This window comes from Pleurodeles waltl, chromosome 5, assembly GCF_031143425.1.
Source record: "Pleurodeles waltl isolate 20211129_DDA chromosome 5, aPleWal1.hap1.20221129, whole genome shotgun sequence".
Lineage (NCBI taxonomy): Eukaryota > Metazoa > Chordata > Amphibia > Caudata > Salamandridae > Pleurodeles > Pleurodeles waltl.
Window position 1 is genome coordinate 646,424,764 of NC_090444.1, and position 144,179 is coordinate 646,568,942.

Consider the following 144,179-nt stretch of genomic DNA (forward strand, 5'->3'; position numbering starts at 1 on the left):
CAATGTTATTGTAAAAGGGTACTGGACACAATGGCCCTCATTACAACCCTGGCCAATACCGCTAACAGGCCAGCGAAAACAAAAATGGAATCACGACCATGGCGGAAACCGGCAACATAGACAGCCACTTTAACACTCCAACCGCCACGGCGGTAGAAACAAACACTGCGGCAGTGACCGCCAACAGACAGGCGGAGGACAAAGTACCGCCCACTGTATTCCACCACGCCTATCCGCCACCTTTTCCGGGGCGGAACCAACACTATCAAAAGCACGGCAGAAACAGTACACAGAAGGGAAACCACTCACCTCTCGACACCCAACGAGGAACCAGGACGCCATGGAGCCCGAGTTACACATACAGCCCATGCTGGTCTTCCTACTGCTCTATCAGGAGCAGGACAGATGCCGTCGACGACCACGGTGAGCACTGCACCTACAACACAGGGGAGGGGGGAGGGAAAAGAGAGTGACAAACACAAGCAACACACAACACCCCCACCCTCAACATTACATATACACCCCCTCACCCCATGGAAGAATGCAAGGACAAAAGGAAATTATTGTAACGAGTGTAATCATGAAAAATCAGATAGTGAAAGTTCAAAATTCAGTATATACAAATATGTACACCAACTACACAAGTCAGGATAGTGTACCAATCATTGTCCGTGGACCATCGGTCCCAAAATGCATGGGCGAAACCCACACAAGAATCCTGACACAAAACAGAGAGAACACTGCTGGGGCATCAGATTGAAATTAAACAGGCACCTCAGGGGGAAGGGGAGGAGGGGCACCTCAGCCAGATGAACGCTCAACACCACTGCTCACGAGGGGGCTCCATGTCCACTGCTGTATCCTGGGGAGTGCAAAGCCACAGTCTCTCAAGTCTTTCCAGTGGGTGGTTTGCCCACTGCTTTATCCTGGGGAGTGTAAAGCCACAGTCTCTTAAGTGGATAACATTCTCCACTGGTTCTGGAGGGGGCTTTGTGCCCAGAGAGCTTCATCCTGCCAAGGACTGAGGTAGTGGATGTCTTTCTCCACTGGTTCTGGAGGGGGCTTTGTGCCCAGAGTGCTGCACATGCAGTGTGGCTGGTCCCATTACCTCACATGGGTGTGTGTGCCACGACATTGCCTAGGAACAGGTAGCATGATACGCCATGGAGGCAGAGACATACCCCACCCTGCTGCGGCTTCGTCCTTCCACCTGCAGGTGCAAACAGTGCTGAGAGTCATGGCTCATGGAAGCTGGGCAGGGTCCAAGAAGTCTCCTACAGCCTCGGATGGCTGCCCACTGGGGATGGTAGCCATGTCAGCGGTGGTGCCACTGTCGGAGCATGTCACGGGGCTGGTGGCGGTGCTTACGGCGGTGTGTGTGGCGGAGGTCCTAGGGTGGTGCATGTGTCAGCACATGTTGAGGGACACAGCAGTACGTCTCCTGCAGCCTCGGACGGCTGCCTACTAGAGAAGCTGCTGGGGACTGTTGCTGAGGCTGCAGACGTGCAGGTGGCGGTGCAGCTGGCTGGGCTGGTGGCGGTGCAGGTGGCGTTCCTGGTGGCGGTGCTGGTGGCGGTGCAGGTGGCGGTGCTGGTGGTGGTGTTTGCCGTTGTACAGGTTGGTGTAGTGGTTGACAGAAAGGGTGACTCAAGTCCCTCAGTCGGAGCCACTGTGCCCTGCCCTGACCTGACCTGCTCTTCGGCTTGTGTCCCTTCCCCACCTTTGATGGTGCCGCAGGTGTCTTGCCACTGTCCCCTTTTGTTTTGGGTGAGCCCTTGGTGGCTGATAGGTGCGGCTTCTCCCTCTGGGATGTGGGCACCTTCTTCACCTTGGCAGGTGGCGGAATGTTCTTGGCCTCGCTACGTGGCACACTGGCAGCCCTGATGGGTGGCACACTCGATGACCCCGCAGTTGGTGGCACCACTGTGCCTGGGGATTTGGTGGCTGAGGTGCTGGGCTGGGACCTGGAAAGCCTGGGCCTAGGGGAAGGCCGGGGGGGGAGGTGAAGGGAAGAGGTCAAAGTTAGCCAGGAAAAGTTTTTTAGACACACTGGGACAGGAAGGTGGAGGGGGTTTGGGAGTGGAGGAAGAGGTAGTGGTTGAAGGAGGTGTACGTTTGCTGAATTTGGTTGAAGGTGCATGGGCCAGAGGCTGTTGTGAGGTGGATGGCTGTTGGGTGGGTGTGTCCCTGCGTTTGTGTAGTTTGGGATGAGGGCTCACAGACACACTGGGAGAGGACACTGGAAATGTGTGAATGGTAGTGGGGTTAGTGTTTGCAAGTGAGCGGTGTGTGGTGATGGGCGTGCTGGTGATGGAGGTAGTGGCTGAGGATGTAGTGCATGCAGGTGTGAGTGGAGACGAGACAGGGAGGGAGGAGTAGGACGTGGAAGAGAGGGACACAGTGGAGGTAGTGGATGTTGGTGTCTGCATGGGTATGGTGCTTGTAGGATGTGTGGTGCTTATGTTTGCCATGTCCACTCTTGTGTGTTGATGAGTGTGCATGCTGTTCTCATGGTGTGCTTGGGATAGGCTGAGGTACAGGGGATTGGGTCTGTGTGGAGGAAGTTGGAGGGGGGAGGCTAGACACAGGGACAATGGCTGCCATCAGTGCTGAGGCCAGAGCCTGAAATGCTCTCTGTTGGGCCGCCTGCCCACAATGAATGCCCTCCATGTATGCATTTGTTTGTTGCAAATGCCTCTCAACACCCTGGATGGCATTCAAAATGGTAGATTGCCCAAAAGTGAGGGATCTCGGGAAGTCAATAGCCTCCTCACTGAGGGCAGCAGGGCTGACTGGGGCAGGGCCTGAGGTGCCTGGGGTGAAGGAGATGCCCACCATCCTGGGTGAGTGGGCATGGGCAACTCGCTAAGGGGCTACTGGGAGGGCAGTGCTGGTACAGGGGTGGCGGCTATTCCTGCAGCTGGGGTGGTCACAGAGGTGTCTGCTACTACCAGGGAACTTCCATCAGAGGAGGTATCAGAGTCTGTGTTGTCACCTCCTGTCTCCGCTGTGGTGCTCCCCTTGCCCTCCGTCCCACTGGTTCCCTCGGTGTCGGTGGCCTCTGCCTCCTGGGTCCTGTGGGAGGCAGCTCCCTCTGTCGCAGGTGCCCCTGCTCCTCCGCCAGATGATGCTAATGCACACGTGGACAGGATGACAAAAGAAAAAAGGGGGGAGAGAGAGAAAGGAAACACTGGGTCAATGACTGTACCAACACCACAGTTGCCATACACAGCACCGTCACACACAGGGAACAGGCTTAAGCACTATGCATTGCACTGCCAGTGATATGGCTAGATGCTAAGGCAAGATGAGGGCCACACACCACCAACTGCACCCCTCCTGGTACCCACAAAGCCCTGGCTGAATTGGAATGCAAACAAGCTAGGTTACCTGAATTTCATATACACCCATTACCCTAGAGGTTATCCATGCTGCAATGTCTGGCCTGGCCTTAGGGGCACCCACTAACTCACATCCACCACCCGGATCCCACCCCAGCTGCCAAAGTTTGGAATGATACCCACTGTACTCACCCCTTTGTGACTGCTGTGATTCCCTCAAGCACCCATCCAGCTCGGTGTAGGCCACTGCCAGTGTGCAGGCCATCGGGGGGGCAGGTTAAGACGGGCATCCTTTCCTCATTGGTAGGCTATCCCCAGCTGGCCCTCCGCGGTCTTCTGTGCCCCAGCATCTCAGGTCCTCCCACCGTTTCCAACAGTGGGAGCTCTGCCTGCCATAGACCCCCAGGGTCCGCACGTCCTTGGCGAGGCACGCCATAATAACTTCTTTTGATGGGCGTTGACCTGCAGAGGCAATACAGACAGGAGAACACCATTAAATAAACAGTCCAGCCAGTCACACAAATGGCCCGCCATGCCCGTTTTCATTACCATAGGCACACACATCGCCTGGCGTACATCATGCACACCACTACAAGACATTCCCCCTTGCCCCCGATGACACGATGCTTGCACACACATCCCCATGCATCCTTCCCACATGCATCATGTCCAATGTGTACTCACCTGTTGGTCTGGAGGCCCATACAGTAATTTATACTGGGGTAGGACCCCATCCACCAGAAGCTCCAACTCCTTCGAAGTGAAGGCAGGGGCCCTTTCCCCGGTCACATAGGCCTTGGTGGTTTCCACGCACAGGTCACAGCAGCACACACAGTAAAGGTGTTCTCCTGTTGAAAGTCAGGAAACAAGTGAGAAATCAGATAGAAAATGACAGTCACATCTGCGGCGGTGTACACCGTCACCGCCGGCGCAGATATCCATTGGCCACTATACTCCATAGAGCCCCCTATTATCCAATGAGGAATTGCACAGCGGTGCAAGACCGCCTTCGGCCATGACGCCTAGCGTCAGCACAATTACCTCACTTCAACCTGTCCCTACATACAGGACAGGCGGTCGCCATTTCAGGGAGGGGAAACAGTCATATCGACATTAACTGCGTCACTGATTAGATTGGCACATGCCTCGCCATTAATACTTTCCCATTACATGAGTGCAACAAGTATACTGAAGTTGTGGTTCCATTGTTCCAATTGTGACAGCCTATTCACTCTTGTGTCCCTTAGATACCTACCGCTGTGGATGAATAGGAGGAGGAGGCATACCCCCGTGTACAGACCCCTTGTGGACTTAGCTACACTGGAGGGCAGGCACATTATCCTCACCTATAGACTTGACAGGGCCACAATCACATAGCTGTGTACCCAATAGGAGCCTGACCTGATCTCGTCTATCTGTCATCCGACTGGGATCCCCCCTCTTCTGCAAGTGCTATCAGTGCTACATTTCTTGGCAACTGGTTCTTTCCAAGTGACAGTGGGCTTGGCAGTAGGAATGTCACAGCCAATGTTCTCAATTGTGCTTGCAAGAGTCTTGTCTGCCCTGGTAAGACACATGTGCAGCTACATTTCTTTCCCGCAGGTGGAAGATTTGGCCACTGTGAAGTGGGGTATATCCCCGTTATTATTGGGACAATTGACTGGATACATATTGCATTTGTACCCCCCGCCAGAATGAATATGTGTTCAGGAATTGTAAGAGTTTCCACTCACTGAATGTGCAGATGGTGCACTTGGCGGACCAGTACATCTCCCACGTCAATGCTAAGGGCCATATTTATACTTTTTGACGCAAAACTGCGCTAATGCAGTTTTGCGTCAAAAAAATTAGCGCCGGCTAACGCCATTCTGAAGCACCATGCGGGCGCCGTATTTATTCAATGACGTTAGCCGGCGTTAGCCGCCGGCGCTGCCTGGTGTGCGTGAAAAAAAACGACGTACACCAGGCAGCGCCGGCGTAGGGGGGTATGGAGCTTGGGTGCCAAAAAATGGGGCAAGTCAGGCTGAGGCAAATTTTTCGCCTCAACCCGATTTGCGCAATTTTTTTCGACTCCCAACCCCCATAGAAATGACTCCTGTCTTAGCAAAGACAGGAGTCATGCCCCCTTGCCCAATGGCCATGCCCAGGGGACTTCTGTCCCCTGGGCATGGTCATTGGGCATAGTGGCATGTAGGGGGGCACAAATCAGGCCCCCCTATGCCACAATTTCTTTTTTTTTAAAACACTTACCTGAACTTACCTTAATGTCCCTTGGATGGGTCCCTCCATTCTTAGGCGTCCTCCTGGGGTGGGCAAGGGTGACAGGGGGGGTCCCTGGGGGCATAGGAGGGCACTTCTGGGCTCCTTCCGAGCCCACAGGTCCCTTAATGCCTGCCCTGACCAGGCGCTAAAAAACGGCGCAAAAGCGGCCGTATGTCATTTTTTTTTACCCGCCCACTCCCGGGTGTGAATTTTGCCCGGGAGTGTAAATACGGCGCACATGCCTCGGAGTAAATTTTTTAGAGGGGAACGCCTACCTTGCATATCATTAACGCAACGTAGGTGTCCACGCTAAAAAATTACGCAAACTCCATGGACTTTGGCGCTAGACGCGTCTAACGCCAAAGTATAAATATGGAGTTAGTTTTGCGTCGGAATTGCGTCAAAAAAACGACGCAATTCCGGCGCAAACAGAGTATAAATATGCCCCTAAGCATCCTGGGTTGGTGCATGATGCCTTTGTTCTGAGGAATAGCAGCATCCCAATGTGATGGCACAACTACAGAGACACAGGGTGTGGCTAATAGGTGAGCCTTGATCCCCACCCACTGTATGTTAGTGTATGCCTTCTGGTGTTAACCCCATAGGATTGTGTGAGGCTAAATGTGGCACCTCAAAAGTTGCAGGTGACTCTGGCTACCCAAACCTATCGTGGCTGCTGACCCCTGTGAGGAATGACAGGACAGGAGCTCAGGTACGTTACAATGAGGCACATGGGCGAACCAGACGGATCATCGAGAGGACCTTGGGCCTCCTGAAGGCCAGGTTCAGGTGCCTCAATCTGACATGTGGATCCATTTGCTAATCACCTGAGAATGTCTGCCAGCTAGTAGTGGCATGCTGCATGTTGCACAACCTGACTCTCAGACGACATGTACCTTTTCTGCAGGAGGAGGAGACTGGAGATGCCCCTGTGGCAGCAATAGACCCTGAGGAAAGTGAAGATGAAGAGGATGAGGACAACAGAAATCAGTTATCCGTCAGTACTTCCAATGTAACACAGGTGAGACAGTGCAACTGCACATTCCTATGACTATTGGTATATTCTGTGTGGCTGTACCATGATGGCATTAACTTCCTTTGCACCTCAACTTACTGTCTCCTATGGTTTGTCATTTTACAGATGTTGGTGATATAACAACTGTGTACTGATGTGCTCACTACAGCCAGCGACAGGTCATTATTTATATGCTCTCACAGTGTACAGTTCATTTGCACTAGATGTGACTGTTTCCATCAATATACATTTTCAATGCATAAAACACTAGTAGTAAAGTTGTGTTCAAGTTTGTTTATCGTAGTGCTAACTAATTGAGGGAAAAGTGCAATGGAATCGGGTGATGATGGAGGAAAGTCCAGGGTATTGTTCAAGTCTGTTGCACAGGTGCAGTGTCCAAGGTGCCACAGGAAGGGAAGCAAAGGCAGTTCAAAGTGGACAAGGTGACCAAGTGGGACATAAGGGGGACAATCAGGAGAGTCTCATTTTCTGGTGGTGGTCTTGGCAAGTGTCTCTGGCTTCTGTCTTGTTCGCAGGGAATGTTTGCGGGGTGGTTCACCTTCGGCAGGGGGAGGGGTGCTAGTGGCCTGTGGGTTCTGTGGCAGGGCCTCCTGCCCACTAGCTGCAGCAGAAGTGGAGGGCTGGTCAATGGACTGGCTGGTGGTAAGGGCCCGCTGTTGTGCTGTTGTCTCCCTCATGATGTTGGCCATGTCTGCCAGCATGCCTGCTATGGAGATCACAGTGGTGTTAATGGCCTGCAAGTCCTCCCTGATCCCCTGATACTGTCCCTCTTGCAGCCGCCTGTTCTCCTGCACGTTGTCAAGGATCTGTCCCATCGTGTCCTGGGAATGTAGGCTCCCAGGATCTCAGAGAGTGCCTCCTGGAGAGTCAATTCCCTGGTCCTGTCCTCCCCCTGGTGCACAGCGGGCCTCCCAGTGTCCCTGTTGGCCTGTGCCTCTGTGCCCTGAACGGTGTTCCCACTGCCCCTGGCCCCAGGTCCCTGACTGTCTTGGGTATAAAGTGTGGCCCGGGGTCCCTGTACAGGTGGACACACTGCTGATTGACGTGTCCTGGGGACAGAGGTGTGAGTACGCCAGGTGGGTGCTGTGGTGTTGGGTCCTGATGGGGAAGGCTCTGAGGTGGACTGTGAGTGGGCTTGGGTGACCGGCTGTCCAGTGGTCCCTCATGGCCCAGGTAGGTTGTCCAGATCCTGAAGTCCAGAGTTTCTGTCATCAATGCGAGCATCTTCTGTTGGGGGACTAGATAGTCATGGCAACATTGGCTGGGGTACCTGTGGGGATGCAAGTGATGTATTTTGCTTCATTTCTGTGACATATTGTACATCCCTGGCTTCCCCTCTATTGTTGGTGTTGCGGTGCCATCTTTTGCCTGTGTATGGTGATGTATTGTGTGATTGTTAGTTCCCCTATGCTGTGCATGCTTAGGTGATGGGTGTCCATGCAGGGCTGGGAGGGCTGTCCATTTATTGGTATAGCATGCAGGTCTTGGCATTGGGGTTAGTCATCTGTGTTGGTGCAGTGTGTGGGATGGAGTGGAGTAATGGGAGTGAGATTGAAGGTGTGAGATGGCATGCAGGTATGGGGGGTGACAAGTGGTAATTGTTGACTTACCAGTGTCCAGTCCTCCAGCTACTCCAGTGAGTCCCTCAGGGTGCTGTAATGCCAAGACTTGCTCCTCCCATGCTGTGAGCTGTGTGGGAGGAGGTGGGGGTCCACCACCAGTCCTCTGTATGGTGAGCTGGTACCTTGCTGCTATGGAATGTACCTTCCCCTGTAGGTCGTTCCACCTCTTCCTGATGTCGTCCCTTTTTCTTGGATGCTTTCCCACGGTGTTAATCCTGTCCACAATTCTCCACCATAGCTCCATCATCTTTGCAATGGATATCTACTGTACCTGTGCTCCAAAGAGCTGTGGCTCTACCCTGACAATTTCCTCCACCATGACCCTTAACTCCTCATCAGAGAAACAGGGGTGCCTTTGTGGGGACATGGGTGTTTTGTGGTGAGTGTTGATGTGTGTTGGTGAAAGTGTGTTGAGTAATGTGGTGGGGTGTGTGATGTGGGTTGCGTGAGGGATGTAAGGGTGTAAGTGGTGTGTGTGTCTAGTTGTCTCTGTGCTGTTCGTGTCAATCTCCTGGCTGTAATTGTTGTTTGTAAAGGGTTGTGGGTAATATGGGTGTGTGTTTTATAGTGGTGTGGGTGTGGTGTGTGTATGAGTGTCAGGTGTGTGTCTTTAGTATTGGCCAATCTGGTGTTGTTTTGTATATGGGTGTCCATTCTGAGCGCAGCGGTATGTACCTCCAGCGGTTTACCGCCGTTGAATGTCCGCCGTGGTGAATCGTGGGTCATTATGTGATGGGCGTTGTTCTGTTGGTGTAACTGTATGGGTTTCGGGACCACCACTTTATCTTTGACCTTTGGGCTGGCACATTTGTGTATGGGGTTGGATTGGTGTGCGTGTGTCATAATATGGTGGACGGATATTCGCCACTGTGGCAGTATGTTGGCGGTCGTTACCACGGCGGTATGCAGAATTTATTGCCAATATCATAATGAGTGCCAAAGTGATTTGCCCAGAACCACAGGATGCCGAGCTGATGCTAAAACTCGAGCTTCATTCCCCAGTTGCAAAGTCTGCAGCTCTGGCGAACACCACATTCTCTCCCCTAAGTGCAACATATAGCCAAGTGATCAACTGGATAAAAAAAAACAGACTAGCAAATAATTTAAATGTGCTTCTTTGCTGTTTGAGAACTCAGTAAATATGTCCTCATTTTACTTTTTTATAGTACTAACCATAGTTTCTAAGGGAATAAGACCCTGACTTTAGGTATTACAGTATTGATTACATGAAGATGGCGTCAGGTGTGCCACGCTTTTGTAATAAATATAGAATTTTAATAATCTAGCTGTTCATTAGAATACTGAGGGGAGGCAGATGTCAGAGACACGGTCTTGGATATTTGAGGGCAGGGAGAAGGGTGCAGAGGCAACATGTTGACCATACTGGTCAGGCGGCAGGGGCAGGTATAGCACAAAGGACCATGAAAAGCAGAGAAAAGGGGGCAGGAGCAACAAACTAACCATGCAGGACAGACAAGAGAGGCTAAGGCAATATAATAGGCCAATGAGGGTAGAAGGAAGAGGCAGAGGCAGTACAACCATACATGCCAAAAGATCCGATTCAGGCATAAGGCTCCAAATATGTTTAAGCCCAAAACTGCTTTTTTGCATTTGTCTCCTGCCTAAAATCTCCCTTTTTCAATTTAAGTCAATGGGGAAAATCAATTCCCCAGGTTTTGTTTTCAAAATCTCCCTCTTACTAAGTTCAAAATGTTGGCAAGTATGGTATTTTGGATCACTGAGGGTGGGAGGAATGGGTAGGGACCTGGACTCAGAAAACAGAAGGCAGGAGGGAGACGGGCAGGGACACCAAACTGACCTTACAGGGCAGGGCAGGCATCAGAGGTTGCAGCAGCTCAATACACCACACGAGGCAAGTGGGAAAGCAGTGCATCACAACAGACAATAGAAAGCAATAGGAAGAGGACAGGTCCATGCAAATAGGCAGAAGAGAGCAGAGGGGAAAGAGGCAAGGGCAGCAAGCTGGCCATACTGGACAGACCGAAGTGACAGTTGCAGCAGAACAGACACTGAACGGAAGGAAGAAGGGGGAAAGAGCACAACAACAGACCAGCACAGGCAGGAGGGACGGGATAAAGACCTACCCATGAAAAACGGAGGGCAGGGGACAAGGGGGCAGGGATGGAGCAGCAAGTTGACCATCGAGGGCTGAGGAATGGGCACTGAAAGCAGAATACACAGTGGAGAACAACAGTGAGAGTATAATGGCATATATACAGACAACAAAGGGAAGATGGGAGAGATCAGGGGCAGCAAGCTGACCACACAGGGCATGTGTGAGGAGATGTGGCAGCAAAGAAGGCCATGCATGGCAAGCGGGAGGGGTAGTGGCAGCACAACGGCAATGGTGGGCAAGAGGAAGGGGGCAGGGGTATACACAAAGGACCATGGAGTACAGAAGGGATGGGTAAGGGCTGGACACAGACAAGAGAGGGCAGGCAAGGAGCTGCTGGGAGAGCAGTTGTAGCACAACACAGCATGGAGGGCAGAAGGGAGTGGTAGCAAAATGGATCATGGAGGACAGAAGAGAGGGGACAGGGGCGTGAAACTCGGACAGGCAGGGAGGAGGTGGCAGGGACAGACAGCAGTCATCTGACCATGCTAGGAAGTGGGAGGGGCAGTGGCAGCTCAACAGAAGACTCATTTTCTGAAGATTCTTCAAATGGTGCCAAGAACATTGATATACATGGAAGGTTTCAGGGTGATCCATCAATTGGGGGCTGAGAAAAAGGGGGGCCTAAAAAAATGAGTTTCCAATAATAATTCCTATGGGGATTTTAGACACAACTACAGCCAGACCCGATGGACGGAATTACACCAAAATTGGCAGGAAGGTAGCTCTTGAACCTGAAAGAGTGGTATTTGTTATTTGGTGTAAATCCTTTCAGTAGTAAAAGAAAAACAAATATATATATATATATATATATATATATATATATATATCTAGCGGCGCAAAGGATTCACAAATATTAACAAGCTTGTGTAGAGATCTACTGAACTCCAAGTGGTTGCCAACACTTCAGCCAGGAAGTGTTGGGATCCATTTTGGGACACAGCTTCAGCCGAGTCCCAAAAAAAAAGATATAAAATAAGAAAAGGGGCCAGAATAGGGACACCTTGACCCCTTAACTCTGGTGCTGGAATCCCAGAGGAAACCAAGAGGGCAAAAAAGCACATTAAAAAAAAAACTTTTGACACAAATTTGTGAATCTACAGCAAAAAAAATAAAAAAAAACAAGCACAGTCTCCCACACTTGGGTGGGCCAAGTTCTGGGGTCATGTCAGAAACAGAGGCACACAGGGCACCCCTCTTAGGCCTTGTTGAAGCCCTGAGGACCGCCACCTCCCTGGGGCTTAATTTACATTAAATGCAGGGGTGGCGTGGTCCCCGCACCTTAGGGACGACCACTTCCCTGGGGTAAAATGTTTTTTTGAAAAAGGGGGTCCTGCGGTCCCCCCTGTGCCCCCACCTCCCTGGGGTAGCTTTGATTATATGGCAGGGCCGCACAGCCACCCCCAACGCAGCCGCGAGGACCAACACCTCCCCAGGGTTAATACTGAATATTATGTGGGTGGCCATGCAGTCCCCTGCAGCCCTGGGACCACCACCTCCCTGTGGTTAATATTGAATTATATGTGAAATGGCCGTGCAGGATCCCTCTAGTCCCAGGGACCGCCACCTACCTGAGCCAAATATTGAATTATATGTAGGGGCCACACAGCCCCCCCCCCACAGCCCTGGGGACTGCCACCTCCCTGGGGCTAATATTGAATTCATGATTGGGGAACTGCTCAAAGTTCTCTCTTCTGTGTTGCATAATTTTGTTCTGACTTATACTGGACACTCCCTTGTGGACAAAGCTAAACCTCTTTGAAGAGATGTAATGACATTGAAACACGACTCAGGGGTTGCTTTTGCTCATTCCAAGTTGGCTTGGATGGTATTTTACCAGTCCAAAGCTGTAATACTGTGCCTGGCATTTTACAGCTCAGCAAGAATGGCACTGGGCCAATGCTAGGCTTAAAGATTTTGCTGTATAAATGGCAAAAGACTTTGTCACTTTCTAGCTCAGCATGGACAACACTCTGCTAATCCTATGCTTGAAAACTTTGCTAGAAAAACAGACGTTTGAGGTTAGTAAATCTATATCTACACACACACGTTCACACACATACGGAGAAAGAGAGTGTGTCTTTCACTCTCTCTATATATTTATATAGATCACTTTTTTAAATACATTTGTGGTTTCCATGGGGGCCGGGGTCGCCAAAGTCAACAGTAGTCCTCATGTAAAGACTACTGTTGACCCTCGTGTGATCCATTCCTGTTGCGGGCACGCAAGTGTTTTTGTCGGGACAAGTGGGGGAGCGCTGGGTGGTAGGAAGATTCTAGATCCCTACAAATTTCTTTAGCTTAAGCCACAGAAATACAAGGAAAAATAGTGTTGTTGTTCAAAATTTCATCTTTGCAGGGTATTCTGGATAAGTAAACATTAGAGGATCCACACAAGCAAGTTCTCCTTTGACTCCCCTTGATGTCTACTGTTCAGAAATGTCTGGGTTTGATAAATTTCTCTACATTCTTCTTACCCCAGGACTAATTAGTACACTTACCATAGTTATAATTATCTCTGCCATTAGTTTTGGGAACTTCCCTGTGGAAGGCACTTTGCCCACCCACACAAGTGAGGTAAATTTTTTATCGAGAAACCTAGGGGAACATTGCTTGGTAAGAAATTTGTGCTGGCCCATTGACCCCACACCTTTTCCACACAGAAATATGTGAAAAATGTGGCATTTAAATAAATATGAAATGTACAGGGGATTCTGGGTGAGAAAAAGTTGGAGGATCCATGCAAGACACACCTCTCAGGAAACCTCATGGTGCCTAGTTTTTAGAAAAGTCTGGGTTTGGTAGGTTTCCCTAGATGGCCACCCGAGACTAAACATGCAGGTGCTCCCTTGCAAAACCAGCTCATTTTGTGATAGATAGTTTTGATGTCTACACAATATCTTTTTGGGCCCTTCCCTGTTGCGGGCTCTTGGCCCGCCCACACAAGTGAGGCACCATTTTTCTCAGGAGACTTGGCGGAACACAGGGTGGTAGGAAATATGAGGCTGCCTGTGGGGCTTTTCCTCACAGAAATGCAGGAAACTGTGTTTTTAGGCAAAATTTGAACTTTGCACGGTGTTCTGGTAACAATACCTGGTGAGAGCAGCACAAATCACCCCACCCTGGGCTCTGAAGTCTAGTTTTTAAAAAATTGCTGGTTTGGTATGGTTTACATAGGCGAAGGCTAAACTAGGGTCCAAAATCAGGAGCTAACCACATTTAAAATAAAGGCTCAGTTTTCAGTGGTAAAATGTGCAGCGCCCATGTTGCGTTTTGGGCCATTTCTGCTCACATGCACTAAGGGCCTGATTACAACTTTGGAGGAGGTGTTAATCCGTCCCAAAAGTGACGGTAAAGTGACGGATATACCACCAGCCGTATTACGAGTCCATTATATCCTCGTAATACGGCTGGTGGTATATCCGTCACATTTGGGACGGATTAACACCTCCTCCAAAGTTGTAATCAGGCCCTAAGTCTACCCACAGAAGTAAAGTGCCATTTTTATCAGCAGACTTGTGTGAATGCCAGGTGGAAGGATGTGTGTGGCTCCCTACAGATTCTAGAACTTTCCAGCACAAAAATGTGAGGAACTGTGTTTTTCAGTCAAAGTCTGAGATTTCCAAGGGATTCTGGGTTGAAAAACTTGGCGAGACCCACACAAGTCAGTCCACCCTGGAAACCCCTAGACATCTAGGCCCTGATTCATACTTTTTGGGGCAAAACTGCACTAACGCAGTTTTGCACCAAAAAGTTTAGCACCGGCCTGCACCATTTCTGTGCACCAGCCAGGCACCATATTTATGGAATGGTGCAAGCCGGTGAAAAGGGTAGGTTGGTGTAAAAAAGAATTACGTTAGTCGGGTGGGGCTGGAGGTATGGAAGAAGGGGGCCTTGCACCAAAAAATGACGTTAGGCAGATTAGAGTAAAAATAATGACACTAACCTGCCTAGAGTCATTTTCTGATGGAAAAGATCAGAAGAAAAGATAGGAGTCATGGCCACCACCCCAATGGCCAGCACAGGGGACAAACGTCCACTGGGCATATCCATTGCACCCTGTGACATGTGTGGGGGTCCAATTTAGGGCCCCAATGTCACTTTAAAAATAAAATAAAATACTTACCTGTACTTACCTGGGATGGGGTCCTCAATCCTCCGCTGTCCCTCTGGTGGGCGTAGGGGTGTCCCTGGGGCCTGGGGAGGGCACCTGTGGGCTGATTCCATTGTGTTCCACCATGGAAATAGGCCCATGGGTCCCCTAACGCCTGCCCTGACCCAGGCATTAGAAAATGGGGCAAAGCAAGCTTTGCACCATTTTTTACCACTCCTCCCTCCCGTGCACCATTTTTGCGCAGGAGTATAAATATGGCGTTAAGGCCATAGAGCCATTTTTTGCAAGGGAACTCCTATCTTGCATCTCATTAAGGCAAGGTATGTTTCCACGTCCAAAAAATTACTTTAACTTCATAAATTTGGCGCTAGACGGATATAGCGCCAAAGTATAAATATGGAGTTAGTTTTGCACCAAATTAGAGTAAAAAAATTACGCTAATTCAGTGCAAACAGAGTATAAATAAGCCGCCTAGTTTTTAGAAATCTAAAGGTTGGCTAGCTTTCCCTAGGTGCCAACTAAGCTAGGGTCCAAAATCCAGCTACCCAAATTGGAAAACAAGGGTCAGTTTTCAGTGGAAAAATGTGATGGGCACTTGTTGCATTTTAGCAGACACTAGGCTTACCCACACAAGTGAGGTATCATTTTTATTTATAGACTAGGGGAAGTTCTTGGTAAGAGGAAGTTTGTGGCTTCCCACACATTCCACAACTTTCCATCACAGAAATGTGAGAACAATGTGTTTTTTTAGTCAAAGTTTGAGGTTTGCAAGTGATTCTGGGTAAAAAAGCGGGTGAGACACACGAAAGACAGATCACCCTGGATACCCCTAGGTGTCTAGTTTAAAAAAAATTACAGATTGGCTAGGTTTTCCTAAGTGCAGGCTGAGCTAGGGAGTAACTTCTAGAGCTACTCACATTGAGAAAAAAGGGTCTGTTTTCAGTAGAAAAATGTAATGCGTCCATTTTGTGTTTTTGGATGTTGCCTGTCGTGGGCGCTAGGTCTACCCTCAAAAGTGAGGTATCATTTTTATCGGGAGACTTGGGAAAATGTCCGGTGGAAGTTTGTGCCCCTCTGCTGATTCCAGAATTTTACACTACAGAAATAAGATTAAAATGTGTTTTTTAAGTCAAAGTTTGCAAGGGACTCTCATGGGGGAAAAAACGGGTGAGAGACACACAAGTCAGCACACCCTGGATACCCTTAGGTATCTAGTTTTCAAAAATGTGCAGATTGGCTAGGTTTCCCTAGGTGCCTGCTGAGCTACGGTCCAAAACCTAGGCCTACCCAAATTGGAAAAATAGGATCAGTTTTCAGTGGAAAAATGAGATGTCTCCATGGTGTGTTTTGAGTCATTTGTTGTTTCAGGCACTGGTCCTACCCACAGAAGTGAAGTAGCATTTTTATTAGGAGACCTGGGGGAAAACTGGGTGAAAGGAAGTTTGTGGCTCCCTGCAGATTTTAGAACTTTTCATCACAAAAATGTAAGGAGAATGTGGTGTTTTAGTGAATGTTTAAGGTTTGCAAGGGAATCTGGGTCAACAAGCATGGTAAGGTGCACATGTCACCCCACCCTGGATATCCCTAAGTGTCTAGATTTAAAAAAATTACATGTTGGCCAGGTTTTCCGAGGTGCTTCCTGAGCTAGGGTCCACAATCTAGAGCTACCCACATTGGAAAAGAACAGTCAGTTTTTGGTGAAGAAATGTGATGCATCCTTTTTGCATTTTGGGTCGTTTCCTGTCACAGGCACTAGGCCTACCCAAACACTAGAGGTACCATTTTTATTGGGAGACTTGCAGGAATTCCAGGTGGAAGGTAGTTTGTGACTTCCTACATATTTTCGAACTTTCCATAATAGAATTTGAAGAAAATGTGTTATTTAGTCAAAGTTAGAGGTTTTAAAAGGATTCTGGGTCAAAAAGCATTGTGAGATCCATGCATCAGCCCATTGTGGAGACACCTATTTATGAAGTTTAAAAAAATGCACAGATTGGATAGGTTTTCCTAGGTGCCAGCTGAGCTAGGGTCCAAGTTCTAGAGTTACTCAGATCAAAAAAGAGGTCAGTGTTCAGGGGAAAATTGCAATGCGTCCATTTTGCGTTTTGGGCTGTTGCCTGTCACAGGACCTAGGTCTATTCACACAAGTAAGGTATAATTTTTATTGGGAGTCTTGGTAAAATGCTCAGTGGAAGGACTTTTGTGTTCCCCTGCAGATTCCAGAACTTTCCATCACAGACATATGAGTAAAATGTGTCAAAGTTTGAGGTTTGCAAGGGATTCTCAATGGAAAAAAAGGGGTGAGAAACTCACAAGTCAGCACACCCTGGATACCCTTACATATCTAGTTATCAAAAATGTGCAGGTTGGCTAGGTTTCCAGAGGTGCTGTTTGAGCTAGAGTCCAAAACCTAGAGCAACCCAAATTTGAAAAAAAAAAATTGATATGTTCATGTTGCGTTTTGGGCCGTTTCCAGACACGAGCACTAGGCCTACCAAGACAAGTCAGGTAACATTTTTATTGGGAGGCTTGGAGAAATGCTGGGTGGAAGGAAGTTTGTGGTCTCTGCAGTTTCCAGAAGTTTTCATCACAGAGATATAAGGAAAATGTGTGTTTTTGGATACACTTTGAGGTTTGCAAGGAATTGTGGGTCAAATAATGTTGTGAGAGTCACACAAGTCTGCCCACCCTGGATATCCCTAAGAGTCAAGTTTTCACAAATGTACAGGTTTGAAAGTTTTCCCTAGGTTCTGGCTGAGTTAAGGTTCAGAATCTAGAGCTCCCTACATTTGAAAAAAGGGTCAGTTGTCAGTGAAAAAATATGATGCGTACATGTTGCCCTTTGGCCCATTTCCTGTAAAGGATACTAGGACTACCCGCACAAGGGAAGAACCATTTTTGGTTTAAATATTTGTTATTGATTTTTTCAAGATTTGCAGTCCAATACAAAACACTCACCTACAACCTTAGGCCGGTGAGGAACAATAAGAAATGAGGAACATTGGTGAGAGGTAGAAAAAGAGGAAGGAAGAGTGTCTATGCTGTTGAGCAGATGTCTACCCCCATGTGGCTGTGTGTTTCATAGCATGTTGATATCAAGGGTCCTCATCTGTTATATGTAGAGCTAAGACGATACTGGATTTGTGGGAGCGAGGCGGAGTACCCATAAACCAGGAATGTAAGTTCTACAAATTCTTGTGAGAGGTATGACAAACAAGGTCCTCATGTTTTGTCAAACGGGGGTGTCTTTTTTCAGCTATGGCCGTTAATTTCTCCATGGTTAATAGGTCCCATATTCTGTGAAGCCAGTCTAAGTGAGTATGTATGGTGTCTGCCCCATTGTGCTAGTAACACCTGCCTAGCCGTCTCCACAATGATTCAATGGGTAGTGTAAAACATCTGATAAGCCCAGAAGAATATAACTCCGGAACCTAGGTATCTGTATATTGTACATCTTTTCAAGAGCATCCAGGGCCTGAGACCAGTAGCATTGAAGCTTTGGGCATCTCCAAAGGAGGTGCATCAGTGTCCATTCCTGTGTGCACCCCTGCCAACTGCACGCCTCCCCATCCCTCCTCCATATGGACACTCTTGGTGGCGTGTAATACCAATAATTTACAGCTTTTAGTAAGGTTTCCTGCCCCGCAACACTTCGGGCTGAGGAGGCGGCCTGTTAAAAAATATCTGACCACTCCCGAGATGAGAAGGAACACTTACATTCCTTCTCCCATCGGCGCTGCGCTGATGATTTTGAGAAGGGCTTTGTATTGTTAAGGAAGGTGTGGATATCGGAAAGGAAACGCTTGTCAGAGCTTCTAGTTAGAAGTCATTTCTCAAGTGGGAGCATGGGACGGCTTGCTTGGGGCTTAATAGTGGGCTGTGTAACCCAATGATCAATAGAGAAGTACTGCCACCGGGCATTACCCAGCAGCCCATAGTGTTGTTGAAGTTGGGCAAAGGTCATTAAGCCTGATTCTTCGAATAAATCACCAATCCTTTTACAATTTGCCTGTTGCCACGCCAAGTAGCTGGAACTCTGACATGCAGGGGAACGTCTGGATTGCTCATAATTGGGGTGAGGAGGTAGATGTGAGTGGAAAGCCTTTTACTTGTCTATATTCTGTCCCACACTCCCATGGTGGCTCTCAGAATAGGGGAGATATACAATCCTGGTGACCTATGGGGTTTACAGAGCCATGGCATCTTCCATATATGTATGCCCATGACAGCCTGACCTATGAATCACCAATGTTTTTCTTTGTGGGATCTGTTCCACTCCACTAGGTATCGCAGTTGGGCTGCCTGGTAGTAGTGGTTAAGATGAGGAATCCCCAAACCTCCCATACCCAATGGTAGGTAGGTCTGCTTCTTAGCTATACGCACCTTCTTCCTTCCCAAATGAACTCTTCCATGTGTCTTTGTAGTTTAACTACAACTTAGGGAGGAGGGGCCAGAGGAAACTTCTGCATATCATAGAGAATTTTGGGCAGTAGGGTCATTTTTATTGCTGCAATGTGGCCCTACCATGAAAGTGCGTAAGCCTTCCAATTGTGTAGATCAGTATGTGTTTTCGCTAATAAGGCACCACAATTGGAGACTGCAGTCTGAACTGTAGTGGAGTGAATGTGAAGTCCCAGATATCCCACTCCCCATGTGGCCCAGGTGAACAGAAATTGTTGTTGCAAAACAGTCTGCATTGCCACTTTAACTGTTAAGTTGAAGATATGAGATTTATGTAGGTTTACCTTAAAACCAAAAGCCCTCCCAAACAACTCTAGTTCTTCCATCAGTGAAGTCAAGGACCGAAGGGTGTTCATTAAAGTCACCATGATGTCCTCTTTATATAATGCTAGTTTATGTTCCGTCCTCCCATTGGGATACCCGCTATCAGGGAGTTTCATCTAATTCACTCTGCCATGGGCTCCATGTACAGTGCAAAGAGTAGTGGGGACAGTGGGCAGCCCTGTTGAGTGCCTCTAGTCACTGGAAAGTGGGATGACATTATACAATTAACCCCAACCATTGACTTACGCCCATTGTAACTGCACTGTATTCAATCAATGAATTGCGTACCCAGGCCCAGCCTCGGCAACACTGAAAACAGGTAGGGCCAGTGTACCCTGTCAAACGCCTTTTCAGCATCTATAGATAGCATTAGTGCCAGTATTCAGGAACGCTGGCTTTTTTCTGGCAAGTGGCATATACGTCTCGTGTTGTCGCTGCAACTGCGTTCTGGAATGAGCCCGGCTTGGTCTCGGTCTACAATGCCTTGCATATAAGGGGCTAATCGATTTGCCAGGATGGAGGTGAAAATCTTGGCGTCTATGTTGATTAAGAGAAATTGGCCTATATGATGAGCAGTGTTAGACTTTTCATCCTTGGCGTGGTCTCCCTTAACTTTTTGCCTCTGTTCCCCAGGTTGTTGATGCGTGCTGGACTCTGATTTTACTGTTTTTGTTACTCTGGGCACTTTACCACTGCTAACCAGTGCTAAAGTGCAAGTGCTCCTGTTTAAAATGTGCACGTAATTGGTTCTCCATGATTGGCATATTTGTTTTACTGTTAAGTCCCTAGTAAAGTGCACTAGAGGTGCCCAGGGCCTGTAAATCAAATGTTACTAGAGGGCCTGCAGCACTGGTTGTGCCACCCACACAAGTAACCCTGTAATCATGTCTCAGACCTGCCACTGCAGTGTCTGTGAGTGTATTTTTACACTGTAAATTCGACTTGGCAAGTGTACCCACTTGCCAGGCCTAAACCTTCCCTTTTCTTACAGGTAAGGCACCCCTAAGGTAGGCCCTAGGTAGCCCCAAGGGCAGGGTGCAGTGTATGGATAAGGTAGGACATATGGTAATGTGGTTTATATGCCCTGACAGTGAAATACTGCCAACTTCGTTTTTCACTGTTGCAAGGCCTGTCTCTCTCAAAGGATAATATGGGGGCTACCATTAAATATGAGTAAAGCGTAGATTCCCCTAGAGAGTAGATGGACATGTGGAGTTTGGGGTCTCTGAACTCACAATTTAAAAATACATCTTTTAGTAAAGTTGATTTTGAGATTGTGCTTTTGAAAATGCCACTTTTAGAAAGTGAGCATTTTCTTGCTTAAACCATTCTGTGACTCTGCCTTGTTTGTGGATTCCCTGTCTGGGTCAGTTTGACAGTTGGGTTGTTTTTCACCTCACACTAGACAGTAACACAAAGGGAGCTGGGGTGTAACCTGCATTTCCTGATTAGCCATCTCTGCTAGGAGGGAGGGGTGGAGTGGTCACTCTACTCTGAAAGGACTGTGCCTGCCTCTGACAATGCAGACTCCAGCCCCCTGGTGTGTGTCTGAGGCCTTGCCTGGGCAAGGCAGGATTTCACAAGTAGGTGTGATTCCCCTTTGGAGAAAGGTGACTTCAAAGACTAAAATGGGTATAAGAAGGGCTCCCAAATCTACAGACTTTAGAAACACTTCTGGAACCAAGAAGAACCTCTGCCTGGAGAAGAGCTGATAGCTGAGGAAGAAGTGCTGCCCTGCCTGTGACTGTGCTTTGTGTAGCTTTCCTGCAGTGCTGATTCTGCCAGAGTAAGAGGGCAAAGACTGGACTTTGTGTGCCTTCCATCTTGTGAAGAAATCTCCAAGGGCTTGAGTTAGAGCTTGCCTCCTGTTGTTTGAAGTCTCAGGGACAGCAAAGACTTCTCTCTGCCAGCACCTGGAGTCTCTGGAGAGACTTCTGCTCTGACAAGTGGTGCCCTATCCAGTTCCTGGGCCCTTGAAAGGAAAGCTGGTGGAAATCCAAGGAAATCGACTTCGGACGACTCCGGACCGCCGCCGCTGCTGAATCCGGTAACGCCGCCTGCACCCGACGCTGTGACCTTCGCTGGAACGCGACGCTCTTCGCAGGCCCGACGCCGCTGCAGCCCCGCTGAAGTCCGCGACTCCGTGGAAGTCGCCGCACCACGTCGTGAGCGACGCCGCTCGAAGTGCACGGATTCAATGTTTCGCACAGATGCTGCAATCCCCGACTTCGCGCATCGGCTTGTTTTCACTCTTCACCAAAGGTACTGTACTTGGGGGTCTACACGACTCCGTGTCCGGTGCCGCTGTTGTCGGCTTGTTGGGAACGACTCCGTCACGACGCCGTGTTAACATCTCATCTAAGCATTTTTGTTTCTAAGCGCTATTTTTGAGCTTAATCTCTAAAAATTCATAACTTGACTTGTGTATGTCGGATTTTTGTCGTTTTGGTCTTGTTTTGCTTAAATAAATATTTCCTATTTTTCTAAACTGGTGTTGTGTCATTTTGTTGTGTTTTCATTAAGTTACTGTGTGTGTTGGTACAAATACTTTACACCTAGCGCTCTGAAGTTAAGCCTACTGCTCTGCCAAGCTACCAAGGTGGTAAGCAGGGGTTAGCTGAGGGTGATTCTCTTTTACCCTGACTAGAGTGAGGGTCCTTGCTTCAACAGGGGGTAACTCTGAGAGGTATCCATCCGTCCCAGGGGCCTTGTCAGGTTGGAGGCGTGAGAACGCTGAGAGTACTTCATCTAACCTTACGTCCTGATCTAGTTGCCAAGCATCTATAGTAGGCAGTCTCTCTAATGGTACGCATTCTAGGTCGGACATATAATCCTCTTCTACGAAGGGGTCAGCAGTGTAGAGCTGGGCATTTAATCGTTCACAGGATTTAACTATTTTGTCATTGTGGTCAATACACTCTCCTTGCTGTTCCATCAGTACCTCCAACCTTTGTCGTGGTGTCTGGGCACATAGGCGATATGCCAGAAGATGGCCCACTTTCTAGCTCCCTACATAGAACTTCTGTTTAGTGCAGATAAGAGCATACGTTGCTCTATCCATGTCCAGAGCCCGTAGTTGTTTGTGTACTGTGTTCAATTGTCTTTTTTGTGTCACCCCTTTGTCTCTCAGATCTCTGTTAAGACGGGTCGCTAGTGCAATTAATCTGCTGCAAAGAACTGACTTTAACGCATCCCAGAGCACTGCTATGGGTGTGTCAGGGCAATCATTGTGTTCTAAATATTCGGTGATGGCACCAGCCAATTTGGAGATGTGTGTTTCACTAGTGAGAAGTCGTAGGTTGAGACGCCAAGTGCACTTTTGGGATGCTGGGCCAGGAGAGGATGTAATTATATGGAGGGGGTGTGGACCGAGAGTGCCGCTGTACTTATGTCTACCTGTGTGACAGATTGCAAAAAGTGCAGTGTAGCTAGATAGAGATGAATTTGTGCATCTGTCTGCCGGGCTGACTAGTAAAAAGTGTAATCCCTCTCTGTGGGATTGTGATGCCGCCAGACATCCGTTAGCCCGCAATCTTCTTATGTCTCCAGACTTTGCATTGAGAATGCCCCCGTCTGTCCCACCCGCTGCAGTGACCGATCCAGTTTAGTGTCTGGCACTAAGTTAAAGTCTCCTCCAATTAGCAAAGCCTTATCTGCAGTGACCATCACCTTGTTTAAGCCATCTAATATAAAAGCCTCTTGGTGGTCATTAGGTGCATACAGTGTAGCCAGAGTAAAAGTGTGTGAATGTAGTGTAATGCTGAGTGGCAATAATCTGCCAGGGATGTCAGCTTGAATCTGGGTCAACTTACCCGGAAAGTGGGTAGCCATCAGAATAGCCACACCAGCTTTTTTCTCTGCACTAGATGAGAAGTATAGTCTGTCAAACCATTTGGATCTTGAACGTTTCCAGTCAGCTTGCACCAGGTGTGTTTCCTATACCAGACAAATATCATACCCAGCGTCTCTGATTGAAGATAGAAATTCTAGGTGTTTTGCAGGTGCGTTAAGCCCCCGGATATTGGAACTAATGATGCGTACCATTATGGGGTCGGCGCGCAGATGCATAACTGTGAGGTGTGTCCCTGGTTGCTGGGGAATAGCCAACTAGTTTTCCATATGTAGCTACGTCATACTGATGAAAACTCATATTGCATAGTAGGTAGGAAGAAAAGCAGAGAGAGATATCATAGAGTTTCAAACATGTAAACCGGAAAAAACACCAATGCGGTCTTCCCCAATACCGCTTCGAAGCGATGGAAGTAAGAGAGGGTCCATGGCAAAGCATCCCGGTCCAAGGGTAGTTCCCCTTCATGGGGTCCAAGGTCCCACCGTCGGCTCATGTTGCCTTGAAAACTGGAGATGGACCTCCCCAGCCCATCTTCAGATAGTGCCTGGAGGGCAGGAGGGTTGGTCTGCACATAGGCCTATCACTAGTTCAGTGCTGTTCAGTCATCCCTCAATCATTATCCATATCAGACACTTGCTCCTGAGGATTCAGCTGTCTGAGTAGGGCTGCCCTTTCACCATGATTCTCCAGTGCAGTTGACCCAACCGTCTTCCCCTTCTTCCTTCTTGCTGGACATCTGAAGGGCGCCGATAAGCCTGATGAGCTGAGTTGCGGTGAGTGTAGTTCCTCCTCATTTTCATTCTTGGTTAGGGGCAACACTGCTTGTGTCTCTTCCAGTGTGAGCACACTGTTTGTCTCGGCTTCCCATACAAACATGAGGAAAAAAAGATGGCCCCAGCGGTAGCACACTTTGTGCTTTTGTGGGAACTCTGTGACTGGTCTCAGCTGGCGGCATCACTGTAGTGTTATGGGCAATAGGTCCTGATAGAGCCAGATCTTGTTACCCTCAAAGTCAATGTGGTTGCGGTCACGTGCTGCTGATATGATGATTTCCTTTTCCTTGCAGTAGTGTAGGCATGTTAAAATGTCTTGTGGTTGTCCAGGGGATGTAGCCAGTCTCCTAGCCCTATGAACTTTGTCTATAATGATTTCTTGTGGCAAGAGTTCTGGTGCGATATGATGAAACAATCTCTGACTGCTTGTAACGGGGATCCTTTAATTCTAATGTTGACTGACCTTGACCGGTTTTCAAGGTCTTCCACCTAATAACGAAGTTCTGAATTTTGTCAAGTAGCTCTAATATTTCACGTTGGTGGCTATCCAGTTCCTCACTGGTTCATTCGAGGTTATTCACCCAGTCACCAAGTTCATTCATGTACTTTGTGAGGCCCTTGATGTCTTTTGTAAGGTCTTGCTTAAGTGTAGCGATATCTGCACATAGCGCTCCAAAGTGGGTCTCCAAGAAAGTGTGTGCAACTGGTTCAGCCCTCGTCAGGTGTTCTGGCGGAGTTGCCCCTTGTTTTGGATTGTTCCGGTTGAGTGACTTCCTCTTATAGGTCTGCTTTTTCCCCCGGTGTCTTTGTAAGTAAGTCTCTAATCAAAGTATCTTACTAATGTGAGCATGGGCCTGCCATGTTCTCCCCTGCAGTGGGGCCACTTCGTTGAATTACTGAGTGACAATCTACCACCAGTATCCATGTGCCTTTGCGCTGCCCTCGCTACCTCCCAAGAGTGGATTTGGCCCTCTGGTTGGTTGCCCTAAGTGGCCTGGCGCACCCATACCATCGGGCACTGTCACGTTGATTTTGAATGCACAGGTGTGCAAGTCCCTTCGACCTCTGCTATCTGTTGCACTCCCTAGGCCCAGCTCTCCTCCACTCACATGAGCTGCAGGGACCGCTCCTCTGGCTGGGGATGTGTGTTCATACTGGGTCTAGCTGGCGCTTGAGTCTTTATAAGTACTGCCTCACTGTATATTCAGAACTTCTTCTGGTATTCCTTGAGGGTGGCTGCCACTGGCCCCACTCCCGCTCTGGGGTTTCATTCGATCGCACTGTGCCCCTTCCATGTTCTTCAGCGTGGGCCCTGGAATCACCGTGCAGCGCTCACTGCTGCCTCAGGCCCGCGTCAGACTATCCCCAAAGCCTGATCCTAAGGAGACAGACCTGCCTCTTGTATGGAGTTTGTAGCTTTCATAAGCAGGATCGCGGCAAGTAGCTCAGGGACTGCTTTCAGTGCAAGGGTAGAGTGCGCCATCGCGCTTGAGGCAGCATGCCTCTGATCGTGCTTACCCCCAGGTAGCTGCCATTTTTAAGTCAGGCGTGATGCAGAGTGCCTCCTCAGGGTGCTTTGTAACAGAGGCCTGGGGTGCCTCTTCTGGTGCCCTGTGCTCCCTCCTTCTTCAGTGATGTTCCAGGTGCCCCTCTACCAAGCCGGGGAGTAGAGGAGGCCTGATCTCCGCTGACAGCGTCCGTCCAACAGGTGAGCTCGGGGACTTCACTCCCATCCAGATGCCATCTTGGCCATGCCCCCCTGAGGTACCATTTTTAATGAGAAGCTTGGAGAAATGCTTGGTGGAAGGAAGTTCGTGTCTCTACACAGATTCCAAAACTTTCCATCAGAAACGTGAGGAAAATATGTTTTTGGAGTCAACGTTTGAGGTTTATAAGGGATTCTGCGTTAAAGAACGTGGTGAAAACCATGCAAGTCTGCCCACCCTGAATACCCCTAGGTGTCTACATTTCACAAATGTACAGGTTGGCTAAGTTTACCTAGGATCCAGTTGAGCTAAGGTCCAAAATCTAGAGCTACTCACATTGGAATAAAAGTTCAGTTTCAGTGAAAAAATGCGATGTGTCCATGTTGGGTTTTGGGCCATTTCCTGTCGCATGCACAAGGTATACCCAAGCAAGTGAGATTCAATTTTATCAGTAGACTTGGGGGAATTCCAGGTGGAAGGACGTTTGTGGCTCCCCACAGATTCCAGAATGTTTTATCACAGAAATGTGAGGAAAATGTGTTTTTTGAGTCATAGTTTGAGGTTTGCAAGGTATTCTGGGTCAAAGAACGTCACGAGAACCATGTAAGTCTTCCCAACCTGGATACCCCCAGGTATCTAGTTTTCACAAATGTACAGGTGTGCTAAGTTTTCTTATGTTCTGGCTGAGCTAGGGTCCAAAATCTAGAACTGCCTGCATTGGAAAAAAGTGTAGGTTTTCAGCAGAAAAATGTGATGCATCCATGTTGTATTTTGGGCCATTCATGGTCGCTTGTAATAGGTCTACCAACACAAGTGAGGTACCATTTTATCACGAAAATTGGGGGACTGCTGGCTGGAAAGAAGTTTGCGGCTCCCTGCAGATTTCAGAACTTTCCACTGCAGAATTGTGAGGAAAGTGTGTTGTTTTACTCAAAGTTTGAGGTTTGCAAGGGTGTCTGGGTCAAAATACTTGGGCCCATATTTATACTTTTTAGCGCCACATTTGCGTCACTTTTTTGACGCAAAAGCGGTGCAAACTTACAAAATATAATTTTATTTTGTAAGTTTGTACCGATTTTGCGTCAAAAAGTGGCGCAAATGCGGCGCTAAAAAGTATAAATATGGGCCTTGGTGAGACCCACGCAAGTTAACCCACCCTGGATACTTCTCACTGTCTAGTTTTCAAAATTGTAAGTTATCTAGGTTTCCCTCTGTGCCGGCTGAGTTAGGGTCCAAAGTCTAGAGCTAGAAAATTGGCAAAAATTGCCAATTTCCGGTGAAAAAATGCAATGTCTCCATGTTATGTTTTGGGCCATTTCTAGTTGCAGGTACTGGTCTACCCACACAAGCGAATTACTATCATTATCAAGATACCTGGGGACATGCAGGGTGGAAAGAAGTTTGTGGCTTCCTGCAGAATTTAGATGGTCATTATGACATTGGCAGTGACTGTTAAAAGTGGCGGTAATACCACCAACAGGCTGGCGGTAATTACCGTCAAATTATGTCCATGGCGGTGATCCCTCCCATAGACAGCAAAGGTACCACACCACCTGCCAGGGCGTGAACACCACTGACCACGGCTGTAGCCATCTAACAGCCAAGCAGAAGACAAAGCAAACCACCAGGATTTCCGGGCCGGTACCAATGCCATCAAAAGCCCGGGGGAAACAGAACACAGAAAACAAAAGACTCACCAATAAGTACACAGAGGACTCCACCGCCCGCATGGAACCGGAACTTCAAGTCATCCCAATGCTCTTCTGAGCCATGGCCCTCCTGGAACACCAATGCCGACGAAGACGACAACGTTGAGTACAGCCACCTAGCACACAAGGGAGGGAGGGAGGAAAAGGAGAGTGACACACACACGCACAACAGACACCATTCACACACACCATGCACAGAACCAGCTATAGAGTTAAACCAGTTTCAAAGGACACACGTCAAAATGAAACCAGGACCACAATGATTATCAACATACACAGTAATTTAATGCCAACAGCCAATATATTGTCCATTTGAATATAAATGCAGGTGACAATGTCCAGAATGGGCCAATGGCCTGTCCAAAGTACAAAAGGGCCACATGGTCATAGGTCACAGTCCAAGGCCCAACTTGACTCCCGACACACTCCGGAATCCACTGTTCAGCAGCATCATGTTGGAAATAGGCAGGCACCTCAGGGGGTAGTGGGGAAACCGGGGGGAAGCACCTCAGCTGAAGTGGGAGCTCCATGCCCATCTGTCATTGGGGCGGAGTGCGAGGTCACAGTCTCTGAAGTCGTGAACTTGTCCCCTGGTTCTGTAGAGGGCTCCATGCCCATCTGCCTTTGGTGGGGAGTGGAAGGCAACAGTCTCTAAAGTGGGGAACTTGCCCACTGGTTCTGGAGGGGGCTCATTGTACAACAGTCCCTGGAGGGTAGCCTACATGCCCTCTGCTGGAGGTGAGGGCTCCTGTGCCTCAGCTGGAGGTGAGGGCTGCTGTGACTGTGCTGGAGGTGGGGACTCCTTGCCCTCTGCTGGTGGAGTAGCCCTTTTGCCTTTCATCGGTGGTTAAGTGGGAACCTTCCCTTTCATTGGTGGTTGAGTGGGAACCTTACCTTTCTTTGCTAGTGGAGGGGGATCTTTGGCAATCTTTGGTGGAGGAGAAGGATCCATGTGTCCCCTCTTGTGATTGGTCCCCTTGGCCTTTGAGATGTCACATGTGTCCTTGCCTCCAGAACTAGGAGTTGCCTCCACTGTCCCCGTCTCCTTTCCCTTGTTTTTCACCACCCTAGTCCTCCCTTTCTGACCCAGAGGTGTGCTCTCAGTAGGAGTGGCAGCCGTCACACTCTGGAGCCCCTTTGTGCCAGCAGCTGATGATTTGATGGGAGCAGTAGCGGACTGTTTGGCTGAGGTGCTGGGCTGGATCGTTGGGACCCTGTTCTTACGGACAGGACAGGGTGGTGGAGGGGGAGGGAAGATGTCAAAACGTGCAAGGAAAAGCTTCTTAGGCGTGTTGGGGTGGGATGTGGGAGGAGGCATGGCCGTGGAGGTTGAGGGAGTGGTTGTCAGAGGTGTACGTCTGTTGGACTTGGGCGCAGGTGCATGGACAGTGTGCATGTGTGAGGTGGATGGCTGTTGGGTGTCTGAGTGTGTGCGTTATTGTCCCTTAGGAGAGGGGGCAGACACGGTGGGAGAGGACAAAGGGTACGCATGGATGGGTGTTGTGGAGGTGTCTGCAAGTGAGGTGTGTGTGCTGCTTGATGTGGTGATGGTGGTGGTGGCTGTTGATGCAGTGCATGCAGGTGAGGGTAAATGTGACTGTGAGGGAGGAGGAGGAGGAGGAGGAGGAGGAGACAGTGGAGGCAGTCGATGTGGTTGTGTGTGCAACTGTCTGTTGTTTGTGTGAGTGCTTGTAGCCTGAGGTGTGCTGCCTGTGTTTGACTGTGCTACTCTTGTGTGATGTTATGTGTGCATGCTTGTCTGTATCTGTGCCTGGGATGGGTTTGGGTTAAGGAGACTGGGACTGGGAAGTGGTAGTTAGAGAGGTGACAGTAGGAACAGCAACACTGCCTGCCATTAGAGAGGAGGCCAAAGCCTGAAATGATCTCTTTAGGGCTGCCAACCCACCGTGGATGCCCTCCAGGTATGCATTGCATTGCTGCATCTGGGATGTAAGCCCCTGGGTGGCATTCACAATGGTTGACTGCCCTACAAATATGGATCTCAGGAGGTCAATACCCTCCTCACTAAGGGCGGCAGGGCTCACTGTGTCAGGGCCTGTGGAGCCCTGGGGCGAAGGAGATGCCCACCCTTCTGGTTGAGCGGGCACAGGCAACTTGGTGGGACGCCACTCAGAGAGAGATGCTGGTAGGGGGGTGGCGGCTGTACCTGCAGCTGGGGTGGTTCCAGAAATGTCTGTCACCACCAGGGAGCTTCTATCGCAGGAGGAATCTGAGTCAGTGTTGTCACCTCCTGTCTCTGCCATGGTGCTCCCCTCGCACTCCCTCCCACTGGTTCCTTCAGCGTCGGTGGACTCAGCCTCCTGGGTCCTGTGGGATGCAGCTCCCTCAGTCCCAAGTGCCCCTGTTCCTCCGCCAGATGATGCTAATGAACACATGGACAGGCTGAGAGAAGAAAGAGGAGGGAGACAGAAAGGGAGCCGAAAAATGGCTGAGCTGGCATTAAGGGGCACCCACTAACTGAAACCCACCACCAGGATCCCATGCTACCCAACAATTATTGTTGTCATGCTCACTGTATTCACCCATTTGTGGCTGCTGTGCTGCCCTCAAGCACCCATCCAGCTCTGGGTAGGCCACCCCCAATATGCGGGCCATCAGGGGAGTCAGGTTCTGACGGGCACCCCTCCCTCGTTGGGAGGCCATCCCCAGCTGGGCCTCCGCGGTCTTCCGGGGCCAGCATCTCAGGTCCTCCCACCTTTTCCTACAGTGGGTGTTCCGCCTGCTATAGAACCCCAGGGTCCGCACATCCTTGACGATGGTATGCCACAATCCCTTTTTCTGATGGGCGCTGACCTGCAGAGGTAATACAGACATAAGGACACTATTAACCATACAATGACACATATATGGCCCACAAATACCATTTCCATATCCAATGACACATACATCACCCGTCGCACACCATGTATACTACAACCAGACATACACCGCACCCAACTGACACGCTGCTAACACATACATCTCCATGCAACCTTGTCACATGCATCGTGCCCATGGTGTACTCACCTGTTGGTCAGGAGGCCCATACAGCTGTCCATACAGGAGTAAGACACCATCCACCAAGCGCTCTAACTCCTCCAAAGTGAAGGCAGAGGCTCTTTCCCCGGTCACGGGCCATGGCAGGATCCAGACACAGGTCACAGCAGCACATGCAGTGGAGGTGTTGTCCTGTGGAAAGTCAGGAATCAAGTGAGGGTTTAGACAGAAAATGGCGCTCACGTTCGTGGTGGTGTACACTGTCACTGCTGACGGTGATCCCCATTGGCCACTGTCTTCCACAGAGGGCGATTTTAGCCAGTGAGGAATAGCAGGGCAGTGCAAGACCGCCTTCCGCCATGACACCCAATGCCGGAGGAGTTACCTCACTTTCTCCTGTCCATACTTACAGGACAGGCGGTTGCCATTTGATGGTGGTGGAAAACATTCTGAAATTAGAAACTGCATCATTGCTGTAAATTGCACATACATTGCCATTCACACTGTCCCATCATACATTTTCTATGTACACTGAGGTGGTGGTACCATTGTTCAATTTGTGACACCCTACTCACTCTTGTGTCCCTTAGATACCTACCACTGTGGAGGAATAGGAGGAGGAGACAAGACCCCATGTACAGACCCCTTGTGGACTTGGGTACACTGGAGGACAGATACATAATACTCACCTATAGAATGGACAGGGCGACAATCACAGAGCTGTGTGCACAATTGGAGCCTGATCTGTTATCAGCTATCCATCATAGCACTGGGATCACCACTCTTGTGCAAGTTCTGTCAGTGCTCCATTTCCTGGCAACTGGTTCTTTCCAAGTGACAGTGGGCTTGGCAGCAGGAATGTCACAGCCAATGTTCTCAATTGTGCTGGCAAGGGTTTTGTCTGCCTTGGTCAAACATGCGCAGCTACATCGCTTTCCCCCAAGTTGAAGATTTGGCCACTGTGAAGGCAGGATTCTATGCAATGGACATATACCCAATATTATTGGGGCGATTGACGGAACACATATTGCGATTGTCCCCCTGGCACAATGCACAGGTGTTCAGGAATTGGAAGAGTTTCCACTCACCGAATGTGCAATTGGTGTGCCTGGTAGACCATTAGATCTCCCACGTCACTGCCAAGTATCCTGGGTCGGTGCATGATGCCTACGTCCTGAGGAATAGCAGCATCTCAAATGTGATGGCACAACTACAGAGGCACAGGGTGTGGCTAATAGGTAAGTCCCCACCCAGTGTATGTCACTGTATGCCTTCAGGAGTTATCCCCCTTACCATTGTGTAAGGCTAATGTTTATCTCTCAATACTTACAGTTGATTCTGGCTACCCAAATCAATTGTGGCTCCTGACCCCTGTGTGGAATGCCAGGACAGGGGCTGAGGATCGATATAATGATATGCATGGGCGAACCAGGTGGATCATAGAGCGTACCTTTGGCCTCCTGAAGGCCAGGTTCAGATGCCTCGATCTGACGGGTGGATCCCTGTGCTACTCCCCTGAGAAGGTATGTCAGACAGTTGTAGCATGCTGCATGTTACATAACCTGGCCCTCAGACGACATGTGCCTTATATGCAGAAGGAGGGGACTAGAAATGCCCCTGTGGCAGCAGTGGACCCTGAGGACAGTGAGGATGATGTGGCAGAGGATGAGCATGTTGAGAACAGAACCTTAGTTATACGTCAGTACTTCCAATGACACACAGGTGAGACAGTGGTACTGACCATTCCTCTGATTATGTTTTCAGTGTGACTGGAGCAGGATGGCATTCACTTCCTTTGCATCTCAAATGACTGTCACCTATGTCTTCTCATTTTGCAGATGTTGGCGTTATAATAACTGTGTACTGGTGTGATGACTACAGACAGCTACAGCTAATTAGTTGTATGCTATCACTGTGTTCATGTCATTTGCACAAGATGTAACTGTTACCATAATTACACATTTTCATTACATAAAGCGCTTTCACTCAAGTTGTGTTCAAGGGTGTTTATTGTAGTGAAATGTATAAACGAAATAGTGCAATGGAATGGGATGATGGTAGAGGTAAGTCCAGGGAATTGGTCCAGTCTGTCTGTAGCACAGGTCCAGTGTCCAAGGGGCCATAGGAAGGGAAGCAAAGGCAGTTCAAAGAGGACAAGGTGACAGGGTGGAGCACAAGGGGGTCATTCAGGAGGGTCTCATTTCCTGGTGGTGTTCTTGTTCTTGGCAAGTGTCTCTGGCATCTGTCTGTCTGGGTCGCAGGGAACTTTTGCAGTGTGGTTCACCTTCTGCAGAGGGAGGGGTGCTGGTGGCCTGTGGGTCCTGTGTCCAGGCCTCCTGTCCACTAGCTGCAGCAGATATAGTGGACTGTTCAGTTGAGTTGCTAGTGGAAGGGGCCCGCTTGTTTGCAGGAATATTCCCTCATGATTGTGGCCATATCAGCCAGCACCCCTGCTATGAAGGCCATGGTGGTGTTGAGGGCCTGCAAATCTTTCCTGATCTCCTGACAGTGTACATCCTGCACCCATTGGTTCTCCTGCATGATGTAAGGAATCTGGCCCATCTTGTCCTGGGATTGTTGGTAGGCCCCCAGGACATAAGTGAGTCCCTCCAGGACAGTCAGTTCCCTGAGCCTGTCCTCCCCCTGGTGCACAGCTGTCCTCTGAGTGTCCCTGTCGCCCCTGTGCCTGTTTCTCCTGAGCGGTGTGCCCACTGCCACTGCCACAGACCCCAGGACCCTGATTGTCTTGGCTGTGAGGTGTGGACTATGGTCCCTATTCAAGTGGGCACACTACTGATTGATGTGTCCTGTGGACAGAGGTGTGGGAATGTTGGGTGGGTGCTGTGGTGTTGGATACTGAGAGGGAGTCTCTGTGGTGGACTGGGAGTGGGCTGGAGTGTCAGACTTACCAGTGGTTCCTGATGGGCCAGGAAGTTCATCCAGATCCAGGTGCACTGAGTTACTGTCATCACTGGGGGCATCTTCTGTTGGGGGACTGGATAGCCGTGGCACCTCCTCTTTGCTAGTATTGCCTGGGGTACCTGCAGGGTTGTAAGTGATGTATTATGCATCATGTCTGCAATGTATTCTACATCCCTAGCTTCCTCTATATCATTGCCATTGCCCTGCCCCCTCTGTTTGTGTAGGGTGATGTATTGTGTGATTGTTAGTTCTCCATGCTGTGCATGCATAGGTGGTGGGAGTACATGGAGGGCTGTACATGCAGAGGGTATGGCATGCAGGGCTTGGTATTGGAGTTAGTCATATGTTTAGGTGCACTGTGTGGGGTTGAGTGTTGGGAGTCAGGGTCAGGGGGTGAGATGGCATGCAGGAATGAGGGGTTGATAGGTAGTAAATGTTGACTCACCTGTGTCCAGTCCTCCCGCAACTCCAGTGAGTCCCTCAGGATGCAGTATTACCAAAACCTGCTCCTCTCATGCTGTCAGCTGTGGGGGAAAAGGTGGGGGTCCACCGCCAGTCCTCTGGATGGTGAGCTGGTGCCTTGCTGCCATGGAACATACCTTCCCCTGTAGGTCATTCCACCTCTTCCTGATATCGTCCTTTGTTCGTGGATGCTGTCCCATAGTGTTCACGTGGTCCACAATTCTCCGCCAAAGCTCCATCTTCATTGCAATGGAGATTTGTTGTACCTGTGCTCCAAACAGCTGTGGCTCTACCCTGAATATTTCCTCCACCATGACCCGCAACTCCTCATCAGTGAAATGGGGGTGCCCTTTTGAGGACATGGATGTTGTGTGGTGTGTGTTGTGCAGTGGGTGTTGACTAATGTGGTGGGGTGTAGGGTGTGTGACGGATGGCTGGGTGTTAGTAGTGTGTGTAGTGGTGTTCGTGATCTGAGTGTCTGTCTCTTGGATATTTTTCGTATTCGTAAATGGTTGCTGGTAATGTGGGTGTGTGTTTTTTAGTGCTGTCGGTGGGTGAGTGGCAGTGGTGTGTGTATTAGTGTCAGGTGTGTGTTTTTGATATGGCCAATGTTGTATTGTATTGTTTTTGGGTGGCCATTCTGCACAAGTGTGTACCGCCAATGGTTTACCGCCATTGAATGTCTGCTGTGGTGATTCGTGGGTCGTAATGTGGAGGGAGCTGTCTTGTTGGCGTGACAGTGCGGGTGTTGGTACCAACACTTTACCACTTACCTTTGATCTGGCGGATTTGAGTTTGTGGCAGTATTCTGTCAGTTTAGTATGTATGTGTCATAATTTGGTGAGCTGATGTTCGCCTCCGCGGCGGTATGTTGGCGGCCGTCACCACGGCAGTAAGCAGGATTTACCACCAATGTCATAATGACCAACTTAGATCTTTCCATCACAGAAATGTGAGGAAAGTGAGTTTTTCTAGTTAATGTTTGAAGTTTGCAAGGAATGTTTGGGTAAACACATGTGGTGGGAGCCATGTATGTCAGCCCACCCTGGATACCCCTAGGTGTCTAGTTTTCAAAAGGGTATAGGTTGGCTACCTTTCCCTAGATGCCGGCTGAGCTAGGGTCCAAAATCTAGAGCTACTCACACTGGGAAAAAAGGGCCACTTTTTGGTTAAAAAATGTGATGCATCCATGATGGGATTTGAGCAGTTCCTGTCATGGGCACTAGGCCTACACACGCAAGTGAGGGACCATTTTAATCAGAAGACTTGGGGAATGTTGGATGAAAGGAGGTTTGTGGCTATCTGGAGATTCCAAAACTTTCTATAACAGAAATATGAGGAAAATATGTTTTCAGTCAAAGTTTGAGGTTTGGAAGGGATTGTGGGTCACAAAATGTGAGATCCATGTGCCAGCCCACCCTGAATACCGCTAGTTATCTAGAATTCAAAAATGTACAGGGTGGCCAGATTTCCCTAGGTGCCGGCTGAGATAGGGTCCAAAATCATGAGTTACCCACATTTGAAAAAACAGGTGGAGAAATGTGATGCATCCATGTTGCCTTTTGGGACGTTTCTTGTCACAAGTAGTAAGTCTATGCAAGCAAGAGAGGTACCATTTTTATTGGGGGACTTGGGGGAATTCCAGGTGGAAGGTAGTTTGTGGCTTCCCACAGTTTCCAGAACTTTCCATAACTGAAAATTGAGTAAAATGTGTTATTTAGTTGAAGTTTGAGGTTTGCAAGAGATTCTGTGTCAAAAAACATGGTGAGATCCAGGCATCAGCTCAACCTGTATATCCCTTGGTGTCATATTTTCACAAATGTACAGAGCTACCTACATTGTGAAAAAATGGCAGGTTTTCGGTGGAAAAATGGTGGAACTAGGTCTACCCACATAAGCAGGGAACCATTATTATCGAGAATCTTGCTGAAATGCTGAGTGGAATGAACTTTCCATCACAGAAATGTGAGGAAACTGTCTTTTTCAGTCAACGTTTGAGGTTTGGAAGGAATTCTGGGTCACAAAACATGGTGAGACCTATGCAGGTAAGTCCACCCTGGATACCCTTGCATATCTAGTTTTCAAAAATTTGCAGGAGTCAAGTTTTTGGTGAAAAAATGCAATGCATCCATGATGTGGTTTTTACTGTTCCTGTCGCGAATACTAGGCCTACACACGCAAGTAAGGTACCATTTTAATTGGGAAACTTGGGGGAATGCTGGGTGGAAGGACATTTGTGGCTCCCTGCAGACTCCAGAACTTTCCATCACACAAATGTGAGGAAAATATGTTTTTTTTTAGTCAAAGTTTGAGATTTGCAAGGGATTCTGGGTCAAAGAGCATGATGTGATTCATGCCAGTCAGCCCACCCAGGATACCCCATAGATATAATTTATTCGAAAATGTACAGGTTGGCTACTGTAGGAAAGTACCCCCTTTCTTGGTGTGGTTACCCACTTGTTCTGCCTGATGTCAGTGTGTTTGACTGTGTTCACTGAGATTGTGCTAACCAGGACCCCAGTGATGATGCTCTCTCTCCCAAAGCTCTGTATTTCGTCCCACAAGTGGCACACTGGGGCCCAATTATAAGTCCCTAGTATATGGTACTTAGCTACCCAGGGCATTGGGTTTCCAGAGGATACCTATGGGCTCCAGCATATATTTTGCCACCCATAGGGAGCCCAACCAAAGCGTTCTGCATGACTACCATTGCAGTCTGCGTGAAAAGGTGCAAGCACCCTTTCACTGCCACTTTTCACTGCACCAGGTCACTTATAGGTCACCCCTATGGCAGGCCTTCTACTCCAGAAGGCAGGGTGCAAAGTGCCTGTGTGTGAGGGCACCCCTGCACTAGCCGAGGTGCCTCCACAAACTACAGGCCCATTTTCCCGGACTTTGTGAGTACTGGGATGCAATTTTATGCGTGTACTGGACATAGGTCAATACCAGCTACATAATGGTAACTCTGAACATAGGCATGTTTGGTATCAAACATGTTGGAGATGATACCACAATGCTTTTTCATTGGTTCTATGATTCCATGCACTCTGGGGACTCCTTAGAGGACCCCCAATACTGCCATTACAACCTTCTGAGGATTTCCGGGCTGACCAAGCTGCTGCCACCTCTCAGACAGGGTTCTGCCCTCTTGTTGCTTGAGAAGCTCCGGCCCAGGAAGGCAGAACACATGATTTACTTTGGGAGAGGGGTGTTACACCCTCTCCCTTTGGAAATAGGTGTTGTAGGCCTGGAAGGGGTAGCCTCCCCAAGCAACTGGTAATGCTTTGAAGGGCACATTTGGTGTACTCATGCAAAAACCAGTCTACACTGGTTCAGGGACCCCAGTCCATGCTCTGGCATGAAACTGGACAAAGGAAAGGGGGTGACCACTCCCCTGTCTATCACCACCCCAGAAGTGGTGCTCAAAGCTCCTCCAGATGGTCCTGGGTTTTGCCATCTTGGATTCAAGGTTGGCAGGAAACTCTGGGAGCATCTGAGTGGCCAGTGCCAGCAGGTGACTTCAGAGCCCCCTCCTGATAGGTAGTCACCCTGCTCAGTGACCAACCCCACTGTCAGGGCTATTTAGGGTCTGTCTCTTGGGTGGTTCCTTAGATTCAGATTGCAAGACTCCAGCAGGATTCCTCTGCTACCTCCACTTCGAATTCTGACCGGAGAAACTGCATCTGAACTCTCCAGGACCTGACAAGCTGCAACAAAGAAGCAAGACGCCTCCTGCAACATTGCTCCTTCCAGCAACTGCAACATTTCCCCGATCGTGCACCCTCTGAGGATAGTTCATCTTCAGCCTGCATCAGAAGGAATCTCCCTTGGAGCGAAGGAGTCACTCCTCCACTTCTGCAGGCACCAACTGCAATGACGACCGGTTGCGTGGACCCCCTCTCCTGCTGAGCTGCATGGATCCTGCATCACAGGTGGTGGACTGAAGTGGTTCTGGTGGTTCTCTCTTCCAGCTGTCCAACTTGGGTGGAGGTAAGCCCTTGCCTACCCATGTAGGACAGAACCTCCGTGCACTTCATCCTTTGCAGCTGCCAAGGCTTGTTGGCATTCAGGCATCTTGAAGCTCTAGCACTCAGCACTCCATCTTGTGACGCAGAGCTCCCTGAGTGGTTCTCAAGTGGTGTGGGAGCCTTTTTTTTAGTGCTGCGTTGGCCTCTTCTTCAACTTTTGTGTCCCCATCCTGTGCGACTCCTGTGGGTGCTGCCTGTGCTTCTGTGGTCTCCCTGTATTGTTGATGGCTCCTTCTGACTTTCCCTCATGGGTAAAGTCCTCCTGGTCCTTCATGGTCCGGGGCAGCTCCACTTTCTGCAATCCGCTAGTTTTGCGTGGGCCGAGGCGTGTTGGCGAAATCCAAAGATGCAAACCTGACTGCAATCCTCCTTCCGGTGTGGGACATCCCCTGTACCTCCCGGAACTCAACTTCATATTCTTGGGTGCAGTGCTGACTCTCCTTCTTCAATGTCAACTCACCTCTTGCACCCTCAGTCTGGTGGGTAGGGGCTCCTGCCCTTCCTGGACTCTGCTGTGCTTCTTGGACTTGGTCCCCTTCTTCCACAGGTCCTTTTGTCCAGGAATCCACTGTTGGTGTCTTGCAGTCTCTTCTGGGCTTTGCATTATTCTTCTTTTCTTATAAATGGGTGTTCTAGGGAATTTACAGTCATTTACTCCTGCTTTCTTGGTCACTGGGGTGGGTTGTGATACTTGACTTTGGGCTTTCCTAGTACTCCCAGCTCCCCGCTACACACTCCACTTCCCTCGGTGAGGGACCTACTCTCGCATTCCACTTTTTTAGTATATGGTTTGTGCTCCCCCTAGGGCTATTTCTCTCTATTATGATTTTCACTAATTGCACTGTTTTGTACCTGTTTTTATGCCTATTTCTGCATACTAGTGTATGTAATTTATTTATTACTTACCTCCTAAGGGAGTATATCCTCTATGGTATTTTCGGTATTTGTGTCACCAAAATAAAGTACCTTTACTTTTGTAACACTGAGGCCCATATTTATACTTTTTTAGCGCTGCATTTGCCCCACTTTTTGACGCAAAAGCGCTACAAACTTACAAAATACAATTGTATGTTGTAAGTTTGTGCCTTTTTTGCGTCAAAAAGCAGCGCAAAAACGGCGCTAAGAAAGTACAAATATGGGCCTGAGTGTTTTCTTTCACGTGTGTAAGTACTGTGTGACTACATTGGTATTGCATGATCTTTACATGTCTCCTAGATAAGCCTTGGCTGCTCATCCACAGCTACCGCTAGAGAGCCTGGCTTCTAGACACTGACGACAGTACACTAGTAATGGATACCTGGTATAAGGTGTAAGTCCCATAGGTACCCACCACAGACCAGGCCAGCCTCCTTCAGCTAGGTTCTCCTAGGTGCCAGATAAGCTAGGATCAAAAAATCAAGAGCAACCCACGTTGGGAAAAAAGGATCCGTTTAAAAGGATCCGTTTTTGGCTGAAAAATATGGATATAATAATGTATGGGGACAAAAAAATATGCAGACCCCTTTTTGCAGCAACAGAGCACAAACAACCGGATCATAATACAGCCCCTAATGAAATATTGTGGGCCCGATTCTTTTTCGGTACTTACAACTAAAAGATGTAGTAGTTACTCTACCACTGTGGAGAATCCGCAGTCAGGGCGGAAAGCTATGCACACAAAAGATATGTCTGTCCCGTTTTTTTATGTGTGGCGTTCTCCGCCCCGACTGCGGTCGTAAAATTTCTATTAAATCATTTGTTTGTGAATGTTGTGTCTTTTAGTCTGAGCCTGTATTGTGTACTCCTTCAAAACAATTGCTTGGTTATGTTGCCACTTGACCCATCAAGGACATTTTTTATAAGAAATAGGGTTTGTAAACTTTCACATTTTACAGTTCATGCGAGTTGCACGATTTTATATATCAAAATCATATTCTTACTTTCCCACTTCTGAGAGCTGAGTTGGCTTCCAATTAGGCAGAAACTAAACTTAACACGATTCTGCGCTTGAAGTGGCTGGATCCAGAATGCAAGGTGTATGTGTTTTTGTAATTGTGGCTTCTGAAATACAGTGTATTATGTAGCAGTGGACATATCTCGCATAGTTTGTTGTTGCAAAATTACGTGAATTTACCAGCAACATTACACAAGGTTACATGGTATTAGGCAAGGAGCATAACTCTGCATTTAGCATTTAGTGCAAAATACACTATCGCTCCTAAAATGAATCTGAGCGTGCAAAGAAAGAAAACAGAGCAGGAACAGCATCAGCCAGCTGTCATTCACTCTCTGTTATTGTTCTCTTGGGTAGGCATTTTGGCCCCAGAACACTTCAAGTGACACAAACAGGTGTAATGTAATTTTGTATCACACGAGTAATGTGAAATTATTCATTCTACTCCAGAATACTTAAAATTTCGCCCCCAGGCCTAGTATTATATTGCAAATTTTCCATGAGAGCTTGGATAGGGTTTCCAAATGTGCCATGTATTGCTTTTCATTACTAAATTTATAGACACGAGGTTAGCAAACAAGCTAAATGTATATATTCATTGATATAGATATGTTCAAAAAAATTAATCTCTCTGTGTCATCGCTCCATTTATTTGCATGCCCACCAGGCCCTGACTCTATATGGATGTTCGGGTTTCATTCAGCTAGTTAATTCAACATGATTTCAAGATACATAGGTTAGTAAACTTTGAGAATGCATAAACAATTTCCTATACTATTCAATTAGCATTGTTTTTGTATTACACTGTTAACTTTATAGAATCAATATTAGACCCACCATCCATCAATCTAGTTATGCACATGCAGGAAACATTTCACATATCCTTTATTTGTTATGTAATGTTTATTGTCCTACCTTTTTAGGGTCGAGCACTAAGCGCTCCGTCCCTGGTGTAATCTCTCTGTGGGCTTTTAACCACGCCCATGACAAGCCCACCTGCTTGGTTGGTTTTCGGCTTGCCTTTTAAAATTAGCTTGATTTTATTAGTGGAAGGCATGCATACGTAATGCCTCTTCTGGTGCTTAGCCCGCGTTGAGCGCACCTGCCAACTACTGAAAACATACAAGGCTCCATGTTTTCCATATGGTTTCTGTACTATTTTTTCTCTTTATTTCATAGGCAGCGCAATCTCACTGGGCAGTAATCTAGCGCTTTGCATCACATCAACTCTGTTGCATGGATATTTGCACTTTTGCAGGTTGCATGATAATTTAACTTTTGCCAATAAGTTTCACTGCAAATGGACTTCTGTTTCGTTTTGGTTGTGTTTGCTTTGCGCTCACGGCGACTGTCAGCTCGCTTATGTGAAACTGTTTTACTTTTCAGTTTATGTGGCAAGAAAGGTCCGGTTAGGAGTTTACAATGCCAATTGCTTTAACTTGTATAAACGCTAGACCCATTACACTGCAAATGCTTGTTCTTATACTGTAATGATGATGGTTCACATTGCCATCCTTTCTCACCTGTAATATATGTAAAATATGAAAGCAAACATTTGTTTCTATGTTATTTTATAGGAATCTCTTTCACACTTAGGCTTAAATGCCACGTGTTTATCATTTTGAAGCCTACTTACACATATTTGCATTTTATATAAAATAATCCTATGCACACTGGACAAATTTTCCTGAGTAACATATAGCTTTTCAACAAATTTGGAATAGCTCCTACACAATGCTTGAAAATGGGAAGGTCATGATCAAATCCCTGGATATCAACCTCCTTATCTTTATTACATTATTTGATACCATGAAGATTCTAAAACCTTCTAACATGGTCATGGATGTTAACACTGATGTCATGCCTCCCATCTCCAATGGCAACACCATTACTTCACAACTTCCGCTCACTCAGCTCCCAATTATCACCCCATATACACACCAGGGAATAAAGGTAGCATAAATAAGGCCAGTCTTGATGATACCATGAAAAGCTAATCCTAAACTGACACAAGCTGAAATACTGTCAAGAATCAAAACTTACAGCCTTCCCAATAGCCACTTCTGTCCCTTAAGCCAATGCCCCTCTGTCAACCAACCTCCTGAACCACTCCACCTATACCAAAACATTAGCATAGAAATGGACTCAATCACCCATAGGAATAGTTCACATGAAATGCGTGATTTATTGATCTCATACTTCATGCAGCCAGTTACTACTTAAAAGAGCCTACATCTCTTCTCCACCCACTAAATGAACTGCTTAACACCAAACTGAAGCTGTATCACTTATATAAGATAATACAACATCTACAAATTGAGATCATAATCATGTTAGGGATTTCTCTTCTAAGCTCCCACCCCAAAAACTTTACTTGTTGCACCTACTTTTGAAGAACCCAATGTGCACAACAACTTCAATGCTTTAGACCACTCCTCCAAACATATTAACTTTAGCACACATCACACACCCAAACACTTTTCAATCCCAAATCAAACAACACATCCAATTACCACAGTCAATCAAGCTGGTTGTCCTAAAAACAGTCAATTTACCTAAGCAAAGCCCAGAAGAATAACCTCCATTCATCTCACTCACCTATCTCGCCCATATCATATCAATGGTTCCATCTTGAATTTAGTTCTGCAGTCCCTTGGCAGCTTCTTTATGTGCCCTAATAAAATATTTCGACATTATCACTGTTGTATTCACAGATATTTATGCCCCCTCATCCTCAATATTATATCACATTATTAGCACAAGGAAATAATATCCTGAACTCCGACAGAAAAGAAAAAAAGTATCCTAGTTTCTATATACAGGATCCCCTAATTTGTAAATAAACGCCTCCTTTTTAAATGTCTTGCAGTAGAGATTGCAAACATGCCATCTACACACTTTATACTAACCACTTGGCTGCAAACAGTTTTGTTTATGGTTTACTTGATTATATCATTCAACTCACCTCCAATTGTTTTGACATTTTCCTGGGAGATTTCAATCTTTACTGGAGAAAAACGATGCATGTCACATATCTATCCTACAACAGCCAACGACGACAGTGCAGCTTCCCCCCTTGAAATAAGAGTTTGTTACCTGACCTGACGTCCATAAAGAAACACCATATACAAATCTGAAAGTCACTGAATTAGATGAGTCAGACCACTAGTTCACAGTCCTTTCGGATCTTGACTGTAATTCACCCTCTCTATGCCAGATTGAAAGCATAAAGATGAAAAAGAGAGACACCAATCAAATTGACAAGCATTAAGAAGCCAACAGGCCTGGCTTTAATATGCTAACACGTGCAAACAGCATGCAAGCACAATTGTGCACAGACTATGTATGTCTTTATTAAGACACTCTCCTTCTAAGCCTCCTACATCTGTGTCTTCTTTTTTATTCTCCAAGATTGCAGTGCTGCTACTTTCCACTCATGAGTTCGTGCTGCTGGTATTATGCAGCACCGAAAGCTTGGAGAGTAACAAAATGGAGGGCATACTTGAAATGCATAAAAATAGACAGGTTGCAGAGACAAGGCACAGAGAGCCTGATATCATTTGTGTCTGACTGTGTTTCCATGCCTTAACCCGATGATTTGGCTTGTTCAATGCTTGCTTAGCCAAAGGAATGACAACAAATAAAATGATATTGTCAATTGCACAAAGACACCACTGTACTTTGTATTTTTCGGCCATTCCTCGTTTATACCGAGTATTTTAAGTAGAATGACAATATTTTATTGCCAGTCAGAATATTATTGTGAATAGTTTAAATGCGTGTTTCAAATTGCATAATACATTGCTCAAATATGTTGAATGATTATACTGTCATTGTGGGCAATCATTACTTATAGACTAGAAAACAGGGGTAATTTGTTCAAGGCCCTTTATTCTGCAAAACATAAGCTAAGTACGAAGGATTACATATTAACAATTTCTTTACAGTGTTTTCTTATGAACTGTGCTATAGATGCGCAACGTAAGCATAGCTGGACTGTACACTAAAATCCTCTTTGGCACAAACGTTCAAAACAGCCCCACACTGTAGGAGGCTGACTGGAATCGGGCCAATGATGCTTTGATGAATGAGTCATGGCAGCCCTTCAAGCTCTGAAAGCAACCTCCAACCTGGCAGCCCATCAGGGAAATGTCAAAGTCCCTGAATGGTCAGTCCACTCCTGGATACACGTTAATGAATTGCTGTTAATAAAGCACGTGCACACTGGTGGCATACACTGCGAGATTAGCTTTATTTTTGTGTCTTTGGCACAGTCTGTCCTCTCCAGGCTAATCTTTTAATTCCAGGCACAGGTAAAGATTGTTTGGGATAGGCGTCCTTGTCGAGAGGTACACTTTATTACACAGCTTCCTGTTCTTGCAGCTATTGGCCTTCACGGGATGTGAATTCCATCATGCAGTGTCTTTGAGATATAATCGTTTGTGAAGAGAAATGGGCAAACCACGTGACACAAACACTGCTGCAGCAGCAGCGACATCTCTTGGTGAATCACGGTGTTGCATTGGCTGAAACCGATAAAACAGCAGTGAGACTGACCTTTGGGCATCAGAATAAACGCGGTCTGTCTCTACAAAGGAAGGAAAGGAACACAAATGACAAGATAACTATTAGAAGAGCTGAAATGAAATTAAGTAACTTGACCTCTTGAGTGAGGCACTTGCTGCTGAGATGTCTGCACAGTGAGAAGACCACCAGTTTGAAACCAAAGAAGGCTATTTCAGTCTTCATCCTTCTGATGTAAATAAACTGAATATCATTGGGTTGGATTAGTAACACATTCTTTACAGTGAGCCAAAACTATAGTGGCAAGTACGGTCCTAAAAACAGCAATGTTATATAAAATGAAAGAAGAGAACACAAACTGCTTGAAATATTTTGTTGTTAAACAATGTAAGTAAATATTAAGGCTTGATTTTGACTTTGGACCCTTATGATGTGCGCTATTGTGACCCTGAAGTTTTCTGTCTGAAGTATTTGCTAGATGTGAAAAATATTTCACCCATGCAAGTTTACCCAAGGCAAGTTGAATAAAGATGACGTAATTTACTGGAGGAAATTGCTGGTAATTACAGAGATATCCAGACTGTGGTGAGATAGGTGCAGAATTCTGTAGTTATGCTCCATTTCAGACCTAAAATTCGGAAAAAGGTATTTACCGGACATGGTAAATACCTCACTCCCCTTGGTGTTGGTACTTACTAGGCCTGGTAAATACCCCGACCCGGTAAATAACTCACCACCTTCAGGCACTTGTAATCGGGACCTACAAAGGGAAACAGAAATGCACTGATGAACCAGGGTCTTGTGATGTAAGCTTGTGTAAAACAAGCTGAAATAAAATGGGCAGATAGCAAATGCACTAAAAGTATCAATTAAGAATGCTAAGGAAATGAGTAGTGTTTAAGATGGTTATTTTACAATATTGCCAGATGCTAATCGGAAACAGTTTTACATGTGTTGATTAAAGGACATGAGCGTTTACATCACTCACACGGGATCAGGTTCCAGGAATGCATCTGGAGCCCTCACAAAAAGAAGAGTGCTCCACTCTAGGCCGCACATGACCAGGGTCGGCTTTAACATTGGTAAAATCTTTGTTGGTACCCCTTCCCCCATGACCTCTGTCTTCATGAATTCCCTGATTATCACTCTGCACTGATGTCCCTCCCCTCTCTCTAGCTCATCTCTCCATGTATTGTATAGAGCTACTCTCCCCAATTTAGATTGTCAGAGTGCATTACGTCGAAAAAGTTGTATAAAGAGACAATGAGCCCGTTCGGTTCGGTTTGTAAACTTGATTCAGCATATATAAAAGAACTATAAAAGTACATAAATACATCATTCTAATCAGACCTAGAAGTAATATCACCATTCATAAATAACTAAAAACAAACACAAAACACATCACATACAATTATTCATATAAAATCTATACATATCTAAAAAGTAAGTCTTTTCCTAACATAAATAGCATTTAAAATATAAAGCGCCACATTATGACACAAGTGAGGATTATTTAAATCAGATAAAAATGTCATTGCGGCCTGATCACAGGGACAACAAGCTGTTTCAGTTGGACAAAACGAGGTGTTTCAGTTGGCTCATTTTAGGAACTGCCACTAAGTGATGCACCATTCCCAGTCTAAATCTTATCAAGACGAATCACTGCAGCATGTTAGCGATGCTAAATAGATAACGTTTTCAGCTTTCCTCAAGAGAAAGGGACATTTATACGCCAACTGTAGATTTCATCATTTCGACGGCTCTCCTGCTGTCCAATCTATGCTGCAGGAAAGTATTCTTAATTAATTTTTTTAAAGTGTGAGCAAGCGTTGAGGGTCCAACCTCATAGGTATATTGAACAGGGTATTAAAGGAAGAGTCAATGTAAGCAAGCAAAGGGATGTGAAAGGCATTATCCAATTTTAAACAGTGTAAGATAATTTGTGTAGTAAAATCAGTTTCTTCTTTGGCCCAGATGCTGTACCATAGTAACAGGGTTCTCAACAGCAGCATGTCCTCCAGATACTGTAAACTCACCCCCTGCTGTGCAATCCAATTAAATGCTGAGGTGGGTAAACGTAACAACCGTTTAAAAAAAACAATTTGACTCCATTTGCAGAGAAGTTCTCTTAGTGTATCCCCATAATCCAGCCCCAGAAGTGGCCATAGGCAAGACTCTGGCCCTATAATTATCCACCAATTCTCTTTTAGGGTAACTACCTAATTTACTAGCAAATCTGACAATGCCACACAAGTTCCTACACATTTTGTTTCTACCCTTGGAAATATGTTGTTCCCAGGACCCTTTACGTGGAAATAGGACCCCCAAATAACTAAAGGAATTAACAGTGGTGATTGGTGCATTCTGTATTAAAGAACTTCTTCATTTCTGGGCCTTTTGCCCACAAACCATCGTAAAGGTTTTTGATTTATTGATCACCATACCCTTTAAAGTCATGAATTCCTCAAAGGCATTTATTAGTTTCTGGAGTCCCAACGGAGTACTGGAAATCAGAACGGCATCATCTGCGTATAATAACATAGGTAAAGGGCCACACATGGTGGATCTGCTTGGATAGTTTGCAGGAAGTTATCCACCCCATTAATAAATAAAGAAAATAGCAATGGGGTAAAAAAACAACCTTGTTGAATAACTTTCCCAACCTTAAGTGAAGGAGAACACTCTCCCCTTAGACCAAAACAGAATTTGCATGTTAGATTTTCATACAGGCAGCACAGAAAACTAGTAATTTCCCTCGGAGTACCAGATTCCAACAATGTAGACCACAAAATAGCATACTCTATGAGGTCAAATGCGCTAATAAGATCAACAAAGCAGAGGTTTAAAGCACCTGTTTTAGTCCTCATATACTTCCTGATAAGTAAGTCTAGATTTGCACAGTGCTCAATGGTTCCTAAACCCTTTCTGAACCCAAATTGGACAGGTGATAGAATGTCATAGTCCTGTACCCACTCTTTGAGCCTTGCCAATAAAATCCTACTTAATATTTTCATAGACGAGTCCGATAGCGATCCTGGCCGGTAAGTTTTAGGGTCTGATTAATCTCCCTTGTTTGTATATTGGTACTGTGATAGAGGAGGTTCATGATGATGGAATCTCTCCAAACACTACCATATTAAACACCATAGTAAGGATTGGGCCCAAAAGGTTAATAGTTGATTTAAAAACAAGAACAAGAAGTGGACATTCACTGTTTCCCAGAACAGATTATTGTCATTCATTTCTGAGGCCTGAGCTAATTTTGTCTATGCGTCCTCCTGCAACAACTTCTTCCTTCTCTCCATGACTTCCTTACACTTAATGCGCAAGCTCCAGTAGCAGAAGGGTTTCTGGGAGAGTTATGGAGAGCCAGCTTAAGTTCCCCCAGGGCTTTTGTGCATGCACAGCAAAACCATCCTCTTTTCCTCTCAGACTTCAGGGCTTTTGATTGATGTGTCAGAAGAGCCTTACTACATGAAATAACATGTTTAAAACAGCTTTGCAACCTTTTAGGGTCAACTTCATCTTGTAAACAATAGTGACGCTCATATAGACTCCCCTGCACAACATTCTGTAAAAGATCATTGGGGTCAATATCTCTCCATTTTAATCTCACCCCATTAGCCCTATATGTATCAACCTGGTTCATTTTAATGCTAGACTCTCGCCTTGGGCCCCAGAATAAGAATGGGAGGATAATGTGGTCATGATCACTCAATACAGATTGAGCAATAAAAGGGGTGTCATACAAACTATTCACAGCTGAAGACAATAAAACATGATCTATGACAGATGAGAAGTTACTTTCCCTGAAGGATGGAATCACTTCCCCATTGACACCATGTTTGCATCTCAATAGCAATAAGTCATATTTAGATATAATTGAATTTAAAACATCTCTATAGTCGTTGTGGCAAAAATGATCATAGCCCATCCCATTCTGATTGGTGAACCCACAGACCTGAGTTGCTGGGGCAAAACAAGCCTGAATATTAAAGTCTCTGGCCGATATTATAATAAAGGGTGAATCAATTGAGTGTAAGAATGTATGCAGGCCATGATCAAATGCATGGGCTTCTCTGCTACGAGTAGAATTGAAGACATTGTTATAAAAATTAATTAGCACCATATCCTCCCTGCTCCTAGAAGTTATTCACAGCAATTGAGAATTAGAATCCACCCAAGAAAACATTGTAACTACTACAGGAAGATTGTTAGAAATAAGTATCAGGAGCCCAGGCTTACCCCCCACCCCTCCTCCTCCCGCCTGGGAAGGCATAGCGCACAGGAAATGTGAAGTAAATCCTTGTACATGTATAGGGATAATGCACCACGTCTCCTGGGTATAGATGATATTGAGTTTGTTAACAAAATTATACCACTCCTCTGTCCCTATCTTGTTGCGTATACACCCCACATTCCATGTGGCAAATTTGTAACTCCCATCCTTGTATTTCTTACAATCGCTGCCACAAGGTACCGCCCTGGGCAAACTAGTGGTAGACAAATTCCCCTCTATTACTTCCCCAGCAATGCTGTTAATACATGGTGTGCTGATGGCCTCAACTTATCCGGTAGAAACTGTGAGGTCCCTTTAATGACCACTGTTCATGATATCCCTTTTGGATCCCTCAGAATTAAACCCCTCAACTTCATTAGCCTCCTGACCACTATGGCTTAGTCAATCATTAGTTGATAGTGAGTTCAAAACCTTATACCTATTACTTATAGGCAAAGGCAGTAGGGTGGAATGGTAGTGCGCTACTGATCCCCTTTTAGCCAACCCCTTTTCTGGCTCAATTAGGGGGTGGACCAGGGATTGCAGGTGTCGGTAAAAGAAACTCAAAGGGAACAGCAACAGAGATGTGCCACATGGTGGATATGGAACTGCCTGGATAGCATTTCCCTCGCGAACCTAGGACTCCGAAAATTAACAGTAACTCAATCACCCCCAACAATTTTCGCTAAAGGGCCAACCCACCCCACTCCCCTGGTTAGAAGAATTTGGTGTACTCTATCAGGTGAGAATAAATTATATAAAACTAACCAATGCATAACTTTATTCTTAAGAGTCTCCGGGGATTCGATCTGACCTGGCTGCAAGGGTGAAACACTTCCCATAACAGTCACATAAGGGCAACAAGCTAGTGGTAAATCAATGGTAGTAGGTTCACCCGGGGGGGGGGGCATAATGATAGGATAATCTGTCTCTTTGTTACAAGGCTGCAGTGAGGGGCTCTTTGGTGGAATTATCCTAGATCTTAAATTACCCACTGCTGGGACAACGTAACTGTTTGCAGGGAGTCACATTCCACCCTAGGGATTGTCCTACTCCATATTCCTTACTTACTTGCCTGGTGTTTGAGCCCTTCTGGCAGTCCCCCTCTATATTACCAACTACAGTATCTACAACCTGTGGGGTTATTATATTACCTTGGCCATTTTGTAGCACACTTGCTCAACAGTTAGAAACCAAAGTAGGCAAGGATACTTTTTGACATAAAGCAATGACCTTACCAACCTCCCCTTCTAATTGGTCCAGCTTGTCTTTAAGTGGCATGAGAAAGTCACCAATAGCAGTGGGGAATTTATTCCAGGGTGACCCTCCCGATAGCCCATCCCAAAAGAAAACAATATCTTCAGAGCTGGCTAGGGCAGGGAGACCCAAATCACCAGTGGCCCACTTTCTGCAACGTCTCTTCTGTTTGGCTGCGGGTGAATGAGCAGCTGTTTTAGAAGCAACAGCAACAGAGTCCAAAGGGCCTAAAATCTCTTCACCACACCTCCCTTCATCTTTGTCCAGAACATGGTTAGTATCAGTTGTAAGATTCACTGGGCCAGTTGGCATCCCTGCTGCTTCACTAATCCCAGCCACTCCTAGGGATAGGTGCCTTTCTGCCAGGTCTTTCTCCTTGGTGATAACCCCGACCGCCCATACTAGAAAGTCCATAGAAGAACATGTTGTCTCGGGGGCTGGCGTTTGGCTTCCTGCTTTGCGCTTACTCATATCCAGAACTGTGTGGTGGCACAAGTCCCCATAAATAAAGGTTAGCTCCTATAAAATACAACCAGGGACCTCCACAGAAGGAAAAAGGAAGATATTAGTGGAAGTGGCACATGACAACAATTTCAAAAGCAGTCACTTGCTGAGATATCTACATAAAATGCGAATTTGTAATCTGCATGTTACACTCTGCTTTGCAACATTAACATTAACCCTCTTTGCTACTTTGTTATGATTCATAACTGAGACCAGACAAATCACAGATTTCTATATCAAGTACATTAGCCACCAGAGTTCTCATGCCCTTGCAAATATCGCCTGAAAATGCAGACACATAAAGATTCCTTCAGGCTGCTCTTATCTCTCCTCGGATTGTCATGCAAAGGATGCCCCCTTGAGGTTGACGCTTGTTGCAGTGGGGCCTGTCACATCACTTTAAAGCTGACACTGGACATGACATCTATTATGCTACTCCTTTGTTGTTGTGTGGACGAGAACAAACTCTTTGTTCTTTTTAAAGGTAATGCTTTCATCAGAAAATGTACATAAAAAATAAAATAAAAATGTGTTTTTTTTCACACCAAAGCATTCAATAATTCTATTGCTGTACAAGAAGAATGATGCTGCAGGAATTCTAAAGATGGTGACAACCAAATTCAATTAGATTGTCGAATCAACATAGTCAGGTGTTTCAGCAAAGGAAAAATTGAGGGCAGGGTCTTTGTGTCAAAAAAGCAGTGTCAGTATTCTTGGTTGGCTGTACCAAGTTAGTACTTAGGCGGGATCACACAAAAAAGTGATGGCTCTCATTGATGCTCAAAATGCTGCAAGGGCATACTCATAGAGTGAGGGTATATGTGCTGAACTGGATGGAGCTAAATAGTGTTGAGTTGAGTGGCATGGCATGTAGCTGCATACTGTGGAATATCAAATAGAGGGTGGCATAGAGTGGAGTGGGATATAGGAGAGTAGCATAGAGTGGAGTGCCATACAGTATCTTAGCATACAGTGAAGGGGGGCATGGAGAGGTGTAGCGTTTGGTGCATTACAGATTAATAGCATACAGTGGAGTAGCGTAGAGTGTAGTGGCATAGAGTGGAGTGACCTACTGTGGATTGAGGTACAGTGTAGTGGCAGACAGTACAGTAGACAGTACATTAGTGTACAGTGGAGTGGCATACAGTGGAGTGGCATAAAGTGAAGTGGCATAGAGAAGAGTGGCATTGGGTAGACTGGCATAAAGTAGAGTGGTGTAAGGTAGAGTGGCATAGCGTGGAGTGGTGTACAGGGGATAGTATACAGTAGACTGCCATCATGTGGAGTGGCATAGAGTGGAATAGCATACAGTAGAGTGTTGTACAGTGGTGTTGTGTAGAGTGGAATGTTCTACATTTGAGCAGCATGCAATGGAATATCATAAACTGGAGTGGTGTACGGTGCAGCAGCATACAGTGGAATGTGTTACAGTGGAGTGGTGTACAGTGGAATAGCTTAGAGTGGAGTGGCGCACAGTGGGGTGGCATGGGGTGTGGTGGCATACAGTGGAATGTTGTAGAGTAGACTGGCACAGTCGAGTGAGGTTGAGTGTAGTGATGTACAGTGGAGTGGCATACAATGAAATAGTGTACACTGGAGTGGGGTAGAGTGTAGTAGAATGGAGTCGAATAGCATATAGTGGAGTTGCATAACACTGAGTACAAAACATTAGAGCTGGGTACAGTGTAGTGTCTTACAGTGGAATAGTGTAGACTGGAGTGCTGGACAGTGGAGTGGTGTACAATGTATTGTCATAAAGTGTAGTGTTGTAGAGTGGAATACCAGAAAGTGGATTGTTGTAGAGTGGAGTGGGGTAGAGTGTAGTTGGGTAGACTGTAGTGGTGTACAGTGTAATAGTTTACTGTGGAGTGTTGTAGATGTGGAGGGGTGTGTAGTGGAATAGCATGGAGTGTAGCACTGTAGTGTGGAGTGTCATAGAGTGAAGTGGCATAACATGGAGTAATGTACAGTGGAGTAGAGGGTATAGTGGAATAACGTTAATAATGTTGAGTGTTACTGGTGTACAGTGTAGTGGCATAGAGGTGAGTAGAATATAGTGGAATAGCATAGAGTAGAGTGGTGTAGAGTGGAGTGTCGTACAATTGAATAGCATACAGTGTAGTAGGGTAGAGTAGATTGGCATAGAGTGAAGTGGCATAGAAAGGAGGGATGTGCAGTGTAATAGCGTACACTGGATTGTCATAGGGGGACTGACATACAGAGGTATGGCATAGAGTGGGGTTGCGTGCAGTTGAATAACGTATAGTGCAGTGGTTTTCACAGAAGTGGTGTACAGTGGAGTGTCATGGAGTGGAACAGCGTAGTGTAGTGTCATAAATTGGAGATGCGTACTGTGGAATAGCATATAATGGAGTAGCACAGAGTGCAGGGGCATACACTGGCGTACTTTCAGTGGGGTGTCATACAATGGAGTGGCACAGAATGTAATAGTGTTCAGTGTAGTGATGAAAGAGTGAAGTGTTGTAGAGTGGACTGAAGTAGAGTGGAGTGGAGTGGCATAGAGTGGATTAGCATCCAGCAGAGTGGTGTTTAGTAGAGTGAAGTTGAGTGGAGTGGCATAGAGTGTAATAGCAAAGAGTGGAGTGGCACAGAGTGGATTGGCATAAACAGGAGTGACATGTAATAGAGTGTGATAGTTGAAATAGACAAAGGCGTGGGAGATAAGACAGAGTTTGAATAAATATTGGGAAATACTAAAAATGGACGAACATCTAGTAGATTTGATTGGACAAAAACCTCAAATTACGTTTAGGAGATGTCCCTCACTGAAAGATAAATTATGTACAAGTTTGAGTCAGCCGATACAAAAGTGTATAGAACTTTAAATTCAGGGCTTTTTCATTTGTGGAAAGTGCAAAGCATGTAAGGGTAGCAAGAATTGTCGGGATATTCAGTTATCACAAAATACACATCCTTTCATTATTAAAAAGTATTTAAATTGTAACACAGATTATTGTGTTTATGCCTTGTGTTGTCCATGCAATAAGTGTTATGTTGGCAGCACAATTCATAAAGCAAAGAAACATGTGCTGGAACACATGAGTGCTCTCACTAAGGAAGATAAAACATACCCGGTTGCCAGGCATTTTGCTACATTTCATCAAAAGAACATTGATTTACTCAAATTTTGTGTGCTAGACAACATTCCTGCACGAGTAAGAGGAGGGAATAGAGAACAGGAACTTAGGAGGTTGGAGTCTAAGTTCATAATAAAATACGCAACAATTTTTCCAGGAGGATTAAATCAGGATGAAGAATTATCAGTCCATATGGGATAATGCAGATACATAAATAGACACTTTGGAACAGTTTATTGGTCTGTATGTCTTGTAGGGACAGAATGTTTATTTGACATGTTTGAGAGTCAATAATGTTAATTTTGATCATTTTTGTCTATTTTTCTGTTATTTGGTATGATTTAGTGGCAATGGATGCATATCAACGAAATGCACGAGAGATATTATATCAAGGATGTATTAGCCAGATTTACGATGAGTGATGGTCTAACCACATAATTTAAAATGAGATAAGTATATGAAAAATATGTGAAAACTAATATAAGACGTTTAAAATGTTATTATTTTTGTAATATTTAAATAGAAATTTTGCTTACATGTTTATAAGGCAGAAATCACAGTATTTTTCACATAATATTTAAATATTTTAAAGCATACATGACAATACAATCTACCATTTAAATATGGCCGACACTTTTTCGTAAAGAATGAAAGGTTTAGTAGTAGTCCGTTGTCCATGTTTTTTGAGAATGGCTGTTACGAGCAGATATTTAACTATCCAATATACATGGCAAATGTTTGACCTGTGAGCAAGGAGCATAGGCTCCGAAACGCGTCAGGATTATTGTTTATTTGAAAACTAAATAAACAGGCTGCTGTATAAGAGTCATGGCACATTGTTTCCTTAACTTCACGGTTCCTCGATTGTTTTCTTAACAACGCCACCCTGTCAGTGACTCGCTGCATGTAAGAGGCTGGATTTTAGGCGATTCTTGAAGGTGTGAACATATATATATATATATATATATATATATATATATAATATATTTTTATATTTGTGTATATATATATATATATATATATTATATACAATTCATTGAAAAAACAAAGGTTACAGGAGGGACATTATAGTTAGGATATAGAATCATTAAAAAAAATAGAGATTCACTTAAAAAAACAAAAGTTACAGGGACGGTATGGTTAGGCTCACATTTAAACGTACGAAACCATAGAAATTTACCATTTATAGCTAGCGTTACCTCAAGTAAATATAACTTGAGTCCTATGGTAACTTTAATTTGTGTCTTTGCCATGCACAGATTTTTTGTCAAAAAGTTTACTGCAAATATTGCAGTGATAATATCAATGATGCTGTCAAAGATGGTATGAGTGCCGTAATCTGTGCGGTAATTAACAGTGCATGGCAAGGGCGCGAGCTATAGTTACCGTAGAGCACGATTTATAGTTACTTAAGGTAAATCTAACTGTAACTGGTAAATTTCTATGGTTTCATACATTTAAAATGTGAGCCCAACTATAACGTCTCTGTGACCTTTGGCATTTTAAGTTAATTTCTATAATTTTTTATAATTCTATTACCTAACTATAATATCTGGGTCACCTTTGTTTTTTTCAGTCAATTTCAATGTCTTTTTAACATACAGTAATTTTCCTTACTGTACGTGGCCAGGTCCTGAGGCCAATCCCCTGTAAGCACCCAATCTGCACCCTGCACTGCACGGCCTACACCCGTGCACAGCGGAGGTTGCCCGAAGGACCGGGCCAGCAGCCAGACCCTGCAGACAACCCTCCTAACCACCTAACCCCATGATGTGCAAAGCCCTTTGGCTGTGAGTGGTGGGAGTAGGACTCAGCCTCTCTGGGTTTCAAAATAGGTGTAAGAGGATGTATCCAGGTGGGTGAGAGTGGCTATGAGATTGTCTAGTTGTGAGAGTGCGTACATTGGTGTTTTAATGGGTGCATCAGTTTGTGTGCAGGACTGTGAGTTGGTGCATGAGGGTGTCAGTGTGTCTGTGAGTGGGTGTGTGAGTGTCTGAGTGGGTGCATAACTGTCTGAGTGGGTCTGTGAGTGGGTGCCTGAGGGTCAAAGTGGGTCTGTGAGTGGGTGCATAACTGTCTGAGTGGGTCTGTGAGTGGGTGCCTGAGGGTCAAAGTGGGTCTGTGAGTGGGTGCACAAGGGTCTTAGTGGGTCTGTGAGTGGGTGCATGATTGTCTGACTGGGTCTGTGAGTGGGTGCGTTAGTGTCTGAATGTGTGTGTGAGTGGGAGAAGGAGACTGAAAGAGAGAGAGGAAGAAAGAGAGTGAGAGGTAGAGAGCTATAGAGTTGTTTAGGCTTTGCTGTATGATATACTTAGAATGTTTCTGCACAATTTGAAAAGAAAAATGTATTTGTCATTTAAAAACAGCAAGATCATCTTTCAGTATGAACCTTAAACATTTGAATCAAATAAAAAAAAATGAAGGAGGGAAACAACCAGGGATACACCTGGATTCAAACCCTCAATGCTCAGTGGGAAGGTCTGCGACCTTCACACTTGAGCTATTTATTTTTTTCCATTTTTTTGCAGTCCTTTATGGGCTCTCTGGGACCGCGGGGGAGCCTCAAGGCCTCCTCTGTGGTCCCTGACTATGTTTTTTAATGTGCTTTATACTATGCCGCTTATGGGCTATCTGGGACTATGGGGGAAGCCTCAAGGCTGGAGCAAGGCCCCATTGCTCCAGCAAGCAGGCAGCTGCTTTAAGGAGCAGCTCTGTGCTTGCTGAAGCAAAACTTTTATCTCTCTCACCTGCATGCATACCTGCACACAGGGAACAGAGATGAAAACTCCACTTTGTGACAGTGGGACCTGTTTGACACCGGACTGTTTACTGTGACTTGGCTGTAGCTGTGACAGCAAACAGCTATGTCTCTGGGTGGGCACCGCGGGACATAGCAGGGGCCAGCCCTGGGGGGTGATGGTCCCCAGGGCTATCAGTGGCTCCATGAGGGGGGCCACGTAGCCTTCCTCCAGCAAAAAAGAGCCCCGGGGAGGTTGTGGTGCCTGGGGCTGCCATATTAAAGTAGATCGTAGCTTGGGGAGGAGGCAGTCCTTGGGGCTGCGTAGGAGATGGATGCTCCCCACATATCAATTCTGAAAGCCAAGGGGAGGTGGCAGCTCCTGGGGCTGCAGGGGCCATGCACCCCCCCACATTAATGTTATTTCATGTCCCGTGAGGTGGTGGTCCCCCGGGTTGCGGCCCCCTCGCATTATTATAGCTCATCACCCCAGGGAGGTGGCAGTTCCCGGGGCTATGAGTGGGGCTGGGCGGCCCCACATTACAAATCACCATTGCCACTGGGACTTGGCCCACTCAGGGGCTTTAAAATAATGAAGTGCAGGTGCCCGCCTACTTTCTTTTTTAAACAGTTTAGCCGAATACTCTGATTAGCTGTGAATCATGGTGATTTTTTTTTTTTAATGCTTTTTAGCCCTGGGTTGGGTCCTTTTGGAACCACAGCACCAGAGCTATGGGGTCAGGGTGTCTGTACCCTGGACCCTTTTCTTTTTTTCTTTACATTTTTGTCTGGGACTCGACTTAAGTCAAATTCCAACATGGCTGAAAGCACCCGAAATTGAGAGGGGTTGCAAATTCTTCACTTCCCTACATGTACAAATTTTGATTTCCTTAGATTTCTCAAAAACTACTGAATGGATTAACACCAAATAAAAAAGCGCTCTTTCTCGACCAAGCGCTACCTTTCTGCCAAATTTGGTATCATTCTATCCAGTAATTTTGGCGTTTTCGCTCTTCAAAATCCCTAGTGAAAAATGAATGGCCAAAACTCGTTTTGGGACCCACCCTTTTTCCTTGTCCCCTCCAGAAAGATCACCCCGAAACTTGACAGACAGCAGCTGATGTAAGCATTACAGTTTTTTGGGAAAATTTCATAAAGATTCATCAAGCAGTACCAAAGTTATTAGCAAAACAAAAAATGCTTATTCTATAGAAGGTAGGTCCTAACTATAACTATGTAGTGCAGATGCCACTATATTATCACACATATATATATAATGCTGCACGATATTCACGAATATGTAATGATGCTCAGTGTGGCCTCCCCAAGTGATATCGCGATGAATTCATGAATATCGGCCACAACAAAAAAACATTCACAGATTCATTCAAACACTAGTTCATTCACTCATGGTAGCACTCTCACACCCACTCACAGACCCACTCAGACACTGATTAACCCACTCACAGACCCATTCAGGTACTGATGCACCCACTCACATACCCACTCAAACCATCACACATCCGCTCACAGAACCACTCAGACCCTCACGCACCTACTCTCACACCCAGACACACACTCTCACACCCAGGGACACCCTCTCACACCTATTCTCACACCCAGACAGTTAGGCTATTCTGCTGTGCATGGGGCGGGGTTGGATAGTTTTTGGGGTTGGCTGCAGCCAACCCCTGTAGCGCATGGCCAAAGGCTGTGTGTGGTGCAGGGTTAGATAGTTATCAGGGATCGGGGACAGGGCCTGATGTACAGCCCTGCCTGTGCATCGCTTAAGGCCATGCATGGCAGTGATTGCATTAACGTATAGTAATTCAAATTACTTTACATTAAAAAAGTATAGAAATTCACTGAAAAAAACAAAGGTTGCAGGGATGTTATAGTTTGTTTCTGAATTTACTCGTACAAAACTATAGAAATTCATCAGTTACAGTTAGAGTTATTTCAAGTAACTATAACTTGCACCCTAAAGTAACTATAACTTGCGCTTTCGCCATGCACAGCTAATTACCCCAGATATTACAGTACTCATTACAACTTCTATAATGTCATTAAAAATATAAATGAAATATTAGCAGTTAAATTATAACTCGATCTCCCGCCATGCACAGTTTTTTCTTCAATATTTTGACTTAGCTCTCTAGGGAAAGGTACGGGGCAGCTGGCAGAACAAAGGAGAGTGTTTACACATATTTGTCTGTCTTTCCAATTACACATGGGTTTGGCAGGATCTGCTCCCATTTAACCCACCTCCAGTAAAAGAGTTAACCAGTTTTGTCTATGAAAAATGAAGGAGAGCTCATCTGAAAAGGAATTTAGTCAGGGCTTGCATTGAGCTCATACAGAGAGATGAAGGGTGCAGCCATCCTGAATTTATGGTTTCTGAGAATTTTAATAGTAAAGTAGAGAGGAAGTGCTTGAAAAAGAGGTGGGAATGGGTCGAAAAAGAAGGCAGGTTCCGGAAGAAAAATGTTTCCCATAACTGTTAGTGAAAAGCATAGGACTGAACCACAGCATAAACTTCTCAGAACATTTCTAGACATGTGATGTCAGCACCGGGAGAAGAAGATTCTTTTAGAATAAAGAAAATGTCTGACCTGGCTTCTGCTGGAGGAAGTGGGCATAAGCACTCAGGAACTTCTAAATCCTGCTGGCACCAATGAACTGGAACTGCTCTCCAGGGATCAGATTATTTGTCTCCTTTTACTTTATCTAGGAGCACAAAAAGCACAACTCCTGATCGCGACAGGGCCCAGCTGACCACAGAGAACTGAACACTGATGCAGCCATGGCAGGAGATGAAATCAGTGCTAGAAATCTGTCTTGATGAGGTGGGGGTGTAGGACTGCCCAGAAAGAGCTTTCCCAGAATTTGCAAAAAATATGATACTGAGCAGCACTGGTTTGTTCACTGACAAAACCATAAAATATATCATTTAGTCCCCTGTCATAGGCTTCACTCTGAATGCATGGAGCACATTGGTGCAAATATGCTTACTCTCATGTATCAAACTTGTGAATAAGTAGAATAATAAAGAAGTAACATAGGGAATACAATCGCGATGAACCTCTGGGACGGCCTATATGAAGCATTAATTGCAGCAGGACAGCTCCCACTCAGCTGTCAAAACAAGGCACAGGCCATTCTTGACAAGTGGTTCAACAGGCAAATTTGTGATAGTAGGCTGAATAGGTAACATCTTTCTTGTATGCATATACTAACCCAAGCATTTGAGTAATCACTGCACCCAACATGAGTGTACCAACCCATAACAAATGGGTCTTAGTCATTTTTCCACCTCCAGAATACCAGGATTCCTTCCATCAGGAATTTTTCACTATGCTAAAAACATGTTTTGCTGGATTTTGCTGTGAAGGCTTCTGGCTTTTACACAACGGATGATTTTGAGAACCAAAAACGTGATTATGTCCTAAGATATATTCTTGGACATGGGAAATCAAAAAAATCAAAGTGACCTTGACAGCTACAAAATTTACCTTTGTCCTGCTTGGAGCTTTTGGCTCCAAATTCAACAGCTTCATTAATAGCTTCATGAAAATGCATCCAACTTCATTGGCCACAGTATTGGACCATACCTCACTGAAGGATGTTGACTTCCATTTCAAGGACTAAATAGTAAGGTAAAAACTTTGACTGGGACCTACACAGTTTTAATGGTTTCAGTGTTTCTAAGTTGGTATGATAATTGTATTATGTTGTTCTGCTGATTTTAAAAATGTTGGTATTGCTTGAAGTTAACACACATTTCATAGTGGAATTACCTGCTGCTTGATGCATAGCTACCAGAGGGGCCATCAGAGATTCTATTAGAATGGTATTTTGGCCAAGCCAGATTGTGTTATTTAAATTGGTAGATGGTCATCCCACACTAGATTATTAACCCAATTTCTGACAGTAATAAAACAATACAGAAACCATTTATGTGCTTTATTTATCTGTTTATTTATTTATGTGCTTTGCGTTTACAGTTGAGTTCCAGCTCCTTTCCTATGTGCTCTCAATATTTGCCTTGAAAGAGACGCTGAGAATTCTGTTCATATCTCTTGAACCACTTGTTGTAGTCACCAGAAAATACTATATTTGCTAACAAATATTTCTTGATTGTTCCTTAATCAAGTTGACGTTATTTTGTGCACACTGGTGTAATTCATTTTTTTTACTTTTTCCTATAACCCAGTGGAACGTGATGCAATTCCACTTGCCTACATAAAAGGATTTATTTTAGAACACCTATAATTAGTGCAAATTGTTTTTCCTGGTATTGTGGTAATTAAATGTACGTTTTCTACGAATTTGATGTGAAGGAACATTATGGCATGTATCTTTGGCACCTGGTACAGATAGGAAACTTGTAAAATAGAATCTGCCAAAAACAGTGTTTGCCCCTCCAAATATCTAGTTGTCTAGCCATGTAATTTGGAGATCCATACCTTGTTGATGTCCGGCAAACAGTAATAAATTAGGGGCTGAATTATATTTTGACAGTACGTATACTTCATTGCAATGATGACAGAATACACATGCTGCCAAGATAAACGTCTGCCAACCTGATTTTGATGAGAGTGGGCCATAAGTTTGGCTATGGCAGTGACTAACCCATCACCCCCATTGTAAAACTACTCAGACACCCCAATGGAGTAAGGGTCATCGGAAAAATGACTATGGTGGTCATTCTGACCTCGGCGGTCTTTTTTGTAGACCGCCGAGGGACCGCCGTACGGAAGACCGCCAGTGCTGGCGGTCTTCCGCACGGGCCATTATGACCGTTGGCAGTGCTCCGCCCGTTTCCGGACGAAGAGCCGCCAACAGCCATACTGGCGGCAGGCGGGGAAGTGGAGGTAGCTCCACCTCCACCGCCACGCCAACAGAACACCGCCCAGTGAATCACGACTTGTGATTCGCTGTGGCGGTGTTCTGTTGGCGTGGCGGTGTCGGCGGTGCTGCCCCCATGGGTCCCGTTCCCTCCCGGAGGATCACCGGAACAGGTAAGGTGATCGTCCGTTAGGGAAGGGGGGTGGGGGGGTGTTGTGAGTTGTGTGCGTGCATGGGGGTGTGCGTGTGTGCATGCTGAGAGTGCGTGCATGAATGCGGGGGGGCGTGTGTATGTGCATGAATGCGTGCATGTATGTGTGTATGTGTGTGTACATGTTGGGGATCGGGGTGGGGAGGGGGGTCCTGCAACCTTTTGGGGGTGGCAGGGGTGGTGGGGGGGTTGGGGAGGGAGTTGGGGTGGGGGGTGGGGGAGACCCCTATCAGTGCCAGGGAAGGGATTCCCTGGCACTGATAGTGCTTACCGCCATGGATTTCATGGCGGTCCCAAACCGCATGAAATCCATGGCGGTAAGCCGGGGTCAGGCGGGTCGGAATACCGCCGGCGGTATGTGACGACCGCCGGGCTGGAGACCCAGGTCTCCAGCCCGGCGGTCGTTACCGCCGTGGCGGTCGGAACGGTGAAGCGGCGGCTGGCCATGGCGGTAACCGCCATGGTCAGAATGTCAGAAAAAAGACCGCCAGCCTGTTGCCGGTCTTACCGCCGCTTCACCGCCGACCGCCACGGTCGGAATGACCGCCTATATGTCCACCTCCCAATTATGATGGCGGACATATGGACATTTATTTACTGTCCACCTCCAGCAAACCCTGGGGGTAAAGGACAGTAAAAAAGGAATAATGCCTCCCTTGCCATGGACAGTAAAAAAGGAATAATGTCCCCCCTTGCCATGGGAGATGACACCAATTGACAGGGGGAACAATTTCCTTTTTATTTAAGAAAAATCCAGTTTGGGGATTTTCTTTTTGTAAGTAAAAAAGAAAACGGATTGTTGCACTTCTCCATCATATAGTTGGACCCCTTCACCAAACAGTGAAGAGCATTGACAGAAATCATTGTGATGGTGGTTGCTGGGAATGAATGATAAATTACTACTCGCTTGGCAGTCATTTAGAAATGTGGCAGGCAGTTCCCTCCAACAGGAGGATGGAGTTATTTACCCCGTCCTCCTTGGGAAAGAGAGGTCATCTGCCCAGATATAATTCAGCCCCTTAATCTCTACCAACATATCTACCAAAGTGTGATGTTCACTCTCCCAAAGATGGCATGTCCGTTTCCTCATCTACAAAAGCACAATTAAAGATCAGCGAGGAAAGAGTGCTTATGGCGTCCATAACTTGCTGAGAAACACCCTAACCGTGGTCGAGAGACAATACACGAGCAATGGAGCTGTGTCACCAGCACTCATGTACTGGCTAGATCAGGGAAGGAAATGTCACTACTTTGCACCAAGAACGGCAGAATTTCTGCAAAAGATAATACCCTTCAGGGTGACTCATTCAGTGGTGGAATTGGCCAATTTAATAGAGAAAGCAACAGAACTTGAAATCAGTCGATTTTACAATATCACTGTGGCAGAGACCCTTTCTCATCACATTGGTTGACAGAAATTCCACTAGCAAAACTGTGAATCAATCTCTGAGTTCTCCAGTCTATGGCGGTCATTCTGACCGCGGCGGTCGGCGGTCGCCGCCCGCCAAGCGGTTCCCGCCGAAAGACCGCGGCGGCCATTCCGGCTTTCCCGCTGGGCCGGCGGGCGACCGCCAGAAGACCGCCGGCCGGCCCAGTGGGAAAGCCCCTTCAACAATGAAGCCGGCTCCGAATGGAGCCGGCGGAGTTGCAGGGGTGCAACGGGTGCAGTGGCACCCATCGCGATTTTCACTGTCTGCAAAGCAGACAGTGAAAATCTTTGTGGGGCCCTGTTAGGGGGCCCCTGCACTGCCCATGCCAGTGGCATGGGCAGTGCAGGGGCCCCCAGGGGCCCCACGGCACCCTTTCCCGCCATGCTGGTTCTGGCGGTGGACACCGCCAGAAACAGGCTGGCAGGAAGGGTGTCGGAATCCCCATGGCGGTGCTGCAAGCAGCGCCGCCATGGCGGATTCCCTGGGCCAGGGGAAAACCGGCGGGAAACCGCTGGTTCCCCTTTTCTGACCGCGGCTTTACCGCCGCGGTCAGAATAGCCCAGGAAGCACCGCCAGCCTGTTGGCGGTGCTTCCGCCGCCCTCCGCCATGGCGGTCATGGACCGCCAGGGTCAGAATGACCCCCTATGTTTTGAGCTAAGCGTGTAACTGTCATTTTGCACTAAAAATAAATAAAGTGCAAATATTGCTGATGCTGAAATGCACACTTACCTACCTATTATTAGTAGGCCTCTGATTGTCCCCTGAGTAATGGGAATTTACTGTAGGAATCACAATAGAACACCGGTTTTGGCCATTTCTCCACCTGGAAGTTTCGCTAGGTTGTACCTAGATCAGTTATATAGGGGGGAATGACAGAATGCACATTTTCCATCGAAAAGTAGAATACTGCTTCAACATATGGGACTTTCACAACCAGCTAAATCCCGGGTAGCGCAAAAGCAACCTACAGGTAATGCACAAAATATTACCCTTAAGACCCTTGAAGTTTGTGAGGAAATGGTAGACACCCCCGGATACTCAATCGAGATCAACTGGGAAAAAACGAATCTACCTTTTTTATTTATTTTTCCTTGGGGCTGTATTAAAGAGTTGATTTTCACCGTGGCACGGAGGGAGAGGTTTATTTCAACTGAAATTCCGCATTGAATGCTTGTACAGCGGTCAATAAATGTTTTTCTTATTACTACTAGCAATCAATGTTTTAAAAGGAGTTTTTTCAGATGTATTGTGAATTGGCTTCCATTTACTTTATTTTAACTGCATTCTTTGGCCTTAGTTTTGATCGTCACCATTCTTATGACCTAACATATGTTACTGTGCATTGGAGTTTCATCTAAGTGACTTCGGATTTCGATTGTTAAACTTGACTATTACAAATATATATATGTATAGGAATACATTCACTGCCTCATTTATCCTAATTAAAATATTATCAGCAAAAGTATGAATGTCCTTGACACCTTGCAGTTGCGCTCTCGTTAGCGTTTTTCACTTTGTCCCTCTGTGAAAATATACTCATATATTCCTCTGTATTATAATATTATTGTTTACACACATATATATGACAAAGTGTGTAAGGAAATAGGGATATTGTTTCATATTGTTGAAGTATCCATTAGCCTCAAATATGCTTGCTAAATTTCATGGCTGTAGTAGGTCCAGAAGACATGTTATTCACGGTTATATGCTTGCACATTTTTGCAAAGCATGGTATTGGTTTCAGTCCTGCCAAGTGCAAGCAGTAGTTTAGGAGAATAATTGTCTCAGTCTGAATTCATAAATGACATATGCAGCTCAAGGGTATATTTTATTTCCAATATTACAAGATCCTGTCACTAGCTCATTAGATAGGTTGTTGCTGAAAGTAACAAGTTCCTGAGGTGGTTCGGTTTTATAGATTTGCATTGAGAGAAAGCTATATCAACTGTCCTAAATTTTAAGTTTTTTAGCATTATGCCTCAATTTGACTCTTTGCTAGAGAGAGCACTGGTCCATTGAAATTACATTTGTCTCGTATTTTATTTACCGTGTTGCTTCCTATTTTGCATTAAATGCAAATTACACTTCCGGCTTTCGGCATGTTGTGTTTTATTTTTAAGAGATGGATCATGTGGCATCTGAATCAGCTCAACAGAAAGAAGGCAGAAGAGTTCTGGTCCAAGCCCCACATTACAACCCCAGGTAATAGAGAAGTTTCTACAGGGGGACTGGTTTAGAGAACAGTCCAGTACTGAACCTAGTGAAGTGGCTAACTGTGTGAGCATGAATTGAACCAAAACCTTAGGTAAAGTCTGTGTGTGTTGGTTGCTTGCAATGCTTTTATTATTTTTTGGCTAATGTATTGTGAAAATGGGGTGCACAAATGTCACTCAGGTAGGAGATGATGGTGAATGTAAAGGGAAAAAAGATGAGTAGGTAGGTAGGAAAAAGAAAATGCGTGTAAGTGTGAACCCATGGTATAGATTGAGTGGGCTCTGGAAGTAGTGTGGCAATGGGATAGGAAGTATGCCAGGATATGAAGAACAGACCTTTGAAAGATAAAATTGTGAGAGAAAGAGAAATTCTGATCTAGCCATCTGACCCCTTCACAAGCCCCTCCAAACGTTGACTGAAGGTCCACCTAAAACAAGTAGATCTTAGAGTGTGAGTGCACAATACTGTTCCCTCTCCCTTCACAAGATTAGTTAGAAGACATAATAAGATTGAAGAGAACTCTATCCAGTTTTATGTTTCCTTCCTACCCATCCATGGGATGAGATGTAGGAATGATATGTGCAGATCCTTTCCCTGTTACCCACATGAGAGTGAATTGTAAGGATTATTGATGGAGGCCAGGCAATCTAAACGAAGTGAGCCCCAATCGAAAAGGGCTCCTGCCCATACTATGTACCAATAATATGAATAATGCACATGATAGCAGGAAGAAGCCCATTCCTGAACACAGTACCTTTGCTATACAAAGATTAGCAAATTTACAGAAAAAAATTGAAGGATCCTAAAAATAGGATTGATGCTGAACAATAGCTACTCTTTTTACAACAGCATTGGGACACACAAACATAAGCATGAATCTGAAGTCCAGAGTATGACAAATACCCTGGAGAAAATAGAATATAAAATTAGACACCCTAGGGATGGAGTGAGGACCTGTCCTCCAGCTGCTGCACCTCCTCTGTACTTATTTAACCTCAGATCACTGAACTATCAGAGAAGGAAAAAGACAGTGAGGAGACAAGGGAGGAGGATTTGCTGGATATGTTCTACATGCTGGTTGATGGAATGAGGGTACAGATGTTGAAATGGAGTGGAACCTAAGGGACAGCCAGCAACTGGAGCACAGGAAGGTAATCTGCAAGCAAGCGCTTCAATGTGAACATTTAGCAGTAAAGCACCCATGTCGGAGACTGATTCCATTGCTAGGAATCAGTCTAGAACATGCACACATCCCTTTTCGGGATACAAATCCAGATGAGAAAAGAGTCCCACTATAACCCCAGATAGCTTTGGACACACTGCTGAATGCTATCTAAAGGCATCCCCTTCTCCCCATTCAAGTGATGCTGATGATGAGGGCTTTTTTCTACGTCCCTTCTTTCATTGAGGAACAATTTTGCAGCCGGGGTAGAATTATGGATCCACTTTCCCATGGCCTCCTACCAATTAAAAAAATATCGTGATAATTCCACTTAATTCCAAGAACAATTTAAAAGTGTATTCTAAGTATACTGGCCCAGTTGGGTGGATGTGAATCAGTTGTTGCAATTGGTGGTGCAGCATCATAGGAGAGAAAGACTGATTTAGAAAGCTCTGTGGATGACAGTGGCCTCTATATATGTTGGGAAGTTGAGTGCTGCAGAGGGTGCATTGTTAGATGTGATTTCAGAGGTGCCCCCAGTGAACAGAAATTGAATTAAGATTACAAATTTGAAATACATCAGGGGTGAGGCAGCAGCAAATCATGGCATGTGTTTGAAAGTTATCCAGGCATAACCTGTTCAACGAAAATGGCGCAGGAAACTGTAGGAAGTTGTAATGACTGCTTTTGTACAGATTATTACAAAATGTTAGAAGCTACTTAATGACAATTTGTATTGAATGGCAGACTAAGAAGTTAACTCACTTGGGGATGGATGCAAACCACTATGTGGCCTCAAACTCAAAGAGCAAAACAAAATGCCGAATTGAAAATAATGTCCTTGAAACTGCCAAACATGGAGAAGACACTCAAGGAGATGGGGCGATGTGCCCCTCAAAGGTGGGACAGAAGGGGAGAACAGGGAAGAGGTGGACTTGGGAGAGGAAATAGAATGAGCCAGAAGAGAACCTGAGAGCAGGAGGTTCTTGTTTTGCTTGTGATCGATGTGGGCATTAGAAACAAGCCTGTTTCAATACTGTGTTTAGTGCTCCAGATCTCCCGGACAAGTTTGGATATCATTGAGTAGTCCAAAATCCTTACCCTGAATGTTAGGATAGCGGAGCGAAGAGGTTCTTACACTTTTTAGAACCACAACCCAATTTTAAGAACAACAAACTTTTAAAACCCACCAAGCTTTAATGGGCATGAGGTTGTTGATTTTTAATGTAACTAAAGCATCTTATGGTAGGGAGCTGTAATTAACAGACAGTGCATTTTCCATTGAAATGGCCACAGACATAGGGCCTGAATAAGAGTTTGGAGTGTGGGTTACTCCATCACAAATGTGACGAATATCCAGTCCACAGTATTATGATGTCCTTAGAATATAATGGAATTGTAATACAGCAGGTGAGATATCTGTCATGTTTCTGACCGAATAATCCCATCTGCCAAACTCTAAATCAGGCCCACACTATTCTACTGATAAAACTATATAGCACACAAATGATAATGTGTAGAAATTGGGATTCAGTGAATATTTATCATTTGTGGACCACCAAGTAAAGTGTCTTGATTTGTTGTTATCCCACAAAAATATATGTTTCCAACACAGTTCATAATTACAAAAGAATGTGTTTCATTTTTGCTTTCCTAACTGTTGAATTTGTACAGTTCAATTACAGTTATTTACATGTTATTGTGTTGTACAAAAAATTATATATCCTACAGCCCTTACTTTCATACCCCAGGACCCCACAAGACTGTCACATAATTCACTTTTCTTTCTCTGACTCTAAAGTGAGAGGAGTTTGTAAACATCAATCACCATATTAAAAAAGCAGCAATATATCAGAAGACGCAGCCTGACATATGACCTCCTTCTTTGAAGTGCATAAAATGTGACAAGATAAACACAGAATTTAAAAGGATCTTTATTTCTTGTTTGGAATTTTGAGACCCACCAAGAATCGGTCTACCACCCACGAGTAGAACACTGCCCTAATCCCAGTAGAATAGAAGGGCCCTTTTGTAAATTTTATGATTACTTGCCTTATTGACACAGGTGCTAGTCGTTCAGCTCTAATAATGCCAGAATTTTCCTCTTTACCTCTCTTGGGCATGTCCATAAGTGCAGTCATTATTTCCAACCAGCTTGTTCCCCCTTATAATATTGATCCCATATCATTTCCGAGGAACATATGAGTGATGAGTATTCCATTTTGACTAAGCCCACCCTCCCAACAAACCTGTTATGCAGGGATATTGTGTGTATACTCAATTGTATTGTGTTTTGTACTAAGGGAGGGGTGTCCTCAAATATATCTAATCAACAAAAAAATAAGATACTTCACTACTATATAGGAGCTTAAGTTGCCCCAGGGAAGTGCACATGGTTGTCATGTCACAGATGGAAGCAAGTTGCTTTCACATTATGGTCCACAGGGGCCAACGATGTTGGATTCATATCCTCAATGGAACCCATGAAGATGATGGTTGACCCTCAGAAGAAGTTCTGCAGATTCCCTCAGTATCCTCGAAAACCTGGAGCAGACAGAGAAAGGAATCCACCCTGCAATAGCAAATTGGATTCCTGATTCTTCTGATATGCAAGACAGGGAAAGCCAATGCATACATGTTCACACAGGACCATAGGACCATTAATAATGTGGTTATCCCAAACGTCCCTGTGGTGCACAACCACTCCACCATCTTTTCTTGTATCCATGTAAAGGACTAAAGGTTCACTTTCATTGACCTTTGTTTTGCTTTATTTTGTATCCCTATACATTCACTTTCTGAGGGTTTGAGGGTGAATGTTTTCCACTTACTAGAAAATGTGGCAGTGATGAAGTGTGATTCTCACCAGCTCATAGGTGATGATATTTCAAGGGAAATGTTCTAGCCAATTCAGCTGCCTAGAATGCCAAATATTCTAAGATTATGGATGTTTCTATGGATATCATGAGAGATTTATTGTCTGTACCAACATTAAAAGATTTGTCTCAATTGCAGGAGCAGGCCTCTGGAAATGGAAAACATTTCTGGATCAAGCAATAATTTAAAAGAGATGCTGGGGAGGTATGGAGAGACAGCACTGGGTGCATGGTGACTCCCACATTTCTACTCCATTGTATCATGGAGCAGTCAATGTTAGAAGGGGCGGCATGATACATGCCACAACAACCCATTTGTCTGTCCCCTTCTTTTGTTCCATAGTTATTGAGCCTTGTGATATCTACCTTTCACACAATGTCAGAAAAGGGATTAAGGTCACCGCCTCCGTTCACTTTCACTCTTGGGCCCCCATCAGGCACAGTCAGATGGATTTTATCTAGATATCTAAATGAACAAAGTATTCATATGTACTAGTGACTGTGTGTATGTTTTCAGAATGGATGGAAGTGCATCTCCATGTCCATGCAGATTCCATCATAGTAGCCACACAGTTGCTCAGACACTTTATCCCCCAGTTCCAGGTACTAAGTTGAATTAGTAGTGATAGGGGGACGTTTTTGTGACGGCTGCATGCAGATAGTTTGCAAGGCCCTTGGAGTAGATCAGTATGTTCATAGTGCCTATCACCTAGAGTCAGCAGAGAAAGTAGAAAGGAGCATCTTTAGGACCAAGGTAGTGAAGATATGCTCAGGGACACAGCTAACATGGCCTGATGCCCTATGATTAGTATTATAGTCCCTGGGAGGGATGCCTTCCTAGAAGACAAAATTGAGTCCAAAAGAAATTGCCATGGGCCAATCCTTAAATCTACCACCAAATTTGCCAGTTTACATTGCCAAGTTGTGTTTACCGTTAAATGATAATGCAGATTTACAATATTGTAGAATGCTTATACAGTGGCTTAAGAGTTTCCTTTATAGTTATCAGGTGAAAGTAACCTTATCTATGTCTGACCAAGGTGTACTACTCTTTCCAGCCCAGCTTTTGGGTCTCTATTTGAGTAATCAAGAGTATATCCACAGTGTTTCTTCGCTGGTGTGGATCCTATCAGATCCTGCTCATCACAAACAATGTTGTCAAATGCCATGCCCTGTCGACTTGGATTCTCTCTTCCTACTGTAAGCGAGCTTGTCCTCCTCAAGACAATGTTGCTCCTGCTGTTGTCCAGGGCAAGGTCCTGTGCTTGTGCCTAGCCTCAGACCTTTTGCCAAAGGTGTTCCAGTTGTAGCCTCATTGCCTGTTGATTGGCCATGTTCTTCAGGTCTTCCACCACCACCACATGATGTTGCCCTTGCTGCCTTTACTCGCTACTACTCCTGTCCACAGTAAGTAGGCTTCTCCATCTCAATGCCAGATTCTTCTGTGGGCCTAGTCTGATATCTTTACTGCTGCTTTGGACATATGTCCAGTGGTGGGATACATTCTTGCAGCAGAATGGCATTTATCCCAATATCAGACTGTATTGAACATTCCTTTTCTGGAGCCGCCACACTGCCTATCCGGGTTTCTCCTACATACGGTTACAGGAAAAATGCATCAATCAACAGAGTACACTGTTCCAAACACTGAAGGTGTCTAAGGATCAGAAGCAAAGGCCCTCATGTATCATCACTGGGCTTGCTCCACGTCAGACTGACACTGCAATGTCTGACGGGACCCTTGTGGGGGGCGCTTTGCCAGAATTTTGAGACAGTGTACTCTGTTGATTGATTCATTATGAGTAAGGAGTGCTTGCACTGGACCAGTTCAACTTCCAGTCCCCCGCTTTTATTCAAGCAGGAAAAATGCAGACAATTCTTCTTCTTGCTAAATTTGCACCCAGACGTCTGTTGATGTGGAGGATACTATTTATTTGATTGGAGTACCTATAAATTATATTGACACTTGCCCTAATCTTTTCATTCTCCCCTCTTGCTTTTAACTATCCTCTGAGCCGCAATATGTCAGCCATGACTCATCTTGCAATGACTGAGAAAGGATTTTTTTGTGAGAACTGAGGAGAAAATATCTTGTGTTTTTGTTGGATATAGTAAGTATGATTTAGTAGTGGAGAACATTCCTTTCTTTTGAATGACATCTTTTTAATAACTGTCTTCCAGTCTGGCAACTGGAAGCGAGATTGTAGGAGAATAATGAGCTCAGTATTGCATTCATGAATTATATTTTCTCCTCGGGATGTGTAGTGCTTCCTCAGAGTGAAGATCCTGTCACGTGCTCATTACCTAATTTTTGCTGAAAGTAATACATTTCTGACACATGATCATGTTCCAGATAATTGTAGTAAGAGAAACTTATATAAACTGTCTACCGTTTTATGTATTTTAGCATTATGCTCCAATTGCCCCTTTGCTGCCAAGAACCCTGGTCAATTGAAATTACATTTGTTTTAAATTTTTGTTGCTGTGCTGCTTGCTGTTGCATTAAACCAAGTTAGACTTTAGGCTTCCTGGCATTTTGTATTTTGTTATTAACACCTGCAAATTCCTGTGTTTTTTATTTTGGCAATAGTTTACAGAACTACAGGCCAATCACACTACTCCCATGCCCACCAAAAGTCATCGAGAAGGCCATCAATTCAGAACTCTCTGAATTCATTGAGATGAACCATATCCTGGATCCTTCCAATCAGGATTCAGAGGCAACCATAGCACCAAGACTGCTCTCCTACCTGCCACAGATGACATCTGCGCTCTACTTGACCAAGGGGAAACTGCTGCCCTCATACTCCTGGTCCTCATGGCCTCTTTCAACACCGTCTCCCACCACACACTCTGCACAAGACACCACAATGCCAACTTCTGCCACAAAGCCCTAGCCTGGATCCACTTCTTTCTCACTGGCTGAACTCAAAGAGTCAGACTCTCACCATTTCTGTCATAACCCAAAAAAATTAACTGTGGAATGAGCCCCACCCTCTTCAACATTTACATGGCCCTGCTTGCAATCATCGTCAGAGAACATGGACTAAACATTGTCTCTTACGCCTAAGCTACGCAGCTGATCCTCAGAGCCTTGAGAACCTAACAGGTGAGTAGTCGCACCCTACAGACCTTGATTGATTCATTCATTGATTGAGTTTATGGGGCGCCCTGTAATCTAAAGGTATTTCAATCACAGGCCTTCTACTGGTAGTCTGACTGGTGGTAGCATATAATCGTTTTTGAGATGCAGCCGATGTACTGAGAGTAGATTCTTACTGGCACCTCATATAAATTAAGTCCAGAGATATACGGCTGTCTGGAGCGCCCTCATGTCAATTTTCTTCTGTGTTTTTTAAGATGCTTATGAACATTCCATTTGTATTTTATCTACAATAATGATTGCTATTATCAGAATATATGCCCATCGTAATTTATTCAGTAGCAGCAGCTCTACTGTTAGCATGATGGTCACACTTAGCAGTTTGTAAACATTTGGATATAGGTAAGAATGGTCATTGTAAGCTCATGAATAAATGCTGCACATAGAAGACAAAAGTTGGTGTTAGGGCTCTCAGAATGTGGATGCCCATTACCTCCTAGCTATAAAGTTCTGTTGGCTGCTTTGCATATACTGTTGACTGACTTTGCCTGTTTGGAAGCATCCAGCCAGCTTAAGGATTTCAGATATGCATACATAGTTCCTAAAAGACTCTCTACCTCTCATTAGAGACCAGAGCAGGGCTTCCACAAGAAACAACTGTTGTAAACTTTAATTATGAATCTTTCTAGAGACCATGCTTCCACATTACACCCCCTTTTTGTTTTTTTACTTCAAACGACTCGGATTTTTTGCTGGTGGTCCCATTGGTTGGTATGTGAGGAACCCAAACTGAGACACCTGTGTGGTCTAGAGCAACCCATTTCTTGCCTGTGCCATTTAGGTGGCTCAGGCAGTGGTCTGCCCCATTTAATAATAATTTTGGTCCTTACTTTTTAGCTAGAACCTGTGTGATCCTAGGGCGACATACTACCCCCATTTTGAGGGACAAACAAGATAGTCTTCTCCAACAAGCTGCAGTAACTCACTATGCCAGATTATGAGAAAATGTCTCTGACTTGCGGTGTGCTGCCAACCCATAATGTTTACAGCTACTTTGACATCTCTGTTTCAGCTATTTTATGGGTTTGTGAACATTACATGTGCAAAAAGTACTGCCTAGTGAGCTTGTCCCAAAAATAAATCTTTTGGTGAGTGGATTGTAATGATTAATTTTATAATGTTCTTATTGCAATCAATTAGCAACCACCATCAATATATGTTTTCACAAACTGTTAAAATATTACAGTCTTATAGTAACTGAATTGCTATTATGTTTTGTTTTCACTTTTAAATTAAGCAGATGTTCACAATAATTTAGTAATAGCAAACCTTATATAGTGTCCATAGCTCAGGGACCATTATCAACATATTGTGTTGCAATCCAATTTAATTGTGTTTGTGTATGTCCTACTGTTTTGATGGCCATTTGTAATGTAGACATAGTTATATATTTTGAGATATTCAAAAACTGTTGCATACTCAGAACTCTGGACATTTGCTACTCTGGGAGTTGTGTTGTACTATACCTTGATGCAACCTTAGCTCTTCCTTTGAGATAGGCCTTAACTGATCATTCATATCGACCCAGAAAGCCAAGGAGACTACCAGGTCCAATTGTCATAATTGAACGCATACCTAGATTCCTGGCTATTGGAGAATCCCAGCACATTCACATCTAATAGTGATTGATTGACCTTGTGACTGCATGGGCTAAAGAGAAAAACATGATGCTGGTAGCTTTTAGTGCAATCTGAGCCTGAGTAACGGAGAGCAGGTCCTTACATTGCAAAAGATTAAAATCATGATATCTCCTAGAATGAAAATGACTTAAACTGTTGAGTCTCGGTTAAGGATGGAGTAGCGCAATATAGACTATGGCCCTCATTATGACATTGGCAGTGAGTGATAAAGTGGCGGTAATACCGCCAACAGGCTGGTGGTAATTACCACCAAATTATGAACATGGCGGTGATAACACCAACCTCCAGGGCGTTAATACCACTGACCACGCTATAGCCATCAACAGCCAGGCGGAAGACAAAGTACCACCCACCATATCATGACACAAGAAACTGCCACGATTTCTGGGGTGGTACCAATGCCATCAAAAGCCTGTCGGAAACACATCACAGAAGACCAAAGACTCACCATCAGAGACACAGAGAATGACGAGGCCGCCATGGAACCGGAACTACAAGTCTTCCCCATGCTTATCTACGCCATGCTCCACATGGAACACCACAGCCGAAGAAGATGGCAACGGTGAGTCCAGCTGCCTAGAACACAAGGGAGGGAGGAAAAGAAGAGTGACACACTCACGCACAACACACACCAGACACGCACACACACTATACACACAACCAGCTGCAGATGAAAAACAATGGCACACGACACATGGCATAAAAATGCAAGGACAACAAGAATGCAGTAATGAGAATGTATTGATTGTGAACAGCTACCAAATGAACCAATTGTATGAAAAAAAGATATGTACAAAAGTACACAAAGGGCCATTGCCCAGTCCAAAGTACTAAGGACTCACATGGCCACAGGGCACAGCCCAAGGCCCAAATCGAATCCTAACATCACCTGGAGAACTCATTAGTTTGCATGTGGGCAGGAACCTCAGAGAATGGGGCACATCAGCTGAATACGGGAACATGCCCACTGGTTCTGGAGGCGGCTGTGTCACCTGGAGATGAGGGCTGCACTGTGTCAGCAGGTGAAAGTGCCTCCTGGGAAGCTTCTGCAGGAGGAGTTGGCTGCACTTCCTCAGCTGGCAGTGAGGGCTCTGTGACCATTGGTGGTGGTGGTGGTGGTATCACCCTGACAGCCTTTGCTGGAGGTGAGGGCTGTTCTGTGTCAGCAGGTGAAGATGCCTCCTGAGGAGCCTCTGCTGGAGGTGAGGGCTGCACTGCCTCAGCAGGTGAAGGTACTTCCTAGGTAGCCTCTGCAGAAGGAGTAGGCTGCACTTGCTCAGCTGGCGGTGAGGGCCCTCTGACCACTGGTGGTGGCGGTGTCAACCTGACTGCCTCTGCTGGAGTCAAGGGCTTCTTTCCCTTCATGGTAGGAGGTGTGGGATCCTTAGACATCCAGGCAGGGGTTGAGGGCTTCTTCCCCTTCATGGCAGGATGTGCAGGCTCCTAATCCTTCCTGGCAGGAGTCAAGGGCTTCTTCCCCTTCATGGCAGGAGGTGCTGGCTCGCCCCCCTTCATGGCAGGAGTTGAGGGCTTCTTCCCCTTCATGGCAGGAGGTGTGGGATCCTTTACCTAACTGGCTAGTGGAGTGGGATTCTTCACTGTCTTGCCACCACGACTAGGAAGTGCCTCCACTATCCACGTGGACTGTTTGGCTGAGGTGCTTGGCTGGGTCATTGGGACTCTGCTCTTACGGGCAGGATAGGGGGGAGACAAGCGGTCAAGTTGGGCAAGGAAAAGCTTCTTAGGGACAGTGGAGCGGGATGAGGGAGGAGGGATGGGAGTGGAGGTTGAGGGAGTGGTTGTTGGAGGTGTATTTCTGCTGGACGTCAGTAAAGGTGCTTGGGCAGTGTGCTGGTGTGAGATGGATGGCTGTTGGGTGTCTGAGTGCTTGTGCTTGTGTCCATTAGGAGGGGGACAGGCAGGGTCGGAGAGAACACAGTGGATGCGTGGATGGATGTAGTGGAGGTGTCTGCTAGTGAGGTGTGTGTGCTGCTTGGTGTGATGCTGGTGGTGGATGTTGATGCAGTGCATGTAGGTGTGACTATGGACGTGACTGTGAGGGAGGTAGAGAAGGAGGAGGGGGAGACAGTGGAGGCAGTGTATGTGGTTGTTTCTGCAACTGCCTGGTGTTTACGTGAGTGTTTGTGGGATGAAGTGTGGTTCCTGTGTTTGACTGTTCCACTCACGTGTGTTGTCTTGTATGCATGCTCGTCTGTATGTGTGCATTGCATGCATTGGGGTGGAGGACACTGGGAGTGGGAAGTGGTAGTTGGAGGGGGGACAGTAGGAACAGGGACAATGGCTGCCATCAGAGAAGAGGCCAGAGCCTGAATCGATCTATTTTGGGCTGCAAATCCACTGTGAATGCCCTCTAGGAATGCATTGCATTGCTGCATCTGGGATGCCAGACCCTGGATGGCATTAACAATGGTTGACTGCCCTACAGAGATGGATCTCATGAGGTCAATAGCCTCCTCACTCAGGGCAGCAGGGCTCACTGGGACAGGGCCTGAGGTGCATGGGGCAAAGGAGATGCCCACCCTCCTGGGTGAGCGGGCATGGGCAACTCGCGGAGGGGCTACTGGGAGGGCGGTACTGATAAGAGGTGGAAGCTGTAACTGCAGCTGGGGTGGTCACAGAGGTGTCTGCCACCACCAGGGAGCTTCCATCGGAGGAGGTATCAGGGTCTGTGTTGTCGCCCCCTGTCTCTGCCATGGTGCTCCCCTCGCCCTATGTCCCACTGGTTCTCTCGGCGTAGGTGGACTCTGCCTCCAGGGTCCTATGGGATGCCGCTCGCTCTGTTGCTGGTGCCCCTGCTCCTCCGCCAGATGATGCTAATGCCCACATGGACAGGATGACAGAAGAAAAAAGGGAGAGAGAGAGAGAGAAAGGAAAGACTGGGTTAATTACTGCACTAACACCACAGTTGGCATACACAGTACCGTCACACACAGGGATTAGGATTGAGCACTATGCATTGCACTGCCAGTGATTTGGCTAGATGCCACTGCAAGATGAGGGCCACACACCGCCAACTGCACCCCTCCTGGGACCCACAAAGCCCTGACTGACATGGAATGCAAACAAGCTAGGTTACCTGCATTTGCCATACACCTGTTACCCTTGAGCTGAATCACGCTGCAACGTCTGACCTGGCATTAATGGGAGCTAACTAACTCACACCCACCACCCGGTACCAATGCCTCCTAGCAAATATTGTGGTAATGCCCACTGTACCCACCCCCTTGTGGCTGTTGTGATGCCCTCAAGCACCCATCCAGCTCTGGGTAGGCCACTGCCAGTATGAGGGCCATCAAGGGGGTCAGGTTCCGATGGGCACCCCTTCCTCGTTGGAAGGCCATCCCCACTGGGCAACAGTCATATCGACATTAACTGCGTCACCGACTAGATTAGCACATACCTCGCCATTCCCACTGTTCCATCACATAAATGCACTATGCACACTGAGGTGGTGGTTCCAGTATTCAAATTGTGACAGCCTACTCACTCTTGTGTCCCTTAGATACCTACCGCAGTGGATTAATAGGTGGAGGAGACAAACCCCTGTGTACAGACCCCTTGTGGACTTGGTTGCACTTGAGACCAGGCACACTATACTCAAATATAGACTGGACAGGGCCGCAATCACAGAGCTGTGTGCCCAATTGGAGCCTGACTTGATATCAGCTATCCGTCATCCCACTTTGATCCCCCCTCTTGTGCAAGTGTTATCAGTGCTCCATTTCCTGGCAACTGGTTCTTTCCAAGTATTAGTGGGCTTGGCAACAGGAATGTCACATCCAATGTTTTAAATTGTGTTGGAAAGAGTTTTGTCTGCCCTGGTGAAACACATGTGCAGCTACCAAGCTTTCCCCCAGGTGAAAGAGTTGGCCACTGTGAAGGCCGAATTGTATGCAATGGGACATATCCCCAATATTGTTGGGGCGATTGATGGGACACATATTGCATAAGTCCCCCCCACCAGAATGAACAGGTGTTCAGGAACAAGAAGAGTTTCCACTCACTGAATGTGCAAATGGTGTGCCTGGCGGACCAGTACATCTCCCACGTCACTACCAGGTATCCTGGGTCAGTGCATGATACCTTTGTCCTGAGAAATAGCAGCATCCCAAATGTGATGGCCCAACTACAGGGGCACAGAGTGTGGCTAATAGGTGAGCCATGGTCCCCACCCACTGTATGTTAGTGTATGCATTCAGGTATCATCCCCATAGCATTGTGTGAGGCTAAATGTTTTCTCCCAATACTTGCATGCTCTGGCTTCCCAAACCTAGCGTGGCTACTGACACCTTTGAGGAATGCCAGGACAGGGGCTATAATGAGGGACATGGGCAAACCAGAAGGATCATCGAAAAGACCTTCGGGGTTCTGAAGGCTAGGTTCAGGTGCCTTCATCTGACAGGTGGATCCCTGTGTTAGTCACTCGGGAAGGTCTGCCAGATAGTAGTGCCATGCTGCATGTTGCACAACCTGGCCCTCAGACAGCATGTACCTTTTCTGCAGGAGGAGGATACTGGAGATCCCCCTGTGACAGAAGTGGATCCTGAGGACAGTGAGGATGAGGAAGCAGAGGATGAGGACAACCAAACAACCAAACATCAGTAATACGTCCAATGACACCCAGGTGAGACAGTGGAACAGACCATTCCTCTGACTATTGATGTTTTCTGTGTGGCTGTCGCATGAGGCATTAACTTACTTTGCATCTCCACTTACTGTCACCTATGGTTTGTCATTTTACAGATGTTGATGAGATAACAAGTGTGTACTGATGTGGTGACTACAGACAGCTATAAGTCATTATTTATATGCTCTCACAGTGTTCAGATCATTTGCACTAGATGTGACTGTTTCCATGAATGCACATTTTCAACACATAAGATACTAGCTGTCAAGTTGTGGTCAAGAGTTTTTATTGTAGTGCTATGAAATTGAGGGAAAAGTGCAATGAAATGTGTTGATGGTGGAGGAAAGTCCAGGGTATTGTTCCAGTCTGTAGCACAGGTCCAGTGTCCAAGGGGCCATAGGAAGGGGAGCAAAGGCAGTTCAAATTGGACAAGGTGACAGTGTGGGACACAAGGGGGACAATCAGGAGAGTCTCAATTACTGGCAGTTGTCTTGGCCAGTGTCTCTGGCTTCTGTCTGGGTCGCAGAGAATGTTTGTGGGGTGGTTCACCTTCTGCAGGGGGAGGGGTGCTGGTGGCCTGTGGGTCCTGTAGGTGGGCCTCCTGTCCACTAGCTACAGTGGAAGTGGAGGGCTGGTCAATGAACCTGCTAGTGGTAGGGGCCCACTGCTTCCCTCATGATGTTGGCCATGTCTGTCACCACCCCTGCTGTGGAGATCAAGGTGGTGTTGATGACCTGCAAGTCCTCCCTGATCCCCTGATACTGTCCCTCCTGGAGCCGCCTGTTCTCCTGCACGCTGTCAAGGATCTTGCCCATCGTTTCCTGGGAATGTTGGTAGGCTCCAAGGATCTCAGTGAGTGCCTCCTGGAGAGTCGGTTCCCTGAGCCTGTTCTCCCCGGCACACAACGGTCCTCCCAGTGTCCCTGTTGCCCTGTATCTGTGTCCTCTGAATGGTGTGTCCACTGACACTGACCCCAGGTCCCTGACTGTCTTGAGGGTGGGGTGTGGACTGGGGTCCCTGTACAGGTGGGCACACTGTTGATTGATGTGTTCTGGGGCCAGAGGTGTGGGGATGCTGGTGGGTACTGTAGCATTGGACACTGATGGGGGAGGTTCTGTGGTGAACTGTGAGTGGGCTTGAGTGACCGACTGTCCAGTGGTCCCTGATGGGCCAGGATGTTGGTCCAGATCCTGAAGTCCAAAGTTACTGTCATTACTGGGGGCATCTTCTGTTGGGGGACTGGATAGTCGTGCTACCTCCTCTCCGCTCGGATTGGCTGGGGCACCTGTGGTGATGTAAGTGATGTATTATGCTTCATGCCTCTGACATATTATACATCCCTGGCTTCCCCTCTATCGTTGCTGTTGTCCTGCCACCTTTGTTTATGTATGGTGATGTACTGTGGTATTGTTAGTTTCCCTATGCTGTGCATGCTTTAGTGATCGGTGTCCTTGCAGGGCTGGGAGTGCTGTCCATGCATTGGTATGGCATGCAGGATTTGGCATTGGGGTTAGTCAGATATGATGGTGCAGTGTGTGGGATGGAGTAGAGTGATGATAATGAGGGTGAGGGGGTGTGATGGCATACAGGTATGGGGGTGATAAGTAGTAAATATTGACTCACCAGTGTCCAGTCCTTCGGCTACTCCAGCGAGTCCCTCAGGATGCAGTAATGCCAAGACTTGCTCCTCCCATGCTGTGAATTGTCGGGGAGGAAGTGGGGGTCCACCGACAGTCCTCTGTATGGCAAGTTGGTGCCTTGCTGCCATGGAATGTCCCTTCCCCTGTAGGTTGTTCCACCTCTTCCTGATGTCGTCCCTTGTTCTTGGATGCTGTCCCACATCGTTCACCCTGTCCACGATTCTCCGCCATAGCTCCATCTTCCTAGAAATGGATATCTGCTGAACCTCTGCTCCAAACAGCTGTGGCTCTACCCTGACTATTTCCGCCACCATGACCCTTAACTCCTCATCAGTGAAACAGGGGTGCCATAGTGGGGACATGGGTGTTGTGTGATGTGTGTTGGTGAGAGTGTGTTGAGTAACGTGGTGGGGCGTGTGATGTGGGGTGCGTGAGGGATGTATGTGGTGTGTGTGTCTAGTTGTCTCTGTGCTGTTCGTGTCAATCTCCTGGCAGTAATTGTTGTCCGTAAATGGTTGTGGGTAATGTGGGTGTGTGCTTTATGGTGCTGTGGGTGGGTAGGTGTGGTGTGTGTATGGGTGTCAGGTGTGTGTTTTTAGTATCGGCCAATGTAGAGTTGTTTTGTATGTGGGTGTCCATTCTGAGTGCGGCGATATGTATGGTTTACCGCCATTGAATGTCCGCTGTGGTAATATGTGGGTCATTATGTGTGTGGGCATTGTTTTGTTGACGTAAGGGTATAGGTGTTGGTACCGGCACTTTGGCAGTGACTTTTGGGCTGGCAGATTTGTGTATGTGGCAGTATTCTGTCAGATTGGTGTGTGTGTCATAAAATGGGAACGGATATTCCCCACCGCCGCGGTATGTTGACGGCCGTCACTGTGGCGGTAAGCGGGATTTACCGCCATTGTTAAAATGTCAGCCCTTTATCCTGTACATGTCAATTATTGCCCAACTGCATATTTATATTTCACATTATATTTACCGTGTACTATAATATTATTAACATATATGACTATTTTGATGCACTAATGTAATGCAATCACTGAAAGATTGAAGCTTTGTCATTGTGCAGACTAACGTTCATTTAACAATGCTTACATGTTTTCATTACTCATATCACATTTACACTTTAAGTTGCATTAGTTTCAGTAACATATATTTCTTCCTTCACATTTGCACATATTATAAGGGTTGAAAGTTGATATCTATAACCATGTATTCAAAGTACATATTAAATGTTTGGTTAATGTCAGGATAACTCACACACACCACGCCACAACTCCACTTCCATGCACCCATTCACTCACACTCATCCATACACGCATTCACTCACACATACTCACAAGCATTCAGGCACGCATCCATACTTACTTACATGCTTACACGCATACACACTGACATGCAGACACGTACTCACTGCAACTTTCATTCATGCATTCATTCACATGCATACAGGCATGCAAACACCACAACACTCACAGACGCATTCACACACATTACTACGAATTTGACTGCATTTGCCACGATGCTTTGGGGTCAAACTTTGTTGCTGGTGTGTAGGCAGTGTGCTCCCTTTCTTTGAACCTGTCTTATTGATGGCTCCCTTGAGCCACAGCTGACGAGCCTTGAGAGGCACCTGTGCACCATGAGTGGTACTTAAATCAGAGAAGACATTTGGCGGCATTTCAAGCAAACCCCCATACCATGCTGCTCCCGGCTGATGATGGGCTAAACCCAGAAAGATGTATACAAGGATATACAGCACTTGCTGCACCTATGGAGGTGAAAGACTTTATTACTTTTAGAATGGATTACGAACTTGACTGCATTTACCATGATGCTTTGGGACCATTCTTTGTTGCTGGCATGTAGGCATTGTGCTCCCTTCCTTTGAAACATGCACACACACATTCAAACACAGAGGCAGACACCACGCAGAACACCTCACCTCCGTTGTTGGATGCCCGACCTATCTTGTCCAGCGAGGAGGTTTTCCGGCAGGGAAGGGGCACTGCTAACACCGGCAGCGCCCTGCCAGCAGGACACCGCTAGGCCATATTAATGGACATAATACGGTTGTCAGAGTCCTTCTGGTGTGGTGGTACAGGTGGTAGCACCGCCCAGGGGCCTTACCCGCCAGCATGGCTACTGCCAGATTTCCGCCCTAATAGTGGCAGAAATCCGACAGTACCTAAATTATGGTGGGTGGAAGACCGCCAGCACTGGCAGTCTTCTGGTGCCCGTGGCATCAGTGGTCTTGGGAAAAAAGTGCTGATGTCATAATGAGGGACTTATTCCTTTTGGGAGAATGATACCGAAGTCTCCACAATCTTGTCCTGGGCAGCTGGGCTGGTGCTGGCGGACCTGTCCTGGGCAGCTGGGCTGGTGCTGGCGGTGGCCTCCTGGGTAGCGGGGATGATGGAGGTGGCCTCCTGGGCAGCAGGGCTGGTGCTGGCCTCCTGGGCAGCGGGGGATGATGGCAGTGGCCTCCTGGGCAGTGGGGATGATGGCAGTGGCCTCCTGGGCAGCGGGGATGATGGCGGTCTTCTCTGCCCTGCTGCTCTTCTCAGACTTGCTGAGTTTCTAGTGCCCCTTCCCCACCTTGGAAGGTGTTGCAGCTGACTCCACACTCCCACCTGTACCCCTGGGAGCAGCTTTGGTGGCTGGAGTCTTCCCCCTCTCCCGCCGGGCACTGGCCAACTTTTGATGCTTGACAGGTGGGGGACTGTCCATGCTGTGGCTCCGTGCCACACTGGGTGCCCTGCTGCCCGGTGCACTACAGATTCCGGTGACTACAGGTACCACTGGTCCCGGAGATGCTGTGGCTGAGGTACTGGGTTGGGACCTGGAGAGTCGGGCCCTAGGAGACTGACGGTGTGGGGAAGGTGAGGTAAAGAGGTCAAGGGTGGACAGGAAAAGTTTCTTGGGAACACTGGGACGGGTAGCTGGAGGGGGTTTGGGAGTGGAGGAAGAGGTTGTGGTTGTAGGAGGTGTTCGTTTGGTGACTTTGGGTGAAGGTGCATGCGCTGTAGGCTGTCGTGAGGTGGATGGCTGTTGGGTATGTGTGTGGCTGCGTTTGTGTATCTTGGGAGGTGGCGTCACAGACACACTGGGAGAGGACACGGGGGACATGTGAATGGTAGTGGGGGTGGTGACTGCACGTGAGAGGGGTGTGGTGGTGGGTGTGCTGGTGATGGAAGTAGTGGCTGTAGATGTAGTGCATGCAGGTGTGAGTGTAGACGAGACTGGGAGGGAGGAGGGAGATGAGGAGGAGGGGGACACAGTGGAGGCAGTGGATGTTGGTGTGTCTGCATGTGTGTGATGATTGCGTGAGTACCTGTGGGATGTGTGGTGCTTATGTTTGCCAGAGCTTCCCTTGTGTGTTGACGTGTGTGCATGCTGGTCTGATGGTGTTTTTGGGATAGGCTGAGGTACAGGGGATTGGGTCTGGGTGGAGGAAGTTGGAGGGGGGAGGCTAGAGACAGGGACAATAGCTGCTATCAGTGCTGAGGCCAGAGTCTGAAAAGCTCACTGAAGGGCCACATGACCAGAATGAATGCCCTCCAGGAATGCATTTGTTTGTTGCAAAAGGGTAGACTGCCCACAGTGAGGGACCTGAGGAGGTCAATGGCCTCCTCACTGAGGGCAGCAGCGGTGACTGGGGCAGGTCCTGAGGTGCTTGGGGCGAAGGTGATGCCCACCCTCCTGGGTGAGCGGCCATGGGGCAAAGGCTGAGGGGCTGCTGGGAGGGCGGTGCTGGTAGGTGTGGTGGCGGTTGTACCTGTAGATGCGGGGGGCACAGATGTGGCCGCCACCACAAGGGTGCTCCCATCAGAGGACGAGTCCGTATCACTGGTGTCAGCTCCTGTCCCCGCTGTGGAGCTCCCCTCGCCCTCCGTCCCACTGGTGAATTCCAAGTCCGTAGTCTCGCCCTACAGGGCCATGTGGGATGCAGCTCCCTCCTGCTCCGGTGCCACTGCTCCTCCGCCTGATGATGCTAATGCACACAAGAACAGGGATACCACAAAAAGGGGGGAAACGACAGAAGAAAGACATGTTGAGTGCATGCATTACCGCTACCATTGGTGGACACGACAGACACAGAAGCCCTCTGCACTACGCCGCGCACTTGGGGTCCACTGTTCAAACCCTGGGACATGGCCTTCAAGGCTATGGCCGACATCTGCACACATGGATGTCACAGGAGCCTGACTAGGTGTAGTTGGCACTGTACACAGGTGGGGTGCCAGAGGGCCTGCCTTAAAAACTGGACCTAACTAGCACACTCGCCCTGGCCTAGGGGAACCCACAGCCCACCTCCCCCACCCAGACACCTCCACTGCACGCTGAATCAGAAGAATAAGTGTGTACTCACCCCCTTGTTGCTGCTGTGATGCCCTCAAGTGCCCATCCATCTCCGGGTACGTCACCACCAGGATCCTGAACATCAGGTGGGTCATGGTGCGACGAGCACCCCTCCCACGTTGGGAGGCCATCCCCAGCTGGGCCTTCGCTCCAGCGGTGAATGTCCTCCCATCTGTTACGGAAGTGGGTGCTCCATCTGTGATAGACCCCCAGGGTCCGGACGTCCTTGGCGAGGGCACGCCAAATATCCTTCTTCTGGTGGGCGCTGACCTACAGGAATTGTACAGGGGAAAAAGAGAAGTTATTACCAACTGCACCGTCACAGTCATTGGCCCGCATCCCTACCCTTGCCATGTGGCACATGCACTCACCGTCGTTTCATGCACGCCTCATTCTCCCCCCCCTTACTTTCATCCACCCCACTCCACACAGGCATAGCCCATACAGAATGCTCCCAGTGTACTTACCTGTTTGTCTGGAGGATTGTAGAGTAGCGTGTCATGGGGGAGGACCCCATCCACAAGTTTCTCCAACTCCTCTGATGTGAAGGAAGGGGCCCTTCCTTCAGACGCACGAGCCATTGTCTCTTCCATACTGAGGTCACAGCAGCACTTGCAGTGTAGGTCCTCTCCTGTCGAAGATCAGGTATCGAGTGATTTAACAGATAGAAAATGGCGGTCACGTCCGCGGCGGTGCATACCGTCCCCGCCGGCTTACATCATCATTGGCTCCTGGGACCCATAGGGTCCAATCTTAACCAGTGCAGAATTGCGCCGCGGTATTCGACCGCCTACCGCAACGGTGTACAACGCCAGCGCAGTTACCTCACATCCCATTGTCCCACTTTACAGGTCAGGCAGCCGCCATTTCAGGGGCCCACATGGCTTAATTTTTCACTGCGTCACACATACCTAGGTCTTGCCTCAACACTCATAAAGGCCAAATTTCAGAATATGATTTGTGTTCTGTGTAAGCTGTGGGTACGTACCTCTGAGTTGGCTGACTCTGTGCTCGCTGTTGTCCTTCATAGGCACCGTCCGCTGGGACATGAGAGTAGATGGCGGCATCCTCCGGTGTACAGACCACTGGTGGACCTGTTGACAATGGAGGAAAGACATGTGATCATCACCTACAGGCTTGATCGTGCCACAATCCTGGAACTGTGTGCCCAGTTGGAGCCAGACCTGATGTCAGCTATCCGCCATCCCACAGGAATCCGCCCTCAAGTGCAGGTGCTGTCAGTACTCCATTTCCTTGCAAGTGGGTCATTTCAAACAACAGTGGCCATAGCATCAGGGATGTCCCAGCCTATGTTTTCCAACGTGTTGTCCAGAGTGTTGTCTGCCCTGCTGAAACACATGCGGAGCCACATCGTTTTCCCTCAGGTGGAGGATTTGCCTACAGTGAAAGGTGACTTCTATGCCCTGGGACATATCCCCAGCATCATAGGTGCCACTGATGGGACACATGTGGCTTTGGCACACCCCGCAGGAGTGAACAGGTGTACAGAAACCGGAAGAGTTATCATTCCATGAATGTGCAGATGGTGTGTTTGGCAGACCAGTACATCTCCCATGTGAATGCCAAATTCCCTGGCTCAATGCATGACGCTTACATCCTGTGGAATAGCAGCATCCCTTATGTGATGGGTCAACTCCAGAGGCACCGTTTGTGGCTATTATGTGAGCACCTGGAAGCAAGTCAGTGGGAATGGTTGTCTGGGGATATCCCTACAGGTTAGTGTGTGTCTAACAGTTGCCCTCGTCATTTGCAGATGACCCTGGTTACCCCAACCTGTCATGGCTACTGACCCCAGTGAGCAATCCCAGGACAAGGGCAGAGAAACGCTACAATGAAGCCCCTGGGTGAACTGAGCAGATTATAGAGCGGACCTTCAGCCTCCTGAAGGCCAGGTTCAGGTGCCTCCATATGACAGGCGGATCCCTATTCTACTCACCAAAGAAGGTGTGCCAGATCATCATGGCCTGCTGTATGCTTCACAACTTAGCTTTGCGACGACAGGTGCCTTTTCTGCAGGAGGATGGTCCAGATGGCGGTGTTGTGGCAGCTTTGGAGCCTGTGGACAGTGAAGACGAGGAAGCAGAAGAAGAGGACATCGACAACAGGAACTCGGTTATCCTGCAATATTTCCAGTGAGACACAGGTAAGAATACAAACCTGCCTACTACATGTACTTTTACACTACTACCTCTCTACTTTCTGTTGTTTTCTCCTAGTGTATGGTCACTGAGTTTTCACTTTCCCTTATGATTTCACAGATGTGGGTCCCACTGTGTGACATCTGCTTTGTTTCCTCATGGACTAGAGCTGTGTGACATAGGTATGTTGACATTACATTTGAAAGAGCATTTTGTCACTGTAATTGCTAATACACTATTTTGAAATCACAGACAGACTCCAGATTGTTTTGTGCTTTAAGGGTGTTTATTTATGTGCTCAATATTGGAGGGGGTTGTAAAATGGTGAGTGGTGATGGTGGAGGAATGTCCATGGCAGAGTCCAGTCTATTAGTCTCACAGGTGCATTTCCCAAATGGGCATAGGAAGTGGAGCTGGGGAAGTTTGAGGATGGACAGGGTGACAAAGTGGGACAAAAGCATGACATTCAGGTTAGTCTCATTTCTTGGCAGGGGTCTTGGCATCGCTCTCTGTCTTTGTCCTGGATCTCAGGGACCGTTTGCGGGGTGGTTCTCCCTCTGCAGGGGGTGTGGTGCTGCTGTGGTGGTCCTGTGGCGGTGCCTCCTGTCCACTAGCGCCGGCGGAGGTGGTGGGCAGTTCATCGTCCAGGCTAGTGTCAGGGGCCCCTTGTAGTGCCACAGTGTCCCTTCTGGTGTTGAGGACTTCCTTCAGCACCCCTACGATGGTGGGTGGAAACAATGGATCTGAGTTCCTCCCTGAAGCCCAAATAGTGTTCCTCCTGCAGGCGCTGGGCCTCCTGAAACTTGGCCAGTACCGTTGCCATCGTCTCCTAGGAATGGTGGTAGGCTCCCATGATGTTGGAGAGGGCCTCGTGGAGAGTGGGTTCCCTTGGCCTGTCCTCCCCCTGTCGCGCAGCAGCCCTCCCAGTTCCCCTGTGTTCCAGGGCCTCTGTCCCCTGGACCGTGTGCCCACTGCCACTGCCCTAGGTCCCCGTTGTTGTTGGGGTGGTGGGTTAGCCTGGGTTCCCTGTAGTGGTGGACACACTGCTGATTGACGTGTCCTGGGGACAGAGGTATGTGCCCACTGGGTGGGTGCTGTGCTGGTGTTTCCAGAGGGGGGAAGCTCTGTAGTGGCCTGTGACTGTGTGAGGGGAACCGACTGTCCAGAGGTCCCCGATGGGCTGGGATGGTCATCTAGATCCAGTTGGACAGAGCTGCTGTCATCACTGTGGGCCTCTTCTGTTGGTGGTGTGGACATGTGTGGACCCTCCTGTCTGGTGATGTTGGGTAGGGGTCCTGCAGGGGTATAAATGGATGTTTATTGCATCTGTGTGTGGCATGGTGTGCAATGGGTGGGTGACAGTGTACCCCAGTGCTTGCATTCCTGTGTGGGTCCTTGTGTGATGGTGGTTTAGGGGGGAGTATGGGTATGTGAAGTGGCCATGCTTTGGTGATGGGTGTCCATGCTTTATTGTTGCATGCAGGGCTTGGTGTTAGGATGTGTGGTTTGTGATGTTGGGACATTTGTGAGGAGTTGGAGTGATGGGGGTGAGGGTGAGGGTAGGGGTATGTGATAGCATGCAAGTAGGGTGGGGCATGTAATAGTTAAGATTTGACTTACCAGTGTCCATTCCTCCATCTACTCCTGCGAGGCCCTCAGGATGCAGAATCGCCAAGACTTGCTCCTCCCATGTTGTTAGTTGTAGGGGAGGAGGTGGCGGTCCGCCGCCAGTCCGCTGAACCGCAAGGTGGTGTCTTGAGACCACGGAACGCACCTTCCCCAGTAGGTCGTTCCACCTCTTCCTGATGTCATCCCTATTTCTTGGGTGCTGTCCCACTTCGTTAACCCTGTCCACTATTCTTCGCCATAGCTCCATCTTCCTAGCTATGGAGGTGCCTGTGATCCGAATAGCTGTGGCTCTACCCGGACGATTTCCTCCACCATGACCCTGAGCTCTTCCTCAGAGAACCTGGGGTGTCTTTGCCGTGCCATGGGGTGGTGTGGGTGATGTGTGGGGTGGTGTGTGTAGTGATAAGTGGGGTGATATTTAGTGGTGTGTTGTGTGAGGTGCGTGGAAGTTATGTGGGTGATGGTATTGTGTGCCTGTGGATGCTTGGTAGTTTTTTGTAGTGTCTTTCTCTGGCCTTCTCTCTGTAATTTTGTTGTAGGGGTTTGTGGGTGATGTGGGTGTGTGTTTTATATTGTAATGGGTGTGTGGGAGTGGTGTGTACGTGTATCAGGTGTGTGTATTTTGAATTGTCCAATGTGGTTGTGTTTTGTAAATGTGTGTGTATTTTGAGTGCGGCGGTGTGTACCACCAATGGAATACCGCGGTTGAAAGACCGCCACATGGATTTGTGTGTCGTGATAGTGTGGGCATATTTCTTTTGGCGTGACGGTGGCGGTTTTGTTTTCGCCAGTTTATCACTGACCTTTGGTGTGGCAGACTTGTGTGGGTGTCTGAATTTTGGCGGATTCCGAGCAGTGGGTCATAATGACCTTGGCGGAATTCCGCTGCTGCGGCGGTGTGTTGACGGTCTTCTGCACAGCGGTAAGCGGCTTTTACCGCAAATGTTGTAATGACCCCCATAAAGTCTTACACCATAGAAAACAATGGATGCATTGTTGCCATACAAAATACTTGGTTTGCATCAAAAATAAAACTGCACTGGTAAGCGTGCATCAGAAAAGTCAGCGATGTGTTAATTCCTCACTCGCAAGAGAGGCCGTCTGTTGTTTCATCTCTTGTCGGGTAAGCAAGTCATCCTTTTTCTCTCCTGCAAGAGAGGGATGCATCAATTTCCAGACGAGGGCAGGTACACATTGATTTTGATGCCCAGCGACAATGCGTGCAAAATGCGGCCACACAATGATGAGGAACAGTGCTGCATGGGGGTTGCGTCGATTTCACCAGCCGCAAGAGGGTGCTGCATCATTCTCCAGCCATGATGCAAGTGATGCATCAATTTCCTAGCTGCAATGCAGGTGGGGTGTCAATTTCTCAGCCGCTATGCAGGTGGTGCCTCAAATGTTTCCCCACATGGCTCCTCTGCATGGATTTCTGCCTTGGTTCACCAGCTTCCCCTTTCAAGGACCCAAGACTGGATTGGGTACCACTCAACAGGGTAGGAGTCTCAGCAAGGGAGTCCAGTTGCTGGTAGAGGAAGTCTTTGATGGTCCTGAGACTTCAAAACAGGAGGCAAGCTCAGTCCAAGCCCTTGGAGACACTTCACAAGCAGGAATATACCACAAAGTCCAGTTTGTCCTCTTTCAGGCAGAAGCAGCAACTACAGGCCAACCCAGCAAAGCACAGTCACGGGCAAAGGGGCTGTACTCCTCCTCCAGCTCTTCAGCACTTCTCCTTGGAAGAGGTTCCTCTTGCGTCCAGAAGTAATTTAACAATCTTGGGTTTTGGGTCCCCTACTTATACCCCTTTCTTCCTTTGAAGTAGGCAAACTTCAAAGGAATGTCTCTGTTGTTCAAAAGATCCTGCCTTGCCCAGGCCTGGCCCCAGACATATACCAGGGGTTAGGAGACTGCATTGTGTGAGGACAGGCACAGCCCATTCAGGTGTAAGTGTCAGCTTCCCTCTCCAACCTAGTGCAGATGACCCATCGGTATATACAGACTACACACCAGCTCTCTTTGTGTCTCTGTCTAGTGGAGATTCATAAACAGCCCAACTATAAGTCTGACCCAGACAGGGAATACACAAGTAGGAAGAGTCATAGAATGGTTTAAGCAAGAAAATGACCACATTTTCAAACTGACAATCTAAAAACCAACTTTGCCAAAAGATGTATTTTTAAACCCCAAACTCCAAATCTTGATCTGCTTCCAAAGGGAAACTAGACTTAAAAGATAGTTAAAGGCAGCCCCCCTGTTAACCTACGAGAGAGCTAGGCCTTGCAACAGTGAAAACGAATTTGACAGTATTTCACTGTCAAGACATGAAAAACACACACCAGTACATGTCCTACCTTTAATATACACTGCACTGTGCCCATGGGGCAATCGAGGGTCTATCTTAGGGGTGCCTTACATGTATAAAAAGGGCCAGGTTGAACTGGAAGTTTAAAACTGCACACACAGACACTGCAGTGGCAGGTCTGGGCCATTTTTACAGGGCCAATCTTGTAGGTGGTAGAATCAATGATGCAGGCCCATTAGTAACATTTGATTTCCAGGCCCCGGGCACCTCTAGTGCACTTTACTATGGACTTTCTAGTAAATCACCTATGCCAATCATGGAAGCGCCAGTTACACATACAATTTACACAAGGAACACTTGCACGCTAGCGCTTGTCAGCAGTCATAAAGTGCTCAGAGTACCAAAACCAGCAAAAACAAAGTCCAATACACAGTCAAAACATGTAAAGCAGAGGCAAAAAGACAGGGGAGACCACACCAAGGATGCCAGGTCTAACCGGAGATCATAGTAATAAGATGAGATTTGAGATGAGTAAAGGAGAGGTGGAGGATGGAACAGACTGCAGAAAGGGATTAGGGAGATCATAGTTAAATGGGGTTCGGGATGAGACAAAGCAGAGATAAATGAGGGAGACTTCAGTAGGGTTGTTTGGGAGATAATAGTCATAAACTGAGGTTTGGGTGAGCCAGGAGGGGTAGAGGAGGGAAGAGTCTGGGAAGGGTTATTTAGGAGATAATAGAAGTAGTAGAATGTGTTTGGAATGAGTCAGAGAATGGTAATAGAGGTATGGTAAATATACACACACATGATTACATAAACAAGGGAATAAATATGTAAGGAATATATTATATTGAGATTTAAAGTTGTATTGTATAGACACAGGTTTTCAAGAGTAGGGCACCCAAAGGAGTGACTCAAACATGCTGGCTGCCACCCTGGCGCCTGTAACAGACATATGGGCAGCAATCTTGAATTTGATGCAGACAACAGTAACAGCCCTACAGTTCAAGTCTCGCAAAATTGACATTCAGGTAGATCTGTTAAACACTCTGGCTGTTTTCGTCACAGGAATCGATTGCAAACTACAAGAACTAAACTCATTAATAACAGGAATACAAAAAAAAACAAAGGAAGGACTTCACTATTTGTTCTTGTAAGGAGGTAGTCGATGGGATGGGTCAACTGCCAGTAATCTTCAAAGACATCTAGAAGGAGATTCGCCACTCAAGTAAAGAAGAGAGCATGGACACGGCGTCCCCTCTGCCACTGGGGTTGCCCCGACCCCCAAACCCTCAACACCCTCAGAGGAGAATCGAAATAGCCCACAAGACCGCCTAGCTTCTAGGCCATTCAACCTGGAGGGGAATGCAACTAGTATAATAGTGCCGGCCACTCAAGGAAGTGCTCTGGACCATTCTTTCCAAATAACAGAGCCAAGAACTTCGGAAAGGCAGTCCAGCCACCGGTTGACTAAAAGAGAGAGGAAGCAGGCAAGGAAGGGCAGAAAGAACACTCAGGTAGCGTCTGGAGCTGACAGGGAAACCCTACGTCACTTAATGCAGGAGGAGGATGTGGGGACAATAAACCCTACGCCGACAGCGCAGCCTTGTAATCAGACCAAGAGGGGCCTTTTCCCCTGGACCTGGCAGTGGAAGGGCCAGAGCCATTGGGTAGGGCCTGGCCCCCCCAGGACCGACAAGCAACAATCGCATTGCAGCCGTAGCTCCCATCCAGGTTAAGCTAAGGCCCACCCCCACAGAGGTAAAAACCAAAGTAGAGGTGGCCGACACAATAATATGGAACTATCACCTAAGGGCAGATTTGGCGCGGATCAGAACAGCACAGTAAAATCTGGCAGACAGTTCAAACCAGGCCATGCCTGACCGAGGCTTACAGCTGCTATGGATTCCAGAGTATAATTCTAGAGGTCTACAAGATGTGCTTAACCGCTATACTGTTCTCAAAATAATAAAAGCCCTGCCAGATCTGGCAGCATTGAGTTCTGATGACATCACCTCCATAAAATGTATTCAAGCACAGGGTAGCCAGTGCACGGACCCCACGGTGGTGATATTTGCGTCTCCGGAATTACCAATGCAAATCATGGAGAAAAAAAAAGCATCCTGAAAGACTGGGGAATTGAGGTATGCTTCTACCTAGGAGAAAGGTACCCGTTAGCACAGAGAAGCTATATGAACAGGAAAAAAGTAGACACCTGGTCCATCCTACGAGGAGTATCTGGGAATCCACAGACTGGAGAACTTGGCCAAGAACCATCAGAACAAAGAGCAGCAGCACCACCAGATTTACAGATCGAAATAAGGGAATAGGAGGGCTGAAGAAGGATAACAGCTGGACAACCCCTGAGAGATGGCCACTCACAACACAATCGGTCTTGGCTCCCAACAGTGCTAGCGTCCAGAGTACCACAAAAAGCCTGAATGATAACCCAGCAAACATCTTTGACACCAGGATCACTAAGCATCTGCTCATTGAATATAGAGTGTCTGCAATCGAAATTGGAAGACGCAGAGGTTATCAAATTCCTGGGATCCTTCGATATCATAATGTTGCAAGAAACATGGGCACCCACGAATCTTCCCTTAATTGATTACAAAGAGTATAATATACCTGTGGTTAAACACAACACATTTGTATGAGCAAAAGGAGGTCTGTCAATTTATATCAACTCTAAGCTTGAGGCAAAATCAGAGGGAGGTCAGACGGGAGATCAGCCCTTTTTGTGGGTTTGTTTGGACAATTGGGCACAAAACATACAGGACCCCCTGATCCTGGTCAATGTGTACAATAACCCCAAAAAGAAAAATTTGGAAGCTAACATTCTGTTGAAACATCTGATCCATATAAAAAATACATACAATTCGGCCTATTGGCTACTGTCCGGAGATTTCAATCTTAACCTATTCCATGAACCAAGCGGGGACAATGTACATCTAGCGGTTCCATTGCCCATTAAAAATCTACCACTCCGGAGGAAGCAGGACAAAGTTGGTACTAAGTTAATTAAGAGCTGTGAGCTAGCAGGCCTCTTTGCACTAAACTGGTGGCTACCGTCTCACACCCCCCCGGCCTGGACATGAGCCACAGAAAGGGTTGTTTCATATCTAGATTACACACTGGTAAATGCCCCCTTATTCAAATTCGTGACGACTTTAGAATTCAAAATCATACAGAAAGTGATCACAATCCACAAATAATCACGATTTGGAGCCTGGTGCCTATCCAGGAAGAAACAAACCTCCTCAATGGGGAACTTTGTTCCGAAAATCAAAACAATTAAAATGGAGTTTGTTTACGATTGCAGCCCAAGCAGAAAATACGGCAGGGAAACTGGAAAAGATGGCTAATGATCCACTAATGGTTGTTGCCATATGGGAATCATTTACTGAAAGCCTCGTAAAGCAATCCTCCGAGAGGGGCAGGGAAAGGGGGGCATACCTGGGGCACAAAAAGGCCATTCTCATGCCGTGGGCAATACGAAAGAGGAAAGCGGGAGTAAATAGGCTTCTGAGACAACAATAGAAACATCTGATCGATGAATCAATTTAAAAAACTCTACAGCAAGAAAGGAAACTGCTAAAGAGAGACATCTGGCTTTTTAGATGAGCAAAACAGGAGACACTATGGGCAAAACTACACTATGCATCAACATTGGCAAATTCGAGCCGGTTCTGGAGCCTCATTAATAACACTGAGAAAGGTCCCAGAGCTGCGAACAATGCAAACGTCATGGAGGAGGCATGGGTGGGATACTTCAAATCCCACTTTAAAGAAACATCCTCGACAGACACCAGCATTACCCAACGGGAGATAATTGAGGATAATAGGGACCCTGAGGAGTCCATTGCATTCAGTCCTCTCGAAATAAATAAGATAACAGAAAAAACACGCAGAGACTGTGCCCCTGGTCCCAGTGGCCTCTCACAGGCCCTATTTAAACAGTGTGCATCAAAATGGGTGGCCTTCTTCACTACAATGTTCAATTATATTCTAATAACAGGTTCTGCTTCAGACAGTTGGAAGGGTTCGATAATTCTTCCTCATTTACCAGGGAGGGAAGGCCTCCTTACCTTCCAACTACGGACTAATCGCCCTTTTAGATGCAGACCTAAAATATTTTTCAATGGGAATCTTGCAGCATTAAGAACGGTGGGCCATGGAGAAAGGGAGGCTCCCTATCAACCAAACAGGTTTTACAAAAAACAGGGTGCGTTAACAAACCTCATGGCATTAAGCCTGGTAATGAATAGAGCAAGGGCCACAGGGACACCCCTTTACATGTGCTTTGTGTATTTTAAGGCCGTATTTGGTTGTGTCCCTAGAGATAAATTATGGACAAAACTACAGCAGTTGGGGCTGCCGGTGAATTTATTAAAGGCTATTATTATGCTCTACTCTAATACATGGATTAAAATCAAACTAGGAGACTGCTCTCTTCTATGAAGGCTGATCAAAACCACTGTCGCCCTGACACAGGGTTGTGTACTTGTGCTGCTTCTCTTCAATCTGTATATATCAGACCTATTCCCAGCACTGGAAGAGCAGTCACCCATCCACCACGTTTAGGGGGAGGAGAATATGTACTAGCCAACAATATAGAAATTAACTATGGGAAATCTAAAATAATCCCCTTCAACTGTAAACCAACCTTACGCCGCAAGTGGTTCTTAAATGGTTAGCATACAAATATCTGGGGGTCAGGATTGACTCTACGGGCACATTTGCAGCTCACAAAGAAGCAATAGCGGGGAAGGCACAAGCTTTAAACCGGGCATTCAGTAACTTGGCAAAATCCATTCTTTGGCAGCCCCTAAAACCAATGAACATGATCATGAGAGCAAAATAACTGCCAACCCTTGCATACGGGACAGAAATAATGAGGGGCGGAGGTAGCTATGCTGGATAAGCTATTAGTGAAATCCTATGAACAAGTCTTCCACCTACCTAGATCGGCCTCCCCGGCCCAAGTCAGAGAAGAGATCACGTGATCAAGACCGGGAAGGTCAAACCGCGTTGGTGTCAGTTTGTTTGGGGTCCTGTTATAGAATAAAAGAAGTTTGACTTAATCCTATGAGTGCCGCATTTTTGACTTAATTGTCAAATTGGTGTGAAGATTATTGATGGGAGCAGGTCCCTCCCTGTTGCAGGCACCAACATGAGTTGAGCGCACCTCTTTGGACCTTTTGGAGTTGATATATACATATACATAATATATACACCTAGATATACCTACACATACAAAGACATACATGTATACATTTAGCTGCAGTAAAATATACTTTTGTTAAACAGGCCTAAAGAGTATGTATTTGTACAAAGAAATACACATATCTAGATATACACACATAAACAAAATATAGCATGTTTACATACACAGGGAAATGCAGTCCATTGCTATTTGAGTATGGTGGTTATACAGGAAAGAGCCAACTCTTGAGCAGGCTTCTGAAGATAAGATAGTTATCCGTGCATCTTATATTTGGGGGGAATGAATTCCATAGTTTGGCTGCTGAAAACGGAGTAATGTACCAACTATAGCCTTTTTCTTGTATGGTGGTGTTTTGAGGCGGAGTGCAAATCTTGAGCAGAGGTTTCTTTGTTGAATGTCTTTGGTGATTTTATTCCTGATGAAAAGTGACCCTATTCCATGTATTGCTTGTGTCTTATCCGATACCATGGGATAACAACTGTTTTGTTGCATTCCTAGAGCTCAGAGGGAGCCTCAGTCATGGTCTGGCACTGGGAAAGCCTGATTGCAACAGGTATTTTACACTTTTCTGCAGTGAGAGGGGAAATCTGTGCTCTCTTATTGCTTACACAGATGAATGGGAATGTGAGACTCCCTGTGGCCTACTTTTCTGCTACTCTTGACCCTGTTTTAAAGCAGTGACAGCCAGAGATGTCAGCATAGAACGTTGTGAGAGCATTGCAATTGGACATCGTTTATCTGTTCTTGTCCCACATTCAGTGGAAATATTGTTGACACATATTCATACACAGCACCTTACCAACAGCCATCTAAAAAAATATGAGCAGGTCATTTGGCTGTGGACAATGGTGCCCTCAAACTGTGTGCTACAATGAGCCTTGCTGCACTTATGCCCCTTCCAGAGAAAGAAAGTGATGAGGAGGAGGTTGAGCATAATTGCTTCAATATCACTGAACTATGCACCAGGTCAAGACCAGATATGGAAGATGAGCCACTGGTAGAGTCTAATTGCATACTGTTTGTGGGTGGGTCTTGTCTGGGAGACAATGAAGGAAATCCAAGAGCTGTCTATGCAGTCTACACTGTGTCAGGAGTAGCCGAAGCCTCCGGGCTTTGAGTGAGGTTCTATGCACAAGTGGCTGAATTGATAGTTCTTACTAGAGATTGTTGTGTGTCTAACCAGCTAAAAGTGACTATATTTATAGACAGTCAGTACTGCTTTGGTGTTGTTCATGATTTCGAGCAGTTATGGTCACAATTAAGGTTTATGACCTTGTCTGGTTCCCCAATTTGCAAATGGTGAAAATGTTATGAAACTTCTTGAGGCATTGCAACTTCCTGTACAAATTGTGGTGGTAAAATGTTCTACTCAACACAGTGGTGATGATTATGTGACAGTGGGCCACCATTATGTTGATGAGGTCGTCTGATACTGTGCCCATGGATCACGAACAGTCAATGGTGAATATGTGAAGAGCCTGAAGGTGAGACCAACTATAATCAACAACTGATACCTGGGAGGAGGGAAAGAGGTTGCAGGAAGGTGACAGAGGCAGAACAGCAAGGTTGGATCAGAGCTGGAAGTGTGAAAAGAGCTGGGGTGGCTCCTCCACAAAGGGGGAGGAGCATCAACCTACTGGCTATGTCGGCAGCTGTAAAATAAAACAAAGTTTCATTATTATTTTATTTTACAGCTGCTGGCTCAGCCAGCAGCATCTGCGGGGATGTGCAGAGCTGGGCAACGGGAGGGGGGGGAGAGGGAATGGAGTCTGTGCACTAAGTGCACATGTGTGTTTGGCCGGCTGTCTCAGGTCAGCCAAACACACATGTGCCCTTAGGTTTCTCCAACCTGACTGTGTTACACAGCCTGGTTGGAGGAATTGCACATTCTCCAGTGTGCTGTCTAAGCGGCAGACCAAGCCACTCAGACCAGTCCTGACCCTGCTTTCATGCTAGGTTTAGCATGAGAGCAGTGCCACGATTGCTGGGGAGCCTGTGCTGGTGTCCCAGGGATTCCTGGGAGGAGCGAGGCAACAGCATCATTAATGAGTACATTGTTTTTATTATTTAAGTACCCTGTTATCCAGCCCCCCCTTGAAATTTGTGGCGGCTGCACCTGGAAAAGAGTTAATGATGAATGGATTTCTGAAGATGGCAGAGCAGTGCTGCCAGGCAGTAAGCTATCTCTAATGGTAAGGCATTTCAGTGGACCCACTCATATTGGGAGGGATGCCATAGTGTAATTGTTTAAGCAGAATTGGTTTAACCCATGATTTATGATCGTTACTGAAGAGTTGTGTCACAGATGAATGTAGGGGTAAAAACTCCAGTGAAATTAAGCCACATAGGAAAATCAGTAGGGCCATTCTATATTATGTAGCTTGACTTCATTGAAATGCCTGTGTACAACGGGCTGAGATACATCTTCATTATTGTGTGCATCTTCTCACATTGGGAGAAGGCCTAAATGACAAGGAGAAATGACAGTCTCACAGCAGCCAAATTGCTGTTGAGGTAGTTGATACCTAGGTTTGGTTTCCCGACTTCACTGGAGTCAGACCGAGAAACTCATTTCAATAATGAGGTTGTGAGAATATTGTGTGCTGCCCTTAATGTGGAGAAGAGACTACATTGCAGGTATCTGCCAGATGCTTCTGGCATCTTGGAGCAAGTAAATGGCATGTTTAAAGCCAGATTAGTCAAAGTGTGTGCATCAACATCTCTGAGGTGGCCAGACACTTTGCCTCTTGTGCTGATGCGTCTTCACAGTGTCCCTTGCAGAAAAACAGGATTGTCACCTCATGAATTAAACATGGAGAGAGCCATGCGATTGCCTGCAGTGCCCACAAGTGTGCTTGTGAACATTATCAATGGCATGGTTTTTAAATATTGAAAGGGACTATTTTGCATCCATTCTGTGTCCTGCACGGTTGAAGCTGTTGCTGCCACTCCAAGTCTAGAGCAGTGACATGACATCAGTCCTGGTGACTGGGTCTTGGTGAAGAAGCATGTTGAGAAGACGTGTCCGGAGCCTAGGCGACATGGACCATACCAAGTAATCCTAGTGACAAACACTGCTGTCAGGTGTGGGGATCTATTAACTGGATTTATGCAGCCTACACATGTAGAGTGGAGTGTCCTCTTGATGATGTGAAGTACAAAGGACAGTGGGATGAAGAAGAAGTGAAACACTGAGATTTAGGAGTTATGCCTGCATTACTTTTAGATTAGCAGCATAAAGGGAAATTATACATGAGCAGGAATGAATCTCCCCCTAATAAAATATTCACGGGTAAGAGTGAGTGTGACCATGATTTCAAATATGGAAATGTTTGGCCTGCATTTTTGGGAGGAAGTGGGTCTGTTATTCATGGGGCTTATTTTATTTGTGGGGATCATGCCTATTTCAAATTGTCCAAGGGATGGTATGGTAATGGTTTGTAGGTGTGGTTTTCCCAAAAATATGTCATGATGAGCATCTGAATGATCCTGTATGGAAGACAGAACCTAGAACAAAATGAGGTGCAAGTAGTGCTGAAATTAAGGGACACATATTTGGTGCAGTGATTCTAAATGCAGGTGTGATCTTGAATGATCTCAAGATTAGGAAGTTGTCTACTATAGTGGATACGTTGTCCACGAGTACATAGAGTTCCTTACTGGATGTAGAAACTGAAATGTTATCCAAGAGAGCCATGGTTTTGCAGAATTGTCTTGGCTTAGACATCTTTCTCGCAAAAGAGGGTGGAGTCTGCAAGGTACTGCAGGTCCAGCAATGCTGCACCTACATCCTGGATAGGGGAGGCCTGAAGAAATACATTAAAAACATTACTGACCTAAAGACTTACAGGAATTGGAAGCTACAGGTGTTTGGGAAGCAATTGGAGATGGGTTTTCGAGGATTGGCAAATGTTTTGGAAACCTACGAAATAGAATAGTTGGCTCTGTTTTGAGATCTTTTATTGTTATTGCTATCTGTGGAATGTGTCTGTTCATCATCTTTAGAGAATAAGGGGGTCATTCTGACCTCGGCGGTGAAAGGCGCTTACCGCCGGTCAGAAGACCGCCATAACACCGCCGCGGACGCGGTAAACCGCCACGGTCATTCTGACCCGCAACTGGCAAACCGTCAAAAACCCGACATCCACAAAAGTCCGCCACACCAAAGGTCAGCGAAAAAATGGCGATGACCAAACCTCCACCGTCACGGCAACAGAAATACGCCCATGCCATTACGACCCACGAATCCACGCGGCGGTCTTTCAACCGCGGTATTCCATTGGCGGTACACACCGCCGTGGTCAAAATACACACACCCTTACAAAACACAACCACATTGGACAATTTGAAATACACACACCTGAGACACATACAGACACCACTCCCACACACCTAAGACAATATAAAACACACACCCACATTACCCACAAACCCTTACTACCACAATTGCGAATCAAGGACAGAGAGAGACAGCACTGCTTAGAGTAGACCATCACACAGAGGTTAATCACAACATCACCCACACAATTACAACGCACAAAACACCATACACCACCACACACATCACACTCCACAACACATACAACATCCCTCACCTCATCCACACCACCCCATGGCACCCCAAAGACACCTCAGGTTCTCTGACGCAGAACTCAGGGTCATGGTGGAGGAAATAGTACGTGTAGAGCCCCAGCTCTTCGGGGCACAGGTGCAGCACACCACAATTGCTAGGAAGATGGAGCTATGGCAAAGGATAGTCGACAGGGTCAACGCGGTGGGACAGAATCCACACAATCGGGAGGACATCAGGAAGAGATGGAACGACCTACGGGGGAAGGTGCGTTCCATGGTATCAAGGCACAACATTGCGGTGCAGAAGACTGGCGGCGGACCCCCACCTACTCCCCCAGAATTGACAGCATGGGAGGAGGAAGTCTTGCACATCCTGCATCCTGAGGGCCTCGCAGGAGTAGCTGGAGGAATGGACTCTGGTAAGTCAAATCTTAACTACTACTTCCCACCCCCACCCCATCTGCATGCCAGCACATACCCCCACCCTCACCCCCACCCCATCACACCAACTCCTTCCAAATGTACCACCATCACAACCCACCCATCCCAACACCTAGACCTGCATGCGACCACAAAGCATGGACACCCATCACCAAAGCATGCCCACTGCACATAACCATCTCCCCCACAAGCCACCCTCACAAAAGCCCCCACACGGGAATGCCTGCACTTGGGTACACGGACACCCATCCATCCCACGAAATGCCACACACAGAACCAATAACCATACCCTTATACCCCTGCAGGACCCGAACGCCACCACACCGCCACGGAGGGTACAGAGATGTCCATCCCACCCCCAGAAGAGGCCCCCAGCGATGACAGCAGCTCTGTCGACCTGGACCCAGATGACCAGCCCGGCCCATCGGGGACCTCGGGACAGTCGGTTCCCCACAGACAGCCACAGGCTACACCAGACCTAACCCCCTTTGGGAACACCAGCACAGCTCCCACCCAGCGGGCCCATGCCTCTGTCTCCAGGACACGTCAATCAGCGGTGTGTCCGCCTCTACAGGGCACCCAAGTTGACCCACCACCCCAACAACAACAGGGACCTGGGGGCAGTGGTAGTGGGCACACGGTCCAGGGGACAGAGGCCCAGGGAAACAGGGGAACTGGGAGGGCTGCTGTGCGACAGGGGGGGGACAGGCCCAGGGAACCCACTCTCCAAGAGGCCCTCACCACCATCATGGGAGCATACCACCACTCCCAGGAGACGATGGCGACGGTACTGGCCAGGTTCCAGGAGATCCAGGCACAGCAGGAGGAACGGTACATGGGGTTCAGAGAGGAACTGAGGAACATCGGTTCCGCAATGGGGACCATCGTCCTGGCCCTTAACCAAATAGTCACCACATTGCGGGACCATGTGGCACCCCAAAGGGCCCCTGTCACTAGCCTGGACCACGAACAGCCTACCACCTCTGCCGGCGCTAGTGGACAGGAGGCCCCCACACAACGACAGGCCACCAAAACCCCACCTCCTGCTGAAGAACAACCACCCTGCAAGCGGAACCTGAGATCACACAAGAAGACAGAGTAGGATTGCAAGACCCCCGCCAGCATAAGATACCCCCTGATGTCATCCCACTGTCCCACATTGTCACCCTGTCCAACCTTGAACTGCCCCTGCTCCATCCTTCCACAGGCATATGGACAATGCACCTGTGAAACTGAGAACTGGACTCTGCCATGGACATTACTCCACCCCCACCCATCACCGTTTTACTATCATGTACCTATATGTAGCACTTAAAATAAATCACTTATTGCACTTACAATAACAGGAGTCTGCTTGTATTTTACTATTATGTATCACACATAACGGTGCAATTATGTTCTGTTACATTGTAATGACAACATACCAATGACAATAAGCTGTAGTCCATGGGCAAACAAAGCAGAAGTCACGCAGTTGGTCACACAGCTCTGAAAAGTGAAGGGAAAGTCACAATTCAGTTAAAAGGAAATGGGGGGAAACACAGAAAGTAGAGACGCAGGAGGCCTGAAGTAAATGTAAAATGGCGTGGGTGAATCTTACCTGTGTGCTACTGAAAATACTGTTGTATAACAGTATCCCTGTTGTCCGTGTCGTCCCCGTCGTCTTCCTCCTCTTCACTCTCCACAGGCTCCACAGCTGCTACAACACCACCATCTGGACCATCCTCCTGCAGGAAAGGCACCTGGCGTCGCAATGCAAGATTGTGAAGCATACAGCAGGCCACGATGATATGGCACACCTTCTTTGGTGAGTACATTAGGGATCCACCTGTCATATGCAGGCACCTAAACCTGGCCTTCAGGACCCCGAAGGTCCTTTCTATTATCCTCCTAGTTCGCCCATGGGCCTCATTGTACCGTTCCTCTGCCCTGGTCCGGGGATTCCTCACTGGGGTCAATAGCCAGGAGAGGTTGGGGTAACCAGAGTCACCTAATAACCACACACGGTGTCTCTGTAGCTGTTCCATCACATTGGGGATGCTGCTATTTCGCATAACATACGCGTCATGCACTGACCCGGGGAACTTGGCATTTACATGGGAGATGTACTGGTCTGCCAAACAGACCTCCTGGACATTCATAGAATGATAACTCTTTCTTTTTCTGTATACCTGCTCACTGCCTTTGGGGGGTACCAAAGCCACATGGGTCCCATCAATGGCACCAATGATGTTGGGGATATGTCCAAGGGCATAGAAATCACCCCTCACTGTAGCCAAATCATCCTCCTCAGGGAAAACAATGTAGCTCCGCATGTATTTCATTAGGGCAGACAACACTCTGGACAAAACCTTAGAAAACATAGGCTGAGACATCCCTGATGACATGGCCACTGTTGTCTGAAAAGACCCACTTGCCAAAAAATGGAGTACTGACAGAACCTGCACCAGAGAGGGAATCCCTGTGGGTTGGCGGATGGGGGACATCAGGTCTGGCTCCAGCTGGGCACACAGTTCATGAATAGTGGCTCTGTCAAGTCTGTAACGAAGTATAATATGTCATTCTTCCATTGTCGACAGGTCCACCAGCGGTCGGTACACAGGAGGATTCATCCTTCTCCTCGCAAGTCCCAGCGGACGGTGCCTAGGAAGGACAACATGGAGTACAGAGTGAAGCAAGCCACAGGTTCGTTCACACAGTTTGCACAGTAAATGAATCGCAATGTAGTGAAAGGCGTGTATGAGTGGCAATGCACGGCCTAGGCCTGTGTGACGCAGTAGAAATTAAGCCATGTGGGCCTTTGAAATGGCGGCTGCCTGACCTGTGAAGTGTGACAATGGGATGTGAGGTCAATGCGCTGGCGTGGCACACCGTGGCGGTAGGCGGTCGAAGACCGCGGTGCGAAGCCGCATTGGGTAACATTGAACCCTATGGGTATCAGGAGCCAATGACGATGTGCGCCGGCGGTCGCGGTACGCACCGCTGCGGGCGTGACCGCCATTTTCTAGCTGCTTAATCACTCGAGACCTGATCATCCACAGGAGAGGATCTATACTGCAAGTGCTGCTGTGACCTCGGTCTGGGAGATACTATGGCAGCTGCGACTGGGGAAAGGGCCCCTGCCTTCACTTCAGAAGAGTTGGAGAAACTTGTTGATGGGGTCCTCCCCCAGTATGCGCTACTCTACGGTCCTCCAGACCAACAGGTGAGTACACTGGGTGCACGTTGAATGGGCTATGCCTGTGTTGAGTGGGGTGTATGTAAGATGGTGGGGAGGGGAGCGAATGAGGAGTGCAACGCACAACAGATGAGAGCATGTGCCACATGGCAAGGTTGGGGAGGGGGGGCCACTCACATCTACCATGCAGAAAAGTGATGATATTTCCTTTCCCGTCCTGTACATGTCAAATAGGTCAGTGCCCATCAAAAGATTGAGATTTGGCGTGCCATCGCCAAGGACGTCCGGGCCCTGGGGGTCCACAACAGACGGGGCACCCACCCAACAGCCATCCACCTCACGACAGCCTACGTCACAAGCACCTGCACCCAAAGACAGCACACTTGACTCTCCTACAACCACATCCTCTTCCTCCACTCCCATACCCACTGCACCTACCCTTCCCATTGCTCCTAAAAAACTTTTCCTCTCCAAAATTAACCCCTTTTCATCACCTGACCCACCCCCTCCATCTGGTAAGAGTCCTAAGAGCACCTCAGCCACCACCAGCCCTGCATCGAGGGCGACCATTGTGCACGGGTATTGGAGTCCACCTTTTCCTAGTGCAGATACATCGGCCAGCAGCAAGGGGACAGCCAGCCCACCCCCTGGGAAGAGAACCCGAAAAAGAAAAGGCCGGCGCGAGAAGGCTGAGACGGCTGCCACCAAGGAGCGTAGTCGTGGCCCGTCACCTGCCACAACATCAAGGGGAGGCAAGGGCCAGAGAGCTTCATCGAAGGAGGGCAAGGGCAGCAGGGCGGAGAAGTCAGCCAGCAGGCGCGCGGACCAGGAGGGCCCCACCAGCCCCATACCGGGTGTGACGGAGGACACCCACGGGCCCAGGACTCCATCACAGGAGGGGCCAGCAACCGCACGGTCGGAGGGCGACTAAGCGGGGAGTCCTGGCCAGGTCTGGCTCCCTTGAAAGACAGGACAAGCACCGCTGAAGAGGGCCCCGCCAAGACAGGCACTGCTGAACAGGGCCCCGCCGTGAAGAGCACCGCTGAACAGGGCCCCGCCGTGAAGAGCACCGCTGAAGAGGGCCCCGCCGTGAAGAGCACCGCTGAACAGGGCCCCGCCGTGAAGAGCACCGCTGAACAGGGCCCCGCCGTGAAGAGCACCACTGAAGAGGGCCCCGCCAAGACAGGCAACGCTGAACAGGGCCCCGCCGTGAAGAGCACCGCTGAACAGGGCCCCGCCGTGAAGAGCACCGCTCCGCTGGGCCCTTCCTGTCAAGCACCGCTCTGCTGGGCCCTTCCTCTCAAGCACCGCTCCGCTGGGCCCTTCATCTCAAGCACCGCTCCGCTGGGCCCTTCCTGTCAAGCACCGCTCCGCTGGGCCCTTCCTGTCAAGCACAGCTCCGCTGGGCCCTTCATCTCAAGCACCGCTCCGCTGGGCCCTTCCTGTCAAGCACCGCTCCGCTGGGCCCTTCATCTCAAGCACCGCTCCGCTAGGCCCTTCCTGTCAAGCACCGCTCCGCTGGGCCCTTCATCTCAAGCACCGCTCCGCTGGGCCCTTCCTGTCAAGCACCGCTCCGCTGGGCCCTTCATCTCAAGCACCGCTCTGCTGGGCCCTTCCTGTCAAGCACCGCTCCGCTGGGCCCTTCCTGTCAAGCACCGCTCCGCTGGGCCCTTCATCTCAAGCACCGCTCCGCTGGGCCCTTCATCTCAAGCACCGCTCCGCTGGGCCCCGCCGTCTCAAGCACCGCTCCGCTGGGCCCTTCATCTCAAGCACCGCTCCGCTGGGCCCCGTCTGTCAAGCACCGCTGGCCCATTGACAGTGCCGGTTCTGTGTCGAGCTTGTGTTCACGCTGCACTCTGAGCACCCTGCCTCCTCCAATACCAGTGGAGTCGGTTATCCATCTGATGGACTGTGGCTTTGCACTCCCCAGGATAACGCAGTGGGCAAACCACCCACTGTAGAGACTTGAGAGACTGTGGCTTTGCACTCCCCAGGATGGCACAGTGGGCAATCCACCCACTGTAGAGACTTGAGAGACTGTGGCTTTGCACTCCCCAGGATGGTACAGTGGGCATGGAGGGCCCTCGTGGATCTGGCGTCATGGACTCCTGTGGCTGAGGTGCCCCCCCTTCCCTCCCCCCTGAGGTGCCTGTAGTTTTATCATCTGATGCCCCAGCAGTGTTCTCTCCAACGGTATCTGGTCTCCTGTGTGGGCTTTGCCCATGTGTTTGTGGACATTGGCCCACGGACTGTGGAACTTTAACAAAATGAGCTGGACTTATTGCCTATGTATTTAGATTTCGCACTGTTCATTTTTTTTTTAAATATTTCATATAGAGGATTTTCCATGACTTCAATGAACCTATTTTATACATAAATGTTATTATCATTTTCATTATGTCTTTGCTTTTTTCCGGGGGGGTTTGGGGGGTGTCACTCTGAGTTGTTGCTCTGCATTGGTGTGTAGATAGTTGTGGGGGGGGGGGTGGGGGGGTGGGTGTGTTGTGTATGTGTGTGCCCGTAACCTTTCCTCCTCCCCCCTCCCCTGTGTCGTAGGTGCAGTACTCACCGTTGTCGTCTGCGCCAGCATTCCTACTCGTGGTAGATGAGCAGGTAGACAATAGCTGGTAGGATGTTTAATTCGGGTAACATTGAATCCATGCTGTCCAGGTTCCTCGTGGAGTGTGTATAGGTGAGCGTTTTCCCGTTCGTAGTCTGTTTCCGCCGTGTTTTTATCGCCGGGGCTCCCGCCCCGGAAAAGGTGGCGGATTGGTGAGTTGTGATAGGGTGGGCGGTACATTGTCTGCCGCCTGCCTGTTGGGGGTGACCGCCGCGCTGTTTGTCTGTCCCGCCGTGGCGGTCGGAGTGTTAAAGTGGCGGGCTGTGTTGGCGGTTCCGCCAGGGTCAGAATTCCTTTTTTTTTACCGCCTGCCTGTTGGCCGATTGGCCGCCGCTTTATCACCGACCGCCAGGGTTGGAATCACCCCCTAAGTACCTAAAGGCAAGGAGGGAAAATTAACAATTGAAGGGCTTGAAAAGAATTATAAGGGACATAGAAATGGAAGAGAATCAGTGTAGATTCTATGATGACATGAAAAACCTAGGAAATACTAGATGTAAATTTCAAAGTTTTGACTTGATCTCACCTGATATGGGTTTGAATGTGAATTTTTATGTTGGCTTACTTTGCCACCAGAGTGGGGACTGGAGTGCCACAATTTAGACTTCATCATTTACACGTCAATCATTGAGAAATGTATGCATTTATATTTTACTTTATATTTACAGTGTGCTTTAATATTATGAGCATGTATGCCTAATTTGACACACTAATGTAATGTAATCACTGAAAGACTGAAGTTTTGTAATTGTGCAGACTAATGACTAGTGACTAATGACTAGTGACCTCTGACCTGCTTTTAGGGTCTAGAGCTCACTGATAACGCCCGCAGCTTCACCAAGTTGTGCCTGTGTACTTCACTCCGCCCATGCTGCTGTCGCGTGTTCGAGGCCCTCCACCACCCGCAGGCACTGTGCCTCATCCCTGGTGTCTAGTGGGCTGCTCTGGTAAGCGTTCCTAGTATTGTGCCTTACTTTCCGTGCTTTTTACTATATTTTGCCTTTTATTCTTGCTTGTACCTCTTCTGTGACATTTTTTGCCCCTTTGTGCCCTGTGCCCGGTGTGCTCTGTTTTCGGCTCTCCTGAGCCATTTCTGCCTCCCGCCGCTTCGTCCCTGTGGCCCCGCCCCCCTCGTCCCCCTATTCGCTCTTCCCTCCCACCTCCCAGCTGCTCCTCCCTCCCACCTCCCCTTCTTAATGGCGGCCGCATGCAGCGGGTGCACCAGAGGCAAGCCTGTCTGCCCCCATCCGTGCCTGGACTGTGCCCAGCGCCAGTCACCCTGGCCCACTGGGCCCCCGCACCACCAGACGCCGCTACACAGCCAGTGACCTCCACGCCCTCAATCCAAGACACTCCTCCGTCTGCTTCCAGTACACTCCTAAGCACAACAAGGGACCCTTTTCCTTCAGAGCCTGCAGCTTCACCTGCACCCTAATTACCAAGCACCGCAACAGACCTGCCGACAACCGCCTCAGCTGCATTCTCCTCAACACCCGCTCCGTCCACAAACATGCAATCGAACTCTGGGACCTACTGACCTCATCCTCACCTGACGTCGCTTTCCTCACCGAAACCTAGATGAACTCGGCCTCGGAACCAGACATAGCAATAGCTATCCCTGAAGGCTACAAAATCACAAGAAGAGACAGCACCAACAAACCAGGAGGAGGAATCGTCATAGTCCACAAAAGCACCATCAGTCTCAACCAGCACCCACGACACATTCAACCCCGCTGAGCACCTCCATTTCAAAATTCACGTCAACGCCAATACCACCCTCAGAGGAACACTGGTCTACAGACCCCTGGGCCCCCGACCTCACTTCAGCGACGCCATCACTGACATCATCAGCACCCAAGCCCTCGCCTGAACTGACTACATCCTCCTCAGCGACCTGAACTTTCACTTAGAAAATAACAACGATATCAACACCACCAACCTGCTCGCCAACCTCGGCCTTAAGCAACTCGTCAAGTCGCTCACTCTTCTCAGCCAGCAGCCACGTCTCCTTCAGCCACACCACAGAACTCCACTGGGCCAACCATCGCTGCATCCATTTTTCCTTCCAGAAGCCAGTCACTCACCACCACCCTACACAACCCCCTTGCCGCTACTGGAGCAAAATCTCGTCAGAAAAGCTGGTCTCCACCCTCGCCCAGGCCCCACCTCCTAGGATCCCGGACCCCAACACAGCCGCCACCAACCTGCATCAATGGATAGATGACTGTGCCAACACCCTTGCGCCACTCAAACAACCCTCAGACATCCACTACAGAACCAAGGCAAGCTGGTTCACCCCCGACCTACAGGCCTCAAAACAGGAATGCAGAAAAATCAAGAAAACCTGGCGTCATGAACCTACCGAATCCAACCACATCGCCCTCAAGGCTGCCATCCGCAAACATCACCAGCTGATCCGCACCACCAAAAGAACCTACTACAAAAGCCGCATAGACACCAACGCTCACAACAGCAAAGAGCTCTTCGGCATCATCAAAGAGCTCTGCAACCCCAGGCCCTGCTCCTACGAACCCCTGCCATCACAGGAGCTCTGCAACTCCCTCGCCACCTATCTCCATCGAAAGATCGAAAACATCCACAACAGCTTCAACCCCCAGACCCACCAGCCAACCACAGACACCCACGACCCCAACGCACCAAGTGACACCAACCTCCTATGCGCCTGGACCCACGTCAACAATGAAGACACCGTCAATACCATGGTCTTCATCCACTCTGGCTCCCCCTCGGACCCCTGCCCACACCATATCTTCAATAAAGCCAGCAATATCATCGCCCCCCCCCACCTCTGTGCCATCATCAACAGCTCCTTCAAGACAGCCACCTTACTGAAGAGCTGGAAACACGCCGATGTCAACGCCCTTTTGAAGAAACCCAAGGCGGTCCCAGATGACCCCAAGAACCACCGGCCCATCTCCCTCCTCCCCTTCCCAGCAAATGTCATCGAGAAAATTGTGAAGGGCCAACTATCGCGCTTCCTGGAAGACAGCAAGGCGCTCGACACCTCCCAATCCGGATTCCGCAAGAACCACAGCACTGAGACCGCACTCATCGCTGCTTCAGATGACATCCGGACCATGATCGACGAAGGCGAAACCGCCGTGCTCATCCTCCTGGAACTCTCCACAGCCTTCGGCACCGTTTGTCACCTTACCTTTCGCACATGCCTCCACAAGGCCGCGATCCTCGGAAAGGCTCTCGACTGGATCTCTTCATTCCTCTCCGTCAGAACCCAGATAGTCCATCTGTGGCATCCCCCAAGGTTCCTCCCTCAGCCCAACGCTCTTCAACGTCTATATGGCACCACTCACCAACAACGCGCAAACCCACCACATCAACATAGTATCCTACGCAGATGACACCCAGCTGATCCTCTCCCTTACAAAAGACCCTGCAACTGCAAAAAAAAAACTCCACAATGGATTTCACGCCATCGCTAGATGGATGGAATCTAGTTGTATCAAGTTAAACACTGACAAAACAGAGATCCTCATCTTTGGCACCGACCTCTCAGCTTGGAACGACTCCTCGTGGCCTACCTCCCTAGGAACCGCACCCACACCCACCACTCAAGCACGAAACCTAGGATTCATCCTGGACTCAGCACTCAGCATGACTCAGCAGGTCAATGCAATCTCCTCTTCCTGTTACAACACCCTCTGCATGCTCCGCAAAATCTTCAAAGGTATTCCCGTCGAAACCAGGAAAACAGTCACCCATGCTCTTATCAGCAGCCGACTTAACTACGGAAACGCACTCTACGTGGGAACCATGGCCAAACTCCAAACGAAAATGCAACGAATCCAAAACGCATCCGCCCACCTCATCTTCGATGTCCCACGCCGTGACCACATCTCATCCCGCCTCAGAGAACTACACTGGCTACCCGTAACGAAGAGGATCACCTTCAAGCTCCTCACCCACGCACACAAAGCCCTCCACAACACTGGCCCAGCCTACCTTAACGAAAGACTCACCTTCCACACTCCCACCCACCATCTCCGCTCCGCCAGCCTAGCGCTCGACTCCATCCCCTTCATCCGCCGCACCACTGCTGGAGGAAGATCCTTCTCTTACATCGCCGCCAAGACCTGGAACTCCCTACCGCTCCACCTACGCCAGACCCATGACCTCCTGACATTCAGGAAACGCCTCAAAACATGGCTACTCGATCAGTAGCTTCCCCTGCCCAGCGCCTTGAAACCCTGACGGGTGAGTAGCGTGCTCTATAAATTACTTGATTGATTGATTGATTGATTGAATGTTCATTTAGCAATGTTTACATTTATTCTTTATTCATGATTTACATTGCCTAATGATGGCAGCATGGAAACATACAGTTAATAACACACAGAAAGAGGAAAGGAAAGGAGATATGACACAAGTGAGGTGAACCTGCATGTGAGTCCTAGAGCACCGACAACAGTGCCGTCGCTCGAAAGGTGCCTGGATACTGCTTACTGCTCCATGGACTTGCTCACCCGGAAGTGTGACCATATTACAGTGATCCTCAGAGTGAGCTAAACTGGTTAGTCATACAGGCAAGACTGATATGAAAGGTGTATATTCTGGCCTATTATCATCTACACCGTTTCCTTTCCGTTTTTTGTACCACGTTCAGGACCACTGGAATTATGCACGAGGAAGGGCCAAAGTATGCAGCATGATTAAGTAAATTATGCGCCAAGAAAAGGCAAAGTAAACTGTGCAATGCGGCACATTTTGTCATAGTTATAGTTCATTATTTTGTCATTCTGAAACTTGCTAACACTGTCTGTGCTTTGGTAGCACCCAATTAGTAAGAACAATTCAAAGATTTCACATAAAAAGTTAATACCAGTGATTCTTTATCCTTTATCTGAAATGTTAATTATGAAATGCTGTAGTATCTTAACACAAAAAATGTTACATATGTACTGCTTGCTTGCAAGAAGCTGGCTTTAAACACTAGGGTCCCTGGTCTGAGCTGCAGCGCACCTTCAGATGGGTGGATTGGGCAGAGTCCTGGTCAAAGTGCTCTATTATAAATAACACTTCCCAAGAGGGCAGAACATTGATGAAAGGTAGAACATCTGTTTGATGGAGCTGGTCCGTCTTTTCTTTAAAAGTGACAAAGGCAGCAGAGATCCACCTGCAGGTGGGCACACTGCGGCGAGGGAGCCACCTTTTTGTGGCGTACAGTAAGCGTGCCTCATGGTGGTCACTTTGCATATGAGCTGGCATCCATAATACAGTGCTGAGGTCAAAGCACAGTGTTTCCCTCATTACCACGCCCCATGCTAATGAAGGAATGCCTCTTTGAGAACGTGACAACACACATATAGCGCAGCACAATCTCAAGGAGACGTTCCCACACCTCATCTGTATGAAAGAAGAGGACGCACAAGTGTCTGTTGCCCCTTCTGTAACATAAAAGTGCCCAAAAGGTGCAAAAAAGCAGGCACACGTGACTGTTGCACACTCAGGGTATTTTATATAATATGCCCCAAAAACAGCAGGGACTATTGGGGATATTCCATACATTCCGGTCCCAACATACATCCAAGCAGTACAGGTTTGATTTACAACTGCAAGATAATCATCCAGTGCTCACCGATTCTCAGCTGACCTGGAAATACACGTGAATTTCACAAATGCTGCATTAATTGTGGGCATAGCAGGAAAAGAAAACATGAGTCATTAAGCAATTTTTGATTTGTTTCAAAATGTTATTGCCAGCAATGTTCTACTCTAGAAGTTCAACTCCCACGCGCCATCAGCAGTTCCGGCACTGGCAGGCGGATTTATTAACTTGTGGCTTTATTTGAAAAGTGAATGGCGATTAGTTTCCTAGTTGAAGACAATTGAGGATAAAAACCTGTTCATAGGTATGTGCAGTTTCACGAACTAAGAATTGATTTTAAACCTTTTATTTAAGGTCACATGCTCATAACAGATGACAAAATAGCACAGGTTTATTGTACCACACGCTACGGACTGCCAGAAAGGATCAATGTCCTGAATGTTAAGGCTTTTGCACCATGAGATTTGTGTCGAAGTATATGGATCCGTGCCAAGATTTAAATACAATGAATTTAAATACAACCCATTTACATAGCAGTTGCCAGGAAAATCTGGCATGAATTGAGCCTACCAAGACCTACCTAGTTTAATACCTCCCCTAAGAAACAAGCCAGCTACTTTATTCACCAATGCCAGAGCTGCATTGACACAGGAGGCTAAATGCTGGTGGGCGAATTTGTTAATATATTCAAGCCAATGTTCATTTGTTGGAATGTTCTTAGGCACAATGTGCCAGTTGTGTGTAAACCGCTTACGAAGCGCTTGTATCAGTAGCAATTTTCAAGTTTAAAACGGGTTTATTTTCGGGAAAGCTTTCAAAACTGTAAAGTCATGCAATGTTGATTAATTTATTTAATTTTCATCTATGATTTAGGGCTCATATAGCGCCTACCCAGGTCGCCGCATAGCCGCTTCATAGCACTGAGTAGGTTGACTAAATTTAGGATAAACGTGCGATAAATCATGCTCCTTTTGGATCCTGATGTGTTCCATACTAGTGTACAGGGTACAGAGCACAGCTGGTTAAATAAGGGATCTAATTATTTTAGGGGTCAAATAAAAACGTTACTCAAAAAAGCATAGACGGTCATTTAGATTTCGCTAAGTGTCGCAGCTGTGACTCCTGGCTTGCCCCTTGTAACTCCTGGCACTGCCTTTCCGACATCGGGCCTCAGATGTGGCAAAAGCAGTGGCAGGCACACAGGCAGCTCTCCTTATGGACGTCAGTTTGGGCTCACACTCTTTGTTTTCTCTCGAATTTTTTATTACACTAATAGTGAATAATATTACAATATTTATTATTTGTGTAATAATACATGGAGTACAGAGAGTTGAATTATGTTCTTTCCTGGAAGCGGAGGTAAGAAAAATACTTTTAAATGTGCACTGTGTTTGTGCTCGCAGGTGAGTGTGTTTACGTGTGAGAGAGAGAGAGTGTGTGTTTGTGTGTGTGAATGAAAGTGAAGGTCAAAGGGTGCTTACAAGGCAACAAAAATAGGAACTCACCCATCATTGAAATTGAATACTAATTTAAAATGTGTTTATGACATTTACACAATTCCCTTATACTAGTAATTATTTAGAATCCCTTAAAGGAGGCTGCAAATAACAGTGAATTCACCTTCATCGCTTTATAAGGGAATCATTTTTATTGTCGGTGCTTGGTGCTCAATCAGGTCAGTTCAAAGAAGGGCAATGAAATTATGCAGTTTTAAGGTGGAAAAATAACCACCTTGTTTTCTCTGTGTCTGGCAAGCCATAAAAGATTACATTTTTGAACCAAAACAAGACCTCAGTGTCGGTTCACGGGAAGTTATATGAACAGAAAAATATTTTGACCGAATGTTTGTGTAAGATTGCATCTCTGGTTTGTAGTTCTGAATATCAATTGAGGTCTATGTTTTCTGTCTCAGGAGATGCCCTTTGGGCCTCTCAAACCAGTCGCCAAGCCCCATGTGGGTCCATTAATCCTTTACGTACAAAAGCTATGTGACTGATAAAAAATGAATAAACGTTTCAATGGTTATACCTACATGTTGATTGCACCAGACCTTAAGGCCCATAGTTATTAAGGTTGCTCGTCGCCCTTGCACACGCAAAGGGGCTCAAGGGCGACACAAAACCTAAGTGAAATTTATCAAACAACACAAGGCCAGTTTGCATGGCCCTGCATGGCTTGATAAATCTGGAGAACAATGCAAGGCAGAATGGATGAAGCGTGAGTGTTCCCGAGCATCCACCCATGTAGTTTGGCACACTCCTAGATTTATCAATAGTGATAGACCGAGGACTGCGTCAAAATGCCATGCCTTCCCAGGTGAGGCATAACAAGGAGAAATATCTTTATTTCTTCCTCTTTCTTGCCTCTAAGGATTGTTTTTGTGCAGGAAGGTGTCCCTGCCTGCACGAAACCGATCCTGCCTACAATGTAGACACTCTTGCAACATGATGCAAGGGTGCCTTAATTGGCGCTAGGCGGCCAAAAGTTCACCAGGTCCAGGAACGCACAGAAATGTACCACATAATGGTAATTATGACACATTCCAGCCCTTTCCCTTTCACTCAGCACAAATTAGCACAGTGGCTTGCTGCACTGCGCTGCATGAAAGAATGACAAATCTGCCCCTAAATCTAAAGGTTAACAGGTATCTAGCACAAACACATACAGCCTTTAATGTGGAGTGGTTCTGTCACTGATGTTGCGTGTACCAGGGCAGCCTATAATTTTGTGTTTTGTTTGGCAGTTTATGATAGTAAACTTTGTAAATGACAGATATTAACCCCTTCTCTGCCAGGCCTTTTCCCCTCCTGTGCCAAGCCTTTTTTTGGCTATTTGGGGCAGTTCACGCTTAGGCCCTCATAACGTTTTGTTCATATAAGCAATCCATGCCAAATTTGCGTCCTTTTTTTCCAACATCCTAGGCATTCTAAAGGTACCCAGACTTTGAGGGTTCCCCTGAAGGAGACCAAGAAATTAGCCAAAATAAAGTGAACATTTTGTTTTTTTCAAAACAATGGGAAAAAAGGGCTGAAGAAGAATGCTCGTGGTTTGTTCCCTGAAAACGGCATCAACAAAGGGTTTGCGTTGGTAAGACCACCATCTTCCCAGCTTTCAGGAACAGGCAGACTTGAATTAGAAAACCCCATTTTCCAACACAATTTTGACATTTTACTGGGACATGCCCCATTTTTACAATTTTTTGTGCTTTCAGTCTCATTCCTGTTAGTGACTGAAATGGGTAAGAAACCAATGTTGGATCCCAGAAAGCTAAACAGTTCTGAAAAGTAGACAAACCTTTGAATTCATCAAGGGGTCATTTGTGTAGATCCTACAAGGGTTTCCTACAGAAAATAACAGCTGAAATAAAAATATATTGAAATTGAGGTGAAAAAAAAAGCCATTTTTCTCCATGTTTTACTCTGTAACTTTTTCCTGCGATGTCATATTTGTGAGAGAAATATACCGTTACGTCAGCAGGACTCCTCTGGTTGTGGGGATATATAGGACTTGTAGGTTCATCAAGAACCCTAGGTACCCAGATTCAATAAATGAGCTGCACCTTGCAATGGGTTTTCATTCTACACCGGGTATACAGCAATTCATTTGCTGAAATATAAAAAGGGAAAAATAGGTATACAGAAAACCTTTGTATTTCCAAAATGGCCACAAGATAAGGTGTTGAGAAGCAGTGGTTATTTGCACATCTCTGAATTCCGGGGTGCCCATACTAGCATGTGAATTACAGGGCATTTCTCAAATAAAAGTCTTTTTTACACACTGTCTTACATTTGGAAGGAAAAAATGTGGAGAAAGACAAGGGGCAATAACACTTGTTTTGCTATTCTGTGTTCCCCCATGTCTCCCGATAAAAATGGTACCTCACTTGCATGGATAGGCCTAGCGCCCGCGACAGGAACTGCTTCAAAACACAACGTGGATACATCACATTTTCACAAAGAAAACAGAGCTGTTTTTTGCAAAGTGCCTAGCTGTGGATTTTGGCCTGTAGCTCAGCCGGCACCTAGGGAAACCTAGCAAACCTGCGCAGTTTTGAAAACTAGACACCTAGGGGAATCCAAGATGGGGTGACTTGTGGGGCTCTGACCAGGTTCTGTTACCCAGAATCCTTTGCAAACCTCAAAATTTGGCCAAAAAACACCTTTTCCTCTCATTCCGGTGACAGAAAGTTCTGGAATCTGAGAGGACCCACAAATTTCCTTCCACCTAGCGTTCCCCCAGGTCTCCCGATAAAAATTGTACTTCACTTGTGGGGGTTGGCCTGGCGCCCACAAAAGGAAATGCCCCAAACCACAACGTGGACACATCAAATTGTTCCACAGAAAACAGAGGTGCTTTTTACAAACTGCCTATCTGTGGATTTTGGCCTCTAGCTCAGCCGGCACCTGGGAAAACCTAGCAAACCAGCAAATTTTTCAAAACTAGACACCTAGGAGAATCCAAGATGAGGTGACTTGTGGGCTCTGACCAGGTTCTGTTACCCAGAATGTTTGCAAACATCAACATTTGGCCCAAAAAACACTTATTCCTCTCATTTCGGTGACAGAAAGTTCTGGAATCTGAGAGGACCCACAAATTTCCTTCCACCTAGCGTTCCCCCAAGTCTCCTGATAAAAATGGTACCTCACTTGTGGGGGTAGGCCTAGAGACCGCAAATGGAAATGCCCCAAAACATAACGTGGACGCATCAAATTTTTCCACAGAAAACAGAGGTGTTTTTTACAAACTGCCTACCTGTGGATTTTGGCCTCTAGCTCAGCCAGCACCGGGGGAAACCTAGCAAACCAGCAAATTTTTTAAAACTAGACACCTAGGGGAATCCAAGATGGGGTGACTTTTGGGGCTCTGACCAGGTTCTGTTACCCAGAATTCTTTGCAAACCTCCAAATTTGGACAAAAAAACACTTTTTCCTCTCATTTCGGTGACAGAAAGTTCTGGAATCTGAGAGCAGCCACAAATTTCCTGCCACCCAGCGTTCCCCCAAGTCTCCTGATAAAAATGGTACCTCACTTGTGGGGGTAGGCCTAGAGACCGCAAAAGGAAATGCCCCAAAACACAACGTGGACACATAAAAGTTTTCCACAGAAAACAGAGGTGTTTTTTACAAACTGCCTACCTGCGGATTTTGGCCTCTTGCTCAGCCGGCACCTGGGGAAGCTAGCAAACCAGCGCATTTTTGAAAACTAGCCACGTAGGGGAATCTAAGATGAGGTGACTTGTGGGGCTCAGACCAGGTTCTGTTACCCAGAATCCTTTGCAAACCTCAAAATTTGGCCCCCAAAAAACTTTTTCCTCTCATTTCGGTGACAGAAAGTTCTGGAATCGGACAGGAGCCACACATTTCCTTCCACCCAGTGTTCCCCTAAGTATCCCGATAAAAATGGTTCCTCACTTGTGTGGGTAGGCCTAGCGCCCACAAAAGGAAATGGCCCAAAACATGATGTGGACACATCAAATGTTTCCACAGAAAACAGAGGTGTTTTTTACAAACTGCCTACCTGTGGATTTTGGCCTCTAGCTCAGCTGGCACCTAGGGAAACCTACCAAACCTGTGCAGTTTTGAAAACTAGAGACCTAGGGGAATCCAAGATGGGGTGACTTGTGGGGCTCTCACCAGGTTCTGTTACCCAGAATCCTTTGCAAACCTCAAAACTTGGCCCCCCAAAAACTTTTTCCTCTCATTTCAGTGACAGAAAGTTCTGGAATCGGACAGGAGCCACAAATTTCCTTCCACCCAGCTTTCCCCTAAGTATCCCGATAAAAATGGTACCTCACTTGTGTGGGTAGGCCTAGCGCCCGCGAAAGGAAACGGCCCAAAACATGATGGGGACACATCAAATTTTTCCACAGAAAACAGAGGTGTTTTTTACAAACTGCCTACCTGTGGATTTTGGCCTCTAGCTCAGCCGGCACCTGGGGAAACCTAGCAAACCAGCTAATTTTTTAAAACTAGACACCTAGGGGAATCCAAGATGGGGTGACTTTTGGGGCTCTGACCAGGTTCTGTTACCCAGAATTCTTTGGAAATCTCCAAATTTGTACAAAAAGCACTTTTTCCTCTAATTTCAGTGACAGAAAGTTCTGGAATCTGAGAGGAGCCACAAATTTCCTTCCACCCAGTGTTCCCCCAAGTCTCCCGATAAAAATGGTACCTCACTTGTGGGGGTAGGCCTAGCGACCGCGAAAGGAAATGCCCCAAAACATAACGTGGATACATCAAATTTTTCCACAGAAAACAGAGGTGTTTTTTACAAACTGCCTACCTGTGGGTTTTGGCCTCTAGCTCAGCCAGCACTGGGGAAAACCTAGCAAACCTATGCATTTGTGAAAACTAGACACCTAGGGGAATCCAAGATGGGGTGACTTGTGGGGCTCTGACCAGGTTCTGTTACCCAGAATCCTTTGCAAACCTCAAAATTTTGCCAAAAAAACACTTTTTCCTCTCATTTCGGTGACAGAAAGTTCTGGAATCTGAGAGCAGCCACAAATTTCCTTCCACCCAGCGTTCCCCCAAGTCTCCCGATAAAAATGGTACCTCACTTGTGGGGGTAGGCCTAGCACCCTCGAAAGGAAATGCCCCAAAACACAACGTGGACACATAAAAGTTTTCCACAGAAAACAGAGGTGTTTTTTAAAAACTGCCTACCTGTGGATTTTGGCCTCTAGCTCAGCCGGCACCTGGGGAACCTAGCAAACCAGCGCATTTTTGAAAACTAGCCACGTAGGGGAATCCAAGATGGGGTGACTTGTGGGGCTCTGACCAGGTCCTGTTACCCAGAATCCTTTGCAAACCTCAAAATTTGGCCCCAAAAAACCTTTTTCCTCTCATTTCGGTGACAGAAAGTTCTGGAATCGAACAGGAGCCACAAATTTCCTTCCACCCAGTGTTCCCCTAAGTATCCCGATAAAAATGGTACCTCACTTGTGTGGGTAGGCCTAGCGCCCACAAAAGGAAATGGCCCAAAACATGATGTGGACACATCACATTTTTCCACAGAAAACAGAGGTGTTTTTTACAAACTGCCTACCTGTGGATTTTGGCCTCTAGCTCAGCCGGCACCTGGGGAACCTAGCAAACCAGCGCATTTTTGAAAACTAGCCACGTAGGGGAATCCAAGATGGGGTGACTTGTGGGGCTCTGACCAGGTCCTGTTACCCAGAATCCTTTGCAAACCTCAAAATTTGGCCCCAAAAAACCTTTTTCCTCTCATTTCGGTGACAGAAAGTTCTGGAATCGAACAGGAGCCACAAATTTCCTTCCACCCAGTGTTCCCCTAAGTATCCCGATAAAAATGGTACCTCACTTGTGTGGGTAGGCCTAGCGCCCACAAAAGGAAATGGCCCAAAACATGATGTGGACACATCACATTTTTCCACAGAAAACAGAGGTGTTTTTTACAAACTGCCTACCTGTGGATTTTGGCCTCTAGCTCAGCCGGCACCTAGGGAAACCTACCAAACCTGTGCAGTTTTTAAAACTAGAAACCTAGGGGAATCCAAGATGGGGTGACTTGTGGGGCTCGCACCAGGTTCTGTTACCCAGAATCCTTTGCAAACTTCAAAATTTTGGCCCCAAAAAAACGTTTTCCTCTCATTTCGGTGACAGAAAGTTCTGGAATGGGACAGGAGCCACAAATTTCCTTCCACCCAGCGTTCCCCTAAGTATCCCGATAAAAATGGTACCTCACTTGTGTGGGTAGGCCTAACGCCCGCGAAAGGAAATGGCCCAAAACATGATGGGGACACATCAAATTTTTCCACAGAAAACAGAGGTGTTTTTTACAAACTGCCTACCTGTGGATTTTGGCCTCTAGCTCAGCCGGCACCAAGGGAAACCTACCAAACCTGTGCAGTCTTGAAAATTAGAGACCAAGGGGAATCCAAGATGGGGTGACTTGTGGGGCTCTCAACAGGTTCTGTTACCCATAATCCTTTGCAAACCTCACAATTTGGCCCAAAAAACCCTTTTTCCTGTCATTTCGGTGATAGAAAGTTCTGGAATCTGTGAGGAGCCACAAATTTCCTTCCACCCAGCGTTCCCCCAAGTCTCCTGATAAAAATGGTACCTCACTTTTGTGGGTGGGCCTACTGCCCGCAAAAGGAAATGCCCCAGAACACTATCTGGACACATCAAAATTATCAAATACAAAACTACCTGTTTTTGCGGGGGCACCTGCACTTTTGGTCCTGGGCTCAGCAGCCTTCTAGGGAAACCTACCAAACCCAGACATTTCTGAAAACTAGACACCCGAGGGAGTCCAGTGAGGTGTGACTTGCGTGGATCCCACAATGTTTTCTTACCCAGAATCCTCAGCAAACCTCAAATTTAGCTAAAAAATCACATTTTTCCCACATTTCTCTGTGGGATCACCGCACTGGGACACATTTCATACCACCCAATGTTCCCCTCAGTCTCCCGGTAAAAATGATACCTCATTTGTGTAGGTGGGCCAAGTGCTTGTGAAAGGGAAGAGCCAAAAACATGTTGATATTGAGGGGGAAGCAAACGGGGTCCAAAAGGGCAGTTTGCAAAAAAACATTTTTAGGCTGACAAGTGCAGCAGAATTTTTATGGGTATAGATGAGACACTGCTGGGTGGTAGGAATTTTGTGGATTCCTGCAGATTCGGGAAGATTCCATTGCAAAAACGTGGGAAAAATGTGTGATTTGCAGCAAAGTTGGAGTTTTGCAGGGGATTGTGGGTACAAAAATGGTGCGGGGTGTATGTGAAACACACCACCCAGGAATCACCCAGATGTTTAGTTTTCAGATGTGTCTAGGTCTTGTGGATTTTTCTACATGGCAGCGTCCCAAAGTCCATAAAGTGCAGCCCTCCCCATTCCAAGTGGGACGATTTTGAGAGTAAGCCAAGCTCTCATGGCCCAAATGTAAAAGTAAAACCCAAAATAATCAAATGTCTTCTTGCTTGCTGTGGGATAAGATGTTTTAGAGTGCGAGGGAGAGCTGAAAGACTGTTACCCCCTTCAGTTGAGGTGGGGGCTTAACCAGGCCTATACTGGTTGGTAGCCACCACCCCAAGATATATATATTTTTTTTATTCCCTGGCATCTAGTAGACTTTCTGCCCCCCCGGGGTATGGATCACAGGTTTTTGCCCCATCTGCCCACTGGTGGGCAGAACAACGTTGGCCCCATTTATTTGGGGTGGGGGTATGGCCATACCCCCACCCTCCTATTTAAAAAAAAGGAAACTTCCCTGGCCTCTGGTGGGCTTTCTGCCCCCCCTTGGGGGCAGATGGGCCTTCCAAAAATAGGCCCATCTGCCCCCAATGGAGGGTAGATATGGCCGACAGTAATGTGCCCCCATGGGGAGCGACCCGTACCCAAGGGGCTGCCCCCCTAAAGAAAACACACGCATACACACACACCAATCCCTGGTGCCCAAGTGGTTTCTGCCCCCATGGGCCTAACAAAAATCTGCTGATCTGCCCCCAAGGTGGGCAGAAATAGTCTAAATACAATTTGCCCCCCAGGGGAGCGACCCTTGACTAAGGGGTCGCTCCCCACCTCTCAAAAAACAAAACAAAAAAATAACATTTTTTTTTATCCCTGGCGCCTAGAGGTTTCTGCCCCCTGGGGGCAGATTGGCCTAATAACAATAGGCCTATCTACCCCTGGGGGGGGCAGAAATGGCCTAAAATAAATTTGCCCCCCAAACCCCCAGGGGAGCGACCCTTGCCTACGGGGTCGCTCCCCTTGCGTGACATTGGCGCAACAAAAAAATCCCCGGTGCCTAGTGGTTTCTGCCCCCCTTGACCTAAAATCGTCCGATCTGCCCCAGGGGGCAGAGATGGCCTAAATACAATTTGCCCCTCCGGAGGAGCGACCCTGGCCTAAGAGGTCGCTCCCCATCTGTAAAAAAAAAAAAAAAAAAAATCCCTGGTGCCTAGTGGTTTCTGCCCCCCTTGGGGGCAGATAGACCTAATTAAAATAGGCTGATCTGCAGAAATGGCCTAAAATAAATTTGCCCCCCAGGGGAGCTCCCCTTGCCTAAGGGGTCGCTCCCCTTACGTGAAATTCACGAAAACAAAAGAAATCCCTGGTGTCTGGTGGTTTATGTCCCCCTTGGGGGCAGATTGGCCTCATAAAAATTGGCCAATCTGCTTCCAAGGGGGGCAGAAATGGCCTACATATAATTTGCCCCCTAGGGGTGCGACCCTTGCCTAAGAGGTCACTCCCCACGTCTAAAAAAAAAAACTAAAAAAAAATGATCCCTGGTGCCTAGAGGTTTCTGCCCCCCTGGGGGCAGAACGGCCTAATAATAGGCCGGTCTGCCCCCAGTGGGGGGGGGCAGAAAAGGCCTTAAAAAAATGCCCCCCTGGGGAGCGACCCTTGCCCAAGGGGTCGCTCCCCTTATGCCAATTTCAGCTAAAAATAAATCCCTGGTGTCTAGTGGGCATTTAAGCAGCCAGATTGCTTCACAAAACGGCTGCTAAAATGCTCAGAGAGACTTCAAAGGGAAGGAAATTCCTTTCCTTCCCTTTGAAGCCTCTCAGGCCTCCTCCACGTGATCGGAAGAGAAATGCTGAGCATTTCTCTTCCGATGGCGCTGGAAGCTGAGCTTCCAGCGCGAAGGGAGGAGGCCTCTGTGATGGTCAGCGCGCAATCACGCTGAAGTCACAGGGGGGGTGGGGGGGTCAGGGGGGCTGTCGGGGGTGGATCCCTGCCTTTGAGTGTTGGGGGGGAAGAACACAGAGGGAGCTCTAGCCCTTCTCTGGGCTCTGTGCCCAGGACGTAATGGTTACGTCCTGGGCACATGAGCACTGTGCCGCAGGACGTAACCGTTACGTCCGCGGCACAGAACAGGTTAAGAGGCAATCAAACTGGCAACCAATCCTTCAGTACGTTTGATACATTTGGTAGTCAAGGTGTCAATGACTGATAGTGGACCATGGAAAGTACTCTGATAATCTGCCCTGATAGCAGCAATCAAAAATCAAGATTTATTAGTGGTTATCTTACAAGAATTAGTTTACATATTTGTTTTAAAAAACAATTATGTAGGATTTTGTCTCTAATTGTTAATACAACTAAGGCACGGGCATGTAACAACATGGGTACATTTTTTACTTCTACATTTGGATCAGCAAAGCTTTAATAAAGATTGATATTTAGAGAGGTAAAGTATTAGGACAGTCTCCAAAAATCAGTGGATATCTTGCTAAGGATCTTCATGTGTCTCTCACCTCATTCTAAGACAGAGGGACTGATTTATTTCTAGTGGTTGAGCTTCAGCCAGCTCTGTTGGCTGAAACCCCTTCGAGGCATGTCAGCTGCTGCACAGACGCCATTTGCATGGTGTTGGAAGGCAAGGCATAATTAGTAGGGCTTTCAACACTCTTCTATTGTGCCTCAGTAAATCATGCCCAGCATGGTAGCCACTGAATGGAAAGACACATCAGTATCAAAGAGATGTAGGAGTAAATATCACAGTGCCTCAGTGGTCACTGAAAAACAAATCCTTTGTTGATGGACCAGATTTCCTTGAGCAATTTTCTCCCTCTATGTTGACAGTGATGAAGCTCTGGGCCCCTATTCTTACTTCTCTTGTTCCAAGGAACCTTTTTAGGGTGCTTGATAGGGAAAGGAGAGTTAAAATCAACCATTGGAGTCTATTAACAGCATAAGCTACTTGGTCACACATTAAATCCAGGAGGCAGTAGATAGGTTTCCAAAGTGTATTACAAATTAAGGGACAAACTGATTCAAATGAATCTCAAAAACATGCTACATATGTACACAACCACCAAAGGAGAAGTAAATGAAGCTCAATCATAGAAGCATTTGGCATATGAGAATTTTGGCTGAAGCAATGCAAAAGATAAGAAACAGAACCTGATGATCTGTATGTAAATTGCGGTCCTCTTGCTTAATCATTGGAGAATCTAAGTTAATCTAAGTACCCTAAACTAAACTAAGAGGGACGTACTAATTAACTCTCAGGAGAATATAGGAATGTGGCAGCATAGCAGAAACCTCAGTAGAAGTTCTGGGAGAAGTTTTGATAGAGAGGTGTTGCAAAGCATAAAGCAACACAAAGGAAAATAGAGTAGAGAGGTCTGTACATCTCTAAGTCTCAAGGGAATCTGCTCTTGTCTAGCATTTGAATACCAATTAAATCTACAGAACCTTTGAGAAAGCTATGTCATCTACAACAGTAGTTTTCCACCTTCCGTGCACGGTTGAAATAGGAGACTCACCTCAAGTTCTCATTCCAAGAAACAACATCAGGACAACCCTGAATGTTTTCCGGTGTCTAGCAAACAAACAGGAGTCTTCACTTCACAGTTTGTTAGAATCCTCCCCTACACCACTATCTTCAACACACAACATGCCTTTCATTAACTGTAAATTCACACAAATGCACCTGCAAAGAAAAAATATAGCAGCACAAGCAAAACTCTGCGTTAAAGGTTAAACACAAGAAACCAAATGTTTCAGGCCTTTGGTTATGTTAACTTAATAAAACATTCCATGCACGTTGGAAATACATGATTATAAGTGCATCTTGCAATTATAATTGAAAGTAAGATTTATTAATGAAACGTGATAATGAGTAATTCAACATAGCAGTATAAATCAAACTACATGGATATACTGTAAATGTGCATGAGTTCACAGCTCAGCATGTTAAAGTCAAACATTAGAACACACGTATATATATATATATATATATACGAACGTCTAGTCTTCTATTGTGGCAACACCTTCAGTAATACGATTTGGAGGCTCCATTTTACTTTAGTAATATTAAGATACACAAAATACGTATTGTCAATTACATTATTATGTCACTCCTGTAACGCATGATGTGCAACCAAAATTATGTGTCACACACAGAAACACTTTTACAGTAGAGTACCACTACCCCAGCATGGAGCGTGTCACTTCTAATCATATCCCTTTCACTGACACCAAATCCACCCTGTTCTGCTTACAATTTCTGAGTCTTAAAGCCTCTTCAGCACCTCACAATTGCAGTGAAAAATCATCTATTCCAATTGGGAAAACACAAGTGTTAGACCTGTCATTCTTAGGGTGGTCTTACTCCAGACTATTTGCCTTTCACCTCCTGCTTTTGCTATATCCCGTTTTTGGCCTTGGGACTCTGAGTACTGCTAACCAGTGCTAAACTGCATGTGATTCTCCCCTAAACATTCTAACATAGTTGTATACACAATTGACATATTTCATTTATTTGTAAGTCCTTTGTAAAGGGGTATACCATATTCCCAGGGCCTGAAAATTATGCTGCACTGATTGTGCTACCCACTAGAGTAGCCCTGTATACATGTCTCAGACCTGCCATTGCAGAACTTGTGTGTGCAGTTCACTTCCTCTTAGACTTGACATTTAAAACCTCTTGTCAAGCCTTAATCTAGTCACCCATAAAGCAGGCCCTAGGTAGCCCATAGGGCAGGGTGCTATGTAAGTAAATGGCAGGACATGTACTTTGATGTTTTACATGTCCTGCTAATGAACAACTCCCAAAGTAATTTTTCATTACTGTGAGGCCTACACCTCTAATAGGCCAGAATTGGGAATTCCTTAATATACTTTTAAGATGTAATTCCTGTTCAGAAAGGAATAGGTGCATCATGTTTCATATCATTGGAATTGCAATAAGTGTTCTTTACCGGTGAAGCCGGATTTATTGTTACTGTTTCGGAAATGCCACTTGGGCATTTCTCTGCTTTCTTTGCTCTGTGTGCCTGACAGCATTTCTCCAATACATGTCTGGACTGGGCTGGGTGACAGTTACCTTTGTGCATTCCCTCCAGAAAGGCACAGTACAGGACACTCGATTGCATCTGCATTCATCTGCTTATTGATGGGTCTTCCTGGGCAGGTAGGATGGGAAGAGCTCACACTTACACTTTAAAGGGTAATGACCTGAGCCCCAAAAAAGGGCTGATTGGCCAATCTGATAGTCTGAAGCCAGGGAGGGAATGAAAGGAGTACCTATGCACTTCAAGGAGCTCCTTTGAAGTCACCCCCACTACAAAGGCACTTTTGGGTATAAATACTGGGACTCTCACTCCCTGAAATCAGATTACTACTGGACTCGGGAAGAACTTTGCTAGAGTAAAGACTGGTGTGCTGTAGGGATTGCACTCTGCCTGGACTGACTGTTCCGAGGAACTGTTTCTCTGCTTTGATGTGCTGCCCTGCTGATCTCTGCCCTGCTGAGGACAAGAACTGGAACTATCCAGCTGACCCAGAGTGACTCCATGGGCTTGTCGGCTTGCCCCCTGTTCTCTTGCAGTCTCAGTGACATCAAAGACTGCCTGCAACTTTCCTGGTGCTGGTAGACTTTGCCATCTGTGAGTCCTACCCATGTCTGAGGTACCCTTCTCTAGTCCCGTACCTCAGAAATTGTTTCTGCAGCTGATTCCTTCAAAAAACCAACACATCGCCTCGAGTGTGTGTAAGATGTTGCTGCATCACCCTTCGCCGCTGATACAGACGCTGCTCGATGACATCGGATCCACAGCCTGCGTGGCTCAATGATGATGCTTGGTGTGGCTTGATAATGACTCATTGCATTGATTTTAACAAAGCTCAACGACAACTCAGGACCGCATTTGCACTGTTCAGTGGCAAAAAAGTGGATTCTCAAAGCTGACCAAAGTTCCATCAAAGCTTCTTTGATAGTAGGACCAGTCTGGGTCTCGTAGCTGGCTTATCCCCCATCATGGTCAGCTTGAACTTTAAATTTGCACGTGTCCCTCATGAACTCAAGTAACCTTTTGACTGCTAGTGACTTCTAAGCACTATTTCACATTTAGGGGCTTATTTACAAGCCTCTAGCACCACCGGAGCAACACTTTTAGCAATGCTCCAGTGGCACTGTGCCATTATCCATCTTTACAAGGCAGAGTTAAGCCACTTTGCGTGGTTTAATGCCATCTTGTAAATATGGGCAGCCTGATGCAGTTTTATGTGGATGAGGGGCATGCAATGGCTGTTACTGTGAGCCTTCCACAGCTGATCCAAATTTATGAGTATTTGTAAACCTGAGGCAGCACCAAAATCTAACGCCAACCCAAGGGTGGTGTTGGTATGGCGCTACGAAGAGAAATGCTTGTATTTCTCCTCATTTTTGCTTTTACTATGTGTGCTGCATTCTGCATGTTGGACCTGGCCCTTTTTGCAGGGTCATCCCCAAACTTTTAACCTCCTTCCTTTTATTTTGTCTGAACAGTTTTTGTTGCCTTTAGGACTCTGGTCACTTTACCACTGATGACCAGTGCTAAAGTGCATATGTTCTCTGTCTACATTGTATTGGTGATTGGTTTATCCATGATTGACATATTTGATTTATTGGTAAGTTCATAGTAAAATGCATCAGAGGTGCCCAAGGCCTTTAAATCAACTACTACTAGTGGGCTTGCAGCACTGATTGTGCCACCCACAAGAGTAGCCCTGTACACATGTCTCAGACCTGCCACTGCAGTATCTGTGTGTGCAGTCTTACACTGCCAATTCGACCTGGCAACTGTACTCACTTGTCAGGCCCAAACCTTACCTTTTGGTACATGCAAGTTACTCCTAAAGTAGGCCATAGGTAGCCCCATGGGCAGGGAGCAGTGTGTTTAAGAGGTAGGAAATGCACCGGTGTGTTTTAGATGTCATGATAGTGAAATACTGCTAAATTCGTTTTTCATCATTGCAATGCCTATCTTTCTCAAAGGTTTACATGGGCACTGCCTTTAAATATCTTTTAAGTGCAGTTTCCCATTGAGATCAGATAGAGATTTGGAGTTTGGGATCTCTGAACTCACAATTTAAAAATACATCTTATGGTAAAGTTGTTTTTTGGATTGTCTGTTTGTAAATGTGACTTTTAGAAAGTGGGCATTTTCTAGCTTAACCATTCTGCCCCTCTGCCTGGAAGGCACGTCTGGGTCAGACTGACAGTAGGGCTGTTTGTGAATTCCCTCTAGAAAGTGACACAAAGGGAACTGAGGGGTGTCCTGCGTATCCTGATGAGTCTCCTGGGCTAGAGTGGAAGGGAGGGGCTGACACTTACACCTGAAAGGGCTGTGCCTGTCCTCACACAATGCAGTCTCCAACCCCCTGTTGTGTGTCTGGGGCCAGGCATGGTCTTTGCAGGATCTTGTAAACAACAGAGACGTTTCTTTGCAGTTTGTCTACTTCAAATGTAGAAATGAGTATAAGTAGTGGACACAAACCTCATATTTTCAGATTACTGCTGGATCAAGAGGAACCTCTACCAAGGTGAAGAGCTTGATTCTTGAGGAAGACTTTGTTTTGGTGTGCTGGCCTACTGCTGCTGCCTCTGCCTGAAGATGGAAAGAACTGGACTTTGCTTTCTGAAATACTGCTTGTGAAGTTTGTCCAAGGGCTTGGTCTGAGCTTGTCCTTGTTCTGAAGTCTCAGGGACATCAAAGATGTCATCTGCCAGTGCCTGGGCTCTTCTGCTGAGAGTCCTGACTTGTTAAGTGTTGCCAAATCCAGTCCCTGGGCCCTTAGAAGTATAAGCGGGTAGCCTGCGGGGCAAACTCCACACACCGGTGTGTGCGTGTCAGAAAAATCAAAGGACAGCCCATCCCATGGCTGAAAATTCGACCCAGTGACTGCCTCATGGCTGAAGAAACAACACAGCACCTGTTCTCACTGTGGACTCATTGCATAGCACGGTGTAAATTTCCACGCATGGATCCCTGGCGTCAAAGTCTTCAACATTACCACACGGACCCACTGCTGCACCCCAAAATCGACACACAGCTTCCCTTGTGAGTAAAGAATTGATGTACGGCCTCCGGTGCGAGTAAAAACTCAGCGCACAGCTTCACTTGGGACTAAGGAATTGAGGCATTGCTTGTTTTTCTGACACACCATCGGCCTTGTGGCTTTATGTTTGAATCATTCCAGGTACTTTGTGCTAAATCAATGCATCTATTGATTTCTATGGATTAAGACTCTTTTTGCTTTAAAAATTGGTATCTCAACTTGTGTCAGTTGGATTTTTGTCATTTTTATCTTGTTTGATTTAGATAAATATTGGCTAGTTTTCTAAACTGGTATAAAGCCCTTTTGTGGTGTTTTCACTGTGTTACTGTGTGTGTTTTGCACAAATTCTTTACACATTGCCTCTGAGATAAGCCTGATTGCGTGTGCCAAGCTACCCAGGGGGTCAGAAGGGGTTATCTGAGCTGTATATCTCCCTTACCCTGAGTGAGGGTCCCTACTTGGAAAGGGTGAAAACTGACTGCCAACTAGAAACCCCATTTCTAACACTGCAGCATAAATAAGAAGAGCAAAACACCGTTAGTGAAGAGGAACATCCTTCCTGCACATAAACTATCATTAAATAATAACAATTTGTTACTTCTATGTGTGCTGCATTGTGCAGCACACATAGGACTAGCAGATCGCCAATAATGATTGTTTATGTGCAGTAAGAGACACTATCCTGCACATAAACAATCAGTCCCTGAAATGCAGGCACCCTTGCACTATGGTGCAAAGGTGCCTGCATTGACGCTAGGCAGCTAATTTGAGCGCCCGTACGAGGGCAAACACAGGGGTGCAGTGTATTGTTTTAAGTAGCGTACATCCCAGTGTTTTGAAGTGAGACAGAGCAGCGCAGCCAGTTTGGTGCATTGCTTTGCCACTTTTTAATATATGATGCCCTTAATCTTTAAAAATTTATATCTCAACTTCTACTGATTGGATTTTTGTCACTTTGTCTTGTTTTACACAGATATATATATATATATTCTATTTTTCTAAACCCGTGTGGAGTCTTTTTGAAGTGTTTTCATTGTGTTACTATGTGTGTGTGTGTGTGTGTTGCACAAATGCTTTACACATTGCCTCTCAAGATCAGCCTGACTGCTCTGTGCCAAGCTACTGGAGGGTGAGCACAGGCTAATTTATGGAGGATAACTGACTTACCCTGACTAGGATTGTGGTCCCTATTTGGACATGGTGCATACATCTGCCAACTAGAGACCCAGTATCTAACATCAAGTGATATTCATTCCACTCTAACGTAGACACGTATCATTTCACTTTAATGTAACAATATTCAGGTTTACACTTTTACATGTCTGTCTCTGCTAAGCTAATTTTTACACTGGCATAATTCACCCAAACTTACTGGTCCCTTTTTCAATCTATGTTGAAACTCAAACCGATAAGTTATGCACCACCAATGGTGACATGATAACATTTGTATGAACAGTACACAAAAATATATGGATTTATAGATAGGTAACAATAACATGAGGATGTTTTTCACTGAGCAGTTTGAGTGATATCAGATTGGCAATGAGAGCACAGCTTGAGTTGTCTATGATGTGACTCAGAACCCCACGATGAGACCTCCCCGTAATACCCTTTCTACTCATCTATGCTTTTTGTTATGTATGGTCCCTATGATCATCTGCCCCTGCTTTTAACTGCTACACAGGGGAAAAGGAGTAATGAGGGAGTGGTATATAAGATGGCCCCTCCCCCCCACTGAAAAAAAGCCTGGCCTTCTGCACACTGAACCCCACCCCCTCTGTGACTTTCTTCCCCCTTCTCCCATTCTGATGTGCTCTCTGCTCTGCCAACGATCACTGGCAAACTCTATGACAGTGCTGCCAGAGTAGCCTGGAATTCCTTTATTGTTGCAGCAATAGTGGATAATAGCTTTTGTTAACAGCTGCTGCTACATCATAGCAGTGATTTACCATATTTAGAAACTGGCATTCATGGTAGTGGCTTCTAGTGAGAACCATACATAACAAATGAGTAAAGAGAGAACAAACCGACGAACGGGAAACCTTCACCTCAATGACGATGGGACACACATGGTGCTCAATATGATACCCATATTCCACAGGGGGGTGGTTAGCTAGTGTGGGGATGGGGTTAGTGCTCCTGTAATGGTGTAAAAAGGAGGAGTGTCCATAGAATACAGTACAGCATGTGTGTTAATTTTACTAGGAATGTTTTTCTTTGATACAGGACAGCAAGGTGCGTGCCATTAGGGTGCTGTGCAGTGTGCTCGTTTAGCACCTGTATGGTATAATGCAATGAGGTTATATAGTGGCTTTTTGATCTAGTGAAGGTCACCTGGTTAAAGTTCCTAGGAAAGTTTACAGTGAGATAGTGTTGGTAAGGTATAGAGCAGTTTGGTGGCAGGAATGCCTGTACGGAGCAGGACATTGTAACATGATAAAACGCTCAGTCTCGACCATGTTCCCCATGGGAACAGTCCAGTACAAAGCAAAAAGAACATATGATGGACGGAATGCTGAACAATGCAAACATTTACCCCCAGTCACAGATCTGGGTTTAATCCATAATTTCTTTGCTCGCCTCGCCAAGCAAGTTTGGACCAAGCCATATGCAGATCAGTCTTGACCCTACTTCTCACAGGAACAGTCCAGTTCTAAACTGTCTAACAATAGCCTTAATAATGGCGTCCACACTGAATGCAACCCAAATACGTGCCGCAACATACAACAGTGACTCTTACTTTTGGATGCTTTTCCCGACTCGAAATAAGGTAGGAATGGGACAACAACATAAGACGTACTTCAGCCTCCCTTTCTTAACATCTCATTTATGCTGTATGATTTTCAGGTAGCAATAGGGGGTTCACTATATGTCTTTTTAATACGGAACGTGGGTCTAGTGAGGCCATCCTCCCCAGCTAGTCTCCTGAATACTTACTGAACAACTTATATCAATGCGCGATGTCAAGGAGCTATTGTTACTTTAGCACAAATCGATGAAGACCAGCTGACGTCCGTCCCAAACTACAAATACATGGTATGATCCTTTTGTTAGCCATGTGCCCTAGTTTCCTTGCTGACACTGGTTGGTAATTAATATGCATATCCCAGCATTCTCTGCTAAGAACCGTGGTAACTGCACAGCAATGTTGTCTTAAGCTCCGTAACGTAACAAAGCAATCTCACTAGTTTTTGGTTTGGAATAACTACATTTAGCTTGGTGCCTTGAATACTATATGAGATTTCTAACTATTTGATGTTTTTTTCGTACCATTATTAGAATACAAATCCTATTCAAATACAAATAGTTTATTTGCTGAATAACATGTACATCTTATATACCACTTGAACTCGCTATTTGCCTAGGGGACTATTTTTCTAATATGCATCTCCCATCCTTCTAATTCTCTTTCAGTGTACGAATTACTTTTGTTCTCTATGAATAGTTGGATATAATATTGCACACTATGACATTACTGACAGTGAATACAAAATATTTACCTTTGTTGCTACCTGTACTTGAACACTCACCTAACAGCATGCAACACATAGAATGTTCAGGTTGAATGTTCCTTCCCTTCCTCTAAACTATTTTTATTTTTGGAATTAATTTTTGCAATGAGCAGACTCTCTCTGCTAATAATGAAAGGGTTCAATGGGCTATAATGCATGAAGACATTCGGCCCGATGGGGTCATTACCAAGCCTTTGTCACATTTGTTTTTTGAGGATGCTTCTTGGTGTAACTAGCTCCACTAGGATAACACATATCCTCTTCCCTGCACATGGGTCACAAAAGGGAAAATATTAAAAATAAAAAAAATGTATTTAAAGTATTGTTGTTCCTTACATTTGCAGCCTTGAGAAAGTCTCAGCCTTTCGTGCACTGTAATGGGGTGAAACAAGTGTTGGCTGTACCAACCTGATATGAATGGAATACAGGATAATGCACACTAATTACTGGATCAATAATAATAAAGTAAATTGGATATACAAGCATCTGCATTTCCAACTGCCTTTTTTCCAGGGTATAACAAATTTCTAAATTCACTCACAAAGAGCATAACAAATATATGATTTGGAAGACCATACAGTCACTTTGAGGACCACTTGGTCAAACCCCTTAATGGCTAATGACATTGTTATTAACAGAATATAACTCAAATATGCAGTGGGAATAGTGAGAGAAGATTTGGCTTCATTGAACCTTCACACAACTTACACTCGCATAAATCATAGTTGTAGAGTCAAGGGTTTCCGTTCATGTTCTGCGGCATGCTGAATATGAGTCGTATTGATACACAATTTGCTTTGATGTCTTCATATGATGACCATTACCATTAATTTTAATAAACTGTGCTATAGATTATTTTTGAGGCTGCTAGGCCTTGGAACGACTTCGCTCACAAATATCCTCTCTAATCTGTGGGGGTTGCATGTCTGGTACATGTAATGTACACTTTCTAAATACCAGTTTTCTCTTCAGGACATCTCTTCAACCCTTTTCAGAAGTTTGCATCTGTTTAAATTAACCTTTGTGTGCAACGTAATAAAATCACACAAAGGCATAATCATTACATTCATTACATTTTTACTTTCAGTTAGCTTCACTTGAAGCTGAACACACATTTGAGGTACAATCCAGACTTTTGATTTCCTTTTATTTGTAATTCGTATTAGGTCCAACATCCAGGGCCAGTGGACCACCGTCTCCAACTAAAGACACCTCGACTACAGACCAGTATCAAGCCTTCAATGAGGACAGCACTGCTCCAAGTCGAGAGGATGTGACCCTGCCTAGTCCGTCTGGCCTGTCTGGACAGATAACTTCAGTGGGTGTCACTCGTGCCAGACCTACATCTCCCACCTCAGCTGCTACAACACCTCAGCCTCAGGATTCCTCCACTTTCTGTATCCAGAGGAACAAACAACCATCTTGTGTCCCCATTCCTGGCTACTGTTGAGTAACCTCCAGTTCTGCCAGGACCCAGTGGGATGGGCCACACAGTCTCAAGGGCGCAGGGTAGTGGGGGTAGAGGTCATAGGAGGGAATCTCTGAGCCAGCAATGTGAGTCCACTGGGATAAATGTCACCCAGACTGCCATCGACCAAGTCTTGAGAGCACTACAGCAGTCTCAAGACATGATGGGTCAGGTCATTACAGAGCTCCAGGAGATGAAGCAGGTGTAGAGGGAGCACAATGTAGAGCTGCATAACCACAACTCAAATGTGTGCTCCCTGACTGGGGTGATGTATGATATCTATCATCACATGTGCAGGGCTTTTCCAGTATCATATACCCCTGTCTGTGGTCCTTCAACATCAGACCAAACTACTCCTGCCACAGACAGAGAGGCCCCGCCACAACAGGAAACTGCTTCACCCACCCCAGTCCCTGCAACTGTGAATCCCCCCCCCAAGGAGCATTCCTCTGGACCTCCAGAAGAGGATGGCAGGACCTCCAACACCACCTCCAAGACATGTTGAACCTAATTTCCTCCCGTGTGTGTCTGCTATTCACTCTGTGGACTACTTCATGGAAACACTACAGTTGTATTTTGTACATTGAGCTCCAAATAATGTTTGCTCACCAAATATAGTTTCATTCACCATGATGGACTTTTTTCCACTTCCTTTGTTATCATGTTTCAAAGATATTTCAGTCATTTGTTGCTATCAAAATAAACTCACATAAGACAAAATCCAAGACTGGTGAAGTATTTATTGTGGTATTTCCTTTCGTATTTCTTCCTAACTCCATCATTTTCTAAACCTAACAATTAATAAGATTAAGAAAGAAAAAAGATAATAATTTGGTTATGTGTTTCACATTTTAAAAAAAGGGTAAAAAATGAAACCCAGAAATATCAATGAATTGGTGTCATACATTTGTAGATAACAATTCCATGTCAAAATCCAAGATGAGTTTCACAAAACCTGCACACACCCAGATAGTCTGTGCCATTTAGAATTTGACGCTGTATGACCTTGACACCATGGAAGAAGGGGGAAAAATGCAAACAAAATATGAAATAGCCAAACGATTATTGATTCACGTTATCAGCTGGAGGCAAACACCCTGTCTCATATTATGAATTCCAAATCAACTATACCAATTGGCAAAATAATGACAGTACTACATTTTGTGGCAACAGGATCATTTCAAGACACTGTGGTAGTATTTGGGACCATGTCACAACCGAATTTCAGTGGTGTGCTACAAAACGTTATTTCTACAATGATAAGACACATCAGCAGCTTCATACACTTAACACAAAATAAAGATTTAGACAATGTGAAGGGAGATCAGTATGCTGTGGCTTGACATATGTGGTCAGAGCAAGCAAGGTAGCACGTATTGCCTTGGTGGCAACATCCAACATAACACAGGTCTAATACAAACTCAAGAACTTCAATCCAATCACTGTGCAAGTTGTCTCCATACAAGATCTGTACATCCAAATGATAGGTCTGTCCCAGGATCAACCCATGTTCCCTTTGTACTTTACAACAGCAACATATTACCTCAAATGTTTCAACTTTGAAATGTCCAAATGAAGATGACATGGTGAAGAATCCTAAAACAGAATTACAAGTGAAAATTAATGATTTCACAAAAGAGAATTGACTCAACTGATAAGTCCAGAGGACACATATACTTAACACAAGCAAAGACAATGTCAATAAACACACTAGTTAATGTATAGAAACTCTGATCAACAAAGATCTTTTCCATGGACTTTCCTGAACTAACCATTACTACGGAATTACCATTACAGGCTGATATGTTCACTATGTTAAAGTTTTCATGACATTTGATGCTACAATACGAAAAGGTAAACTTACACTCAGGTGAAGAAGTGGTCAATGACATCTTGATTTATGTCAATTCCTTCCTTATCACCACTGTCATCTTCATTGGGTATTTCAATACCCTCACCTGGTGACTCTTCACAGTCTCCATCCTCTGCGATTATTGGGATATTCTGTTGCAGGACTATGTTATGCAATATGCAGCAAGCAACAGTGATTTGGCACACCCTATTGGGCGAGTAGAGGAGTGCTCCACCAGTCTTGTCCAGACATATAAATCTTGCCTTCAGAAGTCCAAAAGCTCACTCCAGTGGCCTCTGTGCTCTTCCATAGGCCTAATTGAAGCGGATTTCCCCTGGCGTTGTTGGATTCCTCAGCGGTACTAACAACCATGGTCGGTCATAATACGCTGAGTCGCTTACATGAAAGTAAAAAATATATTTAGAAAAATCCTTTCATCACATTGTACCTAAACTATGAATAAAGCAAATGATCCTCATGTCATGTTGCACTTATCAACAAGCCAAGCCCTCTCTGGTCTAAGTTGTGACATTTGCATGGGGTATGGTGTTGTTCTGTAGTACAAAGACATCATGTGTTGCCCCTGGGAAACAGGCACATATACTTGAGATGTACAAAACAGACAGGCAGGCAATTTACACTTTGATTGAGTGGAAGTTCTTCGGATTATGGTACACATGTTCCCTGGCATGTGGTGGAACCACAGCAGTATACGTGCCATCTATTGCTCCAACCACATGTGGTATGCCACCCAAAGCATAAAAATGTTCCCTTCACATTGGCAAAATCCTGAAACTGGATTAAGCTGTTGATGTGTCTCATCCTTGAAGAAAGGGGTTCTTGTAGCACACCACTGAAAGTTGGTTGTGACATGTCCCCAGATACTGCCACATTGTATTGGAAAGATAATGTGGCCACAAAATGAAGTACTGCCATGAGTGTCAGTATAGGTTTTACTGTAGGAATTATTACAGTAGCATTCCTATTGTGAGGCAGAAGATCAGGACCCAACTGCTGACATAAATCCAGAATAGTTTGCCTATTCAAAGGCCGCCAGTCTGGGAAATGTCGAAAGACTTGAGGCAGTCTTATTTTACTCCTACCTGGGTTCATATGTCTGCATTTAAGAAACAAAATATAATTTGAAATGGTTTATCTACACATTGATTTTTTATATTTTTATATTTTTGTTGCAAAAATCCTTCAACTGACGTATAAATACACTGTGTCACTACTGCAGTAAAACACAGAAACACATTACATTATAAATTGTGCAATTTAACTAGAAACAGTGTTGTATGTAATTTACACTGATAAACAAACTAGCCACGATTTTGAGTGGTGGTGTTGCACTTAACATTTAAAAATACACTGGTTCACATTCTAAAATGGTGGCCGCCTGACCTTGCAATCAGGACATTGGCAATCCACTGGCTGTTAGCAGAAGTGGACTAAGTAGGAGGTGTGACACACCACAACAGACACAGCCATAGGCTAATATGTGTGATGGCTATGCATGAAAGCCAATGGCTGTGGTCAGTCTCCATCGCAGGTCGCATACTCTGGGTACTTGTATGCAGCATCTCGAAAAATGCTCAATTGTAAAGTCATCTGAACATATGAGCTGACTTTTCTGGCCATTTTAGTCACAAATCCAGATTGCATTTGACAAACTGCATGTCCCATTCCTCCAGTGGTCAGTAGGCACTTTACCAGTAGCATGAGTGAAAAATATAGACAATAGTCAAAACGAGAGAAATGTAAAGTTCAAGAAGAAACCTTTTAAAATAATAGAGCTGTCTGATGTTTTGGTTCAAATATAAACTACAACCCATTTTATGAAAGATGAGTGTTTGTAGGTTTTATCCTGGTAATGGTGCCATATATGGGAAACTGTATATCCTGTGCTGCAAGTATCGATGAGACAGGCTCACAATCACCCATACAAGTATGTCCCATTACTACACACACTTGTTCATACATCCTCCAAAACCATGCTTTCATGGACACAGATGTTGGCCCTTCCCTTCTGCACTTAGTCATTGCATGCATTTCAAACTATAGTATCTGCCTCTAAAAAATGTTTGCATTGAGCCAATGTTGCTCTGCATGGGGGTATCTGCTAATATTGTGTGAGTTTTTTAGCCTTTAGTAGCGCACAATGATTTGTGCTGGTTATGAGTGGCTCTCACTACAGGAAAGGTTTCAGACCCCTGGCCTAGATGATTTTTGTGGCTTGTATTAATAACATGAATACATTGCAACTGTTGAGGTTGCTCAACAGGTCACTAAATATGTGTATCTCCTAGTGAATATTTTATATTGCTAAATAATCTGTACTGACTTGTTAGAAATGGTTGTATGAGATGTAACACAATTATGTTACTCCAAAAAAAACAAATAATACCTCACAAAACTCTTTTGTCTTTGAGTTTTCTTATCCGTACAGGTTAACTCCCATCAAAAAAAGGAAAAATGGAAGGTCATCACTAAGAAGGTGTGGATCCTGTGGGTCTATCCACGGCACAGTCTCCATTGCAGAATGAGGTAAGAAGTCCTACATAGCTCGACCAGAAAGTCATCAGAAGTCCAGCTTGACCTGTCCTCCCAATGTGGGAAGTGCGTGCACCACCCCTGACTCCCTTAATGAGCTGCGTACTTGCAATGGCCTTGCTGGACCTTAATGGGCAGTTGAAGGTCCAGCCGCAGAATCAAGGAGGTAAGTTCTAGTGTGAGTCAAACATGATAAATAACTTATTTTTTGTTACAGCAACTAATTTTGCCATCAATATTAAGGTTGATCTATGGACAACGCAGAGGAAGAGTCCTTGAATATGTAAGTTTTGCCCAAGGTGTATGATGATGTGCTTTGTAGATTATAATTTGGTAAATTATACCATCTGATTTGTGTTCACTGCCAAAGGACTGGTTTGAGCAGACACATGTCTGCCTAAGCAACAAATATAGATCAGGTACTTTGATACTATGCGGGACAGTAATATCAGACAGACCACTGGTCTTGATTGTGTGAGATGTTATGCTACTTCACTATTGTGAATTATGTAACATTAGCCCTATTAGAGGTGACATAGAATAAAATGCTATAATGATACAGTGGATGTTCCAAACGTCACAGTGGTAAGAGGGAGCAGGTGAGCTAAGATGGCATGTAATATCATGTTAAATGGCTACATTTTAGATTCCAAACTTACCCCTGATGTGTTTTGAAACAAAATTACTAGTTCGTTAATGTTAGAAATGACAGATTTACATGATGTCTTACTCCTTCACAAATGTGCATGTAAGCCAGTCTGTTTAGTGATGCATATTTGTGATAGGCATACTTTTTTGCTACAAAACAGTCAGGAATGTATACACATTGGTAACAGAGTATCACATACCGTAAACCATTTTACAATGTCCTTTGTTTTATCCAGATTGTATATCAATGATGGTGAAGAATGGGATACTTTTATGGACTTTTGAAGATGGAAGGTTCCATCCCATATGTGTAGGAGTATCGCTTCTGGCAAACTCAATATCAGGCCCAAATTAGGACTCATTTTGTAAATGTATAAATGCATCAAGGTGTAATCTGCAGCCTTGTAAACACTCTGTACAAATGTATTTTGGTTTATATTTTTTGGGTAACAAAAGTTCACTATTCTAAACAACAAAGCCCACAGCTTCAGAAGTGTTAAACAGTTCTTTGCAAAAACATCTAATGGATATGATAGTCAAGGTCATACATGATATGGGAGATATCAATGGGAATGACAAAACTGTGACCAAATGGTTTTTGAAAATGTTCCCTACATGCATGAGTTGATGATGATAAAGAACCAAAGTTTGGAAGCCTTGAAGGAGATGAAGTCTGAAAACTTCAAAAACATATTTTGATAAATGTTCATAATGGGTTATTTTCACGCAGATACATTGAAACTGTTGTATCTGTCATTTCAGCTTCATCTGGAGCCAGCGAAGGGGACATTGGCCGCGTTGGTGGGGAAGCAGCTGGCCACTGTGGTTGTGTTGCTGAGACCACCATCACAGAGGGACACAGTGACATGGAGGTTGAGGTGTCTGGCATTGAGGCCACGAGTTCATCAACATCATCTTTGGAGGCCTCCACGGAAGACCAGCCCCTAATGGTGGTGGACCCTAATGATACAGATCCACCTGCATCCCTGTCCACCACCCAGAGACCCATTTCCACGCTCCCTCTTGCTGCCCCCAAGTTGGCCAAACCCACCCCCCTAAAATGGGTGGCACCTCCTTTGCTGAAGGCACCTCTTCCCCTCCACTGCCCCCCTGACTGCACTGAGTGAGGAGGCTATTTACCTCCTACAGAACATCTCCCTAGGCCAGACTGCACTACTGAATGCCATTCAGGGGCTTATTGGCCAGATGCAACAAAGGCTAGCTTTCCTGGAAGGCATTCACAGTGCTGTGTCTCGCCTAAGGATCATTCCAGGGTCTAGCCTCATCATTGACCGTAGCCTCCTAACCATCCCCACCTTGTACACCAACTCCCAACCCTTCCCCATCCCAATTCTCTATTTCCAGCCCTTTCAAATGCACACTCATTCCTTTGTACTCACCCACTCCAAAACACACAAGCAGCACATCCACACATAAACACGAACACAACAGAAAATGCAGGCACACACACAAACAACATACAGACACCACACCCACCACAAGCATGCCTGCAGACACCACACCCACCACCACATCCATATGCATAGCCACCACCAGCACACCCATAGTCACCACACCCGCATGCACAGCCGACACCACCAGCACACCCATGGACACCACACCCATGACTACACCCACATGCACCACCACCACAGCACACCTGTAGACACCACTCCCACTACCACACCCACATGATCACCACCTCTAGCACACCTGGAGACATCACACCCACATGCATCTCCTGTGCAGTTTCCTGCTTATATACCTTCCAATCCAATCCACCAACTCAGGTGTGGAGGATTGGCCACCACAGTTGGAAGCCACATCATGATTTGTGTGGCATTAAATATGGCCGGAGTTCCGCCGCCAGCTACTTTTGCCTATTGCACCATTGACACGGATGTACATTCTTGGCGGTGACAGCGGTTCACGGACAGGCTGTCCTCCATGGACCTGCCAACATCTAAATAGAGCGGATGGACTGCCAAGTTGGGGAACGGGAAATCCGAAGGAAAATCGACAGCGGGACCAATTCCACCAAGATCTAAATCAATCAATTTGTCTAATCATCCTCATCATTGCAGGCTTGTTGAGGGTGACATTAATGGCAATCAAATTAACACCAAGAATGAATGAAAGGACACAAGGACAGGGAGGAAGCTGACCGCGCCACATGCAATCCTCCCTCCTGTCCCCAAAGGTTATGTCAGCTGTGCCACCATGATCCAGCGCCCAGCCCAACTGGAAGGCCAAAGCTCCCACATGGGTCTCCGCTTCAGCTCCTCTTCGATCTTCCCTCTCACTTTTAGCTTTTGTCAAGCTATTTTTTCTTTTGCTCCTTCTCTCTGTTGTGGGACTGCTTCATTGCATGCCTCTTCTCACTCTTTCACCCTTGCTTTGGCCCCTCTGAGCCTCTTTTTCACTCTTGTGTCTCATCTGCTCTTTTCCCGCATTTTTCTCCTTTCCCTCTAAGTCTTCTTTCACTCTTTTCACTCCTGCCTCTCATCTGCTTTCAGTTTCCATTTTCTTAAGCATCATTTTTAGGCCCTTTCTGAGCATCTTTTTATTCTTTTGACTCTTGCCTCCTATGCTCTTTTTGACCATCTGAGCAAGTTTCTGTGCCTGTTTTTGTGTGTTTTTAGATGTGTGCATTTCTTTACCCCATGCAAGCCTTCTGTTGCACTCCCTGCAGACCCTATACCCCACCACACTTTTTCCCACCTCAAACCTCCCTTAATCCTTACATGCTCCTCTTGCTGCACCACATTTCCACCTCTCCTTTCCACTCAAAGTAGCCCTGCCCACTGTCCCCACACTACTCCCGTGCCACACACCACAGTAGAAGCTTTCACCTGTACCCTGTTCTCCTGCAGCTGCACACCCACACACACACCTAAAGCACAACCAACACCAACAACCCCTTAACTTAACACTGTTAAATACACCAAACATAAAATCCACTCAAATGCTTGCGTCTCAACAGATGATCTCTCAGCAAACATGCTATTGAGATTGGTGTATCTCATCAGCAATACCGCACCAAGTCTCCTTTTCCTCACAGAAACGACACCAGCACCTGAAATCACCATAGCTATCCTAACAGTCTACAAGAACCCACAACAGGACTGCCTTCACAAGCCAGGAGAATGACTCGCTCTCATCTACAAGGAACCATCAAACGCTACACATCTACCGAGGACAACACCCTCTTCATGGAACAGGTGGACTTCAAACTGCAAATTGATGACAGCTTCACTCTAAAGGGAACCCTCACCTACCAACCACCTGAATCGTGAACCAACTTCAGTAGTCTCATTATGGATTTCATCACCCTCTTCACCATCAGCTTCAGAGACTTCATACTAATTAGTGATCTCAATTTCCACCTAGGGGAGTGAACCGACCCCTCCTCCACAGCCCTGCTCGAAAGCTTGGACAATATCAGACTCACCCAGCTCACCACAGACCCAACACACACCGCAGAACACACACTGGACACAACCTTCCCCACTAGCTACCGGACCATGTACAACTCCACCTAACCACTCAAATGGTCAGACCACTCCATCATCCACTTCCAAAGAGCCACACCACATGGCACCCACCAGCATCAACCAACCCTGCTGCAGCTGGGGAAAATCTCAGAAGCCAGACTGCCACAATGCCCTCAACATGGACCAACCCAACAACAACCTCAATGAGGACACTGCCAACTTCAACAAATAGACCATAAACTGCACAGACTCCCTTGCACCCATCAAAACCAACAGACAAAGAAGAGCCAAAAAAAAAGTTAGCTGGTACACAGACAACCTCCATGAATCTAAATGCCTCTGCAAACAGCTAGAAAAGAAATGGAGAACCAGCCACAAGACCACCTCCAACACCAAAAAATGGAATTAGATGAATACATTGAGGCGAGCACCAATAGTTGCAAAAATATGTTCAGCACGACGAAGAATTCACCACCCCGAGGCCACAGTCAACAGCATCACCCCTCACAGGATCTCTGCAATAGCGTATTAAACTTCTTCCACATCAAAATAGTGAACATCAATGGTCACTTAGAAGTCCAACCAGACCCCAGAAACCTTGTCACCAACCTACCCACCATCAACCAAGATGGATAGTTGGCCTAATGGGATACACCAGAGAAGACACAGCAGCTGTCATGCAGACTGTGCACTCTGGGCCCCCAACAGATCCATGCCCCCACAACACCTACAACAAGGGAGGAGCACCAATCAGCAACACACTCACCCACATCCTGAGCAACTCCATCAGCTCCTCCACTTTCCTGGACTATGGAAATATGTAGAAGTCAACACCCCCCTCATAAAACCATAGGCTGAATCAAATGGGCTGAGCAACTTCCATCCAATCTCACTGCTCCCCTATCAAGCCTAAATGATAGAGAAGGCCCCCAACAAAGAACTCATTAGCAACCTCAAACTACACCAACTTCTGGACCACGCCCAATCAGGATTCAGATGTAACCATAGCAACAAAATTGCACTAATCGCAGCCCCAGATGACAGACAAACAATATCGGACTGAGGAAAGACCACATCAATCACCCTGCTCAACCTCTCCTCAGACCCAGTGTCTCACTATACACTTATCAGAAGACTCCACAACATCAGCATACAAGGACTGGAACTCACCTGGATAGGCTCCTTCTTCGTGGCAAAAGCACAGAGAGTCAGACTACCTCCCTCCAAATCTAACCCAAGAACCTGATCTGCAGAGTCTGTCAGGGTTCATCTCTCGGTCCCACCTTGTCCAAAAACTACATGACTCTGCTCATTAACATCATCAGATCCGAAAGCATAATCCATCATATCCAATGCTGATGACACCCAACCCATCCTATCCCTGACCAACAAAAAACCACCACCAAAACCAACCTCACCAACTGCATGATCAAGGTAGCAGAATGGATGAGATCCAACTGTCACCATTAACTTTTACATTTCTGACCTGTCAAAGTGGGGCTTTATCCTGTTCACTTTTAGGACGTACAATGATTCTTGATAGTGGTTAGCTTCTGATGGTTCCATGACCCTGACTTTTTGGCCTGCCTCATTCTCTACCAGAATGCTTATCCTTGATTATTTCCTGACTTTTCTCCAAGCCATGATTTCCTAACACGAGTATAATCATGTTCCTAGAGACTATGTTAGGGTCCAGGGGCAAAACAATGTCAAGCCTTACCCTCTCAAAGGGGCCTCTTTTACCACTTAATTTACTGCTGACCTGAAAAGTCATGCTGGAGCTACATAAGGAAGCTACTTATGCCTCATCTGGGATCAGTAAAAGTTGTTTACCAGCTAGTCATAGGTATTTATTGACCCCAAGTG